This window comes from Stomoxys calcitrans, chromosome 1, assembly GCF_963082655.1.
Source record: "Stomoxys calcitrans chromosome 1, idStoCalc2.1, whole genome shotgun sequence".
NCBI classification, from domain to species: Eukaryota; Metazoa; Arthropoda; class Insecta; order Diptera; family Muscidae; genus Stomoxys; species Stomoxys calcitrans.
The window spans coordinates 83767403-83911581 of NC_081552.1; positions in this window are offsets into that span (position 1 = coordinate 83767403).

Here is a 144179-nt window from a genome sequence, read left to right on the forward strand (position 1 = left end):
CCAAAGGGGACAAATATACGACCATAGTAATATGGGGGTCAAATGAAAGGTCTTTGGGAGTAAAGCACGAAATCGATATCAATATTCGGGAAAAGTGTCTATGGGGCCACCCCACCCCCACAACACCACCCAAATAGGAAGTATTTGCTGACTATTGCAATATGAGGCTCAAATAAGAGGGTTTTTAGAGTAGAACACGAATCCGATATATATTTTCAAGCCCAACTCACTGAGTGGCCACCCATCCCCCAAAATACACACCAAGCCGGTCACGTTTGCCGACTATGGAAATATAAGACTCAAATTAAAGGTATTTGGGAGTAGACCACGTATCTGATATCAACATTAGGGACCAAGTGTCTAGGGGATGTCCCACCACCATAACAACCCCAAAATAAAACATATTTGCTCACTAAGACAATTTGGATCTTAAAGAAAGAGGAACTAAACATATATAGTTTTTAGGGCCAATACCCCAAACCGGACATAATTGCCGACTTTTGCAATAAGGAGTTTAAATGAGATTAGAAAACGAATTTGATATCCAATTTTGAGGCCAATGGCAATATGGGATTCAAATAAATGATATATAATTATATGACGTTGCTGATATATTTTCCGGGCTTAGTGTTTGGGGGACCAGCCCAATCCCCAAAACACCCCTAAATCGGGCATATTTACCGACCATGTCAATGTGGAGCTTAAATGGAAGGTACCAATTTTCTGGGGGTCTACCCCTTTCCCAAAATATCCCACAAACAGCAATTTTTTACTAACCATCGCAGTATGGGGCTCAAATAAAGGTATTTGGGAGTAGAATTTGAATTTGATATCTAAATGTAGGATCATGTATTTAGGGCATCACCCCTTCCTCAAAACACCTCCCAAAGGGTAAACATTTTTCGACCATGCTAATATGTGGCTCAAATGAAAAGTATTTGAGATTAGAAAACGAATTTAATAACCTATATTGGGGCCATGTGTTTGGGGGACGCCTCATCGTGTAAACTCCCTTAAACCAATGGCAATATGGGATTTATACAAATAGTATTTGAGAGAAGAGCACGATGCTGATATTTTTTCAGGGCCAAGTATCTGGGAGACCACATCACCCCCGAAAACACCCCTAAATCAGATAGGATGAGAATATCGGGCTGAAATAAAGTATTTTAAGAATGGAGTACACCTTACATCCAAACTTAAATTCGTAGACCAATAGAGATCATATGGGAATCAGATAAAGGCACTTTTATTGTTAAACTGTTAGACAACCGATATACTATTTTCGTAGCATGGTATTTCACTAAAAGCTCTTTAATTGCCAAAAAAAAAAATATTTCAAGGAAACTTTTGTTCCATATAAAGTAAAAGAAGGCACAGCGGAGCGGGCCCGGATCAGCTAGTATTGAATAAGAATATGCTATTGTGTAATGTTTCAGTTCATTCCGATTACAATTGCGGCTTGTAGGGGCTAAAAAGGAAAATTGGGATACCGGTTTATTTGGGAGCTGTATCAAGCTATTGATTGATTCAGACCATATTCTACACGTATGTTGAAGGTCATGAGGGAAACCGTTATACAAAACTTCTTCCAAATGGTATGAGAATTGCGCCCTCTAGAGGCTAAAGATGTCAAGATCCTCGATCGGTTTATATGGCAGCTATATCAGGTTATGTACCGATTTGCGCCATACTTAGCACAGTTATTGGAAGTCATAAGAAAACACCTCATGCAAAATTTCAAACAAATCGGATGAGAATTGCGTGCTCTATTGACTCAAGAATTCAAGATCCAAGATCGGTTTATATGACAGCTATACAAGATTATGAACCGATTTAAATCATACTTAAAACATTTATTAGAAGAGATATTAAAACACCACATGCATAACATCAGTCAAATCGGACAAAAATTGCGCCCTCTAGAGGCTTAAGAAGTCAAGACCCAAGATCGGTTTATATGGCAGCTATATCAAAACATGGACAGATTTGACCCATTTACAATCCCAACCGACCTACACTTAAAAGAAGTATTTGTGCAGTATTTCATGCGGCTAGCTTTAATCCTTCAAAAGTTTGCGTGCTTTCGACAGACGGCCGGACATAGCTAGTTCGACTTAAAATGTCACGACGATCAAAAATGTATTTACTTTATGGGCTCTTAGACGCATATTACAAACAGAATTGCGAAATTAGTATACACCCATCCTATGGTGGAGGGTATAAAAAGAATCTGTGCAAAGTATTTCAACAGACAGGCGGTCAGACGGACAAGGCTAGATCGTCTTAGATTTTTGCGACGATCAAGAAAATATATACTTTAAAGGGTCAGAAATGGATATTTCGATTTGTTGCAAGCGGAATAACAAAATGAATATACCCCTATCTTTCAGATTAGGGGTATTAAATTAAATGTGTTTTTTTCCATCTCTCCATAATATATAATTTATTTAATTATAATTTCAGAGTAAAACACGTAAAATCGTGCTAAGTTGGGCCGTGTCGAATCTTGGGAACCCACTACCATGGATTCTGCTAAAAATTTATACAAATTAAATTTAGTTAAAGGGCATAAATACAATCTACATACCAAATTTCTGCCAAACCAGCAAAAACTAAAGCTTCAAGAAACCAATCAAGGATGGTTTCTTGGCAGAGTTGTTGGAAGTCATAACGGAACACTACTTGCAATATTTCGGCCAAATCGGACAAAAATTGCGGCTTGTAAAGGCTCAAGAAGTCAAATCGTGAGATCGGTTCATATGGGAGCTATATCTAAATCTGAACCGATATAGCCCATTTGCAATCCCCAACTACCTAAATCAATTTTAAGTACCTGTGCAAAAATTTCAAGCGGCTAGCTTTACGCTTTCGACCGCTATCGTGATTTCAACAGACGGACGGCCATGTCCAGAATGATTTAGACGATCAAGAATATATGTACTTTACGGAGTCTTGGACGAATATTTCGTGGTGTTACAAACAGAAAGACTAGATTACTATATCCCATCCTATGGTGGTGGGTTCAAAAAAAGTTATCTTATTGTAATAGTTTGTTACCCATACAGAGATTATATTGACGGCGCTGATGACGGAAGTTAACATACGTGGATCGAGATTACGTGGTACTGTTAGCAAAATGTTAAGATTGGTATTTATTGGGATTCATTTTAAAAATGTACATAAATTAATTTATTTATAATACTCTTACAGACAAGGTCAATATAATACTTTTTACAGACAAGGAAACGACAATTTTAGATTCGGCCGGGCCGAATCTTATATACCCTCCACCATGGATCGCATTTGTCGACTTCTTTTCCCGGCATCTCTTCTTAGGCAAAAAAGGATATAAGAAAAGAGTTGTTCTGCTATTAAAACGATATCAAGCTTTGGTCCGGTTCGGACCACAATTAAATTATATGTTGGAGACCTGTGTAAAATTTCAGCCAATTCGTATAAGAATTGCGCCCATTGGGGCTAACGAAGTAAAATAGAGAGAACGATTTATATGGGATCTGTATTGGGCTATAGACCGATTCAGACCATAATAAACACGTTTGTTGATGGTCACGAGAGAATCCATCGTACAAAATTTCAGGCATATCGGATAATAATTGCGACCTCTAGGGTTCAAGAAGTCAAGATCCCAGATCTGTTTATATGGCAGCTATATCAGGTTATCCACCGATTTGAACCTTATTTGACACAGTTGTTGAAAGTAAAAATAAAATACGTCATGCAACATTTCAGCCAAATCGGATAGGAATTGCGCCCTCTAGAAGCTCAAGAAGTCAAATCCCCAGATCTGTTTATATGACAGCTATATCAGGTTATAAACCGATTTAAACCATACTTGCCACAGTTGTTGGATATTATAACGAAATACTTCGTGCAAAAATTCATTTCAATCGGATAAGAATTGCGCCCTCTAGAAGCTCAAGAGGTCAAGACCCAAGATCGGTTTATATAGCAGCTATATCAGGTTATGGACCGATTTGAACCATACTTGGCACAGTTGTTGGATATCATAACAAAACACGTCGTGCGAAATTCCATTCCAATCGGATAAGAATTGCGCCCTCTAGAGGCTCAAGAAGTCAAGACCCAAGATCGGTTTATATGGCAGCTATATCAGGTTATGAACCGATTTGAACAATACTTGGCACAGTTGTTGGATATAATAGCAAAACACGTCGTGCAAAATTTCATATCAATCGGATAAGAATTGCGCACTCTAGAGGCTCAAGAAGTCAAGACCCAAGATCGGCTTATATGACAGCTATATCAGGTTATGAACCGATTTGAACCAAACTTGGCACAGTTGTTGGATATCATAACAAAACACGTCGTGCAAAATTTCATTCTGATCGGATAAGAATTACGCACTCTAGAGGCTCAAGACGGACGGACGGACGGACGGACGGACGGACGGACGGACGGACGGACAGACGGACGGACATGGCTGAATCGACATAAAATGTCACGACGATCAAGAATATGGGGGGTCTCAGACGAATATTTCGAGTAGTTACAAACAGAATGACGAAATTAGTATACCCCCCATCTTATGGTGGAGGGTATAAAAATAGATCCATATTTTTAAGCTATATATATTTTTTTATACGCAATTTCCAATGAAATAAAAAGTTTTTTATTCACGTGAAAAATATCAATTATTTGTTTTTATTAAAACAGTAAAATAGTTTCTAAAAAGAGTGCACAAATATTTAAAGTAACTTTGGGTAAAATTGCCAAAGGTCTTCGTGGAGAGGCGTTGAGTTTCCAGAAATTAAAAATCGTTTTACTGCTAGTATGTAAGTGTCTTTTATTCTTTCCTTTTCAAATAGTATTCCCAATTCATTTGGGTAAAGAAATTATTCAGCTAATTAAGAACATAATGAACATAGCTTGGGTTAAGAATCATATGATTGAATTCGATAACTTAAAGATAAATCTGAGGCATTGAAAGCCGTTTAATTCAATTCGGATTTAATATTGATATAGATAAAGATACAAATTTAAACATGCTGGGGGGGCCTTGCATCTATGCAAGAAGTAATAACCCGTATACGCATTCAAAAAAGAAGGTTTACTAATGATCTTATCGCTATTGCAATATTTTGCTGCTGGTCTGTTATTAACTGTTGTTGTGACTGGTTGATGGTTTTGTTTGCTAATTCTTGGCGAGTTGATGATTGGTGGACAGTGTTCGATGAGTTGCTTCGATTATTTTCGGTGCCTCTTTGAGTAGAGTGATGAGATTCATTAATGCGAGGGTGAAGTGAATGATGCAGTAGTGTATGATGGTGTTCACCACAATTCTTACAGGTGATCTTTGAAGTGCAGTTTCTTGACGAATGACTTCGAGCAAGACAGTTTACACAATATTGCTTCTTCGTAACAGTATGGAGTCTATCTGTTGCGTTCATATTGAGGAATCGTTTACAATAGCGAAGGGAATGATAGCGCCAGCATATTTTGCACTGATGTACTCGTGGATTACGTGGAGCTCTTGAGAAGAAAGGAAAGTTTAAATTGTTAATAATTTAGATATACATTTAAAGTGAGATACAAAGTAATTATCTTGAGAAATGAGCAATGTCTGCTGCAATTAAGAAGTTGAATGGGGTTCATACGGAAGAAGGCACAATTTTACGATGGGCCTTGTAAGTGTTCCACTTGCGGTACGAATGTCGGCTACTCTAACTTTTTGATCTCTTCCGGCGTACGTCTCCATTACCCTTCCCATTTTCCATTCATTGGGAGGAAGAAGGTCGTCGATAATAGCAACTAAACTATCTTTGGGAATGTTAGGGGCAGGATTCTTCCATTTATAGCGTTTCTGTAAATTTCTCAAATAGTCATCTTTCCAGCGAATGGCAAATTGATGGTGCAACGACTTTAGTTTCTCCCATCGGTTTAAAATTGAGATATGAGATGAGTTTAATTCAGGCAATGCCATAAGAGGCCCACCTCTAAGGAAATGTCCTGGTGTGAGAACGGACATATCATTGGGATCTTCTGAGAGGGCCGAGATTGGTCGAGAGTTGAGAACTCCTTCAATTCGAGCTAATATAGTTGTGAATTCTTCAAATGTACACCGCTGGGAACCCATTACACGTTTAAAATGAAATTTGAAGGATTTAACTGCCGATTCCCATAGCCCTCCCATATGTGGGGCATGAGGGGGAATAAATGACCATTCGAGACCGTGTATAATATACTTTTGAGATACATCAGAAGATGCATTTGAGACAAAATGCTTGAAGTCCTTGAGTAAAGTTCGACTAGCCCCAAGGAAATTTTTCCCATTGTCTGAGACAACCTTCTTTGGCAAACCTCGCCTTCCAACGAATCTAGCAAACGCTGCTAGGAATGCGGATGAGGAGAGTTCAGAGCAAGGTTCAAGGTGGATTGCCTTGGTTGCGAAGCATATAAAAAGACTCACATATCCCTTAATTATTGGTGAAGTTCTAAGGGTTGAGCTTTTGAGCTCAAAAGGGCCAGCAAAGTCAATCCCAGTTGTCTCAAACGGCAATGAGAGGGTACACCGATCTTCTGGCAAGGGAGCCATTATTTGCGATAATGCTTTTTTCTTAAAGAGGTTACAAGTCTTACAGAGATGTATTATTCGTTTAATAGTATACTTTAGCCTCGAAATGTGAAACTCAGTCTGTACTATGCGGCACATGAGAGAACACTCGCCGTGTATTAAAAACTGGTGGATGAAATTTAGATACAATTTTGTAAATTGGGAATGGTTTGGTAGTATCACCGGGAATTTCTCATTATAAGGAAGGTGTGATGACGCCAATCGCCCGTTGACCCTAAGAAGCCCATTTTCGTCTATAAACGGGTTCAGAGGGGACAATGAACTCTTCCTGTCTACGATTTTGGAACGAGATAAATCTGTATACTCTTGTGTATAGAACCGTTTTTGGGTTAAAAGGATAAATCGTCTCCGTACAAAATCCATTTCACTATGGGAAAGATCAATTCGTGGCTGGCGTAGGTTCGAATTTCTGGAAATTAACGAGTGATGGTAAAAGCGGAAAACGTAGCAAAAGACTCTTAGTGCCCTTGGGTAGGAGGAGAATTGTTCCAACGGATCGCCCTCAGAAATGACAGCCGAATAGCTTTCTATTTTCCGCCTTTCAGATTCAGGTGGATTGGGAACTGCTTGTCGGGGCCAACATGACGAATCCTTAGCAAGCCAGGATGGTCCGTACCACCACAGGTCTTTTTTCACCAATTCACTTATACGACACCCTCTTGTACCCAAATCAGCGGGATTGTCATCTGTTGGGATATATCTCCAGGTGCCGTTCGGCAGGTTATAACGGATTAGTGAAACCCGATTCGCTACATATGTTTTCCATACGTAAGGCGGCTTACTAAGCCAGCCGAGCGTAATAAGGGAGTCGCACCACAAGTAAATATCAGGACTATTAAATGACATGAACGACAATACCTTGTGCACTAATTTCGACAGAAGGACAGCACCACAAAGTTCCAGCCTAGGTAGGCTAATAATTTCTAGAGGTGCCACCTTGGTTTTCGCCACTAGCAGATTCGAAAATACACCAGACGAAGTTTCTACTCGAACATACACAACTGCACAATATGCCTTCTGAGAGGCATCACAAAATCCGTGTATCTGAAGGCCATCAGATGGAGAGTAACGTATCCAACGGGGGATTTCGATATCCTCAATGAGGGGCAATTGAGAGGCTATGCATTTCCATCGCACCATTGAGTTGGTACTGATGGGTTGATCCCAATCCAAACCCTCCAACCACAAGCTTTGCAGTAAAATTTTAGCCCGTACCACAATGGGAGAAAGCCAGCCCGCTGGGTCATAGAGTTTAGCCACGGCAGAAAGAATCTGACGCTTGGTGGTAGCGTCCGTGGCATTCTCATTGGTATACGAGTATGTGAAACTATCTTTGAGGGCATTCCACTGAATGCCTAGAGCCTTCGTGGAACTTGTCTCATAGAATCTGAGAAAATTAGAGTCATAAAGATCAGCGGGAGACAAATGGTCCAGTAATGGAGACGTGTTAGCAGCTATCTTCCTGAGTGGAAATCCTGCCGACTTTAGTGATGTTATTAACTGGGATTGACACTGAAGCGCTTCTTCTAAAGAGTATCCTCCAGCCAAAATATCATCAACGTATGTGTGATTTCTGAGAATTGATGCTGCCAAGGGATACTGACCTTCAGAGTCATCTGCCAATTGGATCAGTGTCCTAATTGCCAGGAAGGGTGCGCAGCTGATACCGAATGTGACAGTGTTCAATTGAAAGTCTTTCATTGGAGAGTCAGGAGTGGTTTGGAAAAGAATGCGCTGGAATTTTCTATCCCTTGGGTCGACCAGTATCTGTCGATACATTTTCTGGATGTCGCCACAAAAAACAAAACGAAAACAACGCCATTTCAAGATTATAGACATAAGGTCAGACTGGAGAGTAGGGCCTGTCAATAAAACATCGTTGAGAGACATACCAGTTTTGGTCTTCTGAGAGCCATTGAACACCACACGTAGCTTCGTGGTCCTGCTTTGGGGCCGGTAAACCCCATGATGCGGCAAGTAAAAAGATTGGCATTTCCCATCCTTAATCTCCTCCTCACAGGTTGTCTCCTCCATATGTCCTAACTCTAGATACTCATTCAGTACTGAACGGTATTCTCCGGATAACCCCGGATCTCTCGCCAATGATTGCTCTAGCCTCAAATATTGTCGAAGCGCAATGAACCGCGAAGTACCCAATGAAGGAGAGTCATCAAATTCCTGATTAAATGGTAATCGGACCATATATCTACCCTCAGGAGTTCTTTGGGTAGTTTTCCTGTAGTAGTCCTCGCAGTAAACGTCTTCCTTGCTTTGTTTGGGAACAATTGGAATCTCTTCAGATTCCCAGAATCTGCGAAGAATTTCATTCAGATAGTTGTGCTCCGAAGGAACAGCAGTTGTTGTAAAAGCCCGAACAGTCTTTGGGGGCATAGGGCCGCTTATCACCCAACCAAAAATTGTATTGTGGGCAGAGAGATTGCCACATATGCTTCTACGTATCCCACTGAGTTCAATCTGATGGGTATTATCTTCACCAATTATCAAATCGATCTGGGCGGATTTAAAAAAGAAAGGATCTGCCAATGAAAGGTCTTTGAATTCCTCAAGATGAGGGGGTGTAATTGTGAAAGGCGGAAGATAATTCGTGACTTTGGGCAAAACTATAGCCGATACCTGAATCCTCTCATCATTAAATTTGGAGCAGAGAGTCAAGCTACACTCTCTCTCAGATTGCTGGGTTTGACCACCAATTCCACCAATCATGTAGGGTGAGTGATGGCTTGGTAATTGAAGACGATTCCTAATCCGATCAGACACAAAAGTCCTTTGAGAACCAGGATCGATCAAGGCTCTCACAGTGAATATCTCTCCTAAGTACTCAAGAGGAACTAAAGCGGTTCTCAATAAAACCTCGCTACAATTTGAAGACACATGGACGTTAACATTCAGTTCCTTGGTATCAAATGTAAGAGCCGTGGGGTTCACCTCCGATATGGTGGAACACAAAGCAGCCTGGTTAGATGTAGTAGGGTTCTCATGCGTAGTGAACTGGGTTTGTGAGGATTCAGAGGAATTCCGTCCAATATTCTTACTGGTGTTCAAGTGAAGCAGAGTGTGATGGTACTTCCCACATTCTGCACAAGTGTTCTTACTCTTACACTCCTTCTTTAAATGGGAAGCTGACAGACAATTGTTACAATACCGATTCCTATGAACGAAATCAATGCGTTCCGACACCGAAAGCTGCTTAAAAACCTGGCAAGCCCTTATCGAATGCCCCTGACTACAAAGCTTGCAAGTCGTCTCAGATCTTCCTTGTACCACATAAGATTGTATACCTGGCGTCTCTTGAAACCTCGTTGAAAATAGTGTCCTCGTATCTTTAATACTTGAGATTCTTTCGACCACCTCGAATCGATTAATAAGAAAGTTGTTCATTTGAGACCATTTCGGGAGGATCTTGTGGGATTCTAACGATTGCTCCCAAAGAGCTAACGTATTGTCTGGGAGTTTAGTTGAGACAAGGTAAATTAATAAAGGATCCCAGCCACTAGTAGAAACCCCTAATGTCTCAAGTTGGGAAAGGCAATCGTTAACAGTGGATTGGAGACTTTGGATAGAACGACTATCTTCTACTGAGACAACCGGGATATTGAAAAGAACTCTCAACTGGGTATCAACTAAAACCCTTTTGTTTTCATAGCGTGATGCCAACGCCTCCCAGGCCAAAGGAAAAGCCTCATCACATAACGTGTACCTCTTGACAATGGACCCGGCATCTCCCTTAGTCTTATTTCTGAGGTGAAATAACTTTTGTGCTGGAGTCAGCTTGGGATGGTTTATATAAATAGCGGAAAACATATCGCGGAACGAGGGCCACTGCTCGTATCCGCCTTCGAAAACTTCCGTATCACAGGGGGGAAGTTTGATACAATAGCCTGATGATTCGGAATGGAATACCGGAGAGCGAGATGTTGAAGGATGTAGGGATTCTATCTGCTGGGTGACACCTCTCTTTATTCTCAATAGATCTAGCAACTGAGATTTGCATCTATAGTAACTTTCCGAACACGCATCAAATTTAGCCCTGGCCGATTCCATGAAACCCTTATCCTGACCATCCTGAGACATATTCAAGGCGGCGTATGCCTTTTGTAATTGTTTCCACCTATCCTCCAAATCAGTCATTTTAACCTCTAACATCGATTCAGTTTGGTCATCTTCACGTAAATCACTGAATTTCGAAGAAAATAAAACTAAGAAGTCCGAGGAGTATATGAAAACATCTTTCGTTGTAGCGTCTTTGACATTTACCTCCATAATGACCCTCGAAGAATGTGATACTTCAAAATTTTACGCTTTAAATTGACAGACAAACTTCTCAAGCCTAGATTCAATAGATTTAGTGAATAACGTATGTATGGCGGCAAGGAAAATAAAAGAGTTTGTAACGTGAGTACAAAATTACAAATTCCTGCCAAAAAAAAAAAAATTTTTGTGTATCTGTTTCCAAGCTGAAGGTAAAAACTTGTAGCTTGTAATGTAAGTAATATGCTACCAATTTTCATCAACGCAAATGTTCGTGTAAGTCGAGTGAATTTGATTTTCTTGTAAAAAAGTTAACACCGCATTCAGAAGGGGTGAAATTTTATATGTAGTTCTTAAGTGAGATTATTTGTAGAATCATCTACAATGCTTTCAGAAAGGTTTGAAATTATTCATAAATTATTATCCAAACCAAACGTAAATAAAATTGTAATTTTTTTTTTTGGTTCTCGAGTGTAGTAACGTAAGTACTGAGCATTCGATTGTATCCTATGGATATCTTCGTTTCAATTTTGTGTATGTTTTTTCTTTTGTTTTTTTTTTTCTTTTTGACGTTATTGCTGTTGGTTAATCGTCGAACTATTCAAACATCCATCGTGGCAAAAACAACCCATCTCTTGAGACTGAAGACGTTTTACTGTTTTCTTTTCTTTTTCTTCTATTTGTCTCCTTCTTGAAGAGCGATCAAAAGAGATTTGTACTTTGTGCTTTTTAAAGCAATTTTGTGTTACAGAATAAGAAATTAAGAGAATTGCGAAATTATGTGAAAACAGAACAAAATTAAAAGAGCACGTTGTAACCAGCTCTTTAAACAATACGTTCCAATTGTCGAAGAGAATCAGAATGTTATTTCATTCGTGTTTATCCACATTCGAAAGACTGAGAAACATTGATGTTAATTGCTGTGTTCTTGAAACGCGCTGTCGCTAATAAGCCGGTCGGCTATGTTAGTACTCAACGGTAGACTGGTAAATGTTGCGAAGCATCTGGTCTGCAACATTTACTTGTTCTTGAGATTTCGTATTATTTGATGTACAAATTGAACCAATATTAACGGTAGTCTATTCCGTTTTTCTTTTCACTTCTTATGTATTCTATCAAATTTTGCTTTGTTTTCTACTCACGATTTTTCTCCTAATGATTTACAGGTTTTGTTAAGGTAACATTTGCTTCCATGTCAGCCTTTATAAATATGGGGTTTTTTCAAGGGATTTACTCCGTTTTTTTTTGATGAATGTTGATTACACGTACCTCATTGCTAAATTTTTTTTTTCCAATTTTGTCCAATAAATTATTCTCCAAATGCCGGATCAGTTAAGGCGTCGAAGGACCATGCACAAATATTTAAAGTAACTTTGGGTAAAATTGCCAAAGGTCTTCGTGGAGAGGCGTTGAGTTTCCAGAAATTAAAAATCGTTTTACTGCTAGTATGTAAGTGTCTTTTATTCTTTCCTTTTCAAATAGTATTCCCAATTCATTTGGGTAAAGAAATTATTCAGCTAATTAAGAACATAATGAACATAGCTTGGGTTAAGAATCATATGATTGAATTCGATAACTTAAAGATAAATCTGAGGCATTGAAAGCCGTTTAATTCAATTCGGATTTAATATTGATATAGATAAAGATACAAATTTAAACAAAGAGGGTAACTTTCAAATAATAAGTTTGTGGAGTTCATAACCATTTTTATTTTATTTTTAAGCTTTTCATAAATCCAAAATGCTAAATTGTTAACCAATAACATAAAAAAGGCGTGCTAAGTCAGGAAGGGCCGAATCTTGGGAACCCACACCATGGATTCTGCTAAAATATGGGAGCTATATCTGGTTAAAGACCGATTTGTAACACCTTGAAATATTCATCTAAGACCCCAAAAAGTATATATATTCTTGGTCGTCTTGACGTTCCGATCCAAATAGCCTAGTCCGTCCGTCCATCTTTCGAAATCACGATAGCGGTCGAGGGCGTAAAGCTAACTGCTTGACATTTTTCACAGATACTTAATGTTTATGTAGGTCGGTGGGGATTACAAATGGGCCATATCGGTTTAGATTTAGATACAGCTCCCAAATAAACCGAAACCGAACCGAAATCGGTGTATAACCTGATATAGCTCCCATATAAACCGATATCCCGATTTGAATTCTTGAGCCCCTGGAAGCCCCAATTTTTGTCGGATTTGGCTGAAATTTTGCATGTATTGGGTTGCCCAAAAAGTAATTGTCGGTAAAATAGTAGAAATATAGTCGGCGTTGACAAATTTTTTCAACGGCTTGTGACTCTGTAATTGCATTCTTTCTTCTGTCAGTTATCAGCTGTTACTTTTAGCTTGCTTTAGAAAAAAAGTGCGCGAAATTTTGTTTACATTTGTTTGTTTGGCGTCAATTTTAATATGGGTACCACATGTATTGAAAGAAATTCATTTAACAAACCGAATCAACGCTTGTGATATGCACCTTAAACGCAATGAATTCGATCCGTTTTTAAAACGAATCATAACTGGAGATGAAAAATGGATTGTTTACAACAACGTTAGTCGAAAACGATCATGGTCCAAGCATGGCGAACCAGATCAAACCACTTCAAAAGCTGATATCCACCAAAAGAAGGTTATGCTGTCTGTTTGGTGGGGTTGGAAGGGTGTGGTATATTTTGAGCTGCTTCCAAGGAACCAAACGATTAATTCGGATGTTTACTGTCAACAATTGGACAAATTGAATACAGCCATCAAGGAGAAGCGACCAGAATTGGTCAATCGTAAAGGTATCATATTCTACCAGGACAACGCTAGACCGCACACATCTTTGGTCACTCGCCAAAAACTGAGTGAGCTTGGCTGGGAACTTTTGATGCATCCACCATATAGCCCTGACCAGACACCATCAGACTACCATTTATTTCGATCGTTGCAGAACTCCTTAAATGGTAAAACTTCCGGCAATGATGGGGCTATAAAATCGCACTTGGTTCAGTTTTTTGCAGATAAAGGCCAGAAGTTCTATGAGCGTGGAATACTAAATTTGCCAGGAAGATGGCAAAAGGTTATCGAACAAAATGACAATTATATATTTGATTAAAGTTCATTCTAAGTTTTATTAAAAATGCATTTACTTTCTTTTAAAAAATCCGCAATTACTTTTTGGGCATCCCAATAGTGTTCTGTCATGACTTTCAACAATTGTGCCAAGTACCATAAAAGTATTCGTTTCAACTAAACTTATTTCGTATAAAGTTTTAGCAGAATCGAATGACCGGTTTACATGGGAGCTATATCTGGTTATTGACCGATTCGGACTGTACTTGGCACAGTTGTTGGAAGTAAAAACGTAATACTATATGTTAAATTGCTAGATTGACTCAGACGATCAAGAATATATATACTTTATGGGGTCTTAGACGAATATTTCGAGGTGTTAAAAACGGATTGACTAGATTAGATACCCCATCCAATATAAACCGATATCGTGATGTGACTCCTTGAACCCATGGAAGCTGCAATTTTTGTCCGATTCGGCTGAAATTGAGCGTGCGGTGTTTTGTTTGATATAGCTCTCATATAATCCGATCTCCCGATTTGAATTCTTGAGCCTCTGGGAGCCGCAATTTTTGTCCGATTTGGCTGAAACTTTGCTCATTATGTTATGGCCAACAAATGCGCCAAATACGGTTCAAATCGGTCTTTAACCTGATATAGCTGCCATATATACTGATCCCCGATTTGAATTTTTGAGCCCCTGGAAGCCACGATTTGGCTGAAATTTTGTAAGCAGTGTTCTTTTATGACTCCCAATAACTGTACCTAGTACGCTCTAAATCGGGGTTTAACCTGACATAGCTCCTATATATCCCGATTTGACTTCTTGAACCCTTACAAGCCGCAATTTTTAACCGATTTGGCTGAAATTTAACATGTTGTGTTTTGTTACAACTTCCAACAACTGTGCCAGGTATGGTCTATACCTTGATATATCTCCCTTATAAACCGATCTCCCGATTTGACTTCTTGAGTCCTTACAAGCCGCAATTTTTGTCCGATTTAGCTGGAAATTTCCATGCGGTATTCTATTACATTTTTCAACAAATGTGCCAAATACGGCCCAAATCAGTCTATAACCTGTTAAAGCTGCCATATAAACCAATCTCCCGATTTGACATCTTTAGCCCCTAAAATCCGCAATTTTTGTCCGATTTCGCTAAAATGTTTTACATTCGTGCTCTTATGACTTTCAACAACTGTGCCAAGTACGGTCCAAAAAACCATAAAAGTATGCCTTTCAACTAAACATAATTTGTATAAAATTTTTGCAGAATCCGTGGTGGTGGGTTCCCAAGATTTGTCCCGGCTGAACTAAGCACGCTTTTACTTGTTAATTTTTTCTGTGTGTGCTAGGATATTTTCGTGTTATTTCCAAGTAAGGAACAATTTTTTGATGGATAATAGTCTTTAAACATTTTAGAAAAAAATATGGTTTTAACATACTTTTGTGCAGTAATCTTTTACATAGGGTATGCATGAAACATGGCTTCAAAATATGGGAAAGACGAATTTGATTTGCATCCATATTGCTTCTGGTTAGCGGCTGTGTATGCTAATAATGTTGTGAGCTCGTTGAACGAAATTCAAGTAAAACAATTCCGTTTACACTGCTCATTAAATCCGGATTTGAGGCTCTTGTCAGCTGATTTTATAAAGGGAAAACTGATTATCGAGTCATTAAATACGGATTTAAAAAGCAGTGTAAACGGGGTTTAAGGCCAAAATGGAATGGGCTTAGTTTTTGAACTTTGCGTTGAAAAATGCAACTCTGCAAACAAATCCCACAAAAGCAACGCTCAAAAGTTAAACAATTTTTAACTTTGACGCCTAAAACCACTTCTTCATGTATGGCAACACAAAATGCGTGTTGGTTTATTGGGATTTGTCTGCAGAGTTGCATTTTTCAACGTTATTTTAAACCTTGACTCCTAAAAACACAATGACAATCAATTTCAGTCGTCATTGTTGAAAGTTCTTTAACTTTTGCGTGTTGAATTTGTAGGATTACTTTGCAGAGTTGCATTTTTCAACGCAACGCTAAAAAACAAAGCTCAGCGCGCACATTCTGCTTTGGTCTTCGGCACCATATTTATTTTCGCGCTTTAAAGAGAGTTGAATATTTTCAGTTGAACAGGACAGAAATGTTATCGTGCGTGTTGTGTTTTTATACCCTCCACCATAGGATGGGGGATATACTAATTTCGTCATTCTGTTTGTAACTACTCGAAATATTCGTCTGAGACCCCATAAAGTATATATTCTTGATCGTCGCGACATTTTATGCCGATCTAGCCATGTCCGTCCGTCTGTCCGTCCGTCCGTCTGTCGAAAGCACGCTAACTTCAAAAGGAGTAGAGCTTGAAATTTTGTATAAATACTTCTTATTAGTGTAGGTCAGTTGACATTGTAAATGGACCATATAAGTCCATGTTTTGATATAGCTGCCATTTAACGTGATCTTGGGTCTTGACTTCTTGAGCCTCTAGAGGGCGCAATTCTTATCCAATTGAAATGAAATTTTGCACGACGTTTTTTTTTATCATATCCAACAGTTGTACCAAGTATGGTTCAAATCGGTTTATAACCTGATATAGCTGTCATATAAACCGATCTTGGGTCTTGACTTCTTGAGCCTCTAGAGTGCGCAATTCTTATCCGATTTGAATGAATTTTCTCACGTAGTATTTTGTTATGATGTCCAACAACTGTGCTAAGTATGGTTTAAATCGGTCTATAACCTGATATAGCTGCCATAAAAACCGATCTTGGGTCTTGACTTCTTGAGCCTCTAAAGTGCGCAATTCTTATCCGATTGGGATGAAATTTTGCACGACATGTTTTGTTATCATATATATCAACTGTGCCAAGTATGATTTAAATCAGGCTATAACCTGATATAGCTGTCATATAAACCGATATTGGGTCTTAACTTCTTGTGCCTCTAGATCGACATAAAATATCACGACGATCAAGAATATATATACTTTATGGGGTTTCAGACGAATATTTCGAGTGGTTACAAACAGAATGACGAAATTAGTATACCCCCCATCCTATGGTGGAGGCTATAAAAATCAATTTGTGTTTGTTTGTAAGTTTGTTTGTTTGTTTGTTTTGTTTGTTTGTTTGTTTGTTTGTATGTTTGTTTGCACTTATGTTGATGTTCATGAGAGAATCCGTCGTACAAAATTTCAGGCAAATCGGATAATAATTGCGATCTCTAGAGGCTCAAGAAGTAAAGATCCCAGATCGGTTTATATGGCAGCTATATCAGGTTATGAACCGATTTGAACCTCATTTTACATAGTTGTTGAAAGTAAGAATAAAATACGTATTGCAAAATTTCAGCCAAATCGGATAGGAATTGCGCCCCCTAGAAGCTTAAGAAATCAAGTCCCCAGATCTGTTTATATGACAGCTATATAAGGTTATGAACCGATTTTAACCATACTTGGCACAGTTGTTGGATATCATAACAAAACACTACGTGCAAAATTTCATTTCAATCGGATAAGAATTGCGCACTCTAGGGGCTCAAGAAGTCAAGACCCAAGATCGGTCTATATGACAGCTATATTAGGTTATGGAGCGATTTGAGCCATACTTGGCACAGTTATTGGATATCATAACAAAACACGTCGTACAAAATTTCATTCCAACCGGATAAGAATTGCGCACTTTAGAGGCTCAAGAAATCAAGACCAAAGATCGGTTTATATGGCAGCTATATCAAAACATGGACCGATATGGCCTATTTACAATCCCAATAGACCTACACTAATAAGAAGTATTTGTGCAAAATTTCAGGCGGCTAGCTTTACCCCTTCGGAAGTTAGCGTGCTTTCGACAGACAGACGGACGGACGGACGGACGGACAGACGGACGGACATGGCTAGATCGACATAAAATGTCGCGACGATCAAGAATATATATACTTTATGGGGTCTCAGACGAATATTTCGTGTAGTTACAAACAGAATGACGAAATTAGTATACCTTGTACCTATCTAGTGTATCTTATGGTGGAGGGTATAAAAAAGGTATTTATTGGGTATTTACCCAGTAGAAACCCATCTCCAGTTATAACCAATAATGGAAGTCATAACAAAAAAAGTTTTTAAATTTAAAATTTAAGATTTTGACCAGCACGGCATCTGGTAGATAATTTTTTGCCCACACTTCTCACTTTCAGAAGAAGTTCGTATTTATCAAAAAATTTTATCTGTTTGTGGAAATCTCCCACATAGTACCTAGTTCATAAATAGACGTTTGTCAAATCTAGAATTTCAGCTCATAAATTATATCAGCTGCCAGGAAATACTTGTATGAAATTCTAGAGTAAATACTTTAAATGCTACCTATACGTTTATACGGACATACTGTTAATGATTGTGTTAATTAACTTATGGCCGAAAAAACTGGCAACAGTTCTGCTGCATTCACTCCATATAGAACTTCCACAAAAACTCCCTTCTATATTTCAATTACAATCCCACATCCAACCATGAAATATATCAATGTCTCAAGTATATATGGTGTGTGCGAGTAAGGCACCTAAATTAAGCTACTCGTAAAAGAACCTGAGAAAATTTCATAAAATGTCTTGAAGAATTTGTTTTCGAACACATCATAGTGTTTCTGTCTCAATTAGGACCCATCTTTCATCACCTTCCTTGTTGTTGAACGTCTCTGTTTGGCTTCTTGCACTAAGAACGTCATGGCACAGTCATTTATTCCTCCCTTCCCCATATGCGAAAGCGATTTAGTAGGGATTTTGGGCTGTGATTTAATGGTTATAGTTTGGTTGGTGGTAATGATGGTGTCATGATCGTGGAGCACCAAGATATACCCTTTTGACATCATTTGATTACGGATTTTCATTACAAATCGTTGCGACAATTTGTGACTTAAGTTGACGTTCATCAATATTGTTTTCTGCTCTGAATTGCTTGCTTGAGTTTATACACTTACAAGCGGTAAAATGTATTAAAACATAACTTCAAAAAGAAATTATTTCTTATCTTTTTCAACGAAGAGCAAAGACAGATTTTAGTTTCCCATTAAGGTTTCTGTGAGATATTGGCCACTAATTGATGGTAACATTGTAGATATAGTCATTTATTTAAACGCCAGATCTCGGAGGTGGGTTGTGCGATTTAAGCTAAATTTTGTGTGCTCTCAAATTGTACCCTAAAAGTAAAAAATTTGGTATCCAAATTTCGGATGGGGTAGCTAGGAGGGCCGCCCCACACTGAAACCCACCAAACATATATTTAGGATTGGCCAATATGGGACTCAAATAAAAGGTATTTAGGATAAGAAAACGTATCTGATATCCAATTGTCGGGCCAAGTGTTAGGGGGACCGATTCCAACCCCCAAAACACCCATAAATCGGACATATTTACCGACCATGGGACTCAAATGAAAGGTATTTGCGAGTAGAATAAGAATCTAATATCCAAATATGGGACCACGTTTTAGGGGGTCAACCCCTTCCCCAAAACACCAAATTGGCAGTATTGCAATATGAGGCTGCTGTTGTTTGTTAGTTAGTTAGTTAGTGTGTTAGTTAGTTAGTTTGTTTGTTTGTTTGTTTTTTTGTTTGTTCGTTTGTTTGTTTTTTTGTTTGTTTGTTTGTTTGTTTGTTTGTTTGTTTGTTTGTTTGTTTGTTTGTTTGTTTGTTTGTTTGTTTGTTTGTTTGTTTGTTTGTTTGTTTGTTTGTTTGTTTGTTTGTTTGTTTGTTTGTTTGTTTGTTTGTTTGTTTGTTTGTTTGTTTGTTTGTTTGTTTGTTTGTTTGTTTGTTTGTTTGTTTGTTTGTTTGTTTGTTTGTTTGTTTGTTTGTTTGTTTGTTTGTTTGTTTGTTTGTTTGTTTGTTTGTTTGTTTGTTTGTTTGTTTGTTTGTTTGTTTGTTTGTTTGTTTGTTTGTTTGTTTGTTTGTTTGTTTGTTTGTTTGTTTGTTTGTTTGTTTGTTTGTTTGTTTGTTTGTTTGTTTGTTTGTTTGTTTGTTTGTTTGTTTGTTTGTTTGTTTGTTTGTTTGTTTGTTTGTTTGTTTGTTTGTTTGTTTGTTTGTTTGTTTGTTTGTTTTGGCGGACCCACCCCCTTACTCTTATTTTCAGAAACGCGAGATCTCGGAGATGGGTGGTGCGATTTAAGCGAAATTTTATGTGCTCTCATATAGTACCCTAAATATAACAAGTAAAAGCGTGCTAAGATTCATTTCCCGGTATCTCTTCTTAGGCAAAAAAGGACATAAGAAAAGATTCGCTCTTCTATTAGAGCGATATCACGATATGGTCCGGTTTGGACCACAATTAAATTATTTGTTGGAGACCTGTGAAAAATGTCAACCAATTCGAATAACAATTGCGCCCTTTGGGGGTTCAAGAAGTAAAATAGAGAGATCGATTTATATGGGATCTGTATCGGGCTAAAGACTGATTTAGACCATAATAAATACGTATGTTAGTGGTCATGAGAGAATCCGTCGTACAAAATCTCAGGCAAATCGGATAATAATTGCGACCTCTAGAGGCTCAAGAATCAAGATCCTAGATCGGTTTATATGGCAGCTATATCAGGTTATAAACCGATTTGAACCTTATTAGACACAGTTGTTGAAAGTAAGAATAAAATACGTCATGCAAAATTTCAGCCAAATCGGATAGGAATTGGGCCCTCTAGAAGTTCAAGAAGTCAAGTCCCCAGATCGGTTTATATGACAGCTATATCATACCATACTTGGCACAGTTATTGGATATCATAACAAAACACGTCGTGCAAGAATTCATTAATATCGGATAAGAATTGTTCCCTCTAGAGGCTCAAGAAGTCAAGACCCAAGATCTGTTTATACGGCAGCTATATCAAAACATGGACCGATGTGGTCCATTTACAATTCCAACCGACCTACACTAATAAGAATTATTTGTGCAAAATTTCAAGCGGCTAGCTTTACTCCTTCGGAAGTTAGCGTGCTTTCGACAGACAGACGGACGGACAGACGGACGGACATGGCTAGATCGGCATAAAATGTCGCGACGATCAAGAATATATATACTTTATATGTCTCAGACGAATATTTTGAGAAGTTACAAACAGAATGACGAAATTAGTATACCCCCCATCTTATGGTGGAGGGTATAAAAATTTGGTATCCAAATTTCGGTTGGGGTACCTAGGGGGGCTGCCCCACCCTAAAGCCTACCAAACATATATTTAAACCAATCACGACAATATGGGACTTAATGAAAGGTATTTGCGATGAGAAAACGTATCTGATATCCAATTGTCCGACCAAGTGCTAGGGGTACCACCACAAACACCAAAACACCCCTAAATCGGACACATTTACCGACCATGGCAATATGGGACTCAAATGAAGGGATTTGCGAGTAGAATACGAATATGATATCCAAATGAGGGACCACGTTTCTGGGGGTCCATCCCTTCCCCAAAACACCCCCCCAAACTGGACTTATTTACTGACCATGGGAATATGGGGCTTAAATAAAAGTTATTTGAATGTGGAATACGAATCTGATACCCAAACATGGGACCAAGTGTTTGGGAAGCCGCCTCTCATCAAAAATATCCAAAAATATCCAGCAATATAGGGCTCAAATGAAAGGTCTTTGGGAATAAAGCACAAATTTGATATCAATATTCGGGAAAAGTTTCTACGGGGCCACGCCACCCCCACATTACCACCAAAATAGTAAGTATTTTCTGACTTTTGCAATATGAGGCTCAAATAAAAGGTATGTGGAAGTAGACAACGTATCTTATATCAACATTAGGGGCCAACTGTCTAGCGGACGTCCCACCACCATTACAAACCCCAAATAGGTCGTATATTCTCACCAAGACAATTTGGATCTTAAAGAGAGTGGAATAGTTTTCTAAATATTCATAGTTTTTAGGGCCTTTTGCAATAAGGTGTTTAAATGAGATTAGAATACGAATTTGATATTCAATTTTGAGGCCAATGGCAATATGGGGTTCAAATAAATGATATGTAGATATATGAGAATAGAGCACGTTGCTGATATATTTTCAGGGCTTAATGTTTGGAGGACCACCCCAATCACCAAAACACCCCTAAATAGGGCATATTTACCGACCATGTCAATTTGGAGCTTAAATGAAAGGTATTGGGGTGTAGAGCAAGAATTGATACCCAAAATACCCCACAAATAGCAATTTTTTAGTGACCATGCCCTAAATACATGTAGGACCATGTATTTAGGGCATCACCCCTTTCCCAAAACACCCCCAAAGGGAAAAATTTTTCGACCATGCCAATATGTGACTCAAATGAAAGGTATTTGAGATTAGAAAACGAATTTGATAACCTACAATATTTTGGGACCATGTGTTTGGGGGACGCTTCATCTGTAAACTCCTCTTAAGGTAATGGCAATATTTAAATACATAGTATTTGAGAGAAGAGCACGATGCTGACATTTTATCAGAGCCAAGTATATGGGGGACCACATCTTTCCCGAAAACACCACTAAATCAGACATCATGAGAATATCGGGCTGAAATGAAGTATTTTAAGAATGGAGTACACCTTACATCCAAACTCAAATTCATAGTTTAATAAAGATTATATGGGATTCATATAAAGGCACTCATATTGTTAAACTGTTAGTCAAGTAAGCATGGTATTTCACTAAAAGATATTTAGTTGTCGAAAATAAATATTCCAAGGAAACTTTTGTTCCATATAAAGTAAAAGAAGGCGCAGCGGAGCGGGCCCGGGTCAGCTAGTTAAATATATTTTCATTCACTTCTTATTTTTTTCAAAATAAAAATCACGTCGTTCACTCCATTATCAATGTTTCTTCAAGCTTCAAGTGTTAGGGGGACCAACCCAACCCCCAAATCATCTCTAAATCGGACATATTTACCGACCATGGCAATATGGGACTCAATTGATAGGTATTTGCGAGTAGAATACGAATCTAATATCCAAATGTGGGGCCACGTTTCTGGGGTCCACCCCTTTCCCAAAACACCCCCTAAACAGGACTTATTTACTGATCATGGCAATATGGGGCTCAAATAAAAGCTATTTAAATGTAGAATACGAATCTGATATCCAAATGTGGTACCAAGTGAATGGGGGCCGTCCCCTTCAAAAACAACCCCCAAAGAAGACAAATTTACTGCAATAGATATAAGGGGCTCAAGTGAAAGGTCTTTGGGAGTAAAGCACGAATCTCATATCAATATTCCGAAAAAAGTGTGTATTGGGCCAACCCGACACCATAACACCTTCCATATAGGACGTATTTTGCTGCCCATTCCAATATGGGGGTGTAACAAGAAGTATTTTAGAGAAGAACACGAATCTGATATATATTTTCAGGGCCAAGTCACGGAACGGCTCCATCCCCATCCCCCAAAACACCCCCGAAACCGGTAATGATTGCCGACTATGGAAATATGGGGCTCAAATGAAAGGTATTTGGGAGTAGACCACGAATGTGATATCAACATTCGGGACAAACTCCCTAGGGTACGTCCCACCCCCATAACAACGCCCAAATAGGACGTATTTGCTCACCATGGCAATTCTGGGTCTTAAAGGGAGAGGATCTCGATATTGATAGTTTTTAGGGCCCATACTCTAAACCGGACATATATGCTGACTTTGACAATAAGGGGTTTAAATGAAAGGTATTTAAGATTAGAATCCGAATTTGATATCCAAGTTTGAGGCCAATGGCAATATGGGGTTCAATTAAATAATATTTGAGAGTAGAGCACGATGCTGATATATTTTCAAGGCTTAGTGTTGCAAATTATTGAATTTTATTATCAAAATGAGTGTTCTGTTAAGAAAGTTCATCGCGCAAAAATTGTATTCAGCGATGAAGTTCATTTTTGGATCAATGGATATGTAATTACCACAGTACTCGCAGCTTCGCGTATGTCTGACCAACGATACTATTGAAATGGTCTGACCAGCTTAGCGAACTATTGAAAACTACATCAAAACAACAAATTTTGCCCATAAACATTCCACTAAGGAACAGGGGCAAACTTCTCACATATAAATGAGTGCAGTCCGACTCAAATTTTAAGCTCAATGAAAAGGGGCCTCCTTTTTACAGCCGAGTCTGAAGGGTGTGCCGCAGTGCGACACCTCTTTGGAGAGAAGTTTTACATGGCATAGTACCTCACAAATGTTGCCAGCATTAGGAGGGGAAAACCGCCACTGAAAATTTTTTCTGATGGTCTCGCCTGGATTCGAACCCAGGCGTTCAGCGTCATTGGCGGTGGCCTCCAATTACATTGAAAGCTACACCAAGCCAAAACCACTTTCTCGCGAATTACCACCATCTCAATATCCTGCAGGGAAAATCTCTTATTCCTATGTATTACTAAGCGTTTAGACTTGAGGGGATTGAGGCACAAACCGTTCGCCTTGGCCCATACACATACACTGGAGAGGTCTTCATTAAGTTCAAGTATGCGCGTATATGTCATTCAGATGACTGCTCGAAAAGATTTGTACGTCATCTGCACACATATGCATCCGACTATGACCTAATTGAAGAGGAAGATCATTCGCATACATAGTGAAAAGTAGTGGACCTATAATTGCGGCACACTTTCATCAAAGATCTGGATATCGTGTCACCCGCGTACACCGATTGTGTTCTACCAGACAAATATGACGTTATCAGGTTTGTGGTGGTAGCAGATAAATTGTAGAACCTTTTAAGTTCAATGGCCATGTTGCGGCAATCCACGGTGTCAAAGGCATTTGAATGGTCAAGTAGGACTAGAAAGCAGACCTGGTTGTCGTTTATCACTCAATAACGATTCGCGTCGTAAATACCCTGCCATTTGTCCGTGTATGACCTTTTCGAATACCTTAGATAGATAGCACAATATGGATAAGGGACGAAACTCCTTGTTTAACTTAGGGAAGGAATGACCTTAGCATGTTTCCAAAAAGTGGCATAGGTACTGGATGTGATTATAAAATTAAAGAAGAACATAAGAAATAAGACAGATCCGCCCCGACTGTTGGTATATTAATGAACATTTCATTCAGTTCATCTACATCGTCAGTCGTACCCTTACACTTTCCAATACCCACATCACTAATCGTTTTTCAATTACTTTTAGAGTCATGTGAGTGGTTCCCGATTTTATAACGGGCCTCTTCTATAGCCGAGTCCGAACGACGTGCCGCAGAGCAATATCTCTTTAAGGAGCATTTTTTACATGGCATTGTACTTCCCAAATGTCACCACTATAAGGAGGAAACAAGCAAAATTGACAAATTTTCTAATGTTCTTGCCAGGATTCGAGCCCAGGCTTCCCGTAATTCCCATAATTATCACCATTGATCTTCCATTTTTATAACATTTAATCGCCGGATGTATATCAATCAGAAGAAAACTGACTAGAATAGCTTAAGAGAATACACCAATCGCCATTTCAGTGAATAACCACATTTCTCCGTTGTACGTATTGCTGAGAGGAAATCTTATTTATTAAAATCAATTTGTGTTTGTTTGTAGTTTTGTTTGTTTGTTTGTATGTTTGTGTGTTCCTTATAGACTCAGAAATGGCTGAACCGATTTTCTTGAAATTTTCACATATGGTGCATAATGACCCCGTGGTGAAAATAGGGTACTACATTTTTTAATTTCGGACCCTCCCCTTACCCTAATTTTCAGAAACGCATTTTTTACATCTCGGGGATAGGTGGTGCGATTAAAGCGAAATTTTGTGTGTTCTCATATAGTACCCTAAAACTAAAAATTTGGTAACCAAATTTGGGCGACGTGGGCGACGTGGGCGACGCCCACTCTAAAACCTACCAAACATATATTTACACAAATCACGACAATATGAGACTCAAATGAAAGGTATTGGCGAGTAGAATACGAATCTGATATCAAAATGTGGGACAACGTTTCAGGGGGTCCACCCCTTCCACAAAACACCCCCCAAACAGGACTTATTTACTGACCATGGGAATATGGGGCTTAAATAAAAGGTATTTGAGTGTAAAATTCGAATCTGATATCCAAATATGAGACCAAGTGTTTGGGGGACAGCCTCTCCCCAAAAACCTCCCCCAAAGGGGACACATTTACGACCATAGCCACATGGGGCTTAAATGAAAGGTCTATGGGAGTAAAGCACAAATCTGATATCAATATTCGGGAAAAGTGTCTATGGGGCCACCCCACCCCCACAACACCAACCAACCCCCAAAACATCCCTAAATCGGACATATTTACCGATCATGGACTCAAATGAAAGGTATTTGCGAGTATAATACGAATCTGATATCCAAATGTGGAACCATGTTTCTGGGGGGTGGACCCCTTCTCCAAAACGCCCCCCAAACAGGACTTATTTGCCGACCATGGGAATGTGGGGCTTAAATAAAAGGTATTTGAGTGTAGAATTAGAATTTGATATCCAAATATGGTTGTTTGGGGGGCCGCCTCTCCCCAAAAACATCCCCCAAAGGGGACAAATTTACGACCATAGCCATATGGGGCTCAAAGAAAGGTCTTTGGGAGTAAAGAACGAATCTGATATCAATATTTGGGAAAGTGTCTATGGGTCCACCCCACCCCCATAACACCACCCAAATAGTAAGTATTTGATGACTTTTGTAATATGAGGCTCAAATAAGAGGGTTTTTAGAGTGGAACACGAATCCGATGTATGTTTCAACGCCAACTCACTGAGTGGCCCCCCATCCCCCAAAACACCCTCCAAGCCGGTCACGTTTGCCGACGTATTTGCTCACCAAGACAATTTAGGTCGTAAAAAGAGTGGAACTAAATATTTATAGTTTTTAGGGCCAATACCCCAAACTTGACTTGAAAACACCCCGCATAGGGTTAAAAATTTTCGACCCTGCCAATATGTGGTATTTAAGATTACAAAGCGAATTTGATAACCTATTTTGGGCCATATGTTTGGGGGACGCCTCATCGTGTAAACTCCACTAAACCAATGGCAATATGGGGTTTAAATAAATGGTTTTTGAAAGAAGAGCACTATGCTGATATTTTGTCAGGGCCAAGTGCCTGGGGGACCACCTCATCCCCGGAAACACCCCTAAATCAGATAACATGAGAGTAGCTGAAAGTAAAGTATTTTAAGAATGGAGTACACCTTACATCCAAACTTAAATTCGTAGACCAATAAAGATCATATGGAATTCGGACAAAGGCACTTATATTGTTAAATTGTTAGTCAAGCGATATACTATTTTCGTAGCATGGTATTTCACTAAAAGCTCTTTAATTGTCGAAAATAAATATTCCAAGGAAACTTTTGTTCCATATAAAGTAAAAGAAGGCGCAGCGGAGCAGGCCCGGGTCAGCTAGGATGATATATAAATACATGGGAAATGAACTTTTACATGAGAAAAGTTTTAGAATAAGATTTAACTTAAATTGAAGGGTTGCATTTAATCAGTTGCAATCGATTAATTTTAATCGACAGTTCATATTTACATTTGTTGGTAACAATTCTCCCCCCAGTAAGGGACGAACTATTCCGTTACTACAACTCATTATCGACATCAATTATTGCTAGTTTAACAGTTTATTTCGGCTGGAATCCCACGTCTGGCCATAAAGTTGCATACACACATTAGAAATGAGTCCGTAGACAACGTATAGGCGATTTCCAGATGAACGGCTATGATGGTGGGACACATAAACAATACTCCCCAACCTTTGAGTATCTTTTATCTTTCTGCCACAACTTACGGAGATGGAACCGAAATAATCAACGCCAACAAACGTAAATGGGCGTTGAAAGGCGCCAAGTCGGGCAGCTGGAAGAGGTGCCATTTGACGAACGATAGGTTTAGCTAAACTAATTTTACAATGGTGGCAATTTTTTCTGATCACTTTATAAATTACTCTCAGTTTAATAATGAATTAAATTTGGCGGATTTCCTTTTAAACGGTATAGTTATTCAAATGATAGTATGCAAGTTGATAGTGCATGACAATCAGTTTTGTTAAGTAATGTTTTGCAGGAAGTAATATGAGATCTCTTTGAAATCCACAAAAGCCTTTCGAAAGGCTTCAATATATCTTGTTTATTTAGCAGTTACAAATATTCGTCCATGAAACATGCCATTTGTGCCATTTTGATTGCAATGTTTTCAGCCTCTAATAGATGACTTACGTTTACTATCACTCTGTCTTTAAAGCCTCTTATTTTCCTTTGTAGACGGTCAATTTTCAAAATCCAATTCTCAGTGGCACGCTTTAATTTAACCAACTTGAAAAATATTCGAAATTAATATTGAGGGCCATAGACATACGAGTATGTATGAATAAGTGTCGAGGTCGAATCTCACTTGTATTTATTAATGATATTCTGTTGTTGTAAGGCCAAGTGCTCTTGGGGCTTGTTAACCGTTTTGGCCCATCGAACCAATCAGTATAGGCTTCAGTCGGTGGCATAAATATGGTAGCGAAATCAGCAACGTTCATGGTACTTGGCACCCGTCTCCATTCATTAATTTCTGTGGTTTCCGTTCAAAACATTAAAAATTGCTTATATTTTCGTGGGTCCCTCGATAGCCATTGGAGTACTGTTCTAGAATCAGTCCACATAACTTTACATTCTATTTTTAAATCATGAGCGTAGATGTTTTTGCAAGTCTTGTTCCAATTACCGCTAATTGCAGCTCAAGTCGTGGTAGAGAAAGAGGTCGTAGTTTGGTTACTTTCGATTTTGCAGAAATCAGTCGTATTTCTTTATCACCATCACATTCAATTCGAAAGTATGATACTGCAGCATAAGCCTCCTCACTGACATCCACAAATGTGTGTAACTCAATTTTACACTTATTACTAGGTAGTTTAAATGAGTAATAGCGTGGAATTGAAACATCTTTAATTAGTGGCAAAAAAATTAGCCAATTCCTCCATTTAATGTACAACTCCTCCTTTAGTTGTTTGTCCCATTCAATGCCACTTCTCCAGACATGTCGTATTAATGATTTAAGATATGCTATAAAACGCGTTACGAATCCTAATGAATCGAAAGCCGACATTAAAACTTGAAGAACCTCCCTTTTTATACCCACCACCAAAGGATAGGGGTATATTCATTTTGTCATTCCGTTTGCAACACATCGAAATATCCATCTCCGACCCTATAGAGTATATATATTCTTGATCAGCGTAAAAATCTAAGACGATCTAGACATGTCCGTCCGTCTGTCCGTCTGTCTATTGAAATCACGCTACAGTCTTTAACAAGTAAAAAGGCGTTAAGTTCGGCCGGGCCGAACTTTGGATACCCACCACCTTGGGTATATATGTAAACCTCCTTTTATCAAATTTCGGTGAAAATTTCATACCTTATGTCCCATATCAGTTATATCAAATTATGTTCCGATTTGGACCAAATACTAATAAGTACACTAGCAATATCTAAAAATAAACCGATCTGAACCATATACGACACGGATGTCGAAAAGCCTAACATAAGTAACTGTGTCAAATTACAGTGAAATCGGATTATAAATGCGCCGTTTATGGGGCCAAGACTTTAAATCGAGATATCGGTCTACATGGTAGCTATATCCAAATCTGGACCGATTTGGGTCAAGTTGCATAAAAGTGTCGAAGAGCGTAACACAAAGCACTGTCCCAAATTTCGGACAATAAATGACTCTTTTATGGGCCCAAAACCTTAGATCAAGAGATCGGTCTATATACAGCTATATTGAAATCTAGACCAATCTGGGCCAAATTGAAGAAGTACGTCGAAGAGCCTAACCAAACTCACTGTCTCAAATTTCAGCGACATCAGACAATAAATGCGTCTTTTATGGTCCCAAAACCTAAAATCTAGATATCGGTCTATATGGCAGCTATATCCAACTCTGGACCGATCTGTGCGATATTGCAGAAGTATGTCAAGGGGCTTAACTTAACTCACTGTCCTAAATTTCGGCGACATCGGACAATAAATGAGCATTTTATGGTCCCAAAACCATAAGTCAAGAAATCGGTCTATATGGCAGCTATGTTCAAATCTGAACCGATCTGGATCAAATTGAAGAAAGATGTCGAAGGGCCTAACACAACTCACTGTCCAAAATTTCAGCAAAATCGGACAATAAATGTGGCTTTTATGGACCTAACACCATAAATCGGAGGATCGGTCTATATGGCAGCTATATCCAAATCTGAACCGATCTGGGCCAAATTAACGTAGGATGTCGATGGGCCTTACACAATTCATTGTCCCGAATTTCATCAAAATCGGATAATAAATGTGGCTTTTGTGGGCCTAAGACCCTAAACCGGAGGATCGGTCTATATGGCAGCTATATCCAAATCTGAACCGATCTGAGCCAAATTAACAGAGGAAGTCGAAAGGCCTAACACAACTCACTGTCCAAAATTTCAGCAAAATCGGATAATAAATGTGGCTTTTATGGGCCTAAGACCCTAAATCGGCGGATCGGTCTATATGGGGGCTATATCAAGATATAGTCCGATATAGCCCATCTTCGAACTTAACCTGCTTATGGACAAAAAAAGAATCTGTGCAAAATTTCAGCTCAATATCTCTATTTTTAAAGGCTGTAGCGTGATTTCAACAGACAGACGGACAGACGGACGGACATGTCTAGATCGTCTTAGATTTTCACGCTGATCAAGAATATATATACTTTATAGGGTCGGAAATGGATATTTCGATGTGTTGCAAACGGAATGACAAAATGAATATACCCCCATCCTTCGGTGGTGGGTATAAAAATAGAGTTATTGAACTGAAACTTTGCACAGATTCTTTCTTTGTCCATAAGCAGGTTTAGTTCGAAGATGTGCTATATCGGACTATATCTTGATATTGCTGCCATATAAACCGATCCTCCGATTTAGGGTCTTAGGCCCAAAAAAGCCACATTTATTAGCCGATTTTGCTGAAATTTGGGACAGGGAGATGCATCAGGCCCTTCGACATCATTTATCAATTTGGCTCAGATCGGTTCAGATTTGGATATAGCTGCCATATAGACCGATCCTCCGATTTAGGGTCTTAGGCCCATGAAGGCCACATTTATTATCCGATTTAGCTGAAATTTGGGACAGTGAGTTGTGTTAGGCCCTTCAATATCCTTCGTCAATTTGGCCAAGATCGGCTCAGATATGGATATAGCTGCTATATAGACCGATCCTCCGATTGAGGGCCTTAGGCCCATAAAAGCCACATTTATTGTCCAATTTCGCCGAAATTTGGTACAGTGCGTTGTGTAAGACTCTTCGACATTTTTCTGCAACTTGACCAAAATCGGTCCAAATTTCGATAAAGCTGCTATGAGCGATATCTCGATTTAAAGTCTTGTTTGACTAATTCGTGAAGTTGTTCGTCTTTAATACAAACACGAGAGTGCAAATTTATTTTATACCACCGCATAATGTCCATCCAAGTCTAATTTTCGAAGCAACTGGGTGGTGCCATTTCCTTTCTATGGTTTTAATGGACGAAACAAGGTTTGGGTTATCTACCCCAATAATCATAGAAGGGACACCATTTTGCATATTCTTCTAAAGGAATGCCAACTAAATATGGGCATTTCCGTTTAATATCGCTCAACAACATTGTTTCAGATGAAAGATTCAAATTTTTAGTGGATATAAACTAGAACTATTCTTGGCTGATATTTTCAGGTCGAATTTCTTCGAGTTTTCCTCAAAGCGCACTACACCTGTCCAACGCATACACAGTGGATCAGGGATTCCTTTAACTCCTAAACTTTCTGCTACCTCTTTTTCCACAAGTGTTAGAGTAGACCCATCATCCATAAAGGCAAATATTGTGACTGACTTTTTGTTGTTATAAAGAGTTGCAGGCACTGTACGAAAAAATGAATCGCAAGTTCACGATGTTTTATGGTTGTTTATAATGCTCAGTGTACTTACGCTTTGATGCTCGTCGTTGTGCAGCAAGGGGTTGTGACGTACTATGCATCCATTAATTCCACATTCTCGTTGAAACCAACACTTACGTCGATGTCTTCCAAGACAATTGTTGCATAAATTCTTTGACTTAACGATATCCCACCTTTCGGTGGTTGACATATCGATGAATTTTGAAAATTGAGTCATCTTATGGGGCTCTGCACGCAAAACTCATTCTTGCAATGGAGGCTTGTCTTCGTATTTTAAATGCGTGCTTAGACGCCCATCCTTTCTCGGTGTTCTTTTGTCGTAGTTATATTTAAAAACGGGTACAGTGACTCGACATGTAGCCTCCGGAATAATGTAAAGCCAATCGGAAAAGTCCATTAAATTTGGACGGTGTATATTTTTCGAGTGCAATGCCCATTGAATCATTATATACGGTGAGAGCTTTTCAACTAATTACTGCAATAAAGTAGGGTTCATTAGATAATCATTTAGTTTGGTAGCACGTATAGTAGCACAAATATTGTTGATGACAAAAGCAAACTCAATCAAAGCTTCTAGATTATCCTTTGGCAAAGTCATTTTCCTTACATCTTCAATTAGACTTTTAAGAACACACTCCGGCGTCCCGAAGTACATTTTTATTGTGCGAATGATGTCGGGAACCATGCCAGGCAACATCAAACAGTTTCTTACTGCATCGCGAGCCTTACCGTGTAGACACTTCTGCAAACGGATGAGATTTTCTTCGTTGCCATACCCAACAGCATTTGTGCTTTGGTCAAATGCACTGATAAAAATGGGCCACTCTCGAGGATCGCTGAAATATTAATATCACTTGTATTATTGATTACATTTGAATCTGTCAAAAAGTTGTTGTTGGTATGAGCACTGAGAGGTATGATCAGTGATCACCAATTTGTTGACGACGTACGTCACTTGCATTTGCGTATTGCGGTAGACTGAATCTGTGGGTGCTGTGATATAGCGGTTGATTTAATGATGAAATGTCATTGACTTGACTTCGGTTGATATTTACGTTTGTTGGAAGGGTTTGCGTTTCTGTTACGTTCATTGTATCGACATTGCGACTTTCCTCAGCACTACCGGCTTGCAATAATTCGTACTTTCGCTTAAGAAACTCTTTCCTCAATGCCACCTCTTCTTCAAGCTGGCGAAGCTTCAATTGTGTATTCAATGTAATTCTGGATAGAAAATTTGTAGGGAGCGTTGTTTGATGAGAACCACTTGTTGACGGCTGTTGAAAATATCATGTCTCATCGAAATGTTCAGTGCCAGTTCCATCAGCTGCTGCTTGCAAAATTTTTTGTTGTTCGTGGCATTTCTGGCAAATCCAATTAATTAGCCCGCGATCATCTTCAATGTTACAGCAAGTGAGATGGTAGTTAATTTTGCATGTAGAAAATTTCACCATGTTACCGTCAGTCGGATTGGAACACAGCCCAAAGGAATAGTAGGATTGTGTTGCGCCATATTCTTGTTGCAATAAGAATTTTAAAGAGTTGTAGAAATAAAAACCAAGTTTTAATAGCAGATTCTGTTGCGACGTTTCTGTCGTTATGCTGCTTTAAAATTCTAAAGCAAAATAATGTCTTTTTTCTATAAATTCATATAAATTAGATAATTCACCTTTTAATCGATAGTTTATATTTACATTTGTCGGTAACAATCACGGTGTAACATTATTTTGTAATTATTAACATAAATAATCTAAATAGAATTAGATTAAAATTATATTCAGCGAATTTTTTTGGTTTATTAGGGGATGGAATAATCAATAACGGTTTGGTACTGAAACCAATAACAGTCTGGTGCTAAAACCAATAACAGATTGGTTTTAAAACAAATACCAGTTCGGTAATAAGGCTAATACCAAACGGTACTAAATATTTTTTGGTTCATCCATACCATCCTGTTCATCCATACCATCCTGTGTTTTTGTACCATACGGTGTTGTTTTACCATTAATACCGTATGGTATTTAAATGAGCAAGTTTGGTATCAGCTTTTGTCTGAGTGTACACTGATGCTGAAGAACTTGTATATATCGGAAATCGAGTGCTTGACACAGATCCCCAACCTGTATCTGAGCACATTCATAGCTCTCAATGTATTGAAAATGGGCAGAGTGATCCCGATACCGAAGTCTGGAAAGGACACATGTTGAAGAGAGTAGTACAGACCGATATCCCTTCTCTCGCCAGTAGCCAAGACGCTTGAGGCCGTAGATTGCATAGCACGGCGACTGCTTTGCACAACATCACCACAAATATTAACCATGGTCTAGCTTAGCCCACGTCATGCGATACGATGGCCCCCCTGTATCTGCACATTTCGAGAGCCTTCGATTAGTCAGTCATGCCACGTTTTTTGTGTACTTTGTGGACTAAAACATCCCTTCTGTCGGACCTAAAACATTAAATTACGAACTATCTGAGATAAGAAGTCGCAGCCCATTAGAGTGAAGCAGGGAGTGATCTCTCCGGCACTGCTCTAACTCCCCTTTATTCCACACCCTCCAAACAGCATATGCAAGACATCTTTGGAAACATTTGTGTGATGTTTAACTACTACCTTGCCGTTTATTTAGCTGTCAGAAATTTAAAGATAAATAGATAGATAGATCCATATACATCACCAAATCTTCAGCCACAATATTCACTCCATCGTCAGCGGAGATAAACAAGGCTTTGAATTTGATAGTCGAAGGCGTAAGAATTCCAACCACCAACTATCCTAAAATAGTTGGTGCCAAATTTGACACCCTTTTATAATTCTTCTGCACATACCACTGCAACTTGTGCCGGAAACACTTGGGATGCTGACAAAGAAACCTTATTGACTACATACAAAGCAATTGACCAGTGGTGCTAAACTATGCATCGCCGGTATGGATTCGCCAGATGAGCAACACTCAGTGGAATAACATTCAGATCTGTCAGAATGCTGCCCTACGTACTGCGATGAGTTCAGTTCTCATGGGGATCACCTCCATCAGGAAACAAAGATCCTACTAGTTCGAATTCACAACTACATGTTGTCTGACGACAGTTAAAGATGTTGGTCTCCCTGGCATACCAGAGACGTTTCGGCTGATTTGTGTTCAATAGATGCTGCCGCCTTAACTCCTAAAGAGCTAAGATTGATGTTGGATGTGTGTCCGGATTGTAACTTGGGACCACACTACACAAACCGCCTGTTTAATGCCCAACCAATCCTACTCGCCTTAGGACCAGATCCCTCTGGATATAACCAAACATAGTCGCGGAACTCCTAGATCGGAATTAATATATTCCCAGCAGAAGAATGAATGAAAACCAAAATACAGCTTTAGCAACCACAACAAAAACGTAAATGCTTATGTTAGTGGTGGAACAGAAGCTTCGAAGAATAGTTTATAAAGGGTGATTTTTTTGAGGTTAGGATTTTCATGCATTAGTATTTGACAGATCACGTGGGATTTCAGACATGGTGTCAAAGAGAAAGATGCTCACTATGCTTTGACATTTCATCATGAATAGACTTACTAACGAGCAACGCTTGCAAATCATTGAATTTTATTACCAAAATCAGTGTTCGGTTCGAAATGTGTTCAAATTTTGACAAATTTTGTTCAGCGATGAGGCTCATTTCTGGTTGAATGGCTACGTAAATAAGCAAAATTGCCGCATTTGGAGTGAAGAGCAACCAGAAGCCGTTCAAGAACTGCCCATGCATCCCGAAAAATGCACTGTTTGGTGTGGTTTGTACGCTGGTGGAATCATTGGACCGTATTTTTTCAAAGATGCTGTTGGACGCAACGTTACGGTGAATGAACACATTTCGAACCGAACACTGATTTTGGTAATAAAATTCAATGATTTGCAAGCGTTGCTCGTTAGTAAGTCTATTCATGATGAAATGTCAAAGCATACTGAGCATCTTTCTCTTTGACACCATGTCTGAAATCCCACGTGATCTGTCAAATACTAATGCATGAAAATCCTAACCTCAAAAAAATCACCCTTTAGCTTGCATCCAATTGTGGATGTAATGCATCTTTGCAAAAGGTATGATTGCCATTAACACTCCTCACCAACCAATAGTTATAAACATTTGCATCACTAATACATAAAATCATAAATATTTTCATTAACAACAAAATTTATTGGATTTCTCTCCTGACGTAAACCTCACAAAGCTAACAATCCTTATCAGGCCTAAAATGCCAATTTCTCTCCAACTGTGTTGTTAGGCAACGAAATTCCTCTTTGGACAAATCATTCTGTCGTTAACGAATTTATGAATCCATTACCAAAGAAGAATTTTGGCAAAAAACGCAACAGGATATCAGGGCCCACAAATAACGAAGCCCATAACCGCATGATGGGAGTTAGACCAACAACAAGGGAACGAAATCCACTTCCGCCATGGTCATCTATTTAACATTCCAATGTAAAGCTTACTCGTACATGCCTTCGCAAATGCTGCCTTGTTGGCTCCCATGTCCCATTATGGGTTGACCGACCATAGCTAATGCATTGAAAGGAGAATACGACGAATGACATCAGTGTTTCTGTCAGATATCACAATGTGTGACAAAAGACGTTTAACGTAAATTTTAACAAATAATCAGATATTGTGGACTGCACATGGATAAAACGTAATTATTCGTTTTCCTAATGCTCTAAATGTCCTGTTCTAATTTTAGTGTGTGTTGGGGTGCTTTTGTTGTTTATATTTTCGATGGTGTGTGCTCAGTGAAATAACAATTGTTTGGACGCATGCAATTAACTGCACGCGGCAACTGAAAGTACTATATAGGGTGTTGTGGACAAATTGAAAATCATTTTGAAATTTCCCCGTAGAACTTCTCTAAAATGTGTTAAGACTATGAAGATGATTTCTATGGGATCATTTATATTAGGTTGAAAAGAGGGTGCGCCCCATGCTACTATAGACACACACCTAAGCCAGTATTCGGGTTGTTGTGCGCTCTTAATACTAACAAGTAAAAGCGTGCTAAGTTCGGCCGGGCCGAATCTTATATACCCTCCACCATGGATCGCATTTGTCGAGTTCTTTTCCCGGCATCTCTTCTTAGGCAAAAAAGGATATAAGAAAAGATTTGCTCTGCTATTAGAGCGGTATCAAGATCCGGTCCGGTTTGGACCACAATTAAATTATATGTTGGAGACCTGTGTAAAATGTCAGCTAATTCGAATAAGAATTGCGCTCTTTGTGGGCTCAAGAAGTAAAATAGAGAGATCGATTTATATGGGAGCTGTATCGGGCTATATACCGATTCAGACCATAATAAACACGTATGTTAATGGTCATGAGAGAATCCGTCGTACAAAATTTCAGGCAAATCGGATAATAACTGCGACCTCTAGAGGCTCAAGAAGTCAAGATCCCAGATCGGTTTATATGGCAGCTATATCAGGTTATGAACCGATTAAAACTATATTTGGCACAGTTGTTGGATATCATAACAATATACTACGTGCCAAAATTCATTCAAATTGGATAAGAATTGCGCCCTCTAGAGGCTCAAGAAGTCAAGACCCAAGATCGGTTTATTGACAGCTATATAAGGTTATGGACCGATTTGAACCATACTTGGCACAGTTGTTGGATATCGTAACAAAACACGTCGTGCAAAATTTCATTCCAATCGGATAAGAATTGCGTACTCTAGAGGCTCAAGAAGTCAAAACCCATGATCGGTGTATATGGCTGCTATATCAGGTTATGGACCGATTTGAACCATACTTGGCACAGTTGTTGGATATCATATCGAAACACGTCGTGCAAAATTTCATTCCAATCGGATAAGAATTGCGCACTCTAGAGGCTCAAGAAGTCAAAACCCCAGATCGGTGTATATGGCAGCTATATCAGGTTATGAACCGATTTGAACCATACTTGGCACAGTTGTTGGATATAATAACAAAACACGTCGTGCAAAATTTCATTCCAATCGAATAAGAATTGCGCACTCTAGAGGCTCAAGAAGTCAAGACCCAAGATCGGTTTATATGGCAGCTATATCAAAACATGGACCGATATGGCCCATTTACAATACCAGCCGACATACACTAATAAGAAGTATTTGTGCAAAATTTCAAGCGGCTCGCTTTACTCCTTCGGAAGTTAGCGTGCTTTCGACAGACAGACGGACGGACGGACGGACGGACGGACATGGCTAGATCGACATAAAATTTCACGACGATCAAGAATATATATACTTTATGGGGTCTCAGACGAATATTTCGAGTAGTTACAAACAGAATGACGAAATTAGTGTACCCCCCATCTTATGGTGGAGGGTATAAAAAGTAACATCGAAAAAGAAAATCTATGTCTGGAAGTCCAAGCTACTTACAAAATCCTTAATTGTTTTCCCTACCACGCCCCTAAATTGATTCATGTCTGGTATTATGAACTCAACTAAGTGCCGGTGTCTGATAGCCGCGAAGAGCAATGACATAGGAAATGCTCCAACTTCTCACCATTTTCCCCACATGCTATCCCTTGCAGCACCCATTTTGTATAAGTGACCTCGTAGCCTTAGTGTCTCGTTATGGTACCAAAAGCTATATTGACCTCCTTCTTATTTCCTTTCAGTTACAGCCTCGTCTTTATTTTCGCCGTCCTACGCTCCGTCCTCCGCAAAAACCTGACACCCAAACGATGCGATTGCCCTGATGGCCAGTTTACTGCCCGTAAAGATGTTCACACCCGACGTCCTCGCGTTAACACCACACCACACAACCTCACGCATTCCATGATCGTCCGGATCTCCGTCTGAAAGACCATATTTTGGTCAGGCAGTCGAAAACAAATCTCAGTCGCTGGGTTTTCAATGTAGACCCACCGGCCAACTCTGTCTTCTAGATTTGATACATCTGTATAGCATTATCAACTAGATTGGCAATACCAGAGTTGCATCAATCCAAAACTGTGCCGCGGGCAGCAATGTCTCGCACTCGACCTAAAGTGTAGACTCAGGTATTCGATCGGAAACCTCTTCCATTCCTTCCAGGTTTCCTATCGTCGCCTCGATTATATCGCGATGGTACGCCCTGCTCCTATCCTCTATCCATTCTCCCATCGCGTTAAGTGTCATATCCACAATGGCTGCCTCTCACATAATATGTATATCTATGGGTCAGATATCAAGTATAGTCTGCAGTGCCCTAGCGGACGTGGTTCTCATCGCTCCGCCTGTGTCAACATGTTCGCTGAACCTGTTGTATTATCCTTGCTTTGCACTTTTTCTTCATCGCAATCCGACGAACTACTGAGGCGACTGTAAGTATTGGTCTTATAAAGCTCCTTTAGAGCCAGTGGACTATCCTCGGTATCTAGCCCCATTTCGAGCCTGCATAGTTCCAAACATCTGAAATCCTTCTCAGTACACTCCCGTATGTGACATTTCCAATTGTCTTCTCTGAGTTAACATTAAGAGACCCTTTTGGGCCTTCTGCATAGCTGGTTCGGTTCCTTACCCCTAAGGAGTATTATAACATCGTCCGTATAGCAGACGGTATCATATCCCTCTTCAGTCGGCAACCATTATAGGTTATTTATGGTGGCCATCCAAAGGAGTGGCCATAAAATGCCCCCTGTGGCGTGCACTTAGCCACTTCCTCCCATATATTTATGCCATGTCACCCGCAATTTATCCACCTGTTACTTAGCATATGGTTTATCCAGTCTCTAAGGTCCCAGTTCACCCGGTACTGGTTTAGGATTGGATTAGTGTGTTGGTCCGCACATTGTTAAAAGTCGCCTCGATGTCAATGTCGAAGAATTCTTCTGTTTATGCACAACCTCGTGCAGGGCAATCTCCACCGACCTTCCTTTGACATATGCATGCTGCTTGTATAGGGAAGGTCGGTGGAGACTGCCGACTACGGGATCAAATAAATGCAATTAAAAATGGGATTAGGTTTGACCGGGCCGAACTTCAGTAGCGTCTTTACAAGTTATTTGACCAAACTTATATTTACACATTTAGATAGTTGGGCATGGTAGATATAAGGGATTTAAAGTGAATTTAAAAATTAGATTTTTCGGCTATTTCTGATAATCAAAAGTCTACTTTCCGACTTTTTACCATTATCAAAAGTCGACTTTTTTATAGATTTTTTACGGAAACAAAAATGCTTTGCGATTATTTTATCATTAATAATCGATTTCTGACGCGTAAAGTCGATTAAAGGAACGGAATTTATTGTAAACTAGCTGACCCGGGCCCGCTCTGCTGTGCCTTCTTTTACTTTATATGGAACGAAAGTTTCCTTGGAATATTTATTTGCGGTAATTAAAGAGCTTTTAGTGAAATACCATGCTACGAAAATAGTATATCGCTTGACTAACAGTCCCATATGACCTTTAATGGTCTACGAATTTAATTTAGGGAGTACTCCATTCTTAAAATACTTTATTTCAGGCCGATATTCTCATGATGTCCGATTTAGGGGTGCTTTCGGGGAAGAGGTGGCCCCGCAGATACTTGGCCCTGAAAAAATATCAGCATCGTGATCTTCTCTTAAATACCATTTATTTAAACCCCATATTGCCATTGGTTTAAGAGGAGTTTTGCGGGGCCATGTGTTTGGCGTCCCCCAAACACATGGCCCCAAAATGGGTTATCAATTTCGTTTTCTAATCTCAAATACCTTTCATTTCAGCCACATATTGGCATGGTCGAAAAATTTTTACCCTTTGAGGTGTGTTATGGGGAAGGGGTGATGTCCTAAATACATGATGCTACATTTGAATATCAAATTCGTATTCTACTTCCAAATACCTTTATTTGAACCCCATATTGCGATGGTCAGTAAAAAATTGCTGTTTGTGGGGTATTTTGGGAAAGGAGTATACCCCCAGAAAATTGGTCCCGAAAATGGGTATCAATTCTTGCTCTACCCCCCAATACCTTTCATTTAGGCTCCACGTTGACGTGGTCGGTAAATATGCCCGATTTAGGGGTATTTGGGGATTGGGGTGGTCTCCCAACCACTAAACCCAGAAAATATATCAGCAACGTGTTCTATTCTCATATATTTGAATCCCATATTGCAATTGGCCTCAAAATTGGATATCAAATTCGTTTTCTAATCTCAAATACCATTCACTTAAACCCCTTATTGAAGAAGCCAGCAAATATGTCCAGTTTTGGGTATGGGCCCTAAAAACTATGAATATCGAGCTCCACTGTCTTGAAGACCCAAATTGTTTTGGTGATCAAATATGTCCTATTTGGTTGTTGTTATGGTGGTGGGACGTCCGCTAGACAGTTAGCCCGTAATGTTGATATCAGATACATGGCCTACTCCCACATACCATTAATTTTATCCCCATATTTCCATAGTCGCCAAACATGACCGGCTTGTGGGGTGTTTTGGGGGTTGGGCGGCCACTCAGTGAATTTGGCTTGAAAATATATATCGGATTCGTGTTCCACTTTAAAAACCCTCTTATTTAAGCCTTATATTGCAATAGTCAGAAAATACTTACTATTTGGGTGGTGGTGTGGGGGTGTCGTGGCCCCGTAGACACTTTTCCCGAATATTGATATTAAATTTATGCTTTACTCCCAAAGACCTTTCATTTGAGCCCTATATTGCTATGGTCGTAAATTTGTGCCCTTTGGGGGATATTTTTGATGAGAGGCGGGTATCAGATTCGTATTCTACATTCAAATACCTTTTATTTAAGCCCCATATTCCCATGGTCAGTAAATAAGTCCTAATTGGGGTGTGTTTTGGGAAAGGGTGGACTCCCAGAGACATGGTCCAACATTTGGATATCAGATTCGTATTCCATATTGCCATGGTCCGTAAATATGTCCGATTTATGGGTGTTTTGGGGCTTAGGGTGGTACCCCTAACATTTGGTCCGACAATTAGATATCAGATACGTTTTCTTATCGTAAATACTTTTGATTTGAGTCCCATATTGTCGTGATTGGTCTAAATATATGTTTGGTAGGTTTAAGGGTAGGGTAGCCCCCCTAGGTACCCCATCCGAAATTTGGATACCACATTTTTATTTTTAGGGTACTATATGAGAGCACACAAAATTTCGCTTAAATCGCATCACCCATCTCCGAGATCTAGCGTTTCTGAAAATTAGGGTAGGGGGGAGGGTCCGCCCCCTTCAGATATTAAAAAATTTAGTACCCTATTTTCACCATGGGGTCATTATGCACCATCTGCGAAAATGTCAAGAAAATCGGTTCAACCGTTTCTGAGTCTATAAGGAACATATCAACATACAAACAAACAAACAAAAATTGATTCATACCCTCCACCATAAGATGGGGGGTATACTAATTTCGTCATTCTGTTTGTAACTACTCGAAATATTCGTCTGAGACCCCATAAAGTATATATATTCTTGATCGTCGTGACATTTTATGTCGATCTAGCCATGTCCGTCCGTCCGTCCGTCCATCCGTCCGTCTGTCCGTCCGTCCGTCCGTCTGTCTGTCGAAAGCACGATAACTTCCGAAGGAGTAAAGCTAGCCGCTTGAAATTTTGCAAAAATACTTCCTATTAGTGTAGGTCGGTTATTATTGTAAATGGGTCATATCGGTCCATGTTTTGATATAGCTGCCATATAAACCGATCTTGGGTCTTGACTTCTTGAGCCTCTAGAGCGCGCAATTCCTATCCGATAGGAATGAAATTTTGCACGACGTGTTTTGCTATGATATCCAACAACTGTGCCAAGTATAGTTCAAATCGGTCCATAACCTGATATAGCTGCCATATAAACCGATCTTGGGTCTTGACTTCTTGAGCCTCTAGAAGGCGCAATTCTTATCCGACCAGAATGAAATTTTGCACTACGTGTCTTGTTATAATATCCAACAACTGTGCCAAGTATGGTTTAAATCGGTCCATAACCTGATATAGCTGCCATATAAACCGATCTTGGGTCTTGACTTCTTGAGCCTCTAGAGTGCGCAATCCTTATCCGATTGAAATGAAATTTTGCACTACGTGTTTTGTTATGATATCCAACAACTGTGCCAAGTATGGTTCAAATCGGTCCATAACCTGATATAGCTGCCACATAAATTTATCTTGGGTCTTGACTTCTTGAGCCTCTAGAGGGCGCAATTCTTATCCGATTGAAATGAAATTTTGCACGACGTGTTTTGTTGTTATATCCAACAACTGTGCCAGGTATGGTTCAAATCGGTCCATAACCTGATATAGCTGCCACATAAATTTATCTTGGGTCTTGACTTCTTGAGCCTCTAGAGGGCGCAATTCTTATCCGAATGGAATGGAATTTCGCACGACGTGTTTTGTTATGATACCCAACAACTATGCCAAGTATGGTTTAAATCGGTCCATAACCTGATGTAGCTGCCATATAAACCGATCTTGTGTCTTGACTTCTTGAGCCTCTAGAGGGCACAATTCTTATCCGATTTGAATGAATTTTTGCACGAGGTATTTCGTTATGATATTCAACAACTGTGCCAAGTATGGTTGAAATCGGTGCATAACCTGATATAGCTGTCATATAAACAGATCTGGGGATTTGACTTCTTGAGCTTCTAGAGGGCGCAATTCCTATCCGATTTGGCTGAAATTTTGCATGACGTATTTTATTTTTACTTTCAACAACTGTGTCAAATAAGGTTTAAATCGGTTCAGAACCTGATATAGCTGCCATATAAACCGATCTGGGATCTGGACTTCTTGACTCCTAGAGGTCGCAATTATTATCCGATATGCCTGAAATTTTGTACGACGGATCCTCTCATGACCATCAACAAACGTGTTTATTATGTTCTGAATCGGTCTATAGCCCGATACAGATCCCATATAAATCGTTCTCTCTATTTTACCTCGTGAGCCCCAATGGGCGCAATTCTTATACGAATTGGCTGAAATTTTATACAGGTCTCCAACATATAATTTAATTGTGGTCCGAACCGGACCATATCTTGATATCGTTTTAATAGCAGAGCAACTCTTTTCTTATATCCTTTTTTACCTAAGAAGAGATGCCGGGAAAAGAACTCGACAAATGCGATCCATGGTGGAGGGTATATAAGATTCGGCCCGGCCGAACTTAGCACGGTTTTACTTGTTATAGATAAGACAAGCTGGACAGGGCCCGCTGCGTCTTATTTTACTTTAAATGGAATAACATTTTCTTTATAATATTTATTTACGACAATTACAGAGTGAAATACCATACTTACTTGACTAACAGTTTAACAATATGAGTGCCTTTATCTGTATCCCATATGATCTTTATTGGTCCACGAATTTGAGTTTGGATGTAAGGTGTACTTCATTCTTAAAATACTTTATTTCAGCCCGATATTCTTATGATGTCTGATTTAGGTTTGTTTTTGGGGGTAAGGTGGTCCCCCAGACACTTAGCACTGAAAAAATATCAGCATCGTGCTTTTCTCTCAAATAACATTTATTTAAACCCCATATTGCCATTGTTTTCAGAGGAGCGCACACGATAAGGCGGCCCCCAAACACATGGCCCCAAAATAGGCTATCAAGTGCGTTTTCTAATCTCATATACCTTTCATTCGAGCCACATATTGGCATGGTCGAAAAATTTTTATCCTTTGGGGGGTGTTTTTGGGGAAGGGGTGATGCCCTAAATACATGATCCTACATTTGGATATCAAATTCGTATTCTACTCGCAAATACCTTTATTTGACCCCCCTATTGCGATGGCCATTAAAAATTGCTGTTTGTGGGGTATTTTGGGAAAAGGGGTTGACCCCCAGAAAAATGGTCCCGAAAGTGGGTATCAATTGTTGCTCTACCCCCCAATACCTTTCATTTAAGCTCCACATTGACGTGGTTGGTAAATATGACCGATTTAGGGGTGTTAAGGGGATTGGGGTGGTCCCCCAATCACTAAGCCCGGAAAATATATCAGCAACGTGCTCTATTCTCATTTATTTGAAGCCCATATCGCAATTGGCCTCAAAGTTGGATATCAAATTCGTTTTCTAATCTCATTTAAACTCCTTATTGCAAAAGTCCGCTAATATGTCCTGTTTGGGATATTGGCCCCAAAAACCATATTATATTTAGTTCCACTCTCTTTAAGACCCAAATGTCCTATTTGGGGGTTGTTATGGTGGTGGGTCGTCCCCAAGACAGTTGGTTCCGAATGTTGATATCAGATAAGTGGGCCGGCTTTGGGGGAGTCTTGGAGGATGGTTAGCCACTCAGTGAGTTGGACTTGATAATATATTGGGATATATTTGGGCAACCCAATAACTGCTATGGAACAAAAGGTATACGTATATTCCCGAGGTGGTGGGTATCCAAAGTTCGGCCCGGCCGAACTTAACGCCTTTTTATACCCTCCACCATAAGATGGGGGGTATACTAATTTCGTCATTCTGTTTGTAACTACTCGAAATATTCGTCTGAGACCCCACAAAGTATATTTATTCTTGATCGTCGCGACATTTTATGTCGATCTAGCCATGTCCGTCCGTCTGTCCGTCCGTCCGTCCGTCCGTCTGTCTGTCGAAAGCACGCTAACTTCCGAAGGAGTAAAGCTAGCCGCTTGAAATTTTGCACAAATACTTCTTATTAGTGTAGGTCGGTTGGTATTGTAAATGGGCCATATCGGTCCATGTTTTGATATAGCTGCCATATAAACCGATCTTGGGTCTTGACTTCTTGAGCCTCTAGAGTGCGCAATTCTTATCCGATTGGAATGAAATTTTGCACGACGTGTTTTGCTATGATATCCAACAACTGTGCCGAGTATAGTTTAAATCGGTCCATAACCTGATATAGCTGCCATATAAACCGATCTTGGGTCTTGACTTCTTGAGCCTCTGGCGTGCGCAATTCTTATCCGATTGGGATGAAATTTTGCACGACGTATTTTGTTCTGATATCCAACATCGGTGCCAAGTATGGTTCAAATAGGTTTATAACCTGATATAGCTGCCATATAAACCGATCTTGGGTCTTGACTTCTTGAGCCTCTAGAGTGCGCAATTCGTATCCGATTGGGATGAAATTTTGCACGACGTGTTTTGTTATGATATCCAACAACTGTGCCAAGTATGGTTCAAATCGGTTCATAACCTGATATAGCTGCCATATAAACCGATTTTGGGTTTTGACTTCTTGAGCCTCTAGAAGGCGCAATTCTTATCCGATTGGAATGAAATTTTGCATGACGTGTTTTGTTACGATATCCAACAACTATGCCAAGTATGGTTCAAATCGATATATAACCTTATATAGCTGTCATATAAACCGATCTTGGGTCTTGACTTCTTGAGCCTCTAGAGGGCGCAATTCTTATCCAATTTGAATGAATTTTGGCACGTAGTATTTTGTTACGATATCCAACAACTGTGCCAAATATGGTTCAAATCGGTTCATAACCTGATATAGCTGTCATATAAACAGATCTGGGGACTTGACTTCTTGAGCTTCTAGAGGGCGCAATTCCTATCCGATTCGGCTGAAATTTCGCAAGACGTTTTTTATTGTTACTTTCAACAACTATGGCAAATAAAGTACAAGTCGGTTCATAACCTGATATAGCTGCCATATAAACCGATCTGGGATCTTGACTTCTTGAGCCTCTAGAGGTCGCAATTATTATCCGATTTGCCTGAAATTTTGTACGACGGATTCTCTCATGACCATCAACATACGTGTTTATTATGATCTGAATCGGACCATAGCCCGATACAGCTCCCATATAAATCGATCTCTCTATTTTACTTTTTGAGCTCACAAAGAGCGCAATTCTTATTCGAATTGGCTGACATTTTACACAGGTCTCCAACATATAATTTAATTGTGGTCCAAACAGGACCATATCTTGATATCGCTCTAATAGCAGAGCAAATCTTTTCTTATATTCTGTTTTGCCTAAGAAGAGATGCCGGGAAGAGAACTCGACAAATGCGATCCATGGTGGAGGGTATATAAGATTCGGCCCGGCCGAACTTAGCACGCTTTTACTTGTTACTTGTTTATTTTTATTTTAACAACTAACTCAATATAAGGATTTGTTGCAAATTCACAAAATTCCAACCATTTTGTTTGCCTCTACAAATCTACTTTAACATTAAATGTCTTATATTCAATCCTGAATGTTGAGAATAAATTGTTAAACTGTTGGTTTATTCGGATAGTAAATGTGGCTTTTATGGGCCTAAGACCCTAAATCGGAGGATCGGTCTATATGGCAGTTATATCCAAATCTGGACCGATCTGATCCAAATTGATGAAGGATGTCGAAGGGCCTAACACAACTCACTGTCCCAAATTTCATCAAAATCGGATAATAAATGTGGCTTTTATGGGCCTAAGACCCTAAATCGGCGGATCGGTCTATATGGGGGCTATATGAAGATATAGTCCGACATTGCCCATCTTCGAACTTAACCTGCTTATGGACAAAAAAAGAATCTGTGGAAAATTTCATTTCAATAACTCTATTTTTAAAGACTGTAGCGTGATTTCAACAGACAGACGGACAGACGGACGGACATGTCTAGATCGTCTTAGATTTTTACGCTGATCAAGAATATGGATATTTCGATGTTTTGCAAACGGAATGACAAAATGAATATACCCCCATCCTTCGGTGGTGGGTATAAAAATACTACCTTGTAGCACACCAGAAAAATTCGAGTTCAGGCAGTTAACGAATGAGAACAAGCAGTGCGAGGCGAACAAAGAAAATAAAATGTACCACCACCAAAACATCAAAGCACATGTGCTTAGTGGTGTTTGATTCTCTATTACAAGGCATTTAGTTGGCTTAGGAAATATCACTTTTTGTATTCACATGTTATGTAAAATGTTTGTCAAAATTGTCAATTGTCAATGAAAAAATGATAACTCGTACGTTACGAGTTATCATTTTTTCTATCATACCTGTATGTTATTTTCGTATGACATATGTTATATTCGTATGACATAAATGCGTACAAATTGTTAAAGTTGTGAGAAAGGTGGTTAAATAGAATAGTGAAATTGTAAATTGTGAAAAGAATTTAATTTGGGTTAATTTTCATTCATCTGATAATAAAAACAGCTGATTCCTTTATGTTTTTGTCAGAAGGAATAGAGTACGCTCTTATCGAAACGATAGCATACACTATTTTAAAAAGTGATTTGTTATATTAGTTTAATTTGTATCATACGACATGTACAACACTACATACTGTGTAATAGCGCCATTAATGGTTTTGGTTTGCTGCTTATGAATAATGTTGTTGTTGTTATATATTGACTTGCACAGAGTACCATTTATCAACAAATTTTTACTTTGCGTCGTTGAGATTCAATATAAATTGTTGCAGGAAAATTACCGAATTCTGTCGTTCTTTTTATACCCTCCACCATAAGATGGGGGGTATACTAATATCGTCATTCTGTTTGTAACTACTCGAAATATTCGTCTGAGACCCCATAAAGTATATATATTCTTGATCGTCGCGACATTTTATGTCGAACTAGCCATGTCCGTCCGTCTGTCCGTCCGTCCGTCCGTCCGTCTGTCTGTCGAAAGCACGCTAACTTCCGAAGGAGTAAAGCTAGCCGCTTGAAATTTTGCACAAATACTTCTTATTATTGTAGGTCGGTTGGTATTGTAAATGGGCCATCTCGGTCCATGTTTGATATAGCTGCCATATAAACCGATCTTGGGTCTTGATTTCTTGAGCCTCTAGCGTCCGCAATTCTTATCCGATTGGAATGAAATTTTGCGCAACGTGTTTTTTTATGATATCCAACAACCTTGTTAAGTATAGTTCAAATCGCTTCATAACCTGATATAGCTGCCATATAAACCGATTTTGGGTCTTGACTTCTTGAGCCTCTAGAGGGCGCAATTCTTATCCGATTTAAATGAATTTTTGCTCGGAGTATTTTGTTATGATATCCAACAACTGTGCCAAATATGGTTCGAATCGGTTCATTACCTGATATAGCTGCCATATAAACCGATATTGGGTCTTGACTTCTTGAGCCTCTATAGGGCGCAATTCTTATACGATATGAATAAATTTTTGCGCAAAGTATTTTGTTATGAAATACAACATCTGTGCTAAAAATGGTTCGAATCGGTTCATAACCTGATATAGGTGCCGTATAAACCGATCTGGGATCTTGACTTCTTGAGCGTCTAGAGGTCGCAATTATTATCCGATTTGCCTGAAATTTTGTACGACTGATCCTCTCATGACCATCAACATACGTGTTTATTATGATCTGAATCAGTCTATAGCCTGATACAGCTCCCATATAAATCGATCTCTCTATTTTACTTCTTAAGCCCCCAAAGGGCGCAATTCTTATTCGAATTGGCTGACATTTTACACTGGTCTCTAACATATATTTTAATTGTGGTCCAAACCGGACCATATCTTGATATCGCTCTAACACCAGAGCAAATCTTTTCTTATATCCTATTTTGCCTAAGAAGAGATGCCGGGAAAAAACTCGACAAATGCGATCCATGGTGGAGGGTATATAAGATTCGGGCCGGCCGAACATAGCACGCTTTTACTTGTTTAAAGTAATGTCTACACTTTTTTAAATTTTTATTTGTTTGTTTTTCTACCCTCCACCATAGGAAGTTGGGTATACTAATTTCGTCATTCTGTTTGTAACTATTCGAAATATTCGCCTGAGACCCCATCTTCATATATATAAAAATCAATTTGTGTTTTTTTTTTTGTTTGTTTGTATGTTTGTGTGTTCCTTATTGACTCAGAAACGGCTGAACAGATTTTCACAGATGGTGCATAATGAACCCGCGGTGAAAATAGGGTACTAAATTTTTTGATATCTGAAGGGGGGCGGACCCTCCCAATTACCCTTATTTTCAGAAACGACAGATCTCGGAGATGATGATGCGATTTAAGCGAAATTTTGTGTGCTCTCATATAGTACCCTAACAATAACAAGTAAAAGCGTGCTAAGTTCGGCGGACCGAATCTTACATACCCTCCACCATGAATCACATTTGTCGACTTCATCCCGGCATCTCTTCTTAGGCACAAAAGGATATATATGGTCCGGTTTGGAGCATAATTAAAATATATTTTGGAGACCTGTGTAAAATGTCAGCCAATTCGTATAAGAATTGCGCCCTTTGGGGGCTAAAGAAGTAAAATAGAGATTTAGACCATAATAAATACGGATGTTAATGGTCATGAGAGAATCCGTCGTACAAATTTTAGGCAAATCGGATAATAATTGCGATCTCTAGAGGCTCAAGAAGTCAATACCCAAGATCGGTTTATATGGCAGCTATATCAAAACATGGACCGATATGGCCCCATTTACAATACCAACCGACATACACAAATAAGAAGTATTTGTGCAAAATTTCAAGCGGCTAGCATTACTCCTTCGGAAGTTAGCGTGCTTTCGACAGACAGACGGATGGACGGACGGGACAGACGGACGGACATGGCTAGATCGACATAAAATGACGCGACGATCAAGAATATATATACCTTATGGGGTCTCTTTCGAGTAGTTACAAACAGAATGACGAAATAAGTATACCTCCCATCTAATGGTGGAGGGTATAAAAACTTGGTATCCAAATTTCGGATGGGGTAACTAGGGGGGCTGCCCCACCCTTAAACCTACCAAACATATATTTAGACCACAAACGACAATATGGGACTCAAATGAAAGGTATTTAGGATGAGAAAACGTATCTGATATCCAATTGTCGGACCAAGTGCTAGAGAGGCCACCCCAAGCCCCAAAACACTCCCTAAATCGGACATATTTACCGACCATGGCAATATGGGACTTAAATGAAAGGTATTTGCGAGTAAAATACGAATCTGGTATACAATTGTATGACCACGTTTCTGAGGGTCCACGCCTTTTCCAAAACACCCCCGAAACAAGACTTATTTACCGACCATGACAATATGGGACTTAAATGAAAGGTATTTGCGAGTAGAATACGAATCAAATATCCAAATGTGGGACCACGATTCTGGGGGGCCACCTTTCCCCAAAAATATCCCCAAGGGCAAATTTACGACCAGAGCAATATGGGGCCCAAATGAGAGGTCTTTGGGAGTAAAGCACGAATCTGATATCAATATTCGGGGAAAGTGACTATGGGCCACCCCACCTCCACATTACCATCCAAATAGTAAGTATTTGCTGACTATTGAATATGAGGCTCCAATAAGAGGGTTTTTAGAGTGGAACACGAATCCGATATATATTCTCAAGGCCAACTCACTGAGTAGCCGCCCATCCCCAAAACACGCCCCTAGCCGGTCATGTTTGCCAAAACACGCCCCTAGCCTTTGCCCCAAACCGGACATATTTGCTGACTTTTGCAATAAGGAGTTTAAATGAGAGAACAAAACGAATTTGATAACCAATTTTTGAGCCCAATGGCAATATGGGGTTCAAATAAATGATATATAGATATATGAGAATAGAGCACGTAGCAGATATCTTTTCAGGACTTAGCATTTGGTGGACTACCCCAATCCCCAAAACACCCCTAAATCGGGCATTTTTACAGACCTTTCAATGTGGAGCTTAAATGAAAGGTATTGGGGGGTAGAGCAAGAATTAATTCCCACTTTCGGAGCCAATTTCTGGGGTGTTCTCCTCTCCCAAAATACCTCACAAACAGCAATTGATATCCAAATTTAGGACCATGTATTTAGGGCATCAACCCTTCCCCAAAATAACCCCTAAATTGTTAACATTTTCGACCATGACAATATGTGGCTCAAATGAAAGGTATTTGAGATTAGCAAACGATTTTGATAACAAATTTTGGGGCCAGGTGTCTGGGGGACCACCTCACCCACGAAAAAACCCCTAACGCAGATATCATGTTCCATATAAAGTAAAACAAGTAAAAGCGTGCTAAGTTCGGCCGGGCCGAATCTTATATACCCTCCACCATGGATCGCATTTGTCGAGTTCTTTTCCCGGCATCTCTTCTTAGGCAAAAAAGGATATAAGAAAAGAAGTCAAGAAGTCAAGATCCCAGATCGGTTTATATGGCAGCTATATCAGGTTATAAACCGATTTGAACCTTATTTGACACAGTTGTTGAAAGTAAAAATAAAATACGTCATGCAAAATTTTAGCCAAATCGGATAGGAATTGCGCCCTCTAGAAGCTCAAGAAATCAAATCACCAGATCTGTTTATATGACAGCTATATCAGGTTATGAACCGATTTCAACCATACTTGGCACAGTTGTTGGATATCATAACGAAATACGTCGTGCAAAATTTCATTCCAATCGGATAAGAATTGTGCCCTCTAGAGGCTCAAGAAGTCAAGACCCAAGATCGGGTTATATGGCAGCTATATCAGGTTATGAACAGATTTAAACCATACTTGGCACAGTTGTTGGGTATCATAACAAAACACGTCATGTGAAATTCCATTCCATTCGGATAAGAATTGCGCCCTCTAGAGGCTCAAGAAGTCAAGACCCAAGATCGGTTTATATGGCAGCTATATAAGGTTATGAACCGATTTGAACCATACTTGGCACAGTTGTTGGATATAATAACAAAACAAGTCGTGCAAAATTTCATTTCAATCGGATAAGAATTGCGCACTATAAAGGCTCAAGAAGTCAAGACCCACGATCGGTTTATATGGCAGCTATATCAGGTTATGGACCGATTTGAACCATACTTGGCACAGTTGTTGGATATCATAACAAAACACGTCATGCTAAATTTCATTCTGATAGGATAAGAATTGCGCACGCTAGAGACTCAAGAAGTCAAGACCCAAGATCGGTTTATATGGCAGCTATATCAGGTTATGGACCGATTTGAACCATACATGGCACAGTTGTTGGATATCATAGCAAAACACGTCGTGCAAAATTTCATTCCAATCGGATAAGAATTGCGCGTGCTAGAGGCTCAAGAATTCAAGGCCCAAGATCGGTTTATATGGCAGCTATATCAAAACATGGACCGATATGGCCCATTTACAATACCAACCGACCTACACTAATAGGAAGTATTTGTGTATTTCAAGCGGCTAGCTTTACTACTTCGGAAGTTAGCGTGCTTTCGACAGACAGACGGACGGACGGACGGACGGACGGACAGACGGACGGACAGACGGACGGACATGGATAGATCGACATAAAATGTCACGACGATCAAGAATATATATACTTTATGGGGTCTCAGACGAATATTTCGAGTAGTTACAAACAGAATGACGAAATTAGTATACCCCCCATCTTATGGTGGAGGGTATAAAAAGGCTCAGCGGAGCGGGCCCGGGTCAGCTAGTAAAGTATATATAATTTTGATCGTCGCGACATTTTATGTCGATCTAGCCATGTCCGTCCGTCTGTCTGTCGAAAGCACGCTAATTTCCGAAGGAGTAAAGCTAGCCGCTAGAAATTGTGCACAAATACTTCTTATTAGTGTAGGTCAGTTGGTGTTGTAAATGGGCCATATCGGTCGATGTTGTGATATAGCTGCCATATAAACCGATCTTCGGTCTTGACCTCTTAAGACTCTAGAGTGCGCAATTCTTATCCGATTGGGATGAAATTTTGCACGACGTGTTTTGTTATGATATCCAAAAATTCGGCCAAGTGTGGTTCAAATCGGTCCATAACCTGATATAGCTGCCATAAAAACCGATCTTGGGTCTTGACTTCTTGAGCCTCTAGAGTGCGCAATTCTTATCCGATTGGAATGAAATTTAGCACAACGTGTTTTGTTATGATATCCAATAACTGTGGCAAGTATAATTCAAATCGGTCCATAACCTGATATAACTGTCATATAAACAGATCTGGGAACTTGCCTTCTTGAGCTTCTAGAGGGCACAATTTCTATCCGATTTGGCTGAAATTTTGCAAGGCGCTTGTTATTCTTACTTTCATCAACTGTGTCAAATAAGGTTCAAATCGGTTCATAGCCTGATATAGCTGCCATATAAACCGATCTGGGATCTTGACTTCTTGAGCCTCTAGAGGTCGTAATTATTTTCCGATTTGCCTGAAATTTTGTACGACGGATCCTCTCATGACCATCAACATACGTGTTTATTATGGTCTGAATCGGTCTATAGCCCGTTACAGCTCCCGTATAAATCGATCTCTCTATTTTACTTCTTGAACCCCCAAAGGGCGCAATTCTTATTCGATTTGGCTGACATTTTACACAGGTCTCCAACATATAATTTAATTGTGGTCCGAACCGGACCATATCTTGATATCGCTCTTACAGCAGAGCAAATCGTTTTGTAGATCCTGTTTTGCCTAAGAAGAGATGCCGGGAAAATAACTCGACAAATGCGATCCATGGTGTAGGGTATGTAAGATTCCGCCCGGCCGAACTTAGCACGCTTTTACTTGTTTAATTTTTTTAATCAATTTTATTTACTACTAGCTTAACCGGGCCCGCTCCGCTGCGCCTTCATTTACTTTATATGGAACAAAATTATCCTTCGAATCCTTCTTTGGGGGGTTTTTAGGGAAAGAGGCGGTGCCCCAAATACATGGTCCCACATTTGGATATCAGATTTGTATTCTATTCCCAAATACTTTTATTTGAGGCCCATATTGCGATGGTCAATAAATACAATAATTGTTGTTTGTGGGGTGTTTTAGGGAAGTAGTAGACCCCCAATACCTGTCATTTGCGCCCCACAGTGACGTGGTTGGTATATATGCCCGATTTAGGGGTGTTTTGGGGAGGTGGGTGGTCCCCCAAACACTAAGCCCTGAAAATATATCAGCATCATGCACTACTCTCAAATATCATTTATTTGAACCCCATATTGCCATTGGCCTCAAAATTGGATATCAAATTCGTTTTAACACCTTATTGCAAAATCAGGAAAATCAGGAGAATGGACCCCAAAAAACTATCAATATCGAGATCCACTCCACTTAAGACCCTGAATTGCCATGGTGAGTAAATACGTCCTATTATGGGGGTGGGATGTACCCTAGGAAGTTAGTCCCGAATGTTGATATCACATTCGTGGTCGACTCTCAAATACCTTTCATTTGAGCCCCATATTTCCATAATCGGCAAATACGACCGGTTTCGGGGATGTTTTGGGGGATGGGGCGGCCGTTCAGTGACTTGGCCCTGAAAATATATATGAGATTCGTGTTCTACTCTAAAATACTACAGCCCAACATTGGAATGGTTACCAAATACGTCCTGTATGGGAGGTGTTATGGGATCGGGTTGGCCCCATACACACTTTTCCCGAATATTAATATCAGATTCTTGCTTTACTTTTCCAAAGACCTTTCATTTGAGCCCCATATTTCTATTGTAGTAAATTTGTCCTCTTTGGGGGTTGTTTTTGGAAGGGGGCGGCCCCCCATACACTTGGTCCCACATTTAGATATCAGATTCGTATTCTACACTTAAACACCTTTTATTTGAACCCCATATTGCCATGATCAGAAAATAAGTCCTGTTTAGGGGGTGTTTTGCGGAAGGAGTGCGCCCCCAGATACTTGCTCCCACATTTGGATACCAAATTCGTATTCTACTCGCAAATACCTCTCATTTGAGTCCCATATTGCCAAGGTCGGTAAATATGTCCGATTTAGGGGTGTTTTGGGGGTTGGGGTTGTCCCCTAAACACTAAGTCTGACAATTGGATAGCAGTAACTTTTTGTACTCTTAAATACCTTTCATTTAATGTGGGAATTGTCGGACTAAGTATTTGCGGGACCATCCTAACCCCCAAAACACCCCTAAATCAGGGGTGATTGGTCTATATACATATTTGGTAGGTTTTCGGGGTGGGGCGGCCTTCCTAGGTACCCCAACCGAAATTTGGATACCAAATTTTTATTTGTAGGGTACTAAAGGGTGATTTTTTTGAGGTTAGGATTTTCATGCATTAGTATTTGACAGATCACGTGGGATTTCAGACATGGTGTCAAAGAGAAAGATGCTCAGTATGCTTTGACATTTCATCATGAATAGACTTACTAACGAGCAACGCTTGCAAATCATTGAATTTTATTACCAAAATCAGTGTTCGGTTCGAAATGTGTTCATTCACCGTAACGTTGCGTCCAACAGCATCTTTGAAAAAATACGGTCCAATGATTCCACCAGCGTACAAACCACACCAAACAGTGCATTTTTCGGGATGCATGGGCAGTTCTTGAACGGCTTCTGGTTGCTCTTCACTACAAATGCGGCAATTTTGCTTATTTACGTAGCCATTCAACCAGAAATGAGCCTCATCGCTGAACGGTGAATGAACACATTTCGAACCGAACACTGATTTTGGTAATAAAATTCAATGATTTGCAAGCGTTGCTCGTTAGTAAGTCTATTCATGATGAAATGTCAAAGCATAGTGAGCATCTTTCTCTTTGACACCATGTCTGAAATCCCACGTGATCTGTCAAATACTAATGCATGAAAATCCTAACCTCAAAAAAATCACCCATTATATGAGAGCACACAAAGTTTCGCTTAAATCGCACCACCCATCACCGAGATCTGGTGTTTCTGAAAATTAGAGTAAGGGGGACGGTCACCCCCCCTTCAGATATCAAAAAATTAAGAACCGTATTTTTACCACGGGATCATTATGCACCATCTATGAATATTACAAGAAAATCGGTTCTGCCATTTTTGAGTCTGTAAGGAAGACACAAACAAACAAACACAAATTGATGTTTATTTATAAAAAGCGTGCTAAGTTCGGCCGGGCCGAATCTTATATACCCTCCACCATGGATCGCATTTGTCGAGTTCTTTTCCCGGCATCTCTTCTTAGGCAAAACAAAAAAGGATATAAGAAAAGAGTTGCTCTGCTATTAAAACGATATCAAAATATGGTCCGGTTCGGATAACAATTTCAGCCAATTCGTATAAGAATTGCGCCCATTGGGGCTCACGAAGTAAAATAGAGAGATCGATTTATATGGGAGCTGTATCGGGCTATAGACCGATTCAGACCATAATAAACACGTATGTTGATGGTCGTGAGAGGATCCGTAGTACAAAATTTCAGGCAAATCGGATAATAATTGCGACCTCTAGAGGCTCAAGAAGTCAAGATGCCAGATCGGTTTATATGGCAGCTATATCAGGTTATAAACCGATTTGAACCTTATTTGACACAGTTGTTGAAAGTAAAAATAAAATACGTCGTGCAAAATTTCAGGCAAATCGGATAGGAATTGCACCCTCTAGAAGCTCAAGAAGTCAAATCCCCAGATCTGTTTATATGACAGCTATTAGGTTATGGACCGATTTCAACCATACTTGGCACAGTTGTTGGATATCATAACGAAATACTTCGTGCAAAAATTCATTCAAATCCGATAAGAATTGTGCCCTCTAGAGGCTCAAGAAGTCAAGACCCAAGATCAGTTTATATGGCAGCTATATCAGGTTATGAACCGATTTGAACCATACTTGGCACAGTTATTGGGTATCATAACAAAACACGTCGTGCGAAATTCCATTCCAATCGGATAAGAATTGCGCCCTCTAGAGGCTCAAGAAGTCAAGACCCAAGATCGGTTTATATGGCAGCTATATCAGGTTATTTACCGATTTAAACCATACTTGGCACAGTTGTTGGATATAATAACAAAACACGTCGTGCAAAATTTCATTTTAATCGGATAAGAATTGCGCACTCTAGAGGCTCAAGAAGTCAAGACCCAAGATCGGTTTATATGGCAGCTATATCAGGCTATGAACCGATTTGAACCATACTTGGCACAGTTATTGGACGTCATAACAAAACACGTCGTGCAAAATTTCATTCTGATCGGATAAGAATTGCGCACGCTAGAGGCTCAAGAAGTCAAGACCCAAGATCGGTTTATATGGCAGCTGTATCAGGTTATGGACCGATTTGAACCATACTTGACACAGTTGTTGGATATTATAACAAAACACGTCGTGCAAAATTTCATTCCAATCGGATAAGAATTGCGCACTCTAGGGGCTCTAGAAGTCAAGACCCAAGATCGGTTTATATGGCAGCTATATCAAAACATGGACCGATATGGTCCATTTACAATACCAACCGACCTACACTAATAAGAAGTATTTGTGCAAAATTTCAAGCGGCTAGCTTCACTCCTTCGGAAGTTAGCGTGCTTTCGACAGACGGACGGACGGACGGACGGACGGACAGACGGACGGACATGGCTAGATCGACATAAAATGTGACGACGATCAAGAATATATATACTTTATGGGGTCTCAGACGAATATTTCGAGTAGTTACAAACAGAATGACGAAATTAGTATACCCCCCATCTTATGGTGGAGGGTATAAAAAGATGTCATTGTCAAAATATGTAAAAGAGTAGCGTGACAATCATGAAATCTTGCATAGATATTGGAATTGGATCATAGGCACGGAATAAGACGGGATTTGGTGAAACTCATACATTTAGGTATGAAAAGGAACCAAAAAGTACTAATTTTTACCGAAAAAGTAAGATTTGGTGACAAATATTTTCTAAAGTAGTACCACAAGTGGGAGAAATGGTACGTTTAGTACCGCTATTTGGTACTCTATTTACAAATTGAGCTAGAACTCTGTATTTTGGAACTTAGGTACACCATGGCCAAGTTAATTGATGACTAGAAGAGTTTTTGAACATGTGTAGATTTAGGTAAACAAAATTGTACGAAATTGGTGACCTTTGTACAGGGCGGATGGATAGAGCTAGAATTTAGAAATTTGTCTTAAAAAATATCTGCTGAAGAAGAAAAATTGGAAAAATAGTACTGGTAAAGGGAGAAAACGTACGTTGAATACCGCAATTTGTACCATTTGGCACTTTCTATACAGATGGAGCTAGAGGTATGAAATTATGCATGTAGGTAGAACTAGGAAATATATGATGGTTGACTAAATGATCTGTTTAAAATTCGTACATTTTGGTAACAAAATTGGTACTTACTTTACCAACATTCGTGCAAAATTTCACAATTCTAGCTTTAGCCTTTTAGACTGGGCAGTGATCAGTCAGTCAGTAAATCACGTGTGGCTTTTACAATATATATAGAGTAGAAAAGAATATTTAAATTAATGTGCATTGGATCATTTTGAGCTGAAATTGAGACATGTTTACTGCCCTATTTTAAGATATGAAGCAGCAGTGAGTATCGCATCTTTTGGAGCCGATAAGCAGGCATATTAAAACAACAATTTTGAGAAGTTGTGTGTGTAGTACACCTACATTTTCGCTCAAGGGAAAAAAAGTCGAAAATATGTGTTATAGTATGCATATTTTGAGAAGTTGTGACGGATGGTGAATTGACTCCTAAAAGAGGTATTTTTTTATGCCTCTGGGTCCGCCACTGGGTATGAAAATCAGAAGAGGTGAAATGCTTTTAGCACCGCTTAAGAACGCCCAAACATTTGAATGCTTCTTTTGACACTTCGAATACGTGTTTTGATCAACAGAAATCACACTGTATCTTCATGCCCAGAACATCAAAAGCATCTGACTGTACTGCCGATAGACATTGACGATTGTAGTGAATCAGAGAATGGATTGTGGGACAAGAAACAGCACTGCGCCTTCTGTGCGTTAAAGTCTACTTTGTTCATTCTACCCCCTCTCGGAAACGACCAAAAAATCCTGGGAGAGCGTCTTATCTATAATGCGCCACCTGCATCTAATTTCTTGTGGACTGAGCAAGAATGGGAATGAATATGAGTGACACTGACTACACACAGAAAAAAATAAATCGTAGAAAAAACCAACTACCAAATTTGTATGTGAAACCTTAAATTCTCAACGAATTTTAACATTGAATCAAAGTCATTCTTTGTTGCAGTACGTAAGTAAGTCTCTGCAAGAGACTTAACGGACAAAATTAATAAAATTTTGTTGAATTTCAACAAATTCTTGTGGTAGTTGTAAAAATAGTCGTTATACCATGTAGAGTACAAAACTCCTATGTCATGTCTTGCAAACCCAAGTTCGAGTCTCCCGGTCAGCCAAAAAAAAATTTTTTTTTTCATTAAACTCATTTTAATAAATTCGGCATAAACAAATAAGAATTTCGTATTCAGGAAAAAAATTTAGTGGATGGGGGTTTATTAATTTTGTCATTTCGTTTGCAACACATCGAAATATCCATTTCCGACCCTATAAAGTATATATATTCTTGATCAGCGTAAAAATCTAAGATGATCTAGACATGTCCGTCCGTCTGACCGTCTCTCTGTTAAAATCACGCTACAGTCTTTAACAAGTAAGAGCGTGCTAAGTTCGGCCGGGCCGAATCTTATATACTCTCCACCATTGATCGCATTTGTCGAGTTCTATGCGGTATCTCTTTTTAGACAAATAATAATAATTGAATAAGAACTGTTATCCTATTAGAGCTATATCAAGTTATAGTCCGATTTGGACCATAATTGAATGCTGATTGACATTGTAGAAGTCATTGTGTAATATTTCAGTTCATTCGGATAAAAATTGCGCCTTGTACGGGCTCAAGAAGCAAAATCGGGAGATAGGTTTATATGGGAGCTGTATCAAGCTATTGATCGATTCAGACCATACTAGACACGTATATTGAAGGTCATTAGAGAAGGCCTTGTACAAAATTTCAGCCAAATCGGATGAGAATTGCGCCCTCTAGAGGTTCGAGAAGTCAAGATCCCAGATCGGTTTATATGGCAGCTATATCAGGTTCTATATCGATTTAGGCCATACTTAGTTATTGCAGTTATTGCAAGTCATAACAAAACACCTCATGCAAAATTTAAGCCAAATCGGATGAGAATTGCGCCATCACTTGGCTCAAGAAGTCAAGATCCAAGATCGGTTTATATGACAGCTATACCAGATTATGAACCGATTTAAATCATACTTAGCATAGTTGTTGAAAGTAATACGTAAACACCACGTGCAAAATTTTAGTTAAATCGGACGATAATTGCGCCCTCTAGAGGCTCAAGAAGTCAAGACCCAAGATCGGTTTATATGACAGCTATACCAGATTATGAACCGATTCGAACCATACTTGGCAAAATTGTTGGATATCATAACAAAATACGTCGTGCAAAATTTCATTCCAATCGGATAAGATTTGCGCCTTCTAGAGGTTCAAGAAGTCAAGACCCAAGATCGGTTTATATGGCAGCTATATCAGGTTATGGACCGATTTATACCATACTTTGCACAGTTGTTGGATATAATAACAGAACACGTCGTGCAAAATTTCATTCCAATCGGATAAGAATTGCGCACTCTAGAGGCTCAAGAAGTCAAGACCCAAGATCGGTTTATATGGCAGCTATATCAGGTTATAAACCGATTTGAACCATACTTGGCACAGTTGTTGGATATCATAACGAAACACGTCGTACAAAATTTCATCCCAATCGGAAAAGAATTGCGCACTCTAGAGGTTCAAGAAGTCAAGACCCAAGATCGGTTTATATGGCAGCTATATCAAAACATGGACCGATATGGCCCATTTACAATACCAACCGACCTACACTAATAAGAAGTATTTGTGCAAAATTTCAAGCGGCTAGCTTTACTCCTTCGGAAGTTAGCGTGCTTTCGACAGACAGACGGACGGACGGACAGACGGACGGACATGGCTAGATCGACATAAAATTTCACGACGATCAAGAATATATATACTTTATGGGGTCTCAGACGAATATTTCGAGTAGTTACAATCAGAATGACGAAATTAGTATACCCCCATCTTATGGTGGAGGGTATAAAAAAAGAAAGCGCAAACAGACAAAACAAACGAGAGGCACGTCGCATTAGGTGTAGGTCACTGCCTATACACAAAAACATCACTGTCGGAATCAACCGTTGGGCGATCGCCGTGCAAAGAACAAAAGAGGTTTGTTGCTATAAGCATCGTTAGTTAAGTGGGATTTGAGAAAAGGGAAGAAATATTTGATTTGTTTTCTATTGCGTTTATGACTCAAGTCGTTTTAAAGAGCCCTGTTCAAATTCAGATCAGTGCTTTACAATTTACTCTAGTTGGAATGATTGTAAAGCTCCATAATCTATTCGACGTCTCCTGATGATGATTTTTCTTGATCGAAAATGAAATCGCAATACGGGAAACCAGTCAAAAGCTTATTTTGCTGACATATAAATGTTTTTTGCTATACTATTCTTTGAATTAAAAGCATTAAACAATGGTCTAAAGTCGTTTGAAAAGTTGTTACTGAAATTTATCGAAATTTTTCTTTTAGGAAAAATAGTTTCCAGGATGCCGGGGCGTGAGCAACATTTTGCCTTTAGACATATTTCATAGAAATTTTGCCTTTAGAAAAAAATTTCTTTTGAGTTTCATCTTTACATATTACAAATTTCATTTTGGTTTTTGTGTTTTGCATTTTGTTTCTATTTGGAACAGCAAAATAAAAAAAAAAATTATCGCAAAATGTATTGAGCATGCGCAATAAGTTTTATTGAAATTTCGGCTTTATAAAACAAATTTCGAGGTTGGCGGGGCAAAAGTTTGTCTTTTGAAAATTTATCATGTGAATATAGTATTTAGGAAAAAAAATCATTAAAATGTAAATTTTAGAAAAGATTTTATTGAAATTTGTCTTTAGGAAAAATTAACAAGTAAAAGCGTGCTAAGTTCGGCCGGGCCGAATCTTATATACCCTCCACCATGGATAGCATTTGTCGAGTTCTTTTCCCGGGATCTCTTCTTAGGCAAAAAAAAGGATATAAGAAAAGATTTGCTCTGCTATTAGAACGATATCCAGATATGGTCCGGTTTGGATCACAATTATATTATATGTTGGAGACTTGTGTAAAATGTCAGCCAATTCGAATAAGAATTGCGCCCTTTGTGGGCTCAAGAAGTAAAATAGAGAGATCGATTTATATGGGAGCTGTATCGGCCTATAGACCGATTCAGACCATAATAAACACGTATGTTGATGGTCATGAGAGAATCCGTCGTACAAAATTTCATGCAAATCGGATAATAATTGCGACATCTATAGGCTCAAGAAGTCAAGATCCCAGATCGGTTTATATGGCAGCTATATCAGGTTATGAACCGACTTGTACTTTATTTGATATAGTTGTTGAAAGTAACAATAAAAAACGTCTTGCGCAATTTCAGCCAAATCGGATAGAAATTGAGCCCTTTAGAAGTTCAAGAAGTTAAGTCCCCAGATCTGTTTATATGACAGCTATATCAGGTTATGAACCGATTTGATCCATATTTAGCACAGTTGTTGGATATCATAACAAAATACTACGTGCCAAAATCCATTCAAATTGGATAAGAATTGCGCACTCTAGAGGCTCAAGAAGTCAAGACCCCAGATCGGTTTATATGGCAGCTATATCAGGTTATGGACCGATTTCAACCATACTTGGCATAGTTGTGGGATAACGTAACAAAACACGTCGTGCAAAATTTCATTCCAATCGGATAAGAATTGCGCACTCTAGAGGCTCAAGAAGTCAAGACCCCAGATCGGTTTATATGGCAGCTATATCAGGTTATGGACCGATTTGAACCATATTTGGCACAGTTGTTGGATATAATAACAAAACACGTCGTGCAAAATTTCATTCCAATCGGATAAGAATTGCGCACTCTAGAGGCTGAAGAAATCAAGACCCAAGATCGGTTTATATGGCAGCTATATCAGGTTATGAACCGATTTGAACCATACTTGGCACAGTTGTTGGATATCATAACAAAACACGTCGTGCAAAATTATATCCCAATCGAATAAGAATTGCGCACTCTAGAGGCTCAAGAAGTCAAGACCCAAGATCGGTTTATACGGCAGCTATATCAAAACATGGACCGAAATGGCCCATTTACAATACCAATCGACCTATACTAATAAGAAGTATTTGTGCAAAATTTCAAGCAGCTAGCTTTACTCCTTCGGAAGTTAGCGTGCTTTCGACAGACAGACGGACGGACGGACATGGCTAGAACGACATAAAATTTCACGACGATCAAGCATATATATACATTATGGGGTCTCAGACGAATATTTCGAGTAGTTACAATCAGAATGACGAAATTAGTATACCCCCCATCTTATGGTGGAGGGTATAAAAAGAAATTTTGGGGCCCGGGCTGATGAGAATTTCACGCTGAATTATTTTTTTTGTCTCTAGAAAAACTGTGATGAAGTTTTGTCTTTAAAAATATTACGCTGAAATTTTGTATTTATTTACCCGGGCCCGAGTATGTATGTTAACCACCTTTTGTCATAATCCGGTGAAAAATGCATCATTTATGAACCCATAGCAGCTATAACTATGTATAAATATAAACCAAAGGGGGCCACATTTAACGCGGATGTCGGAAGGCCTAACACAGCTCACTGTTCCAAATTTCAATAAAATGGCTAATAAACGCTGGTTTTATCAGCCCAAGAACTAAATTTGGGAGATCGGTTTATTTGGCACCTATATCCAAATATAAGCCGATTACAAACGTATAGGACAGGGCTGTCAGCCAAATCGAGTGGTAATTACGTCTTCTAGAGTTTCAAGAAGTCAAATCTGACGATCGGTTTATATGGAAGCTATATCAGGTTATGAACCGATTTAAATACAGTTGTTGGAAGTGAAGACAAAATATTTCAGGCAAAATTTCAACCAAATAGGGTAAGAATTGCGCCCTTTAGAGACTCAAAACGTCAAATTCCGGAATCGGTTTATATGGCAGCTATATCAAAACATGGACGGATATGGCCCATTTACAATCCTAACTGACCTAACCTAGTAGGAAGTATTTGTGCAAAGCGGATAGCTTATTCTTCGAAAGTAGGTGTGCTTTGACAGTTGGACAGACGGATGGACATGGTAAAATTGACTTTGAATGTCAAGACAACCTGTAATAAATATATATACTTTGTTTTGTCTCAAATCAATGATTTGATGAGGTTCAAACGGAATGACAAAAATAAAATGCAGCAATCCAATCCAATGGTGGCGGGTATAAAAAGAATGGGTTACCTTTAATGAGTTAAATAATTACTTATTGGGTATAAAAAGTTAAAGAATGCCCTAAAATTAAGCAATAATCCAAAAGAAAATTTGAAAACGGAAAAAACCTTATCATTTTTTATGCTCTCCACCATAGGATGGGTGTTTAATAATTTCGTCATTCCGTTTGTAACACATCGAAAAATTCGCCCATGACCACATAAACTATATACATATGTATATTTTTATACCCTCCACCATAAGATGGGGGGTATACTAATTTCGTCATTCTGTTTGTAACTACTCGAAATATTCGTCTGAGACCCCATAAAGTATATATATTCTTGATCGTCGTGAAATTTTATGTCGATCTAGCCATGTCCGTCCGTCTGTCCGTCCGTCCGTCCGTACGTCCGTCCGTCCGTCCGTCCGTCCGTCCGTCCGTCCGTCCGTCCGTCCGTCTGTCTGTCGAAAGCACGCTAACTTACGAAGGAGTAAAGCTAGCCTTTTGAAATTTTGCACAAATACTTCTTATTAGTGTAGGTCGGTTGGTATTGTAAATGGGCCATATCGGTCCATGTCTTGATATAGCTGCCATATAAACCGATCTTGGGTCTTGACTTCTTGAGCCTCTAGAGTGCGCAATTCTTATCCGATTGGGATGAAATTTTGCACGAAGTGTTTTGTTATGATATCCAACAACTGTGCCAAGTATGGTTCAAATCGGTTCATAACCTGATATAGCTGTCATATAAACCGATCTTGGGTCTTGACTTCTTGAGCCTCTAGAGTGCGCAATTATTATCCGATTGGAATGAAATTTTGCACGACGTGTTTTGTTATTATATCCAACAACTGTACCAAGTATGGATCAAATCGGTTCATAACCTGATATAGCTGCCATATAAACCGATCTTGCGTCTTGACTTCTTGAGCCTCTAGAGTGCGCAATTATTATCCGATTGGAATGAAATTTTGCACGACGTGTTTTGTTATGATATGCAACAACTGTGCCAAGTATGGTTCAAATCGGTTCATAACCTGATATAGCTGCCATATAAACCGATCTGGGGTCTTGACTTCTTGAGCCTCTAGAGTGCGCAATTCGTATCCGATTGGAATGAAATTTTGCACGACATGTTTTGTTATGATATCCAACAACTGTGCCAAGTATGGTTCAAATCGGTTCATAACCTGATATAGCTGCCATATAAACCGATCTTGGGTCTTGACTTCTTGAGCCTCTAGAGTGCGCAATTCTTATTCGATTGGAATGAAATTTTGCACGACGTGTTTTGCTATGATATCCAACAACTGTTCCAAGTATGGTTCAAATCGGTTCATAACCTGACATAGCTGCCATATAAACCGATCTGGGGTCTTGACTTCTTGAGCCTCTAGAGTGCGCAATTCTTATCCGATTGGAATGAAATTTTGCACGACGTGTTTTGTTATGATATCCAACAACTGTGCCAAGTATAGTTCAAATCGGTTCAAAACCTGATATAGCTGCCATATAAACCGATCTGGGATCTTGACTTCTTGAGCCTCTAGAGGTCGCAATTATTATCCGATTTGTCTGAAATTTTGTACGACGGATTCTCTCATGACCATCAACATATGTGTTTATTATGGTCTGAATCGGTCTGTAGCCCGATACAGCTCCCATATAAATCGATCTCTCTATTTTAATTCATGAGCCCCCAAAGGGCGCAATTCTTATTCGAATTGGCTGACATTTTACACAACATATAATTTAATTGTGGTCCGAACCGAACCATATCTTGATATCGCTCTAATAGAAGAGCAAATCTTTTCTTATATCCTTTTTTTTTGCCCAAGAAGAGATGCCGGGAAAAGGATATAAGATTCGGCCCGGCCGAACTTACCACGCTTTTACTTGTTTATCCTCATGACATTTTAAGTCGTCCGTCCGTCTGTCAAAAGCAGGCTAACATTCGAAGGAGTAAAGCATGGCGTTTAAATTTTACACATATACATCTTGTTAGTGTAGTACGGTTGGGATTTTAAATGGGCCGAATCGGTTCAAGTTTTGATGTAGCTGCCTTATACACCAATCTCCCGAATTCATTTCTTGAGCCTCTAGAGGTCTAGAGAGCAATTACCGGATGATTTGGTTTAATTTTTTCACGTTGTGTGTTGTATGACTTTTAACACCTGCACCAAGTAGGGTTTAAATCGGTTCATAACCTAATATAGCTGCAATATATACCGATCCCCCGATTAGGCTACTTAAGCTTCTAGAGGGCTCAAATATTACGAGGGCGCGCTATTTGTACTCGATTTGCCTGCAATTTTAGAGGTGGGGGTTTTCAATGACTTCTAACAGCCATGACAAGTACGGTCCTTATCGGTCTTTAACTTGGTATAGCTTTTATATATTGCAAACAGTAATTCAAAGAACTTATCACATGCGATCTATGGTAGAGGTTATATAAGATTTGTTAAGATTGTTAAACATCATATACAGACAGTAGAATCTTCACTTTTGGAGCATTCAAATTAATATTCCGTACTTTTCTATATAACTCATAGATTAAGGCGGAGAGGGCCCTTAACATGCTTTTTCCCAGCTTACCGGTCTACCACGGTAATTCTCTACATTTTTCTGTTCTCGAAAAAAATTTTATGCATATTTTTTATGGTTAAAAGTTATGGGCACGAATTGTTTAATTTTTCTTTATTTTGAAATTTGTGTCAATGTGGTACTCAAATGAAATGCTATGAAAATTGTGTTCGGAATTCGAAGAAAAAAATTCAAAATTAATCTCATTAAATAATGTAATCCATAAGAAAGGTTTATTGCAAAAATTGAAAATTCGGTTTTGGAATAAGAAACGAGGTTCTTGATTTTTCGCGTTTTGTTGCAGAGTTACCAGAACTTGCTGAGAAAAGAATGCTAGCAGCATCTTAAGACATGTTGAATGAAGTTAAAATGCAAATTTTTTATACCTATTTTTTTTTTTTTTTTTCAAAATAGCTACAAATGTACTTTTAAAAGTGCAACAGAAAATGTCCTTCAAATCCTTCAAAACTGTCAGTTTTGTAGATATATCAAATTGAAAACAAGTTTAGTGTTATGCGCCATTCACATTGACAGATTTTTTCTCGGATTTTTTGTGGAATTTGGGACAAAGCATGGCAACTCCTAAAGTATTTTCTATTTATTTGTATTAAGCACTGCCATTTTTTTATTATTATTAAATCGAAGCTATTATTTTCCACACTTCGAAATATTTAGAGGTATGTTATTATTTTAGGCACTTAGTATTTGTACGAGGAATATTTATTTTCTTCATTCTTGTTCAGAAGCAAATTCATAAATGCGTGCTTTGTGATCTGACAGCATCTCTGTATGCCCAGTAAAACCAAATTTTATAGATAAGTTTTTAGTCGGAACGAACGATCTCATTCCTATTAAAATTACTCCCTCCACCATTTCTGCAGCAGCATTTACGCCATCTTCTAGAAAACAAAAATGTTATTTATTTAAAAATTCGAAGTAAAATATGCGTGCTCTAATCCTATATTTAACCCTTGTGAGGTATGTCTCTAAGATTGGCGGAGAACTTTCCCCTAGCCTTATCTGCGTAATGCATCTTTTTTTAAAGACTTTTTATGGTAGTTTTAAATCTTAAGTCTCCATCTCCTTCTTGATTGACGTCGGTTTAATATAATTGAAGGCACCCCCAATCTTAAGAAATGCTGTCATTGTGGGTTACTAGGTCATGAAGATCTGTTTTTTGTGAACATACCCTTGCTAAATGCAAGCCGTTGTCGAGACAGGTAATCTTTTGAAATCTTCGGCCCTAAGATATGTATCTAACCTCTCTGAAGGTCTAATAGGACTAAAATCTTTGTTATCACGTGATATGGTTTATCTGCTTTTGGAACAACTTTGAATTTGTGTCCTCTCCTCCCATAGGTAAATATGACTGCTGATACATGCAGAATATTGACTTCATCCAAGGCGAAAATGCATATGAAATTATTGCGAAATCCGGCGGACTCTTTTCTTCGCCAGAACGCAAACAAAAGTCAAACAACAACACACAACAGCTTTAAAGCAGAGATGATTGATGCTCATTTCGTGAGCATTTAACTACATTGCCAATTTTACTCATAGAACTCAGTACCACTTCTACGGAATGTGTTCGCATTTTCTTCGTCACCATTTTTTTGAGAAAATCGAGGTCAGTATTTGGCTCAAGCCAAGGAGCTAGTTTATCGGCTTACGGTTGTAGTGCGACCGTTTACATATTACCAGATCCTGACGATTTAACGGAATGGAAACTTTTGATTTTCCAGTGACAGCCTCTTCCACCACGTTGCTCTTGGTTTTCAAGGAAAGGTGTATCTGCGAGCATTGTTGCCGTTTTTGGTAGGTTTCTACTTGGTAAATTAGTAGGCTGACCTCAATTTTTGGTAGGTTTTTCCAATAAAATAAATTTTAAGAGGAGCGTACACGGTGAGGCGGCCCCCAAACACATGGTCAAAAAATAGGTTATTAAGTGCGTTTTCTAACCTCATATACCTTTCATTCGAGCCACATATTGGCATGGTCGAAAATTTTTACCCTTTGGGGGGTGTTATGGGGAAAGGGTGATGCCCTAAATACATGGTCCTACATTTTGATTTCAAATTCGTGTTCTACTCCCAAATACCTTTACCCCATTCTGCGATGGTCAGTAAAAAATTGCTGTTTGTGGGGTACTTCGGGACCCAGAAAATTGGTCCCGAAAGTGGGTATCAATTCTTGCTCTACCTCCAATACCTTTCATTTAAGCTCCACATTGGCATGGTGGGTAAATATGCCCGATTTAGGGGTGTTTTGGGGATTGGACGTATTTTATTCTTACTTTCAACAACTGTGTCAAATAAGGTTCAAATTGGTTCATAACCCGATATAGCTGCCATACAAACCGATCTGGGATCTTGACTTCTTGAGCCTCAAGATGTCGCAATTATTATCCGATTTGCCTGAAATTTAGTACGACGGATCCTTTCATGATCATCAACATATGTGTTAATTATGGTCTGAATTAATCTATAGCCCGATACAGCTCCCATATAAATCGATCTCTCTATTTTACTTCTTGAGCCTCCAAAGGACACAATTCTTATTCGAATTGGCTGACATTTTACACAGGTCTGCAACATATAATTTAATTGTGGTCCAAACCGGACCATATCTTGATATCACTCTAATAGCAGATCTTTTCTTATATCTTTTTTTGTCTAAGAAGAGATACCGGGAAAAGAACTCGACAAATGCGATCCATGGTGGAGGGTATATAAGATTCGGCCCGGCCGAACTTAGCACGCTTTTACTTGTTATATATAAGATGTGTCAACTCTATTGAAACATATACCGCATTTTTGGTTTGTAGAACATTTGGAAGGTTTTGATCGGATTTGGTAGGTTTTTTCCTAAACTTTGTTAGGAAATAAATTTCTTGAGTGGCAACACTGTCTACGAGTACTTCAAGTGTTTTCTCACAAGTTCAAGCTGCAAGCACCATAATAACAAAAACACACGCCTTTGTATTTTCTGTGGTCAGCCTCATAGACGTGCCAGTCCTTTGTTGTCCCTGTGGCTATTGAGTTATGGAAGAGTATTCTGCAACACTTTCTTAGACAATCTAGGTCAGTAAACTACCATGACGGTCATTATTTGACCCTTGGTTAGGTCCTCAGATATGTAGACTTGACCGAGTCGTTTAAGGCATTCGAGACCCGCTTGACCATCATATCCAAAATTAAAATTTTCTTTACGCTAGCGTTGATCCTTAATTCACACGTATTCTTTATTCTCTTGACTTCAGTCATTGTTGAAATAGCAACGAATGAACACATGCATGGGTGTACGCATCGGTTTTATGTTTTTATACCCTACACCACTATGTGGTACAGGGTATTATAACTTAGTGAATTAGTTTGTAACACCCAAAAGGAAGAGAGAATCACTTTCTGATTCGATTTAGCTATGTCCATCTGTCCGTCCGTCTGTCAGTCCGTCCGTCTATCTGTCCATGTTAATTTGTGTACAAACTACAGGTCGCAATTTTCATCCGATTATCTTCAAATTTGGTATGGGCATGTTTTACGGCCAAGAGACGAAGCCTATTGAAATTGGAATAAATCGGTTCAGATTTGGATATAGCTTCTATATATATGTTCGTCCGATTTGCAGTAATACTGCAATAAAATTGTCATTTGTTAACCGTTTCTCTTGAAATTTGGCAGGAAAGATTTTCTTATGTCTCTCGATATTAAAAGTGAATATTATAGAAATCGATTCAGATTTGGATATAGCCCCCATATATATGTTCGTCCGATTTGAAGTAATGCAGCAATAAAAAGATCATTTGTTGACCGATTCTTTTGAAATTTAGTATGAAAGATTTGCTTATGACCCTCAATTTTGCTGGTGTATTTTATAGAAATCGGTTCAGATTTGGATATAGCTCCCATATATATGTTCATCCGATTTGCAGTAATACAGCAATAAAATGGTCATTAGTTAACCGATTCTCTCGAAATTGTGTAGGAAGGAGGTTCTTTCGATATTACTCGTGAATTTCATAGAAATCTGTTCAGATTTACGTATAGCTCAAATAAATATATATCACCCGTTTTTTACTCCTAGACCCACTGCAAGCGCATTTATTGACCAATCTTCCCAAAATTTTGTTCAACACTTTTCTCGACGAATTCCACAATATCAATAAAGTTTGATCGAAATCGGCTTAGATTTATATACCGTCATTTGTCAACCGTAGTTATTACATTGCGAACATATTTGCTTTGCTCGAAATTTGATCAGTAATTTTAATAACCTATCTGAATACATCCGCCGAAGTCCATCAAAATTGGTTCAGAATTAGATATTGTCCTACTTTTGTATTTAAAGGGTAGGTGCAGGGTATTATGAAGTCGGCACCGCCCGACTTTTGCCTTTCCTTACTGGTTTTGTTTTGAAACAATATTTTTTCTGATTTAGCGCTAGATGAAGAAGGAACGATTAATTATTTTGCTTAATAATATCAATATTTTCGCTTAATAATATCAATCTTTTTTTAAAAATATCAATCTTTTCGATGGATAAATGATTCATTCAAAGGGATAAATAAAAACAATATATATATATATATGAAGAGTAATACCGTCTTATATTCATTGTGTACATCACTGATCAAATCAATATCCTGTGCAGTCTCCACTATAAGAGAAGCAGCAATTTTATCTATCTCAGCAACCCCATTCACAGAAAAAAGAAACAAATTTTAGATGATAATTTGGATAGAGCAGACAGTTCAGAGCAAAGTCAACTCTCGACAGACAAAAGTTATACTATTGTATAAAACTATTCCGAAGCATGGGTACTTGCAAAATCTGACGAGGTAGTACTTGGGTTGTTGGTAGTATTTGGGTTGTTTTTTGAGAGAATTTCAAACAAAAGATTGAAAATAGGTTGAATTTGTACTACATCTGATTATTGAAAATGTTTCCCTATTTATGAAAAAATATCAAAATTATTAGACTTAAAAATATACAGAAAGTTAAAATATTGTAACGTAGAAAAACATACCACTTAAAAAATATACAAATAGAAAAGAATAGTAAAATGAAATTGCAGCGTAAGAAAGTTTGCCGAAGTTGCTCAAGCAAAATTTCTCACCAACAGTCAACATAAGCATCGAGTTTCTTGCTGTGCTATTAATTTGAGTAGCACAAAGTGTTGAGTTTCATACTGAAAAACAATACTTAATCTCTTGCATGTGCCATCCAAAGAAAAGCTCACATAGTGATTCTTATGCTTGGCTAAATTTGAGGAAAAACAAAATATTCAATTCTATTAACGATTTGCTTTATTTTGTTGTCAAAAAAAAAAAAAAAAAATCCTAAAGAATTAACATATTGCGTCCCCCAGGGGGAACTGCGAGGATTAGTGAGACATCACATAAGCAACTACGGCAACTCAATCTAAATGTGGGTCGAGCTGGAGATTCTGCTAAATTGTCCCATATTGATATTGTAGCAGGCTGCGGGACTAACCAGGGAGCGTTGACTCTTTTCCTAAATATGTAGTTTCTGAGTATTATCTTATACAATATATAAAAATCAATTTGTGTTTGTTTGTAGGTTTGTTTGTTTGTATGCTTGTGTGTTCCTTATAGACTCAGAAACGGCTGAACCGATTTTCTTGAAACTTTCACAGATGGTGCATAATAACACCGTAGTGAAAATAGGGTACTGCATTTTTTTATACCTGAAGGGGGGGCGGACCCTCCCCTTTACACTAATTTTCAGAAACGCCAGATCTCGGAGATGGGTGGTGCGATTTAAGCGAAATTTTGTTTGTTCTCATATAGTACCCTACAAATAAAAATTTGGTATCCAAATTTCGGTTGGGGTACCTAGGGGGGCTGCCCCACCCTAAAGCCTACCAAACATATATTTATATCAATCACGACAATATGGGACTCAAATTAAAGGTATTTACGATAAGAAAACGTATCTGATATCCAATTGTCCGACCAAGTGCTAGGGGTACCACCCCAAACCCCAAAACACCCCCTAAATCGGACATATTTACCGGCCATGGCAATATGGGACTCAAATGAAGGAATTTGCGAGTAGAATACGAATCTGAGGGACCACGTTTCTGGGGCTCCACCCCTTCCCCAAAATACCCCCCAAACTGGACTTATTTTCTGACCATGGGAATATGGGGCTTAAATAAAAGGTATTTAAATGTAGAATACGAATCTGATACCCAAATATGGGACCAAGTATTTGGGGGGCCGCCTCTCCATAAAAACATCCCCCAAAGGGAACAAATTTACGACCATAGCAATATAGGGCTCAAATGAAAATTCATTGGGAGTAAAGCACAAATTTGATATCAATATTCGGGAAAAGTGTCTAAGGGGCCACGCTACCCCCCACCTCCACCCAAATAGTAAGTATTTTCTGACTTTTGCAATATGAGGCTCAAATAAAAGGGTTTTTAAGCACAAATTTGATATCAATATTCGGGAAAAGTGTCTAAGGGGCCACGCTACCCCCCACCTCCACCCAAATAGTAAGTATTTTCTGACTTTTGCAATATGAGGCTCAAATAAAAGGGTTTTTAAAGTGGAACACGAATCCGATATATATTTTCAAGGCCAACTAACTGAGTGGCCGCCCATCCCCCAAAACACCTCCCAAGCCGGTCATGTTTGCCGACTATGGAAATATGGGGCTCAAATTAAAGGTATGTGGAGTAAACAACGTATCTTATATCAACATTAGAGGCCAACTGGCTAGCGGACGTCCCACCACCATAACAAACCCCAAATAGGACGTATTTTCTCACCAAGACAATTTAGGTATTAAAGAGAGTGGAACTAAATATTCATAGTTTTTAGGGCCTTTTGCAATAAGGTGTTTAAATGAGATTTGAAAACGAATTTGATATCCAATTTGAGTCCAATGGCAATATGGGATTCAAATAAATGATATATAGACATATGAGAATAGAGCACGTTGCTGATATATTTTAAGGGCTTAGTGTTTGGGGGACCACACCAATCACCTAAACACCCCTAAATCGGGCATATTTACCGACCATGTCAATTTGGAGCTTAAATGAAAGGCATTGGGGGGTAGAGCAAGAATTGATACCCATTTTCTGGGGGTCTATCCCTTTCCCAAAATTTCCCACAAACAGCAATTTTTTAGTGACCATCGCAATATGGGGCTCAAATAAAAGTATTCGGGAGTAGAATACGAGTTTGATATCCAAATGTAGGTCTATGTATTTAGGGCATCACCCCTTTCCCAAAACATACCCAAAGGGAAAAAATTTTTCGACCATGCCAACATATGACTCATATGAAAGGTATTTGAGATTAGAAAACGAATTTGATAACCTATTTTGGGGCCATGTGTTTGGGGGACGCTTCATCCAGTAAACTCCTCTTAAGTTAATGACAATATTTAAATACGTGGTATTTGAGAGAAGAGCACGATGCTTACATTATTCAGAGCCAAGTATCTGGGGGACCATATTATCCCCGAAAATACCACTAAATCAGACATCATGAGATTATCGGGCTGAAATGGTGTATTTTAAGAATGGAGTACACCTTACATCCAAACTCAAATTCGTAGACTAATAAAGATCATATGGGATTAAGATAAAGGCACTCATATTGTTAAACTGTTAGTCAAGTAAGCATGGCATTTCACTAAAAGATCTTTAATTGTCGAAAATAAATATTCCAAGGAATCTTTTGTTCCATATAAAGTAAAAGAACGCTCAGCGGAGCGGGCCCGGGTCAGATAGTCTTATATATAAAAATCAATTTGTGTTTGTTTGTTTGTTTGTTTGTATGTTTGTGTGTTCCTTATAGACTCAGAAACGGCTGAACCGATTTTCTTAAAATTTTTACAGATGGTGCATAATGACCCCGTGGTGAAAATAGGCTTCTAAATTTTTATATATCTGAAGGCAGGGCGGACCTTCCCCCTCACCCTAATTTTCAGAAACGCCAGTTCTGGGAGATGGGTGGTGCGATTTAAGCGAAATTTTGTGTGATTTCATATAGTACCCTAAAAATAAAAATTTGGTATCCAAATTTCGGATGGGGTACCTAGGGGGGCTGCCCCACCCTAAAACCTACCAAACATATATTCAGACCAATCACGATAATATGGAACTCAAATGAAAGGTATTTAGGATTAGTAAACGTATCTGATATCCAATTGTCGGACCAAATTCTAGGCGGACCACCCTAAGCCCCAAACCACCCCTAAAACGGACATATTTACCTACCATGGCAATATGGGACTCAAATGAAAGGTATATGCGAGTAAAATACGAATCTGTTATTCAAATGCGGGACCACGTTTCTGGGGGTCCACCCCTTCTTCAAAACACCCCCCAAACAGGACTTATTTACTGACCATGGGAATATGGAGCATAAATAAAAGCTATTTGAATGCAGAATACGAATCTGATATCCAAATATGGGACCAAATGTTTTGGGGGCCGCCTTCCCCACCCCCACAACACCACCCAATAGTAAGTGTTTTCTGACTATTGCAATATGACGCTCAAATAAGAGGGGTTTTAGAGTGGAACACGAATCCGATATATATTTTCAAGGCCAACTCACTAAGTTGTGCTCATTCCCAAAACACCCCCCAAGCCGGTCATGTTTGGCGACTATGGAAATAGGGGGCTCAAATTAAAGGTAAGTGGGAGTAGACCACGTATCTGATATCAACATTAGGGGTCAACTGTCTAGCGGATGTCCCACCACCATAACAACCCCCAAACAGGACGTATTTGCTCACCAAGACAATATGGGTCTTAAAGAGAGTGGAACTAAATATTTATAGTTTTAAGGGCCAATACCCCAAACCGGACATATTTGCTGACTTTTGCATTAAGGAGTTTAAATGAGATTAGAAAACGAATTTGATAACCTATTTTGGGCCATGTGTTCGGGGGACGCCTCATCATGTAAACTTCCCCAAACCAATTGTAATATGGGGTTAAAATAAATGGTATTTGAAAGAAGAGCACGATGCTGATATTTGTTCAGGGCCAAGTATCTGGGGACCACCTCACCCCCGAAAACACCCTTAAATCAGACATCATGAGAATATCGAGCTGAAATGCAGTATTTTAAGAATGGAGTACACCTTACATCCAAACTTAAATTTGTAGACCAACGAAGATCATATGGGATTCAGATAAAGGCACTTATATTGTTAAACTGTTAGTCAAGTGATATACTATTTTCGTAGCATGGTATTTCACTTAAAGATCTTTAATTGTCGAAAATAAATATTCCAAGGAAACTTTTGTTCCATATAAAGAAAATGAAGGCGCAGCGGAGCGGCACGGGTCAGCTAGTAATGAACAAAATAAGAATGAGAGCCAATGGAAAACAAGTAAAAGCGTGCTAAGTTCGGCCGGGCCGAATCTTATATACCCTCCACCATGGATCGCATTTGTCGAGTTCTTTTCCCGGCATCTCTTCTTAGGCAAAAAAGGATATAAGAAAAGAGTTGCTCTGCTATTAAAATGATATCAAGATATGGTCCGGTTCGGACCACAATTAAATTATATGTTAGAGACCTGTGTAAAATTTCAGCCAATTCGTATAAGAATTGCGCCCATTGGGGCTCACGAAGTAAAATAGAGAGAACGATTTATATGGGATCTGTATCGGGCTATAGACCGATTCAGAACATAATAAACACGTTTGTTGATGGTCATGAGAGGATCCGTCGTACAAAATTTCTGGCATATCGGATAATAATTGCGACCTCTAGGGGTCAAGAAGTTAAGATCCCAGATCGGTTTATATGGCAGCTATATCAGGTTATGAACCGATTTGAACCTTATTTGACACAGTTGTTGAAAGTAAAAATAAAATACGTCATGCAAAATTTCAGCCAAATCGGATAGGAATTGCGCCCTCTAAAAGCTCAAGAAGTCAAGACCCAAGATCGGTTTATATGGCAGCTATATCAGGTTATGAACCGATTTGAACCTTATTTGACACAGTTGTTGAAATTAAAAATAAAATACGTCATGCAAAATTTCAGCCAAATCGGATAGGAATTGCGCCCTCTAGAAGCTCAAGAAGTCAAATCCCCAGATCTGTTTATATGACAGCTATATCAGGTTATGGACCGATTTCAACCATACTCGGCACAGTTGTTGGATATCATGACGAAATACTTCGTGCAAAAACTCATTCAAATCGGATAAGAATTGTGCCCTCTAGAGGCTCAAGAAGTCAAGACCCAAGATCGGTTTATATGGCAGCTATATCAGGTTATGGACCGATTTGAACCATACTTAGCACAGTTGTTAGATATAATAACAAAACACGTCGTGCAAAATTTAATTTTAATCGGATAAGAATTGCGCACTCTAGAGGCTCAAGAAGTCAAGACCCAAGATCGGTTTATATGGCAGCTATATCAAAACATGGACCGATATGGCCCATTTACAATACCAACTGACCTACTCTAATAAGAAGTATTTGTGCAAAATTTCAAGCGGCTAGCTTTACTCCTTCGGAAGTTAGCGTGCTTTCGACAGACAGACGGACGGACGGACAGACAGACGGACAGACAGACGGACATGGCTAGATCGACATAAAATGTCGCGACAATCAAGAATATATATACTTTATGGGGTCTCAGACGAATATTTCGAGTAGTTACAAACAGAATGACGAAATTAGTATACCCCCCATCTTATGGTGGAGGGTATAATAACTGGATGCTAAACTATGTACTTCATGACGGGTTGTTGGATTATCGCGTAGCTATGTCCTCACTTATATCTGCAGGCGGTCAATTGCATCAATACTCGACCTGTATATCGATGTTTCAGTCAGGTTTGCCACATAGTGCAGTGAATTGAAGAATGACATCCCATTGGTTGAGCTGGATTTAAGGAGGGTTGATGTCATAGTTTGGTGGCTGCTTATCGTGATCATCTCGTTTTTCATAGTACACCCTGCAGGCAGTGTGAGTAACCCAGTACCTTGTAGAAGCTGATAACTGCTCTTTCCGTTGCGAAAAGTACTTAATTTGAATTGTTCATAGATTGCAACCAGCCACTGATCCTTTTTAATTAGTTGACCAAACGTTGTTGTTGGCAACCACCTCTATATTGCAGTTTGAATCAATTTCATTATTAAACAAATGTATCTCGGAGATGCATATTGGTGCACCCTTGTGGTAAGTGGCCTGAACATTTGAGAAAAAAAGGCATATGTATCACGATGAGCATTACGAGCTATCATTTTTGTTGTTGGTGTGATAGCTACTAATGGGTTATTCAATATTTGTGGAACTGGAGTAAAGTAAAAGAGGTCGTATTCATTTTGATTTGACAACGAAATGAACAATGTGCAGATGATGTGCTCATTTAAGATAGCTTGAGCTGTCGCGATGCCATAGACATGAATGATGTCTACCATCGGAAGAATCAAATCTGCTGGAAGATTAGCCCTTATGTTGTCCACTTCAATAGAAAATTGTTGTGGAGTTAGTAGATTAGGGCTGATCCAACCTTGATAAGTGTCAGCCAACAAGTTAATCATTGATGTGTGCATTTTTGTAAGTTGCCTGCATTTATAATTAACTGGATGCTAATAGATAAAATTAGATGGGATCGGTGGTTATCTTCATTGTTTGTGAGGTTTATGAGTCTGTTGAGTTAAAAGTCGATTTCTTCGAAACCGTTTTGAGTCCCAGCTTGAGTTTGCTGCATAAAGTTAAGGGTGGAGACATTTACTCAGCATATTTTGAATCCAGAACGCCGAATAAGGAAGTTGCCAACTATATCTATTGCACCTCGTTTTTTTCCGTTTAGCGAGGTTTTCTAGACCAGCTTGCATTTCTTCCTGGATATTGTGCAAATGGGACATCAGTCTGGTACATTGAGTGTTGAAGAGGGAGTGATTACAGGTTTTTCCAAAGCATTAGTTCCGTTCCATAGAAGCTGCAATTCAATATGGAATGGTGCTAGCCAAAGTATATCAGAAGTTTCCACTCTTATAGAATTAGTTTGATTTTACTGATATGCTTCCCCACAAGGGGAAGAAATAATGCTAAGATCGCGAGTATGCTAGTTATGCTCTAGTTGACGCGCTTTGGTGGTAAGGAACCTTTGTTCTTGTCGCTGCACGCGCCGCTTCATTTGATGTATAGTGAATTATCTTATTTTTCATTGTCGGGGGTTCCTAAGGGAGAGGAGTGAGTAAGTGAAAGGCTCACTTGATGACACCATTTGACGTTTTTACCTCAGCTGCCCTGACAAAACCATCGGGCCCAGGAAACGTTTCGATTAGCCTTCCAAGCCGCCAGCTAATCACAGGTAATTGTCCTTAATTACGACCATAGTGCCGGGTTGGAGATTTTGGGACTTAGTTTTACCACTTGTTGCGTTGCGGAAGTTCATTAAGATATTCCTGCAACCATCTTCTCCAAAATTGATGTTTTATTCGCTATACTAATTCCCAAAGTTTTGCCAAGAAAGATATGTCGATTGTGCAGTCGCGTCAACCTGGGCCGTAAGAAACTCCTAATCAAGAAATGACCAGGAGTCAATGCAGCGTCATCGCTCGGGTTGTTAGGAATTGGCGCAATTGGCCTTGAGTTCAGGATAGTTTCCATTTCTTCATAGGTCAGGGATGCACTTGATATTTCGCTGACCAAAAGGCCTGCAGCTTCCCATAATCCACCGAAATGCGGAGAGCGGAGGTATGAAATGGAAATTAATGTTTTTAATTGCGCATTCTCGTTGAATAGTTACTTGAGCTGTTGTAGAAAAAATGACAATGAATAATTCTGTTGATTCCGAGCTCAAACGAAGTGGTAGCGTTATCATAATAACGTTTTTGGCAATGTACTCTTTGACTTATTAACCTCTTAAGTGCTCCAATAAATACATCGATTGTGAGGTCCGTTACTAGGTCTAAATGAACTGCCTATGTAGCGAAACAACAACAGCTATATACGCCTTCTGAGGTCGATTACTTTTGGTTTTAAAGTGTTTCCATATTGGGCCACAATAGTCAACTCCTCCGATGATAAAGGGCCACCCTTGTTTGTGGCAAATTTCCCACAATTTTTAGAAGTAGTCTTGGCTTGGCTCTTGCGCTATGTGTACACTTTTGAACAGTGTTTCGGGCCAAGTGCCTTCCCTTCTCGGTGCAACAGATTTTCACTCTCAACTGGTACTAGTAAGTTGTAAGAGTTTTGTTTCGTTTCAATAATGGCTGAGTCGGGAGTTGACCGAAAAGCAGAAGGCTAATGTTTCTTGTCCCCGTGCAGGAAAAACGGGTCGTATTTCCAGTGAGGTGTGTTTTGTAAGTGTTGTGGGTTCCATCCTCTAGATACGATGTCTGCTGGGTTGGAACATACGCGTCTCCATGTTTCAGTTTTTGTGGTCTCTTGAATTGAAGCTATTCGATTAGCATCGAGTGGGTGAAAGGAGGATGACCTTGAGTTTATCCAGTTTAACATTATTGTTGAGTCAGTCCAGTAGAGGGTTGGTATTGTGGTGATATCCAATTCGTGTGTTACCTTTACCGACAGATTAGCTTCTAACTGGGCAGCACATAATTCTAATCTTCGAAGTGTTTGTTGTTCAAGAGGCTTTTTATGCGATTTTGCGCATAATAGGTATACAATTATCGTTTTATTTGGTTTATAACGTTTTTACGTAGATTGAGCCCCATATGCCTTTTCTGATGCTTTCGTAAAGAAGTGAAGTTGTGTGTTGTGGAAATGTGACCCTTGTAGACATGTTGATGTCCTTGAAAGGTTTCGAGTTCTTTGAGGTTGTCTCGAAAGTTTCGCCGCCGTGAGTCAAATTTCGAAGACACAGCGTCATCCCATGAAAGATTCAGACTCTATAACTATTGGACGAACATTTTTGCCCTGACGAGTACAGGAGATAAAAGACCTAGTGGGTCATAAATGCGTGCTAATGTTTTAGTGTAATCGTTTTCCACTGTGGAGAAGTCGAGGCTGACTTCCTGATCACATTCTGGAATATTACGAAGCAGCTGAGCGTGATTGGTGCTTCACATTCGTGAATTGAATCCATATTGTGCCATAACTTGTTGCAGGTGGCGTTAGGTTTCCAAGGCTTCATTTAAAGTATCAGCTCCGCCCAGTCCATTATCAACGTTCCTGTCCAAAAACTAGCTGCTACAGGAAAACGGATCTTATTATTCCGGCTTATCTCTTTCAAGCATCTGATCGATAGGTACGGTGCTGGTCTGGTTCCATATGTGACGGTATTCAAGCTGAAATAGCTGATAGGTTCGGTGACATTCTTTCGCTACAGTAGTATCTGGTATGACCTGTCCTTTGGATGAATTGATATAAGTCTGAACATTTTATCAATGTTAGTAGCGAATCGGAAACGTAGTAGGATAGTAAAAAATCCCTTCTATAGCGGTGGTCCTGTATGGACAATATCGTTCAATGATATCCCTGATAATGCTTTTAAGGAGGATTCGACGCTTACGAAGATTCGACAACTCTCAGCTTGGTGGTGATACTTTCGGATCGTAGCACACAGTGGTAAGGAATAATTTTTTTTTTCCTTTATCTTGTCCATATCTACCTTAGTCATGTCGTCTAACGCTTCATATTCCTCCATGAAGTGTGTGTACTGCTGCATCAAAGCGGTGTTTTTTGCTAATCTTCGTTCCAAAGACAGAAATCGATTGAAGGCGATACTATGAGATTCTCCCAGTGAGCTCGGTTCGGCACAGAATGGAAGTCTGACTACGAATCTTCCTTCCTTATTAAGTGAACAGTGCTGATTAAAATGTGTTTCACACTGTGCATCTTCCGTCGATAATTGTTGTTCAGGCCTTCGACTACTTCCAGTTGCCACCATCGCTCTGTTGCCTTTGTCATGCGGTCTTCTTCAGTCACGACTCCACATATTGCCGTTCAGATATCCTGCCGAATGCTACCCAGCCAAGCATTGTATTCTGCAAGACTGGGAGGCTACCAGAGAGTTAAATTTGTCCATTAGCGAGTAACGGATGATTAAAACTGCTCCTAACAGAACATCGATTTTATCTGGACGGTTGAAGGTTGGATCTGCTGGTGTTATATTGTTGGGAATCGCCCACTTATCAATGTGAATAAGCTGAGATGGTTGGGGAGCAATTATTTGGGGCAACACAAAAGCCTGCAAACGCTCTGAGAAATTGTTGAGTCTGGATTGAAGTGTAATGTTGACTCGGTGTTGAACCCAGGTCTGGTTTTTTCCAATACCATTAATTGAGATAGTTGCAGACCTAGCGGGGAGTCCAAGCCGGTAAACTAATCTTTCTGTTTTTAGGTTGACTTGTGATCCTTAGTCGAGAATCGCCTTGCATTCGGTTTCCAAACCATTAGCCTTAACCTTTATCATTGCTTTTCCTAGTAATATGTAAGGCCTGTGAATAGTGGAATTTGCAGCCATGCTTTCTACTACAGTTGTTGGTCTAGTAACGAGGAAAGTTGCTTATTAAGGTGACTGATGCTTGGGACTGCACTGGTTGGTGTTGAACCTGTGGAAGGTTCTTCTTGTTTTGTGTATGTGGCACTGCTTTGTGGAGAATGTTCGCGGTGAACCAGTGCATGGTGCTTTTTCCCACATTTTTGGCAGCGGCCTAAAATCGTGCACTGCTTGATAGAATGACTACTTTTGAAGCAGTTTACACACAACCTTTGTTTTTGTACAAGGTTCTGTCGGTTTTTTTTGTTGAGCAATATGAATTCCTTGCATCGATATTATGGGCGAGGGTTTCTCTTGCAACTAATGCATTGTCGGCCTTCGAGTTTGGGTTAAGTAGTAAGTAGTGCAGGTTTTGGAGTTATTGAAAGAAGGTTTCTCTTTATATCCCATTGCTTCGAGAGTATGGAAGTAAGTTTCGAGAAAGTTTAGGAAATCGCTAAGGTTTTATAGCTCCTTAGGATTTGGAATTGATTGTTCATATCGGCTATAAACTAGTTTGTCCACATTTTTAACCAAAAGGGGAATTAAAAGAGGGCCCCATGACGTAGTCTGGATACCCAAATTTGATAGAGCTGATAAGCATTGCCTTGTTGTATCATGCAATCTCTTGAGCGCGCTCAACGAGCTGATGCCAGATGGCTGCTCGAGCAGTTTTTTAATTACCGTGGCCACCATAATTCTTCTGTTATTATAGCGATTTTCCAGTTATTGCCATGCCGCTTGGTAATTTTCTCCAGAAACCGCAAAATGGAAAATAACATTTGCTGCTTCATCAACCATGTTATTCTATAGATACCACATCTTGTGAGCGTCTGATATTTTTTGCTCATGGACGAGTCTATTAAATAAATCTGCAAAGAAAGTCCACTTCACGTCTTCGCCATTGAATTTCATAATGGCGACTGCAGGTAAGGGAAATGAGGTTGGCCTCGTTATTGCTTTGTCAGTGGTGGTGTGGCCTGGTTTATTAACAGTGGCGAGTTTGATGATTGCTGCTTGAACATTTTCTTAGAGGTGGACATACTTTGATAAGTCGTAGCCGGATAGATCTGGACGGGGATACTTGTCTAGTAAGGGTTTCCAACTGTTGCCACAAGTGGTTAATGGTGGCCCTTTTCACCTCGTGGTAGGATTCCTCCTGCCCCTTCAGCTTCAGGCCTTCTCGCTGACGAGCCAAAGCCTCCATTTTACCTAGTGATCGGCTGATGAGTCCATCATGGCTACCAGTGCCGCCATCTTGAAATGGTTTTATATTCGGGATTGCGGGATCCTGATGGGTTTTGGTGACTGACGCTCGCCTTAGCCTCTCAAGTTCAGTTGTTGTTCAGTTGTTGTAATAGTCTGACAAAAAGTACTCGTCCGTTGTGTCCACCTCATCCGAACTTCTGTTTTGTGTCCGCCATCTCGAACTCGGTCCATGCTGCCTGGAGTCTATTGAGTCGCTCCTCGAAGTAGGGAATAGTCTTTTGGATGCTGGAGTCCTTACTTAAATTTCTGGCTATGGTGGCGATACCATCGTCGATTTCCTTCGGCTTCTGGAGCAATTGAGCTGGGGTTTCCATGATGATTGCGTTCTGGAAACCAAGGATATGGTGAGCTGTTAGCCAATTTTGGTGTGCTGGGAGCCAACGGGTATGGTGAGCTGCGATGCAAAGGATATGGTGAACTAAAGGGTGATTTTTTTGAGGTTAGGATTTTCATGCATTAATATTTGACAGATCACGTGGGATTTCAGACATGGTATCAAAGAGAAAGATGCTCAGTATGCTTTGACATTTCATCATGAATAGACTTACTAACGAGCAACGCTTGCAAATCATTGAATTTTATTACCAAAATCAGTGTTCGGTTCGAAATGTGTTCATTCACCGTAACGTTGCGTCCAACAGCATCTTTGAAAAAATACGGTCCAATGATTCCACCAGCGTACAAACCACACCAAACAGTGCATTTTTCGGGATGCATGGGCAGTTCTTGAACGGCTTCTGGTTGCTCTTCACTCCAAATGCGGCAATTTTGCTTATTTACGTAGCCATTCAACCAGAAATGAGCCTCATCGCTGAACGGTGAATGAACACATTTCGAACCGAACACTGATTTTGGTAATAAAATTCAATGATTTGCAAGCGTTGCTCGTTAGTAAGTCTATTCATGATGAAATGTCAAAGCATACTGAGCATCTTTCTCTTTGACACCATGTCTGAAATCCCACGTGATCTGTCAAATACTAATGCATGAAAATCCTAATCTCAAAAAAATCACCCTTTATAAGCCAAAGGGATGTGGTGTGCTGGGGGCCAAGGGGTATGGTGAGCTGCGAGCCAAAGGATATGGCGATCTCTAAGCCAAAGGGATGTGGTGTGCTGTAAGCCAACGCGTATGGTTAGAGTTGAAGGTCCTATGAGGGTCCTATCACAGTCGCCAAATGTTGGAGCATAAGTTCGTTTGTTTGCCCTTTTTTAGAGAGAAATTCAAACTAAAGATTGAAAATAGGTTGAGTTTGTACTACATCTGTTTATTGTGTAAAATGTTTCCCTATTTATGCCAAAATATACAAAATTATAAGATTTAAAAATATACAGAAACTTAAGAAATTGCAACGTAGGAAAACATACCACTTAAAAAATATACAAATAGAAAAGAATAGTAAAATGAAATTGCAGCGTAAGAAAGTTTGCCGAAGTTGCTCAAGCAAAATTTCTCAACGGCAGCCAACGTAAGCATCGAGTTTCTTGCTGTGCTATTAATTTGAGTAGCACAAAGTGTTGAGTTTCATACTGAAAAACAAAACTTAATCTCTTGCATGTGCCATCCAAAGAAAAGCCAACATATTGATTCTCTTGCTCGGCTGAATTTGAGGAAAAACAAAATATTCAATTCTATTTACGATTTAACCATTGTTTGGGCAAAATAAAAAAAATCAAAGAATTAACATGGGTAGTTAAAATTTTTTTTCTTAAAATTTTGCGGATACCTTATACTGATATAGGTCGTTGAGAATTGCAAATGAGCCATATCAGTTCAGATTTGGATATAGCTCCCATATAAACGGATCGCCAGATTTGACTTCTGAGCCCATGGAAGCCGCAATTTTTGTCCGATTTGGGTGAAATTTTGCACATAGTGTTTTGTTATGACTTTCAACAACTGTGACCAGTACGCTCCAAATCAGTCTATAACCTGAAATAGCTCCCATATAAACCGATCTCCCGATTTGACTTCCTGAGTCCCTGGAAGCACCAATTTTTGTCCGATTAAACTGAAATGTTGCACATAGTTTTCTACTTTGACTTCCAACAACTGTGCCAAATACGGTTTAAATCTGTGTATAATCTGATATTAATACCATAAAACCAGGACTCTCGGTTTGACTTCGCGATTTTTATGCGATTTGGCTGAAATTTTGTATTAGTGTGCTGTTATGACACTCAACAACTGCGGCAAGTACAGTCTAATTTGGTATTTAAATAGATATAGCTCCCATATGTTAGCAGAATCCATGGTGGTGGGTTCCCAAGATTCGGCCCGGCCGAACTTAGTACGCTTTCACTTGTTATTTTACAGGTTTGTCTTCTTGCTTTGGCAAGCTTTGACCTCGAGTCATCAAATAATTTACAAAAACAGGTGTTGGTGTTTTTCTTTTTTTGTTTTTATTTTGACCAATATTTTGACCACCGCCGGTGATCTTTATCAGGGTTTGAACTATTAATTTAACAAACAAGTAATTGTACAAAATATTAAAACCCATTTATAGATTTGAAAATAATTTCATTTTGAAACAAAAAAATCGACTTTTCCTTACACAAGTTCGACTAAAGCTTTCCCATTCTTGTCTGTATTTTTGTACCAAATTCCTGTAATTGTGCACAATTACCTGTGACTTTCTTAAAGTTATTGCATTTGTTTGTAGGGGTGTCAATAATGTGTAACATTTTTATACCCTCCACCATAAGATGGGGGGTATACTAATTTCGTCATTCTGTTTGTAACTACTCGAAATATTCGTCTGAGACCCCACAAAGTATATATATTCTTGATCGTCGCGACATTTTATGTCGATCTAGCCATGTCCGTCCGTCTGTCCGTCCGTCCGTCCGTCCGTCCGTCCGTCTGTCTGTCGAAAGCACGCTAACTTCCGAAGGAGTAAAGCTAGCCGCTTGAAATTTTGCACAAATACTTCTTATTAGTGTAGGTCGGTTGGTATTGTAAATGTGCCATATCGGTCCATGTTTTGATATAGCTGCCATATAAACCGATCTTGGGTCTTGACTTCTTGAGCCTCTAGAGTGCGCAATTCTTATCCGATTGGAATGAAATTTTGCACGACGTGTTTTGCTATGATATCCAACAACTGTGCCGAGTATAGTTTAAATCGGTCCATAACCTGATATAGCTGCCATATAAACCGATCTTGGGTCTTGACTTCTTGAGCCTCTGGCGTGCGCAATTCTTATCCGATTGGGATGAAATTTTGCACGACGTATTTTGTTCTGATATCCAACATCGGTGCCAAGTATGGTTCAAATAGGTTTATAACCTGATATAGCTGCCATATAAACCGATCTTGGGTCTTGACTTCTTGAGCCTCTAGAGTGCGCAATTCGTATCCGATTGGGATGAAATTTTGCACGACGTGTTTTGTTATGATATCCAACAACTGTGCCAAGTATGGTTCAAATCGGTTCATAACCTGATATAGCTGCCATATAAACCGATTTTGGGTTTTGACTTCTTGAGCCTCTAGAAGGCGCAATTCTTATCCGATTGGAATGAAATTTTGCATGACGTGTTTTGTTACGATATCCAACAACTATGCCAAGTATGGTTCAAATCGATCTATAACCTTATATAGCTGTCATATAAACCGATCTTGGGTCTTGACTTCTTGAGCCTCTAGAGGGCGCAATTCTTATCCAATTTGAATGAAATTTTGGCACGTAGTATTTTGTTATGATATCCAACAACTGTGCCAAATATGGTTCAAATCGGTTCATAACCTGATATAGCTGTCATATAAACAGATCTGGGGACTTGACTTCTTGAGCTTCTAGAGGGCGCAATTCCTATCCGATTCGGCTGAAATTTCGCAAGACGTTTTTTATTGTTACTTTCAACAACTATGGCAAATAAAGTACAAGTCGGTTCATAACCTGATATAGCTGCCATATAAACCAATCTGGGATCTTGACTTCTTGAGCCTCTAGAGGTCGCAATTATTATCCGATTTGCCTGAAATTTTGTACGACGGATTCTCTCATGACCATCAACATACGTGTTTATTATGATCTGAATCGGACCATAGCCCGATACAGCTCCCATATAAATCGATCTCTCTATTTTACTTTTTGAGCTCACAAAGAGCGCAATTCTTATTCGAATTGGCTGACATTTTACACAGGTCTCCAACATATAATTTAATTGTGGTCCAAACAGGACCATATCTTGATATCGCTCTAATAGCAGAGCAAATCTTTTCTTATATTCTGTTTTGCCTAAGAAGAGATGCCGGGAAGAGAACTCGACAAATGCGATCCATGGTGGAGGGTATATAAGATTCGGCCCGGCCGAACTTAGCACGCTTTTACTTGTTCATTCTTATTTTATTTCATTTACTTTTTAAATTAGTTAATATAAAATTAAATTAGTTACTATAATCTGAGACTGAGTTTTGTATGTTATTGACAATTTATTTTTAAGTATATACTGCAAATAAAAACAGAGAACAATATAATGAACAAGTAAAAGCTCTGCTATCAGAGCGATATCAAGATATGGTCCGGTTTGGACCACAATAAAATTATATGCTGGAGACCTGTGTAAAATGTCAGCCAATTCGAATAAGAATTGTGCCCTTTGGAGGCTCAAGAAGTAAAATAGAGAGATCGATTTATATGGGAGCTGTATCGGGCAATAGACTTATTCAGACCATAATAAACACGTATGTTGATGGTCATGAGAGGATCCGTCGTACAAAATTTCAGGCAAATCGGATAATAATTGCGACCTCTTGCGGTTCAAGAAATCAAGATCCCAGATCGGTTTGTATGGCAGCTATATCGCGTTATGAACCGATTTGATCCTTATTTGACACAGTTGTTGAAAGTAAGAATAAAATACGTCATGCAAAATTTCAGCCAAATCGGATGGGATTTGCGCCCTCTAGAAGCTTAAGAAATCAAGTCCCCAGATCTGTTTATATGACAGCTGTATCAGGTTATAAACCGATTTGAACCAGTTGTTGGATATCATAACAAAATACTTCGTACGAAAATTCATTCAAATCGGATAAAAATTGCGCCCTCTAGAGGCTCAAGAAGTCAAGACCCAAGATCGGTTTATATGACAGCTATATCAGGTTATGAACCGATTTGAACCATACTTGGCACAGTTGTTGGATATCGTATCAAAACGCGTCGTGCAAAATTTCATTACAATCGGATAAGAATTGCGCGCTCTAGACGCTCAAGAAGTCCAGACCCAAGATCGGCTTATATGGCAGCTATATCAGGTTATGAACCGATTTGGACCATACTTGGCACAGTTGTTGGATAGTATAACAAAACACGTATTGGCCCTAAAAACTATGAATATTTAGTTCCACTCTCTTTAAGACCCAAATTGTCTTGGTGAGCAAATACGTCCTATTTGGGGGCTGTTATGGTGGTGGGACGTCCTCTAGACAGTTGGCTCCTAATGTTGATATCAGATACGTGGTATACTCCCAAATACCTTTAATTTGAGCCCCATATTTCCATAGTCGCCAAACATGATCGGCTTGGGGGGTTTTTTGGGGGTTGGGCGGCCACTCAGTGAGTTGGCCTTGAAAATATATATCGGATTCGTGTTCCACTTTAAAAACTCTCTTATTTGAGCCTCATATTGCAATAGTCAGAAAATACTTACTATTTTGGTGGTGTTGTGGGGGTGGCGTGGCCCCATGGACACTTTTCCCGAATATTGATATCAAATGCGTGCTTTACTCCCAAAGACCTTTCATTTGAGCCCTATATTGCTATGGTCATAAATTTGTTCCCTTTGGGGAATGTTTTCATGGAGAGGCGGCCCCCAAATACTTGGTCCCATATTAGGATATCATATTCGTATTCTACATTCAAATACCTTTTATTTAAGTAAATAAGTCCAGTTGGGGGGGTGTTTTGGAGAAGGGGTGGACCCCCAGAAACGTGGTCCCACATTTGGATATCAGATTCGTGCTTTACTCGCAAATACCTTTCATTTGAGTCCCGTATTGACATGGTCGGTAAATATGTCCGATTTAGGGGTGTTGTGGTGCTTGGGGTGGTCCCCCTAGCACTTGGTCCGACAATTGGATATCAGATACGTTTTCTTATCGTAAATACCTTTCATTTGGGTCCCATATTGTCGTGATTGGTCCAAATATATGTTTGGTAGGTTTTAGGGTGGGGCAGCCCCCCTAAGTACTCCATCCGAAATTTGGATACCAAATTTTTATTTTTAGGGTACTATATGAGAGCACACAAAATTTCGCTTAAATCACTCCACCCATCACCGAGATCTGGCGTTTCTGGAAATTATGGTAAGGGAGAGGGTGCGCCCCCCCTTCAGATATCAAAAAATGTAGTACCCTATTTTCACCACCATCTGCGAAAATTTCAAGAAAATTGGTTCAGCCGTTTCTGAGTCTATAAGGAACACACAAACATACAAACTAACAAACAAACAAACAAAAAAGCAAACAAACCTACAAACAAACACAAATTGATCTTTATATATAAGATGGGGTCTCACACGAATATTTCGAGTAGTTACAAAGAGAATGACGAAATTAGTATACCCCCATCCTATGGTGGGGGTATAACAAGTAAAAGCGTGCTAAATTTATCCGGGCCAAATCTTATATACCCTTCACCATGGATCGCATTTGTCAAGTTGTTTGGCACATATCTCTTGATAGACAAACAAAGCATAATAGATAACAATTGCTATGCTATGGCAGCTATGCCAAATTATAAACCCATTGGGCCATACTTGGTTTAGCTGTTGGAGACCAAAAAAGAAAGAGAAAAATGCGCCCTCTATTGGCTCAAGGAATAAAATTGGGAGATCTGTTTATATGGGAGCTACATCAAGTTATTGACCGATTCATTTCATATTTAACACATATGTTAAAGGTCAAACAAGAAGTCGTTTTGCCAAATTTCAGCCAAATCGGATAAGAATTGCTCTCTTCAAGGTTGCGTATGTTGCTTGGAAAAGAGAAGTTTTTTTTAAACGTGTGTCAACATAAAAACACATAAAAAGGCGTTAAGTTTGGTAGGGCCGAACTTTGGATATCGTCAAAATTCGGCGAAAAATGCATGCCTTATGCCCCATAGCAGCTATATCGAAATATGTTCCTATTTGGACCAAATACTAATAAGTGCAAGTCGTTGTTAAATTGTGAATAACAAAATATTGGTCTTTTTAGTAGCGATATCTAAAAATAAATCGTTCTGAACATATACGCAGAAGTAGAAAAGCCTAACATAAGTCAATGTATCAAATTTCAGTGAATTCGGATTATAAATGGACCTCATATAGGGCCAAGATTTCAAATCGAGATATCGGTCTATATCCAAATCTAGACCAAATTGAGCCAAGTTGCAAAAAAATGTCTAAAAGCCTAACATAATTCACTGTCCCAAATTTCGGCGAAATCGGAGAATAAATGCGCCTTTTTTTGGGCTTAACTTTAAATCGGGAGATCTGTCTATATGGCAGATATATTTAAATCTGGACCGATCCAGGCCAAATTGAAGAAGGATGTCGAAGAGCCTAACACAACTCAATGTCCCGAATTTCGGCGACATCGGAAAATAAATGCGCCTTTATGGACCGCAAGACCTTAAATCGAGAGATCGGGCTATATGGCAGCTATATCCAAATCTGCACCGATCAGGGCCAAATTGCAGAAACATATCGAAGAGCCCACCAGATCGTTTAGTTTTGGAGCCATCCGTTTAGAAGTCTAGATAACTTCTGTTACCAGGGATATTGTAGTTCTTATCGTTTCTATCAGGAATAGTGGTACAGTATTTTTTTTTATCAAAAAGTGGCTCAGGTATATTCTATCAAGGATAACACAGTGTCCGTAGCCGCCACATGACCATTGAGAAAGCTCCCTTAACATCACGGCAGTGGTCGCTACAATTTTGGTAGCGACAATGTCCAGAGACATAAGATGTAGCATTAAATTCTGTGCATCAGATGGTGCCGTCCGCAGTGCGGCTGTGATGCACAAACAAGCCATCCTTTAGATCCGGTATAAATATTGAGCAGTAGGTAGATTTTTGAAGCGCCGTCGACCAGACCACAACACCATATAGCATAATAGGTCTGGCAACTGCAGTATATACCCAATGCTAACGCGTGGTCTAAATCCACAACTTCTGCCAATGGCTCTCTTGCAGGAGTATAGGGCAAAAGTTGCCTTTCCTGCATTTTCCAAAATGTTGGATTTGAAGTTCCATTTCCTGTCCGCTTTCTGTAAATGGAACGTTCTCCCCACCCAAGGAGACAGGTTCCACTGTAGGCAACTTGTATCTCCTGCTGAAAAAAACTACTTCTGTCTTGCACGGGTTTATACCCAAACCACTTTCGGTAGCCCTCTTTGCTGTTGCACGTAAAGCTTCCTGAAGTATATATCTTAGAATGCTGGGAAACTTTCCTCTAACCGCAATTGCCACGTCATTGGTATACGCGACCACTTTTACGCCTTTTTCTTCCAGAGACAGTAATATAATGTTAATGGGTATATTCCAAAGTAAAGGAGACAGTACACCTCCTTGAGGAGTTCCTCTGCTGACCCATCTTTTCAGATCCACAAATTCCAGTCTGCTGCAATGCATCTTTAGTAAGTAAGTTATTAATAAGTTTACTTATGGTAGAGTTGATGCCTAAAAACTCCAACTCCTTCATAATCGACGTCGGTTTCACATTATTTAAAGCACTTTCAATGTCAAGAAATGCTACCTTTGTATATTCCTTGACGGCGAGAGAACACTTTATGTAGCCGGCTAGGTCTTGAAGGGATGTTGCAGTGGATTTGCCTTTACTATATGCATGCTGCTGCCGCAACAGGCGATCTCCAGGGATCTTTGCCCTAAGATATGTGTCTATCAGCCTCTCAAAATTCTTCAGCATAAAGGATGACAGACTAATAGGACGAAAATCAATCGCCTTCGTGTGGTAGGGTCTCTCCATCCCACAGGCATATATGACATTCTGATACAAGCAGAGTATATCTCCTTAAGCCAGGGAACCAGTCTACCAGGCATAGCTTGCAATTCAATCGGTGATACATCATCAGCGCCTGGCGACTTAAAGGAGTCGAAACTTCTTATCGCCCAAAGGATTTTCGGCTCAGACACAATTTCCCTAATGACCTCCGACGAATGCATATCAGTGACAACCTCTTCTGGCGCCACGTTATCCGTTGGAGAATTTCCCAGGAAATGTGTATCAACGAGTTATTCTAGTGTTTCCTCAATAGACATTGTCCATACATTCTCTGACTTCTGGATATACCCTACCGTAATAGGTCTCGAGGACAGAATCTTCCTTAGCCAAGAGGCCTCAGATGTATCCTCCACGGAGATGCAGAATTCTACCCAGGATTTGTTCTGAGCCTTTCTAAGCTCGCCCTTATATTTTCTTTGCTCAGCCTTATAGGTGTCCCAATCGTGTGGTGCTCTTGTGGCTTTTGCTCTGTTGAAGAGTTTTCTGCAGTCCTTCCTTAGACCAGCCAGCTATGGGGTCCACCATGGCGGTCGCTGTTCGCCCCTTGGCTTGGCACTAGGACATGCAGGCACAAGCGAGTCATTCACAGCCTTCGTGATCCAGTTTGTAGTTTCCACAGTTGATAGTTTCCACTTCCATTTCTGGTGTACAAGGGATAGACGTGCAGAATTTGTGCCGAAATTTATCCCAATCCGCCTTTCTTCTGTTTAGCCGAGGGACCACTACTGCAGTATTTTCTCCAAGGTTGAAACTAATATAACGTTGATCAGAGAAACTGTGGTCACCCAACACTTCCTAGTCGCATATTCTTCCACTTATATCTTCCGATACAAAGGTAATATCTAATACCTTCTGCCTGTTCCTGGTAATAAAGGTCGGTTTATCCCCTTTATTACAATAGAAATACCCTGATTGCAACTTATAATATACTAGCTGGACAGGGCCCGCTCCACTGCGCCTTCTTTTACTTTATTTGGAACAAACATTTTTTTTGTAATATTTGCTTTCGACAATTAAAGAGCTTTAAGTGAAATACCATGTTACGAAAATAGTATATCGCTTGAAAAACAGTTTAGCAATATAAGTGCCTTTATTTGAATCCCATATGATTTTTTTTTTGGACTGCGTATTTAATTTTGGATGTAAGATGTACTCCATTCTTAAAATACTTTATTTCAGCCCGATATTCTCATGATGTCTGATTTAGAGGTGTTTTCGGGGGTGAGGTGGTCCCCCAGACACTTAGCTCTGAAAAATATCAGCATCGTGCTCTTCTCTCAAATACCATTTATTTAAACCCCAAATTGCCATTGGTTTAGGGGAGCATACACGATGAGACATCCCCCATACACATGGCCCCGAAATTGGTTATCAAATTTGTTTTCCAATCTCAAATACCTTCATTTGAGCCACATATTGGCAAAGTCGAAACATTTTTATCCTTTGCGGGGTGTTTTGGGAAAGGGGTGATGCCCTAAATACATGGTCCTACATACTTTTATTTGAGCCCCATATTGCGATGGTCAGTAAAAATTTGCTGTTTGTGGGGTATTTTGGGAAAGGGGTAAGCCCGCAGAAAATTGGTCCCGAAAGTGGGTATCAATTCTTGCTCTACCTCCATTACCTTGTATTTAAGCTCCACATTGACGTGGTCGGTAAATATGACCGATTTAGGGTAGTCCCCCAGTTACTAAGCCCGGCGGCCACTCAGTGAGTTGGCCTTGAAAATATATATCGGATTCGTGTTCTACTCTAAAAACCCTCTTATTTGATCCTCATATTGCAATTGTCAGCAAATAATTCCTATTTGTGTGGTGTTGTGGGGGTGGGGTGGCCCCATAGACACTTTTCCCGAATATTGATATCAGAATCGTGCTTTACTCCCAAAGACCTTTCATTTGAGCTCCATATTGCTATGGTCGTAAATTTGTCCCTATTGGGGGATGTTTTTGGGGAGAGGCGGCCCTCAAACATTTGGTCCAATATTAGGATATCAGATTAGTATTTTACACTCAAATACCTTTTACTTAAGCCCCATATTTCCATGGTCAGTAAATAAGTCCAGATTGGGGAGTGTTTTGGGGAAGGGGTGGACCCCCAGATATCAGATTCGTATTCCGATATCAGATTCGTATTCCACTCGCAAGTACTTTTCATTTGAGTCCCTAATTACCATGGTCGGTAAATATTTCCGATTTAGGGGTGTCCCCCTAACACTTGGTCCGACAATTGGATATCAGGTATGTTTTCTTATCCTAAATACCCTTCATTTGAGTCCCATATTGTCGTGATTGGTCTAAATATATGTTTGGTAGGTTTAAGGGTGTGGCGGCCCCCTTGGTATCCCATCCGAAAATTGGACACCAAATCTTTATTTTTAGGGTACTATATGAGAGCACACAAAATTTCGCTTAAACAGCACCAACCGTCTCCGAGTTCTGGTGTTTCTGAAAATTAGGGTTTATCAAAAAATTTAGTACCCTATTTTCATCACAGGATCATTATGCACCACCTTTGAAAAGTTCAAGAAAATCGGTTCAGCCGTTTCTGAGTCTATAAGGAAAACACAAACATGCAAACAAACAAACAAACACAAATTGATTTTTATACCCCATAGGATGGGGCGTATACTAATTTCATCATTCTGTTTGTAACTACTCGAAATATTCGTCTGAGACCCCATAAAGTATATATATTCTTGATCGTCGCGACATTTTATGTCAATCTAGCCATGTCCGTCCGTCCGTCCGTCTGTCTGTCGAAAGCACGCTAACTTCCGGAGGAGTAAAGCTAGCCGCTTGAAATTTTGCACAAATACTTCTTATTAGTGTAGGTCGGTTGGTATTGTAAATGGGCCATATCGGTCCATGGTTTGATATAGCTGCCATATAAACCGATCTTGGGTCTTGACTTCTTGAGCCTCTAGAATGCGCAATTCTTATCCGAATGGAATGAAACTTCGCACGACGTGTTTTGTTATGATATCCAACAAATGTGCCAAGTATGGTTCAAGTCGGTTCATAACCTGATATAGCTGTCATATAAACCGATCTTGGGTCTTGATATCTTGAGCCTCTAGAGGGCGCAATTTTTATCCGATTTGAATGAATTTTTGCACGACGTGTTTAGTTATGATATCCAACAACTGTGCCGAGTGTGGTTCAAATCGGTTCATAACCTGATATAGCTGTCATATAAACGGATCTGGGGACTTCTTGAGCTTCTAGAGGGCGCAATTCTTATCCGATTTGGCTGAAATTTTGGAAGACGTATTTTATTCTTACTTTCAACAACTACGTCAAATAAGGTTCAAATCGATACATAACCTGATATAGCTGCCATATAAACCGATATATGATCTTGACTTCTTAAGCCTCTAGAGGTCGCAATTATTATCCGATTTGCCTGAAATTTTGTACGACAGATTCTCTCATGACCATTAACATACGTTTTCATTACGGTCTGAATCGGCCTATAGTCCGATAGAGCTCCCATATAAATCTATCTCTCTATTTTACTTCTTGAGCCCCCAAAGGCCGCAATTCTTGTTCCAATTGGCTGACATTTTACACAGGTCTCCAACATATAATTTAATTGTGGTCTATATCCTTGATATCGCTCTAATAGCAGAGCAAATCTTTTCTTATATCCTGTTTTGTCTAAGAGGAGATGCCGGGAATAGAACTCGACAAATGCGATCCATGGTGGAGGGTATATGAGATTCGGCCCGGCTGAACTTAGCACGCTTTTACTTGTTATATATAAGGTTCAATAAGCATCCTCATCTACAATGATTTTTTTTTCCCTACAGAAGCGGCTTCTACCAGGACTTAAGGCTTGAATCTCTGAATCGTGTGTCATATATAGGGAACCAGCTAGTAATGAGACTTGTTTATTTCAAGGCTGGATACTACTACGAAACTTCAGTGCTTAGCGACGGAAAAAGAGAAACATTTAGAATACCCTTTGCAAGAATACAAGCTCTGTGTCTCCCATTCCCCGTACACTTGAGAAGTTTAAATCCCGGAATTCTTAGTTCACGTGGATAAGAACCAAGTCAAACCCCCCGCCTTCAGGAGGACCTTTAGTGCCGCCGAAGCGGCCTTACAATGGTGAAGATTTATCTGTAGAAACCGAGCTATAGTCAGGATTCAGAACTTCCACCACTGTTGTGTTAGCCTCGTCTTCTGACTCCACCAGGAGTTCATCCTCACAAGATTCGTTAGAACTTGTCAGGATGAGCTACCGTACGCATCCAGGGGCAGATGAGAAAGCTGTGGAACCACTATTCCTCAGGACACCGAGCACTTGCGGTGTGGGCGATTTCTCCTTAGATTCTTCACTAACTGCTGCTGTCAAGTAGTTTATAAGTTCCGTGCTTCCCCGCTGGCGCACATTTTGAGCCCAGGCCAACTTTGTGACCCACCCACACAGGGCTTGTCAAGTCCCATTTCGATGCCATCCCTTTATGTCTCGATTGTGGCAGAAGGATGTTTAGTCTCCTGCAATCCGCCAGACTTTTGCGATGTGGTCGATAGTTCCTCAGGCAAGTGTTCAGCAACAACTGCTGAGTCGTCTCCTAATTCCCCAACCCGACCGCTTCTATAGATCTTCAGTTTCAACTTGTTAAATCCGTAGGATAAAACCCTTTCAGACATATAATATGATATATTCCACTGTTCCAAATTGAAACCATGTGTGAAATGGACCTTATGGAGTCTACTAAGACAATTTAATTCTGCTCAAATTAAATTAAATCTTGACTCATTCTTCTTTCGGTACCTGCAACGCCACACATCAACTCACCGGCCGCACACCCTTTGTTCTTCATTGAACATACAAATTATTGGCAGACGAAACAAACATTATATATGACTGTCGGCGACATATTGAAAACATAGTCGTCTACTACAACGGAAATAATTATGATTAATGAAATTGACATTCATCATGTGAAAAATCTCAATAATAGGATATGCTCACAGCCCATATTCCCATCGTCAGTAAATAAGTCCTGTTTGGGGGTGTTTTGGGGAGGGGGTGGACCCCCAAAAACGTGGTCACACTTATGGATATCAGATTGGTATTCCACTCGCAAGTACCTTTAAATTGAGTCCCTAATTGCCATGGTCGGTAAATATGTATCGGACATATTATTAGGGGTTGGGGTGGTCCCCCTAGCACTTGGTCCGACAATTGAATAGCAGATACGTTTTCTTATCCGAAATACCTTTCATTTGAGTCCCATATTGTCACCGAAATTTGGGACACATGTCACCGAAATTTGGGGCAGTGAGTTGTGTTGGGGCCTTCAACATCCTCCTTCAATTTGGGCCTGATCCGTCCAGATTTGGATATAGCTGCCATAAGACCGATCTCTCGATTTAAGGTCTTGGGCTCGTAAAGGGGTATTTAATGTCCGATGTCACTGAAATTTGGGACAGTGGGTTGCGTTAGGCTCTTCGACATCCTTCTTCAATTTGGCCTAGATCGGTCGAGATTTTAATATAGCTGGCATATAGTACGATCTCTCGATTGAAGGTCTTGGGCCCATAAAAGACGCATTTTTTGTCCGATTTCGCTGAAATTTGACACAGCGATTTAAGTTAGGATTTTCGGCTTCTGTGTCGTTCATGGTTTACATCGGACTATATATGGATATAGATACCAAAAAGACCAGTATTTTATTCTACAAAATTGAACAATGACTTGAACTTGTTACCACTCAATGTCCTTGCCGACTTTGGTCAAAATCGGACCATTTATCGATATAGCTGCTACGGGGGAATAAATTATGCATTTTGCACCGGATTATGACGAGAGATGTTTTACATATGTACCCGAGGTGGAGGGTATCCAAAGTTCGACCCGGCATTATATATATTGACCTTATATATTTGTGTAGGCAATGGCTACAGAAAGCTTGACACCAAGGTTATTGATTTTTTATACCCACCACCGAAGGATGGGGTATATTCATTTTGTCATTCAGTTTGCAACACATCGTTCTACTTATGTGTACATGGCTAGAAATATCTTTCGTTTCTTAATTTAAAGAAAAAAGATTAAGGGAAGTATACATTCAGTGGTGATTATAAACATCTACTGAGACACACATTCATAATTTTATTTGATTTTTATACCCACCACCAAAGGTTGCGGCGGGTAGGTAGCTAGCACTCGTAGAAAAAATCCTTGGTCTGCTCATCTTTGTCTTCCGTCGGGGCATGGGCACAAGTAAGGCTGATGTTGAAGAATTTGGCTTTTATGCGGATTGTGGCTAGCCTCTCATCCACCGGAGTAAAGCTGGAAAAAAGGTGTTTCAGTCTCCGACTAACCACAAATCCATAGCCAAATTTATGCCTCGTGGTATGGCAACTATAGTATTGTTCGTCACGGTTTGGTTTTGTAGTGACGCCATTCTCAGTCCATCGCACTTCCTGTAAGGTGGTAAAATCTGCCTTGTACTTCTTTAATAAAGGGTGATTTTTTTGAGTTTAGGATTTTCATGCATTAGTATTTGACAGATCACGTGGGATTTCAGACATGGTGTCAAAGAGAAAGATGCTCAGTATGCTTCGACATTTCATCATGAATAGACTTACTAACGAGCAACGCTTGCAAATCATTGAATTTTATTACCAAAATCAGTGTTCGGTTCGAAATGTGTTCATTCACCGTAACGTTGCGTCCAACAGCATCTTTGAAAAAATACGGTCCAATGATTCCACCAGCGTACAAACCACACCAAACAGTGCATTTTTCGGGATGCATGGGCAGTTCTTGAACGGCTTCTGGTTGCTCTTCACTCCAAATGCGGCAATTTTGCTTATTTACGTAGCCATTCAACCAGAAATGAGCCTCATCGCTGAACAAAATTTGAACACATTTCGAACCGAACACTGATTTTGGTAATAAAATTCAATGATTTGCAAGCGTTGCTCGTTAGTAAGTCTATTCATGATGAAATGTCAAAGCATACTGAGCATCTTTCTCTTTGACACCATGTCTGAAATCCCACGTGATCTGTCAAATACTAATGCATGAAAATCCTAACCTCAAAAAAATCACCCTTTACATCCGCCAGCGCGTATACTTCACCTTCTCTATAGAGAGTTCGGACATTCCAGGTGCAGATCCGCAAATCATGGTCCTTTTTATACCCACCACCAAAGGATGGGGGTATATTCATTTTGCCATTCCGTTTGCAACACATCGAAATATCCATTTCCGACCCTATAAAGTATATATATTCTTGATCAGCGTAAAAATCTAAAACGATCTAGACATGTCCGTCCGTCTGTCTGTTGAAATCACGCTACAGTTTTCAAAAATAGAGATATTGAGCTGAAATCTTGCACAGATTCTTTTTTTGTCCATAAGCATGTTAAGTTCGAAGATGGGCTATATCGGACTATATCCTGATATAGCCCCCATATAGACCGATCCGAAGATTTAGGGTTTAGGCCAAAAAGCCACATTTACTATCTGATTTTGCTGAAATTTCGAACAGTGAGTTGTGTTGGGCCCTTCGACATCCTTCGTCAAATTGGCTCAGATCGGTTTAGATTTGGATATAGCTGCCATATAGATCCCCCGATTTAGGGTCTTAGGCCCATAAAAGCCACATTTATTATCCGATTTTGTTGAAATTTGGGACAGTGAGTTATGTTTGTCTCTTCGACATCCTCCATTAGTTTGGGATAGATCGGTCATATAGACCGATCCTCCGATTTAAGGTTAAAGGCCCACAAAAGCCACATTTTTAATCCGATTTTGCTGAAATTTGAGACAGTGAGATGTGTTGGACCCTCCGACATCCTTCTTCAGTTTCACTCAGATCGGTCTAGATTTGGATATAGCTGCCATATAGACCGATCTCTCGGTTTTTGGTTTTGGGGCCAGAAAAAGCGCATCTATTGTCCGATATCGCCGAAATTTTGGACAGTAAGTTGTGTTGCGCCCTTCGAAATCCCTCTTCAAGTTGTCACAGATCGGTCCAGATTTGGATATAGCTGCCATATAGACCGATCTCTCGATTTAATGTTTTGGGCCCATAAAAGGTGCATTTTTTATCCGATGATGACGAAATTTGGGACATAGTTATATGTTAAGCCCCTCCACATATTTCTGCAATTTGGTCTAGATCGATCAAGATTTACATATGGTTGCCATATAGACCGATATCTCGATTTAAAGTCTTGGCCCCAAAAAAGGCGCATTTATAATCCGATTTAACTGAAATTTGACACATTGGCTTATGTTAGGCTTTTCGACATCCGTGTTGTATATTGTTCAGATCGGTTTATTTTTAGATATAGCTACTAAAAAGACCAATATTTTGTTATACATAATTGAACAATGACTTGTACTTATTAGTATTTGGTCCAAATTGGATCATATTTCGATATAACTGCTATGGGACATAAGGTATGCAACTTCACCGGATTTTGATGAAAGGTGATTTACATATATACCCGAGGTGGTGGGTATCCAAAGTTCGGCCCGGCCGAACTTAACGCCCTTTTACTTGTTTCCTTTGCGTGGGTCGTCAACGTTGGGGGGGGGGGGGTCGGTTTTTACTATTCCTTTGTTTCTCATAGTTTTCCGGGGGCGGGTTACTAGCCCAGCGCGAGCCGTTTGGTCCAAGATCCGAGGCTCGCCTCCAGCCTGGGAACAGACGCTGATGTTGGCCATTTGTTATTTGAAGGCGCCAATAACTCGCCTTGTCATCCCGAGTATCATTGCCACTTAGTATTTAATTAAGAGCCAGTGCCACCTGACTCCTCACTGAGACTCTCCTCTCGAAAATAGCTGACTGCCCACGGCCGCATTTGCAGCTACTCCCCATAAAAACGGAGCTTTTCACCATCCGCAACCTGTGGTCGCGCCCGGTGGCTTTCAGCTAAGCTTCCCGTGATAACGATGGACACCACACAAGTCGGAGCTCAAAGTTACAGCCTGTGTGGTGCTGTGAGGAGGTTTTAGATGTGACAATAAGTTCGGAAAATCTAATCGATGAGGTTCGGGATGTTTGTGGGGTGTTTAAGGGAAGGGGTAGACCCCCAATACCTGTCATTTGAGGCCCACATTGAAGTGGTTGGTATATATGCCCGATTTTTTCAGCGTTGTTTTCAAGGGGTGTTTTGGGGTTTGGGGTAGTCCGCCAAACACTAAGCCCTGAAAATATATCAGCATCGTGCTCTACTCTCAAATATCATTTAATTGCACCCCATATTGCCATTGGCCTCAAAATTGAGTATTAAATTAGTTTTCTAATCTTAAATACCTTTTATTTAAACCCCTTATTGCAAAAGTCAGCAAGTAAGTCTGGTTTAGAGTACAGGACCTAAAACCTATCAATATCGAGATCCACTCCATTTAAGGCCTAAAATTGCCATGTTGAGCAAATACGTCCTATTCGGACGTTGTTATGGGGGTGGGACGTACCCTAGGTAGTTGGTCCCGAATGATGATATCAGATTCGTGGTCTACTCCCAAATGCCTTCCCTTTGAGACCTATATTTCCATAGTCGGCAAACATGACCAATTTCGGGGGTGTTTTGGGGGATGGGGCGGCCCTTCAGTGAATTGGCTCTGAAAATATATATGAGATTCGTGTTCTACTCTAAAATACTTCTTATTACAGCCCCATATTGGAATGGTCACCAAACACGTTCTATATGGGTGGTGTTATTGGGTCGGGGTGGCCCCATTCACACTTTTCCCGAATATTGATATCAGATTCTTGCTTTACTGCCAAAGACCTTTCATTTGAGCCCCATATTTCTATTGTAGTAAATTTGTCCTCTTTGGGGGTTGTTTTTGAAGGAGGTGGTCCCCCATTCACTTGGCCCAACATTTGGATATCAGATTCGTTTTCTACACTTAAATAACTTTTATTTGAGCCCCATATTGCCATGATCAGTAAATAAGTCATGTTTGGGGGATGTTTGGCGGAAGGGGTGCACCCCCAGAAGCTTTCTCCCACATTTGGATATAAAATTCGTATTCTACTCGCAAATACCTCTCATTTGAGTCCCAGATTGGCAAGGTCGGTAAATATGTCCGATTTAGTGGTGTTTGGGGGTTGGGATGGTCCCCCAAATAGTTAGTCCGACAATTGGATAGCAGATACGTTTTCTACTCTAAGAGAGGCGGCCTACTTGGAGGGGGCGTCCCCCAATACACTTGGTCCCACATTTGGATATCAGATTCGTATTCTACACTTATATATCTTTCATTTGAGTCCCATATTGTCATGATTGGTCTATATATATATTTGATAAGTTTTGGGGGTGGGCTGCCCCCTAGGTATCCCATCCGAAACTTGAATACCAAATTTTTATTTTTAGGAGAGCACAGAAAATTTGGCTTAAATCGCACCACCCATCAACGAGATCTGGCGATTCTAAAAATTAGGGTAAGGGGGAGGGTCCGCCACCCTACAGATATCAAAAAATGTAGTACCCTATTTTCACTATGGGATCATTATGCACCATCTGTGAAAATTTCAAGAAAATCGGTTCAGCCGTTTTTGAGTGTATAAGGAACACAAATGCGGATATTATATTGGTGCTCGTCTCCCAAATACCTTTCATTGTAGCCTTATATTGCAATGGTCGTTAAATATGTACGGTGTGGGAGTGTTTTTGAGAGTGAGGCCGATCCCCATATATCAGATTCATGCTCTGGTTTCAAATACCTTTCATTTGAGTTCCATATTGTCGTTATTGGTTTATATTCCATTTGGCTGTTGGCTTTGGCGGTGGGGCGGCCCCCTAGATATCCCACCCATCTCCCAGATCTGGCGTTTTTGGAAATAGGGTAAGGAGAAGGTCCGCCCATTAAAGTTTGGATGTTAGATCTACTTCATTCTCTTGGCTTTGGTTGTGGATTGGAGTAGCCAAACTCTTGGCCCTAAAAATGGATATCAGATTCATACTACACTCCCGAAAATCACATTGGAGCTACATATTGCTGTAGTCGGTATATATGTGTGGTTTAGGGAGAGTTTATGAGGTGAGGCGTCCATGAAACACTTGGCCACGGAACAAATTCAGATTTGAGCCATAATCCACAAATATGACCAATTTGAGGGGTATGCATGGTGGGGCGGCCACCCACGTACTTACAAACAAACAACAAATTTTGCCCATGACCATTCCACTATGGAAAAGTGAGTGAAGTTTTCCATGGCATATTATCTCACAAATGTTGCCAGCATTAGCTCGTACGTAGCCCTGAAAAAATGTCAGTATCGTGCTGTACTCTCAAATTTTTTTAATTTGAGTCCCAATTGCCATGGGTTTAGGAGGAGTTTATGGGTTGGCATGACCCCCAAACATTTGGCCTCAAACGCGGATATAATTTATAGCCATAGTAGGCAATCATCACCGGTTTGAAGGAAGTTTAGTGGCGGACTCTGAAGTAATATCAGCATCGTGCTAGAAAACGATTTTGTTTGAGCCCCATAATGTGAAGCATTTTAAAGGAGGTTATCAAGATATTGGAGGCCACCGTAGCGCAGATGTTAGCATGTCCGCCTATGACGCTGAATGCCTGAGTTTGAATCCTGGCGAGACCATCAGAAATAATTTTCAACGGTGATTTTCCCCTCCTAATGCTGACAACATTTGTGATGTACTATGCCATGTAAAACTTCTTTCCAAAGAGGTGTCGCACTGCGGCAGGCGGTTCGTGCTCGGCTATAAAGGAGGCCCCTTATCATTGAGCTTAAACTTGAATCGGACTGCATTCATTGATATGTGAGAAGTTTGTCCCTTTTTCATAGTGGAATGTTCATGGGCAAAATTTATTGTTTTTCTGATAGTCTCGCCAGGATTCGAACCCAGACGTTCAGCGTCATAGGCGGACATGTTAACCTCTGCGCAACGGTGGCCTCCGGTGTGTTTTTGGTGGTGGGGGCCCCCGACACGAAGGGTAACATTTTAATGCGAAGTTCATACTCTACTCTTAAATATCTTTAATTTGATACCCATATTGTTCCAATCAGTGCACATATCCGTTCGGGTGGGTTTTGGGATGAGGCGTCCCCCCGATTATTTAGCTCCCAAATTGTTTACCAATTTCGCGTTTTTGGGGTACCATAAGGTGGCATACAAAATTTCGTTTAAATCGGTGTATCTCCGAAACCTAGCGTTTTTGAAAATTGGGGTATGTGGTAGGGAACGCCCCCTTCGGATATCAAAATATGTAGTACCCTATTTTCACCGGGGGCCCAATCTGTACCATCTGTGAAAGTTTCATGAAAATCGGTTCAGCCGTTTTTGAATCTTTGCGGAACAGACAAACAAACTAACGAATAAGCAAACAAACAAACAAAGCTCAACAATTTCATTTATATATAATAATCTACCTAGCTGAACAGGAAAAATTTTTGGGGAAGGGGTGATGCCCTAAATACATGGTCCTACATTTAGATATCAAATTCGTATTCTATTCTCAAATACCTTTATTTGAACCCCATATTGCGATGGTCAGTAGAAAATTACTATTTCTGGGGTATTTTGGGAAAGGGGTAAACCCGCAGAAAATTGATCCCGAAAGTGGGTACCAATTCTTGCTCTACCCCCAATACCTTTCATTTAAGCTCCACACTGATATGGTCAGTAAATATGCCCGATTTAAGGGTATTTAGGGGATTGGGGTGGTCCCCCAATCACTAAGCCCTGAAAATATATCAGCAAAGTGCTCTATTCTTTTTCTAATCTCATTTAAACTTCTTATTGCAAAAGTCAGCAAATATGTCCGGTTTGGGATATCGGCCCCAAAAACTATATTATATCTGATTCCACTCTCTTTAAGACCCAAACGTCCTACTTGGGGGTTGTTTTGGTGGTGGGTCGTCCCCAAAAACAGTTGGTTCCGAATGTTAATATCATATACGTGGTCTACTCCCAAATACCTTTTATTTTAGGCCCATATTTCCATAATCGGCAAACAAGACCGGCTTTGGAGGTGTTTTGGATAGGCGGCCACTCAGTGAGTTGGTCTTGATAATATATGTCAGATTCGTGTTCTACTCTAAAAACCCTCTTTTTTCACCCTCCACCATAAGATGGGGGTATACTAATTTCGTCATTCTGTTTGTAACTACTCGAAATATTCGTTTGAGACCCCATAAAGTATATATATTCTTGATCGTCGTGACATTTTATGTCGATCTAGCCATGTCCGTCCGTCTGTCCGTCCGTCCGTCCGTCCGTCTGTCCGTCCGTCTGTCTGTCGAAAGCACGCTAACTTCTGAAGGAGTAAAGCTAGCCGCTTGAAATTTTGCACTAATACTTCTTATTAGTGTAGGTCGGTTGGTATTGTAAATGGGCCATATCGGTCCATGTTTTGATATAGCTGCCATATAAACCGATCTTGGGTCTTGACTTCTTGAGCCTCTAGAGTGCGCAATTCTTACTCGATTGGAATGAAATTTTGCACGACGTGTTTTGCTTTGATATCCAACAACTGTGCTAAGTATGGTTCAAATCGGTTCATAACCTGATATAGCTGCCATATAAACCGATCTTGGGTCTTGACTTCTTGAGCCTCTAGAGTGCGCAAATCTTATCCGATTGGAATGAAATTTTGCACGACGTGTTTCGTTATGATATCCAACAACTGTGCCTAGTATGGTTCAAATCGGTGCATAATCTTATATAGCTGTCATATAAACCGATCTTGGGTCTTGACTTCTTGAGCCTCTAGAGGGCGCAATTCTTATCCAATTTTAATGAATTTTGGCACGTAGTATTTTGTTATGATATCCAACAACTGTGCCAAATATGGATCAAATCGGTTCATAACCTGATATAGCTGTCATATAAACCGAACTGGGGTCTTGACTTCTTGAGCCTCTAGAGTGCGCAATTGGTATCCGATTGGAATGAAATTTTGCACAACGTGTTTCGTTATTATATCCAACAACTGTGCCAAGTATGTTTCAAATCGGTCCATAACCTGATATAACTGCCATATAAACCGATCTGGGGTCTTGACTTCTTGAGCCTCCTCGGTCTATAGCCCGATACAGCTCCCATATAAATCGATCTCTCTATTTTACTTCTTGAGCCCACAAAGAGCTCAATTCTTATTCGAATTGGCTGACATTTTACACAGGCCTCCAACATAAATATAATTTAATTGTGGTCCAAACCGGACCATATCTTAATATCGCTCTAATAGCAGAGCAAATCTTTTCTTATATCCTTTTTTTTGCCTAAGAAGAGATGCCGGGAAAAGAACTCGACAAATGCGATCCATGGTGGAGGGTATATAAGATTCGGCCCGGCCGAACTTAGCACGCTTTTACTTGTTTGAGCCTGATATTGCAATAGTCAGCAAATACTTGCTATAAACACTTCCCGAATATTGATATCAGATTCGTGCTTTACTCCCAAAGACCTTTCATTTGAGCCCCATATTGCTATCGTCGTATATTTGTCCCAATTGGGGGATGTTTTTGGGAAGAGGCGGCCGCCAAACACTTGGCCCAATACTTGGATATCAGATTCGTATTCTGCATTCAAATACATTTTATTTAAGCCCCATATTCCCATGGTCAGTATATAAGTCCTGTTTAGGGGTTTTTTGGGGGATCCACGCCCTGAAAAGTGGCCCCACCTTTGGATATCAGATTCGTATTCCACTCGCAAATACCTCTCATTTGAATCCCATATTGCCATGGTCGGTAAATATGTCCGATTTAGGGGTGTTTTGGAGGTTGGGGTGGTCCCCCTAACAGTTAGTCCGACAATTGAATATCAGATACGTTTTCTTATCCTAAATACCTTTCATTTGAGTTCCATATTGCGATTGGTCTAAATATATGTTTGGTACGTTTTAGGGTGGGGCGGTACCCCATCCGTAATTTGGATACACAATTTTTATTTTTAGGAGAGCAGAGAAAATTTGGCTTAAATCGCACCACCCATCAACGAGATCTGGCGATTCTAAAAATGAGGGTAAGGGGGAGGGTCCACCCCCCTTCAGATATCAAAAAACTTAGTACCCTATTTTCACCACGGGGTCATTATGCACCATCTGTGAAAATTTGAAGAAAATCGGTTCAGCCGTTTCTGAGTCTATAAGGAACACACAAAAAAACAAACACAAATTGATTTGTATACCCACCACCGAGGGATGGGGGTATATTCATTTTGTCATTCCGTTTGCAACACATCGAAATATCCATTTCCGACCCTATAAAGTATATATATTCTTGATCAGCGTAAAAATCTACGACGATCTAGACATGTCCGTCCGTCTGTCTGTTGAAATCACGCTACAGTCTTCAAAAATAGAGATATTGAGCTGAAATTTTGCACAGATTCTTTTTTTGTCCATAAGCAGGTTAAGTTCGAAGATGAATATAGCCTCCATATAGATTTGGATATAGTTGCCATACAGAACGATCCCCCGGTTTAGGGTCTTAGGCCCACAAAAGCCACATTTATTATCCGATTTTGATGAAATTTGGGACAGTGAGTTCTCTTAGGCCCTTCGATATTTTTTTTCAATTTGGTCCAGATCGGTTCAGATTTGGATATAGCTGCCATATAGACCGATTACTTGGCCCCATTAAAGGCGCATTTACAATCCGATTTCACTGAAGTTTGACACAGTGACTTATGTTAGGCTTTTCGACATTCGTGTCGTATATAGTTCAGATCGGTTTATTTTTAGATATAGCTAGTGTACTTATTAGTATATGGTCCAAATCGGAACTTATTTTGATATAACTGATATGGGACATAAGGTATGAAATTTTCACCGAATTTTGATGAAAGATGGTTTACATATATACCCGAGGTGGTGGGTATCCAAAGTTCGGCCCGGCCGAACTTAACGCCTTTTTACTTGTTATATATAAGATTATTTTTTTTCTTCAACCGTAGATTTGGGTGTTTGCACAAAATTCTATATTCTATGTGATTATGTTTTTTAAACTTTTACTTGTTGATCTGTTGTTTTTGAAAAAAATTACACCCCTCCGTGTTGTACATCTTGTAATGAGCACAGTCAAACTACGACTGTTTATAATTTAACCGTGAATCATCTTACAAACGAACAACACTTGCAAAATTTGAAAGTTTTCGCGCGCTTCTTCAATTTATTGGTCAGTTTAATGTTCAGTTCAGTTCATTGAAATCCGGTAACATAGCGGTGACATAGCGAGTTGGTTGAATACAACTCGCTACGTCAGCGAAATGGAGTAATTATTAAATCTTTAATGGGCTCAAGACGAAAATATGATAATACATGCACCCTTCAGCCTAAATATAGGATGGAGATAAAAACCTGTGGGTTATCTTAAACAGAAACTGAATCCACAACATACAGGAGCGTGGGGAGGCTCATACATATTATATTGATTACTACGCAGAAGCAATCTTAGTGGGATGTGGATTGAAGGTAGGAGCACGAGTAGGGATACGTTTGCAATCCCACAAAACCCATGCGGTTGGAGCACTAGGCCTGTTATCCGCCTCCGGAAAAAGTATGAGAAACAAAGGAATAGTAAAAACGCCACCTCTCGACAGACAAAGATTACACTATACAAGACACTGATACTACCATTATTGTTATATGGTTCTGAGGCAAGGGTACTTGTAAAAGCAGATGAGGCAGTGCTTGGAGTATTTGAGAGAAAGATTCTTCGTAAACTATATGGACCAGTTTGCGTTAATGGAGAATAAAGGCGACGTATGAACAACGAGCTGTATGACGATGATAGCACGTTACACGCTTTAAAATACAACGGCTGCGTTGACTAGGTCATGTTGTCAGAATGGATGCAGAAGCTCCAGCAAAGAAGACTTTTGGAGGCAAACATGGTGGTACACGCAAACCAGGAAGCCCAAAAGCCCGATGGAAAGATCAAGTGGTGGGAGACACCTCGAAACTTGGTGTCAGAGATTTTAGAATGAGCACAGCCGTGCCAAATATTTCTTATTGATCTATAACCTGATATAGCTCCAATTCAAACTGATTGGCTGATTTGACTTCTTGAGCTTCTAAGGGACGCAAACATTTGGTTGAAATTTAAAACGTGGTATTTTTTTATTACTTCTTATACTCATGGCAAGTACGGTCTAATCGCATCTCTAAATTTATATCTGCCCATATTTTTGAAATAGTCATTGAGAGAACGTGTCAAAAACGATCCATGGTTGAGGGTATATAAGATTCATCCTGTCGAATTTAACTCGCTTTACATGGTCATTTTGTCGGCGTCATTAACGCTAACAACTTGTTCGCAGTAAATCTTCCGGGAGGCACGTATTGCCGCTCTGATAATCCTATTGTATTCTTCAGCCATGTGTAATACACATCCCAATGAACTGCCGCTTTTATACGGTGTGTTCTGGTATAAAATCAGCGAAGTTTTTCCCAATGTTGCGAGTCTCCCCGTTCAACTAGACCCCGCTTATTAGTGATAGTACCACTTCACGAAATCTGGAGAGAGTTTGCATCTCACACAATAAGTACCCCATTTCCTGCCTGTTTTGCTTTCCCCTAGAGCCGTTTGCAGTGGGTCGCGGTGTGTAGAGTCGAAAGGCAGATAAAGTGATGTGAGGCATGCTCCACAATCTCTCTGTCTTAGGATTGTTGCATCCGACGTTGACAACTCTGGGGAAAATATATAATTTAAATTTTTATAAAAAATTACGCAGGTCCTCGGGCGAGTACCAGCGTTAGCATAGAATAATTGGTAGTTAATATGGTTCAGTTCAGAAAATTTGTTCGGGTTCGATCATAGCTCCTGAATAAAGGCAATATGAATCTTGAACTTGCTGTTTTCTCCATCAGAGCGTGAGTAGTTATCTCGCTCCGGTGGGGGTTTATCTGAATGACCTAAATCATTGGACCTCCAGTAAATGGGCTTCTTGGGAGTTGGTGGTCCAGTAAATGGCTTCTCGGGTAAATATGTAAACCACCTCTCTTCATAATCCGGTGAAAATTCATAATTTATGCCCTCATAGCAGCTATGGCGAAATATGGTCCGATTTGGACCGAATTTGGTCCAATGACTTCTACTAATAAGTGCAAGTCATTGTTCAATTTTGTAGAAGAAAATATTGGAGGTCATATCAAGAGATACCCAGATATTGGCCATCTTCGAACTTAACCAGCCTGTGGACAAAAAAGAATCTGTACAAAGTTTCAGCTCAATATCTCTCTTTGAAAAGACCAAAGCGTGATTTCAGCAGACAGACTGAGAGAAGGACGGACATGGCTAGATCGTCTTAGATTTTTACGACGATCAAGAATATATATACTTTATAGGGTGGTAAATGGATATTTCGATGTGTTGCAGACGAAATGACAAAATGAATATACCCCCTTCGGTGGTGGGTATAAAAATCAAATAATAATTTAAACTAGCTGACCCGGGCCCGCTCTGATGAGCCTTTTTTTACTTTATATGGAACAAAAGTTTCCTTGGAATATTTATTTTCGACAATTGAAAAGCTTTTAGTGAAATACCACGCTACGAAAATAGTATATCGCTTAACTGACAGTTTAACAATATGAGTGCCTTCATCTGAATCCCATATGATCTTTATTGATCTACGAATATAAGTTTGGATGAAAGGTGTACTCCATTCTTAAAATACTTTATTTCAGCCCGATATTCTCATCCTATCTGATTTAGGGGTGTTTTCGGGGGTGATGTGGTCCCCCAGACACTTGACCCTAAAAAAATATCAGCATCGTGCTCTTCTCTCAAATACTATTTATATAAACCCCATATTGCCATTTGTTTAAGGGAGTTTACACGATGAGGAGTCCCCCAAACAAATGGCCTCAAAATAGGCTATCAAATTCATTTTCTAATCTCAAATACCTTTCATTTGGGGAGAGCCACATATTAGCATGGTCGAATAATTTTTACCCTTTGGGGGGTGTTTTGAGGAAGAGGTGATGCCCTCAATACATGGTCCTACATTTGGATATCAATTTCGTATTCTACTCCCAAATACCTTCATTTGAGATCCATACCGCGATGGTCAGTAAAAAATTATTGCTGCTTGTGGGGTATTTTGGGAAAAGGGTAGACCCCAGAAAATTGCTCCCGAAAGTGGGTATCAATTCTCGCTCTACCTCCAATACCTTTCATTCAAGCTCCACATTGACATGGTGGGTAAATATGCCCGATTTAGGGGTGTTTTGGGGACTGGGTTGGTCCCCCAAACACTAAGCCCTGAAAATATATCAGCAACGTCATATCTCTAAATATTATTTATTTGAACCTCATATTGCCATTGACCTCAACGTTGGATGTCAAATTTGTTTTCTAAACTCATTTAAACTCCTTATTGCTAAAGTCAGCAAATATGTCCAGTTTGGGGTATTGGCCCTAAAAACTATATATGTTTAGTTCCACTCTCTTTAAGACCCAAATTGTCTTGGTGAGCAAATATGTTCTATTTGGGGGTTGTTATGGTGGTGGGACGTCCCCTAGACAGTTGGTCCCTAATATTGATATCAGATACGTTTTCCCCAAATGCCTATAATTTGAGGCCCATATTTCCACAGTCGGTAAACATGACCGGCTTTGGGGGTGTTTTGGATGGGCGGCCACTCAGTGAGTTGGTCTTGATAATATATATCGGATTCATGTTCTATTCTAAAAACCCTTTTATTTGCGCCTCATATTGCAAATCAGATACGTTTTCTTATCCTAAATGGTCTAAATCTATGTTTGGTACGTTTTAGGGTGGGGTGGCCCCCTGGGTACCATATCCGAAATTTGGATACTAAATTTTTACTTTTAGGATACTATATGAGAGCACACAAAATTTCGCTTAAATCGCACCACCCATCTCCAGATCTTTCGTTTCTGAAAACTAGTTAAGAAGGCGGGTCCAACAGCTATATCTAAAAATAAACCGATTTGAACCATATACAACATTGCTGTCGAAAAGCCTAATATAAGTCACGGTGTCAAATTTCAGTTGAATCGGATTATATATGCGCCTTTTATGGGGCCAAAACTTTAAATCGAGATATCGGTCTATATGCCAGCTATATCCAAATCTGGACCGACCTGAGTCAAATTAAAGAATGATGTCGAAGGGCCTAACACAACTCACTGTCCCAAATTTCGGCGACATCGGATAATAAATGCGCCTTTTATAGGCCCTAAACCGTAAATCGAGAGATCGGTCTATATGGCAGCTATTTCCAATTCTGATCCGATCAGGGCTAAATTGGAGAAAGATGTCGAAGTGCCTAAGAAAACTCACTGTCTCAAATTTTAAAATCGAATAATAAATGAAGCTTTTATGGGACTAAGACCCTAAATCGGAGGATCGGTCTATATGGCAGCTATATCCAAATCTGAACCGATCTGGGCCAAATTGATGAATTATGTCGAAGGGCCTAATGCAACTTACTGTCCCAAATTTCAGCAAAATCGGATAATAAATGTGGCTTTTATTGGCCTTAGGTCCTAAATCGGCGTATCGGTCTATATGGGGGCTATATCAAGCTATAGTCCGATATAGCCCATCTTCGAACTTAACCTGCTTATGGACAAAAAAAGAACCTGTGCAAAGTTTCAACTCAATATCTCTATTTTTAAGACTGCAGCGTGATTTCAACAGACAGACGGACGGACATGTCTAGATGGTCTTAGATTTTTACGCTGATCAAGAATATATATACTCTATACGGTCGGAAATGGATATTTTGATGTGTTGCAAACGGAATGACAAAATGAATATACGCTCATCCTTCGGTGGTGGGTATAACAAACAAACAAACACAAACTGATTTTTATACCCTCCACCATAAGATGGGGGGTATACTAATTTCGTCATTCTGTTTGTAACTACTCGAAATATTCGTCTGAGACCCCATAAAGTATATATATTCTTGATCGTCGCGACATTTTATGTGGATCTAGCCATGTCCGTCCGTCTGTCTGTCGAAAGCACGCTAACTTCCGAAGGAGTAAAGCTAGCCGCTTGAAATTTTGCACAAATACTTCTTATTAGTGTAGGTCGATCGGTATTGTAAATGGGCCATATCGGTCCATGTTTTGATATAGCTGCCATATAAACCGATCTTGGGTCTTGACTTCTTGAGGCTCTAGAGTGCGCAATTCTTATCCGATTGGAATGAAATTTTGCACGACGTGTTTTGTTATGATATCCAAAAACTGAGCGAAGTATGGTTCAAATCGCTTCATAACCTGATATAGCTGCCAAATAAACCAATCTTGGGTCTTGACTTCTTGAGCGTTTAGAGGGCGCGATTCTTATCCGATTTGAATGCATTTTTGCACGAAGGGTTTTGTTATGATATCCAACAACTGTGCCAAGTATGGTTCAAATCGGTATATAACGTGATATAGCTGTCATATAAACAGTTCTGGGGACTTGAATTCTTGAACTTCTAGAGGGCACAATTCCTTTCCGATTTGGTTTAAAATTTTCATGAAGTATTTTATTCTTACTTTCAACAACTGTGTCAAATAAGGTTCAAATCGGGTTATAAACTGATGTAGCTCTCATATAAACCGATCTGGGATTTTGACTTCTTGAGCCTGTAGAGGTGGCAATTATTATCCAATTTGCCTGAAATTTTATACGAAGGATTCTCTCATGACCATCAACATACGTGTTTATTATGATCTGAATCGGTCTATAGCCCGATACAGCTCCCATATAAATGGATCTCTCTATTTTACTTCTTGAGCCCCCAAAGGGCGCAATTCTTATTCGAATTGGCTGACATTTTACACAGGTCTCCAATATATAATTTAATTGTGTTCCAAACCGGACCATATCTTGATATCGCTCTAATAGCAGAGCAAATCTTTTCTTATATCCTTTTTTGCCTAAAAAGATATGCCGGGAGAAGAACTCGGCAAATGCGATCCATGGTGGAGGGTATGTAAGATTCGGCCCGGCCGAACTTAGCACGCTTTTACTTGTTATATATTAGATGTGTGTCTCAGTAGATGTTTATAATCACCACTGAATATGTACTTTCCTTAATCTTTTTTCTTTATATTTAGAAACAAAAGGCATTGCTAGACATGTACACATAAGTAGAGCGATGTATTGCAAACTGAATGGGTATAAAAAATCAAGCATTCTGTAGCCATTGCCTACAAAAATATATAAGGTTAATATATAAGGTCTTTATATAAGGCAGGGCCGAACTTTGGATACCCTCCACCTCGGGTATATATGTAAACCATCTCTCGTCATAATCCGGTGAAAAATGCATAATTTATTCCCCCGTAGCAGCTATATCGATAAATAGTAATAGAATAGTAACTAGTATATGTCATTGTTTAATTTTGTAGAACAAAATATTGGTCTTTTTGGTAGATATATCCGAATATAGTCCGATGTAAACCATGTACGACACGGACGTCGAAAATCCTAACTTAAATCACTGTGTCAAATTTCAGCTAAATCGGACAATAAATGCGTTTTTAATGGGCCCAAGACCTTAAATCGAGAGTTCGTTCTATATGACAGTTATATTAAAATCTCAACCGATTTGGGTCAAATTGAAGAAGGATGTTCGGACATTAAATGTGCCTTTTATGAGCCCAAGACCTTAAATCGAGAGATCGGTCTTATGGCAGCTATATCCAAATCTTGACGGATCAGGGCCAAATTGAAGGATGATGTCGAGGGCGCTACGAATGTCACTATCCTAAACTTCGGTTACATCGGACAAAAAATGTGCCTTTTATGGGCCCAAGAAGAGGCAATTTCATTGTTTCGCCTCTCTACAGAAAACTTGGCTCAGTAATATCAATTTTGCTTATTGTACTGTAAAGAAGACCTAATGCAGATGGGTTTTAAACGTAATTTTCAAAAATTGTGTTAACTCTAATATTTAAAAAAAAAAAATGTGGGAAAACCCTTCGAGTGCACAGTACGCAGACTTGAGGCCCCAACTTTATAACATACTAGCTGAAAAGGGCCCGTTCCGCTTCTCGTTCATTTACTTTATATGGTACCAATTATCCTTTGAATAATTATTTTCGACAATTAAAGAGCTTTTAGTTATATACCATGCTACGAAAATAATATATGTATATCGCAAAAGCATAACAATATAAATGCCTTTATCTGAATCCCATATGATCTTTACTGGTCTATGAATTCGCTCGCAGGGTTTAGGGTCATTTAGGTATACTACATTATTAAAAGTCTTTCTTTCATTTCGATATTGTCATGAGGTCCGATTTAGGGGTGTTTTCGGGGGTGAGGTGGTCGTTAGACTCTTGGCCCAGAAAAATATATCAGCATGGTGCTCTTTTTATACCCTCCACCATATGATGGGGGGTATACTAATTTCGTCATTCTGTTTGTAACTACTCGAAATATTCGTCTGAGACCCCATAAAGTATATATATTCTTGATCGTCGCGACATTTTATGTCGATCTAGCCATGTCCGTCCGTCTGTCCGTCCGTCCGTCCGTCCGTCTGTCTGTCGAAAGCACGCTAACTTCCGAAGGAGTAAAGCTAGCCGCTTGAAATTTTGCAAAAATACTTCTTATTAGTGTAGGTCGGTTGGTATTGTAAATGGGCCATATCGGTCCATGTTTTGATATAGCTGCCATATAAACCGATCTTGGGTCTTGACTTCTTGAGCCTCTAGAGTGCGCAATTCTTATCCGATTGGAATGAAATTTTGCACGACGTGTTTTGTTATGATATTCAACAACTGTGCCAAGTATGGTTCAAATCGACCGATAACCTAATATAGCTGCCATATAAACCGATCTTGGGTCTTGACTTCTTGAGCCTCTAGAGTGCGCAATGCTTATCCGATTGGAATGAAATTTTGCACGACGTGTTTTGTTATGATATCCAACAACTGTGCCAAGTATAGTTCAAATCGGACCATAACCTGATATAGCTGCCACATAAACCGATCTTGGGTCTTGACTTCTTGAGCCTCTTGAGTGCGCAATTCTTATCCGATTGGAATGAAATTTCGCACGACGTGTTTCGTTATTGTATTCAACAACTGTGCCAAGTATGGTTCAAATCGGTCCATAACCTGATATACCTGCCATATAAACCGATCTGGGGTCTTGACTTCTTGAGCCTCTAGAGGGCGCAATTCTTATCCGATTGGAATGAAATTTTGCACGACGTGTTCTGCTATGATATCCAACAACTGTGCCAAGTATGGTTCAAATCGGTTCATAACCTGATATAGCTGTCATATAAACCAATTTTGCGTCTTGACTTCTTTAGCCCCTAGAGGGCGCAATTCTTATCCGATTTGAATGAATTTTTGCAAACAGTATTTTTTTATGATATCCAACAACTGTGCAAAGTATGGTTCAAATCGGTTCATAACCCGATATAGCTGCCATATAAACCGATCTGGGATCTTGACTTCTTGAGCCTCTAGAGGTCGCAATTATTATCCGATTTGCCTGAAATTTTGTACGACGGATTCTTTCATGACCATCAACATACGTGTTTATTATGGTCTGAATCGGTCCATAGCCCGATACAGCTACCATATAAATCGATCTCTCTATTTTACTTTTTGAGCCCCCAAAGGGCGCAATTCTTATTCGAATTGGCTGACATTTTACACAGGTCTCCAACATATAATTTAATTGTGGTCCAAACCGGACCATATAGCAGAGTAAATCCTTTCTTATATCCTTTTTTGTCTAAGAAGAGATGCCGGGAAAAGAACTCGACAAATGCGATCCATGGTGGAGGGTATATAAGATTCGGCCCGGCCGAACTTAGCACGCTTTTACTTGTTTCAAATACCATTTATTTAAACCCCATATTGCCTTTGGTTTAAGGGGAGTTTATGGGATGAGCCGTCCTCAAACATTTGGCCCCAAAATATGTACCCTTTGGGTACCCCAAATACATGGTTCCACATTTGGATCAGATCAGATTCGTATTCTACTCCCAAATACCTTTATTTGAAGTCCATATTGCGATGGTCAGTAAATAATTGTTGTTTGTGAGGTGCCCCACATTGACGTGGTTGGTATATATGCCCGATTTTTTCAGCGGTGATTTCACGGGGTGTTTTGGGGGTTGGGTGGTCCCCCAAACACTAAGCCCTGAAAATATAACAGCATCGTGCTCTACTCTCAAATATCATTTATTTGAACCCCATATTGTCATTGGCCTCAAAAATGGATATCAAATTTGTTTTCTAATCTTAAATACCTTTCATTTACACCCCTTTTTGCAAAAGTCAGCCAATTTATCCGGTTTAGAGTATGGGCCCTAAAAACTATCAATATCGAGATCCACTCCATTTAAGACCCAAAATTGCCATGTTGAGCAAATACGTTCTATTTGGGCGTTGTGATGGGGGTGGGAAGTCCCCTAGGGTGTTGGTCCCGAATGTTGCTAACACATTCGTGGTCTGCTCCCAAATGCCTTTCATTTGAGCCCCATATTTCCGTAGTCGGCATACATGATCGGTTTCGAGAGTGTTTTGGGGATGGGGCGGCCCTTCAATGTCTTGGCCATAAAAACATATATGAGATTCGTGTTCTACTCTAAAATTCTTCTTATTACAGCCCCATATGGAATTGTCACCACATACGTCCTACATGGGAGGTGTTATTCGGTCGGGGTGGCCCAATACACACTTTTCCCGAATATCGATATCAGATTCGTGCTTTACTCCCAAAGACGGTCTATATCGCAGCTCTACTCAAATCTGGACCGAAGTCTATTCAGTCAAAGCTATATATTCCGCTTCAGCACAAGAATGTGCAACCGTTTTTTGTTTTTTGGATACCCAGGAAACCACACCACCTGCTAGGAGAAAACATCCTATCATTGACATCATGAGCCCAATTGGAGTCGCAAAATCCCATTAGCATTTCCGAACTCTTCTTATATAATATTTCTGCATTCGTTGTTGTACTCAAGTACCTTAAATCATGAAGAGCGGCATCATAAGTTATTTTCGGGGGTCTTTTGAAAATTGCGATAACATGTTAACCGCACACGCAATATCTAGTCTACTATGCAATGCTACATACAAAATATAGCCAACTAATTCTTGACGGACTCTTTCTTCTACCTTTTTCCTCTCCTCTGCATTATTTGGTTCCTTTTCTAGTTTCACATTTGCAGGCATGAGAATTTAAAGGGTTTGCAGTTTTCTAACCCATATTTCTTTATTAACTGCTTTATGTATCCTGACTGCGAAATTGAAACTTCATTTAGTTTTACATTCACTTCGAGGTCAACACAATGTTGTGGTACGCTTAAGTCTCAAATATCAAATTTCGTTTGCAGTGCCTTAACAAATTTTTCAGTCTTCATTTGGTTATTATATGCGATTACTATATCGTCAACATATAGTGCAACAATCATAAGTTTATGAACATAATGAATGCTCTGATCATAGTTTGATCGATGTAATCCAAATTCTACAATTACAGCATCAATGCATTTTAACCATTGCCGTCCTGATTGTATGAATCCATGGATAGCTTTCTGCAATATACACACTTTATATTTTGTTGCCTCCTGAACAAACATCTCTGGTAGTTCCATGTATATTTCTTCGTCCAGTTTGCCATTTAGAAAAGCAGTTGATACATTTAATTGTCGTAATTGAAGATTATGCTCCACTGACAAGGCATAAGTCAGTCGCAATGATGTTCGCCTTACAACTGGGGCAAATGTATTAATGTAGTCTAAGCCCATGATTTGAGTAAAGCCTTTCGCTACTAGTCTAGCTTTTCGTATTTTATGGGACACCATCACGTTTTATTATCGACTTGAGAATCCATTTGCAACAGACAGCTTTTCTTCCTTCAGGCTAGTTTGTAAAAGTTCTGGTATTATTTTTCATTAATGAATCGTGTTCTGTTTCAACAGCTTTACGCCATTCATCGGCATTATATTATGATAAAGCTTCATTAATTGATCTCGGGTCCATACATTTATCGTCAACTATATTAGATGACTCATTAATTTTTCCAAGCGCCCACGACCTAAGCCTTTGCTTAATGGATTCAAACTGGTCTTAGTCACTACATCCGGCATGTTCGACATTCTCGTTGCCAGTTTTAATGTTGATTGGAATTTCAATTGAACTTTCATCACCTTGACAGTCCTCATTTGAAAATTCCGAGTTTTCACAATCAAAAAATTGTCATCCATCTTTTGGTCAACATCATCGGCTATTCCATCATTGACAATTTTAGGAGATTTTATTTCAGATTCATAAAACAATTTTTTGTTTGTTTTATCCTAATTCTTGTACAATTCATTATCAATGAATCTTACGTCACGACTTTTTACAATATTTTTTGTGCCGATATGCCTTTGATTCAACAGAGTATCCCACTAATATACGCTCATCACTCCTGGCTTCTCATTTAAATTTGGACTTCTTGCTTAAAACGAAAGCCACACATCCTATTTGTCGTAAATGTTTCACGCAAGGTTTGTTACCAGTCCATAATTCTTCCGGGGTTTTTCTACGCGTTAATCAGCTCTGCCCACAAAGAAGTAGGTAAATCACCCTCTTACATACAGGAACGACCCATCTCTACCAAAGTCCGATTCATACGATCAGCAACGCCATTTTCTTGAGGGGTGTACTCCACTGTAAGCTGACGTTTAATACCAGTTTTCTTCAAAAAATTCGAAAAATCTGCCCCAACCAACTCCTTGGCATTGTCACTTCGAAGTATTTTTATCTTCTTTCCAGTTTCATTTTCAACAGCCTGTTTAATTTCTTTAAATTTTTCTAAATATTCGTTCTTTTGTTTCAGAAAGAATTTAAACACCTTACGAAAGAAATCGTCAATGAATGTCGAAAAATAAATGCTTCGTCCCATAGACTCGCGCTTCATAGGACCATATGGGTCTGTGTGAATAAGTTGCAATATTTTCGTGGATGACTTTTCATTTTTATGTGGGATTGATAATCTGGTATGCTTTCCAAGAATACAAGCTTCGCAATCATTTTGAATCGCATTCAAATTTAGCAATCCATTTATCATTGCAAAAGGCGAAAGTTAGCTTAAGTCCTTACAATTTAAGTGGCTATATCGCCGATGCCATAATTGACAATCCTGTTGCTTTGCTGTTTGACACAAGATTACACTTCAAATGTGGTACATATAAAGCATATCAAAGTGTATGGTCTTCTTTATTCCTTGTATATTAACAAAAATCGAAACTTTGCCAATACCTTTGATACATACCTATTTGTCGTCTGCTAGTTTTACTTTACCATTATTGCCTTTGTTGAGTTGGATACATACATAGTTATTCCTCATTAAACATATGGGATATCCATAGACTATTTTTTTGTCAAAAACCGAAGGAGTTTTCCTCAACTAACAATTTTGCTCAACATTCGCTGGCTTTATGTTCTTTCTTCTTGCATCGAAGACATTTGAAAGTCTTTTTGAACATACCTTCGGTTTGAGTCTTGTTGAAGTTTGTACAAATTGTTGTTGCCTTCCCGCTTAATGTTTCTTTCACCATTTTCGAGTAATCGCACCTTCAACAATTCAACTTTCGGAACTTCATTTGCAGTATGCACGGCAGCCTTTATAGCAGAAAATTTTTCTTGGAAAGCATCTACAATTATAACCGCAAGAAGGTCTTCTTTCAATTCAACACCCAGTTCACGAATCGAAGTAGAACAAACGTCGAATTCAATTAAAAAATTCGACGCGCTTTGGGATTCAGACATTTTGAACTTTAACAGCTTCCTGTAGCATTATATCTTCTTTCTGATTGTCTTTCGGTCGAAAGTATTTTCTAAACGTTTCTACATTTCACTTGACGACTTTATATGTCTCACCATACTCACTATGTTTGCTTCCAAAGATATTAAAATCTCGGCTCTTGCGTCCATATCATTTTCTTTGAATTTTTTCAGGGATTCCATCTTGGTTTTGAACTGCTTTCTCTGGTCATTCGATGGATTTTGAGGTAGAATGGGAACTTCCGGAGATTTTTCCTCACCCAGCAACCTATTTTTGTGCAAAATAGCCTCAATTGCGTTTTCATTTCAAAAAATGTTGCCGTTGAACAACGGAATGGGTCAATTAAACGGATGACATTTTTCAACAGCTAAGGCTTCACAACTTATCAATTAAAAAAAAATGTTTCTGCCTACAAAACATTTCGGACTTTAAGTCGCTTTTCTAGGTATACACAGCTTCACATTTCATTAAATTTTTCGACCACCAAATATATCAGCCTTTGAATTTCTGTTCCTGGTACTCAAAGCTTACCAATTCAATGTTTTTGTTTACCAACTTTGAATGTCCGTTAAGATAAATTTTAATATATCTTAGTCAAGACACAAACCTAACATTTTAACAAAGCTATGTTAAGTGATTAACAGAGCACTTTTAACTAATTTTCTTTTATATTTGAAATTAAAAAAATAATTTTTAGCATTTCCTCACCTAATATTTTCTAAAATCACTTGCAAAAAAATGTATCTAAATATAACAAAAAATGCTTAATAATAACCAAACACTCAACTCTCTATGCCAAAAATATAGTTTGAAGACCTATATGACCCATTTTCAAAACGGTATTGCAGTGAACTCGTCATAGATAGGTGACACAAACTATAAAAACTATAGGTGATACAAACAATACCATTTCGAACCGAACACTGATTTTGGTAATAAAATTCAATGATTTGCAAGCGTTGCTCGTTAGTAAGTCTATTCATGATGAAATGTCAAAGCATACTGAGCATCTTTCTCTTTGACACCATGTCTGAAATCCCACGTGATCTGTCAAATACTAATGCATGAAAATCCTAACCTCAAAAAAATCACCCGTTATTTGAATTTAACATAATGGCCCACTGTGCTGGACTGGTCATTGATAGGTGATACAAATTCATATATCCAGCGACGGATGAAACAAATTAGATTTGTTTAAATTAGGAAAAATATAAAATTTAAATTTACAAGTATAACATTAATATAAGGAAATAATTTAATTAATAGTAAAAAAAATATAACAAGTAAAAGCGTGCTAAGTTCGGCCGGGCCGAATCTTATATACCCTCCACCATGGAGCGCATTTGTCGAGTTCTTTTCACGACACCTCTTCTTAGGCAAAAAATGATATAAGAAAAGATTTGCTCTGCTATTAGAGCGATATCAAGATATGATCCGGTTTAGACCACAATTAAACTATATGTTGGAGACCTGTGTAAAATGTCAGCCAATTCGAATAAGAATTGCGCCTTTTGTGGGCTCAAGAAGTAAAATAGAGAGATCGATTTATATGGGAGCTGTATCGGCCTATAGACCGATTCAGACCATAATCAACACGTATGTTGATGGTCATGAGAGAATCCGTTGTACAAAATTTCAGGCAAATCGGATAATAATTGCGACCTCTACAGGGTCAAGAAGTCAAGATCCCAGATCGGTTTATATGGCAGCTATATCAAGTTATGAACCGATTTGAATCATACTTAGCACAATTGTTGGATATCATAACAAAATACTTCTTGCAAATTTTCATTCCAATCGGGTAAGAATTGCGCTCTCTTGAGGCTCAAGAAGTCAAGACCCAAGATCGGTTTATATGGCAGCTATACCAGGTTATGGACCGATTTGAACCATACTTCACACAGTAGTTAGAAGTGATACTAAAACACTATGTGCAAAACTTCAGTCAAATCGGATGAGAATTGCGCCCTCTAGAGGCTCAAGAATTCAAGACCCAAGATCGGTTTACATGACAGCTATACCAGGTTATGGACCGATTTGAACCATACATCACACAGTTGTTAGAAGTGATACTAAAACACTATGTGCAAAATTTCAGTCAAATCGGATGAGAATTGCGCCCTCTAGAGGCTCAAGAAGTCAAGACCCAAGATCGGTTTATATGGCAGCTATATAAAAACATGGACCGATATGGCCCATTTACAATACAAACCGACCTACACTAATAAAAAGTATTTGCGCAAAATTTTAAGCTGCTAGCTTTACTCCTTCGGAAGTTAGCGTGCTTTCGACAGACAGACGAAAATCTCTTTAGAGCTCAGTAGCGATCTTTGTGAATAATACGAATTCTTATCCGATAGGAATGAATTTTGTTATGATATTCAACAACTGTGCCAAGTATGGTTCAAATCGGTTCATAACCTGATATAGCTGCCATATAAACCGATCTTGGGTCTTGATTTATTGAGCCTCTAAAGTGCTCAATTCTTATCCGATTGGAATGAATTTTGGTACGACGTATTTTGTTATGATATCCAACAACTGTGCCAAGTATTTGTTCAAATCGGTTCATAACCTGATATAGCTGTCATATAAACCGATCTTGGGTCTTAATTTCTTGAGCCTCTAGAGGGCGCAATTCTTATCCGATTTGAATGAATTCTTGCACGAAGTATTTTGTTATGATATCCAGCAACTGTGCCTAATATGGTTGAAATCGGTTCATAACCTGATATAGCTGCCATATAAACCGATCTGGGATCTTGACTTCTTGAGCCTCTAGCGGTCGCAATTATTATCCCATTTGCCTAAAATTTTTTTCTCGAATCCTATCATGACCATCAACACACATGTTTATTATGGTCTGAATCGGTCTATAGCCGGATACTGCTCCCATATAAATCGATCTCTCTATTTTACTTCTTGAGCCCCCAAAGGGCGCAATTCTTATTCGAGTTGGCTGACATTTTACACAGGTCTCCAACATATAATTTAATTGTGGTCCAAACCGAATCATATCTTGATATCGCTCTAATAGCAGAGCAAATCTTTTCTTATCTCCTGTTTTGCCTAAGAAGAGATGCCGGAAAAAGAACTCGACAAATGCGATCCATGGTGGAGAGTATATAAGATTCGGCCAGGCCGAACTTTGCACGCTTTTACTTGTTATACCCACCACCGAGGGATGGGGGTATATTCATTTTGTCATTCCGTTTGCAACACATCGAAATATCCATTTCCGACCCTATATATATATTCTTGATCAGCGTAAAAATCTAAGACGATCCAGACATGTCCGTCCGTCTGTCCGTCTGTCTGTTGAAATCACGCTACAGTCTTCAAAAATAGAGATATTGAGCTGAAACTTTGCACAGATTCTGTTTTTTGTCCATAAGCAGGTTAAGTTCGAAGATGGGCTATATCAAACTATATCTTGATATAGCCCCCATATAGACCGATCCGCCGATTTAGGGTCTTAGGCCAATAAAAGCCACATTTATTAGCCGATTTTGCTGAAATTTGGGACAGTGAGTTGTGTTAGGCCCTTCGACATCCTTCGTCAGTTTTGCCCAGATCGGTTCAGATTTGGATATAGCTGCCATATGGACCGATCCTCCGATTTAGGGTCTTAGGTCCATAAAAGCCACATTTATTATCCAATTTTGCTGAAATTTGGGACAGTGAGTTGTGTTAGGCCCTTCAACATCTTTCATCAATTTGGCTCAGATCGGTCCAGATTTGGATATAGCTGCCATATAGACCGATCCTCCGATTTAGGGTTTAAGACCCATAAAAGCCACATTTACTATCTGATTTCACTGAAATTTTGGACAGTGAGTTGTGTTAGGCCCTTCAAAATCCTCCGTCAGTTTGGCTCAGATCGGTCTAGATTTAGATATAGCTGCCATATAGACCGATCCTCCGATTTAGGGTCTTAGGTCCATAAAAGCCACATTTATTATCCAATTTTGCTGAAATTTGGGACAGTGAGTTGTGTTAGGCCCTTCAACATCTTTCGTCAATTTGGCTCAGATCGGTCTAGATTTAGATATAGCTGCCATATAGACCGATCCTCCGATTTAGGGTCTTAGGCCCATAAAAGCCACATTTGTTATCCGATTTTGCTGAAATTTGGGGCAGTGAGTTGTGTTAGGCCCTTCGACATCCTTCGTCAATTTGGCTCAGATCGCTTCAGATTTGGATTTAGCTGCCATCTAGACCGATCCTCCGTTTTAGGGTCTAAGGCCAATAAAAGCCACATTTGCTATCCGATTTTGCTGAAATTTGGGACAGTGACTTGTGTAAGGCCTTTCGACTTCCTTCGTTAATTTGACCCAGATCGGTCCAGATTTGGATATAGTTGCCATACAGACCGATCCCCCGGTTTAGGGTCTTAGGCCCACAAAAGCCACATTTATTATCCGATTTTGATGAAATTTGGGACAGTGAGTTCTGTTAGGCCCTTCGACATCTTTCTTCAATTTGGTCCAGATCGGTTCAGATTTGGATATAGCTGCCATAAAGACCGATTTCATGATTTATGGTCTTGGTCCCATAAAATGCTCATTTATTGTCCGATGTCGCCAAAATTTGGGACAGCGAGTTAAGTTAAGCTCCTTGACATACTTCTGCAATGTCCCACAGATCGGTCCAGATTTGAATATAGCTGCCATATAGACCGATCTCTCGATTTAAGGTTTTGGGACCATAAAAGAGGCATTTATTGTCCGATTTCGCCGAAATTTGGGACATTGCTTTGTGTTAGGCTCTTCGACAATTTGGCCCAAATCGGTCCAGATTTGGATATATCTGCCATGTAGACCGATATCTCGATTTAAAGTCTTGGCTCCAGCAACTGTGCCTAATATGGTTGAAATCGGTTCATAACCTGATATAGCTGCCATATAAACCGATCTGGGATCTTGACTTCTTGAGCCTCTAGCGGTCGCAATTATTATCCCATTTGCCTAAAATTTTTTTCTCGAATCCTATCATGACCATCAACACACATGTTTATTATGGTCTGAATCGGTCTATAGCCGGATACTGCTCCCATATAAATCGTTCTCTCTATTTTACTTCTTGAGCCCCCAAAGGGCGCAATTCTTATTCGAGTTGGCTGACATTTTACACAGGTCTCCAACATATAATTTAATTGTGGTCCAAACCGAATCATATCTTGATATCGCTCTAATAGCAGAGCAAATCTTTTCTTATCTCCTGTTTTGCCTAAGAAGAGATGCCGGAAAAAGAACTCGACAAATGCGATCCATGGTGGAGAGTATATAAGATTCGGCCAGGCCGAACTTTGCACGCTTTTACTTGTTATACCCACCACCGAGGGATGGGGGTATATTCATTTTGTCATTCCGTTTGCAACACATCGAAATATCCATTTCCGACCCTATATATATATTCTTGATCAGCGTAAAAATCTAAGACGATCCAGACATGTCCGTCCGTCTGTCCGTCTGTCTGTTGAAATCACGCTACAGTCTTCAAAAATAGAGATATTGAGCTGAAACTTTGCACAGATTCTGTTTTTTGTCCATAAGCAGGTTAAGTTCGAAGATGGGCTATATCAAACTATATCTTGATATAGCCCCCATATAGACCGATCCGCCGATTTAGGGTCTTAGGCCAATAAAAGCCACATTTATTAGCCGATTTTGCTGAAATTTGGGACAGTGAGTTGTGTTAGGCCCTTCGACATCCTTCGTCAGTTTTGCCCAGATCGGTTCAGATTTGGATATAGCTGCCATATGGACCGATCCTCCGATTTAGGGTCTTAGGTCCATAAAAGCCACATTTATTATCCAATTTTGCTGAAATTTGGGACAGTGAGTTGTGTTAGGCCCTTCAACATCTTTCATCAATTTGGCTCAGATCGGTCCAGATTTGGATATAGCTGCCATATAGACCGATCCTCCGATTTAGGGTTTAAGACCCATAAAAGCCACATTTACTATCTGATTTCACTGAAATTTTGGACAGTGAGTTGTGTTAGGCCCTTCAAAATCCTCCGTCAGTTTGGCTCAGATCGGTCTAGATTTAGATATAGCTGCCATATAGACCGATCCTCCGATTTAGGGTCTTAGGTCCATAAAAGCCACATTTATTATCCAATTTTGCTGAAATTTGGGACAGTGAGTTGTGTTAGGCCCTTCAACATCTTTCGTCAATTTGGCTCAGATCGGTCTAGATTTAGATATAGCTGCCATATAGACCGATCCTCCGATTTAGGGTCTTAGGCCCATAAAAGCCACATTTGTTATCCGATTTTGCTGAAATTTGGGGCAGTGAGTTGTGTTAGGCCCTTCGACATCCTTCGTCAATTTGGCTCAGATCGCTTCAGATTTGGATTTAGCTGCCATCTAGACCGATCCTCCGTTTTAGGGTCTAAGGCCAATAAAAGCCACATTTGCTATCCGATTTTGCTGAAATTTGGGACAGTGACTTGTGTAAGGCCTTTCGACTTCCTTCGTTAATTTGACCCAGATCGGTCCAGATTTGGATATAGTTGCCATACAGACCGATCCCCCGGTTTAGGGTCTTAGGCCCACAAAAGCCACATTTATTATCCGATTTTGATGAAATTTGGGACAGTGAGTTCTGTTAGGCCCTTCGACATCTTTCTTCAATTTGGTCCAGATCGGTTCAGATTTGGATATAGCTGCCATAAAGACCGATTTCATGATTTATGGTCTTGGTCCCATAAAATGCTCATTTATTGTCCGATGTCGCCAAAATTTGGGACAGCGAGTTAAGTTAAGCTCCTTGACATACTTCTGCAATGTCCCACAGATCGGTCCAGATTTGAATATAGCTGCCATATAGACCGATCTCTCGATTTAAGGTTTTGGGACCATAAAAGAGGCATTTATTGTCCGATTTCGCCGAAATTTGGGACATTGCTTTGTGTTAGGCTCTTCGACAATTTGGCCCAAATCGGTCCAGATTTGGATATATCTGCCATGTAGACCGATATCTCGATTTAAAGTCTTGGCCCCATTTAAGGCGCATTTATAATCCGATTTCACTGAAGTTTGACACAGTAACTTATGTTAGGCTTTTCGACATTCGTGTCGTATATAGTTCAGATCGGTTTATTTTTAGATATAGCTAGTGTACTTATTAGTATATTGTCCAAATCGGTATGAAGATATGAAATTTTCACCGAATTTTGATGAAAGATGGTTTACATATATACCCAAGGTGGGTATCCAAAGTTCGGCCCAGCCGAACTTAACGCCTGTTTACATGTTTTTAAATATGTTTATTAGTGTAACATGCCGTTTAAGCACATAAATGACAACATAGTTATAAAACACGTTTTAGCGGCCAGTGTAAACATTCTGTGAAGATGCAATTTTGGCGTCGCAGAGTGATATTGTAAGCATTGGATATTTGTGTACTTGAATGAAATGTAATAATTTTAAAATCTAATTTTTGGCGAAAAATATTTCACGTTAAGGGATTTTTTGAGTATAAAACATTTAATTATGATGATTTTCGGCATCTAAGAATGTGATACAGATTGTCTTAATACGTATAAAGGCTGATACTATATTCGTTTTTCACAGGTGAAAACACATATTTTTTACGGTTATTTATTTGAAACACTACAAAAATCTCAATGTAGAGTCAAGAGAAATGTTTCATAAGTAATGAGGGAATGTCCTACTGAATGCAATCAGCAAGTTTTTTTTCGCTTCAAAATCTTTTATCTAAATAAAAAAGTAGTCACGAAAAAATTGTGCAAAAAACGAACGTAGAACCAGCCATAATGTTGTTTGCCACCACGTGTTTGCCATCGAAAATCTCTTTAGAGCTCAGTAGCGATCTTTGTGAATAATACGAAACTCTGTTTTGTTCTATTTTTAGCACGTGGATTTCTTAAACATATTTTTCTCTGTGAGTGCTTTTGATGCATATATAATACAGAAAGCAAAGTGTGAGTGTATGCTTGTGAACATATGTGAAAACATGTTTCTATTTTTTGCATTTGGCTTCTTTGTGTTCTCAGGATCCTTGATTTATCAAATAAGAATTATAGTTTGTGGTCATCTGCCTTTGGCCAACCGAACTTTTAGTCGGATATAGCTTAGTGGTTAGCGCGTACGTTTTGTAATAATAATATCCCGAGTTCGAAACTCGTTAGCAGCGCACATTTTATACCCTCCACCATAGGATGGGGGGTATACTAATTTTTATACCCTCCACCATATGATGGAGGGCTATACTAATTTCGTCATTCTGTTTGTAACTACTCGAAATATTCGTCTGAGACCCCAAAAAGTATATATATTCATGATCGTCGCGACATTTAATGTCGATCCAGCCATGTCCGTCCGTCTGTCCGTCCGTCCATCTGTCTGTCGAAAGCACGCTAACTTCCGAAGGAGGAAAGCTAGCCGCTTGAAATTTTGCACAAATACTTTTTATTAGTGTAGGTCGGTTGGTATTGCAAATGGGTCCATGGTCCATGTTTTGATATAGCTGCCATATGTTTCAGTATCACTTCTAACATCTGTGTGAAGTATGGTTCAAATCGGTCCATAACCTGGTATAGCTGTCATATAAACTGATCTTGGGTCTTGACTTCTTGAGCCTCTAGAGGGCGCAATTCTCATCCAATTTGACTGAAATTTCGCACATAGTGTTTTAGTATCACTTCTAACTACTGTGTTAAGTATGGTTCAAATCGGTTCATAACCTGGTATAGCTGCCATATAAACCGATCTTGGTCTTGACTTCTTGAGCCTGTAGAGAGCGCAATTCTTACCCGATTGGAATGAAATTTTGCACGACGTGTTTTGTTATGATATCCAACAACTGTGCCAAGTATGATTCAATTCGGTTCATAACCTGATACAGCTGCCATATAAATCGATCTGGGATCTTAACCTCTTGAGCCTCTGGAGGTCGCAATTATTATCCGATTTGCCTGAAATTTTGTACAGCGGATCCTCTCATGACCATCAACATACGTGTTTATTATGGTCTGAATCGGTCTATAGCCCGATACAGCTCCCATATAAATCGATCTCTCTATTTTACTTCTTGAACCCCCAAAGGGCGCAATTCTTATTCGAATTGGCTGACATTTTACACAGGTCTCCAACATATAATTTAATAGCGGTCTAAGCCGGATCATATCTTGATATCGCTCTAATAGCAGAGCAAATCTTTTCTTATATAATTTTTTGCCTAAGGAGAGATGTTGGGGAAAGAATTCGACAAATGCGCTCCATGGTGGAGGGTATATAAAATTCGGCCCGGCCGAACTTAGCACGCATTTAAGCATTTTACTTGTTTTTCTTAAAAGATTTCGGATACATGTGCACAATCAATGAATAAGCGCGGATATCACTTTTTATACTAATTTCGTCATTTTATTTGTAACACCTCGAAATATGGGTCTAAGACCCCATAAAGTATATATATTCTTGATCGTCGTGACATTTTTAGTCGAACTAGCCATGTCCGTCCGCCCGTTCGTCTGTCTATCGAAAGCACGCTGACTTTTGAAGGATTAGAGCTAGCCGCTTGAAATTTTGCACAAATACTTCTTATTGGTGTAGGTCGGTTGGGATTGTAATTGGGCCAAATCGGTCCATGTTTTGATATAGTTGTCATATAAACCGATCTTGGGTCTTGACTTCTTGAACCTCTAGAGGGCGCAATTCTCATCCAATTGGACTGAATTTTGCACATAGTGTTTTGATATCACTTTCAACAACTGTGCGAAGTATGGTTCAAATCGGTCCATAATCTGATATAGCTGCTTTATAAACTGATCTTGGGTCTTGATTTCTTTAGCTTTTAGAATGCGCAATTTCTATCCGATTTGGCTGTAATTTTGCACGTGGTGTTTTTCCAACATTTTTGCAAAGTATGGTCCAAATCGGTTCATACACTGATATAGCTGCCGTGTAAACCGATCCGGGATCTTGAGTTCTTGAGCCTCTAGAGAGCGCAATTCTCATCCGATTTGACACAGATTTTGTACAACGGCTTCTCCCATGACCTTCAACGTGTCCTACGTGTGCAATATGGTCTGAATCGATCTTTACCTTGACACAGCTTCCATATAAACCGTTTTCCCGATTTTGCTTGTTGAGCCCCGAATCAGACTATAACTTGATATAGCTCCTCCTCCTCCTACGTCCATATTCATTATTCTTTGTGTGCCTAAAAAGAGATATTGCGCAAAGAACTCGACGGATGCGATCCATGGTGGAGGGTATATAAGATTCGGCCCGGCCGAACTTAGCACTCTCTTACTTGTTCTATATAATTGAGTACATTTTACTTATATTTGTGATGTTTTTAAGTTTAAATAAGAAGACTTACAGGCTATGAGAAAAATTATTTATTATTTGTCATCTTCGTCCTTTTCTTTTTTAGCTGGAGTTGCCAAAGTAAAAAATTACGTAGCGATTTTAGTTAACAAGAATTAGAGAATAGCGTAATCGTTAACGTAAACGATTTTTTTGTTGACAAATTTAACTCAACTATTTTCGTTATAAGTTACAGAATCCTAGTACAGAGTTGCATATTATTCATAAAGGCCTCTACGTAGCTCAAGCGAGATTTTCGATGATACACACGGCGGCAAATGGTGATATACGTATTTAGCCAATGTGTCACCGTTTTTTAGCTGAAATACGTTTCGTCAAAAAGGTTAAAAATATAAATATTTGTTTTCATTTAATTACAAAAATATGTCCAATAGTCTCAATATAACCTGCTGCGCCAAAATTGCATCCTCATAGTATGTTAACACTTATTGCTAAACGGTCACCTATCTATAACCAGCCCAGCACAGTGGGCCATTATGTTAAATTTAAATATAACTTTTCGGGCGAAATATCTCCGATCTGAAATATAATTTGAATATGGGGACTTCCGATTCTAAAAGCTCTTGGTAGGGGCTAATTCTGGTATAAGTTTGTATCACCTATCTAAGACCATTCCAGCACAGTGGGACATTATGTTAAATTCAAATATAACTTTTGGGGCGAAATTTCTCCAAACTGAAATACAATTTAAATATGGGGACTTCTGAGGGAATGCATGAACATTCTGGGGAATGTAAGAAAATTTGACCTCAAAAATTAATTCGCGTTGGACCCCACACAATTTGGCAATAGCTCAAAGAACGCCCATTAAGGTTCCGATGTTATATCTCCTTCATTCTGTTGGTTTTGGTGGTGGATTGGAGTAGCCAAACTCTTTTCCCCGAAGTTAATGTCAGATTCATATTCTACTCCCAAAAACCACATTTGAACTACATATTGCTGGAGTCGGTGTATATGTGTGGTTCAGGGGTGGTTTATGAGACCCATCTTCCAAATCCCTCTCATCCCTGAAATACTTTGCCATTAAATATATATCAGATTTGAGCCCTTTTTAGCCATAATTCACAAATATTGGAGTAGCCAAACTCTTTTCCCCGAAGTTAATGTCAGATTCATATTCTACTCCCAAAAACCACATTTGAACTACATATTGCTGGAGTCGGTGTATATGTGTGGTTCAGGGGTGGTTTATGAGACCCATCTTCCAAATCCCTCTCATCCCTGAAATACTTTGCCATTAAATATATATCAGATTTGAGCCCTTTTTAGCCATAATTCACAAATATGTGCAGTTTGAGGGGTATATAGGGTGGGACGGCCACCCACGTCTCAGACACAAAAAAAAAAAACTTTTTTTTGTCAGATTTGCATTCTACTTTTAAATACCTTTCATTTGATACCCATATTGCCCAAAGCGGTGAAAGAGTCCTGTTGGGGATTTTTTTTGTGGTGGGACTTTATACCAATTTCGTGTTTTTGGGGCACCATTAGGTGGCATACAAAATTTCGCTTAAATCGGTTCACCCATCTCCGAGATGTGCCATTTTGAAAATTTGGGCAAGGGGGAGGGTCCGCCCTCCGGATATCAAAAATGTAGTACCCTATTTTCGCCGGGGACTCAAACTCTACCATCTGTGAAAATTTCATGAAAATCGGTTCAACCGTTTTTAAGTCTATACGGAACAGACAAACAAACTAACAAACAAATAAACCAACAAGCAAACAAAACGCAACAATTTAATTTTTATATAATAGATATATATTGCCCGAATTTATAATTATAGGGTAGGTGTAGGGTATTATATAGTCGGCTCCGCCCGACTTTTGCCTTGCCTTACTGGTTTTGCATGCGTTCGGACCAATTGTCGAAACACTTTTGCCACTGTGATTGAGGTATCTCAAAAACATGCATTCTGAACGCATCAACCGCTTCTCTATGTTTCGAAAAACATTGACCTCTCATTTTATTTTTTACGTACGGGAATAAAAAGAAGTCATTCGGTGCCAAGTCAGGACTATACGGCGGATGGCTCCTCAAATCGATGTTTTGAGTGCTATTTTTGGAGCATTTCTTTGAGCGAGTGACAAATTGTGTGGGATCCAACGCGAATACATTTTTTGGCGGTCAAATGTTCATGCAATATTGAATGTATGCTGGTACCACTAATGCCTTAGGTTGCCTCAATCTAACAATAAGTCACATGACGATCTTGCAATATCAGTTGGCGCACAGCATCAATGGTTTTTGGACGACCTTCACGGAATTGGTCTTGGAGTGAACTACGACCTCGGTTGAACTCGACATACCATCGATAAACACTTTCCCTGAGCTTTATCGCCAAAAATTTAATTAAGTACATTGATGCACTATTATTAGGTTAATCCACGTCGAAAGTTCTAAAAAAATAATCGCACGAAAATGTCCACGATTTAATTCCATTTTTTGGGCGAGATGAATCTTTAAGTTAATGTAAACAACACAAATAGCGCTTGTATGTCAAGACGTTCTAAGTACGTATAACCTCAAAAATGTCAATCCTTACGATAGACCTGTCAGTTGACAGATTGAACAAGGGTTGTCCAATCCCGAAATATAAAAGGAAACCCTCGTATATAAAAATGATTGTTGCACTTTGTTTGCATGTGTGTCTGTATGCTAAACCGATTTGCTTGAAATTTTCACAGATTGTTAACTTGACATAGGAAGCGGGCGGACCCACTAACTTAACCCAACAGCACCTTCCACAATCAAAAGAAGACCAATCGGGATAATATGGGATGCAAATAAGCTTTCGAGTGTCGAGCACGAATATGATTTTAAAAATTGGGTCAAGATACCTAGGGAGAGGCCCAAGACCTAAACCGCCTCAAATAGGCATATTGGACCATCATGTCAATATGGGTCTCAAATGAAAATTATTCGGGAGTAGTTTACCAGTATGACATTGAAAGTAAGGCCCTTAAGAAGTTCAAGAGCTGCTCCTCCCCCCTAAACCGCTTTCATATCAGCCTATTATGGCAATATGGGGTTCACATGAAAGGTTCTTGGGAGTAGATTACGAACATGAAATTAGAACTTGTGTGTGCCACCTTTGCGCAGAGGTTAGCATGTCTGCCTATGACGCTGAACAGCTTGGCTCGAGTCCTGGCTGGACATCCTAAAAAATTTTCAGCGGTGATTATCCCCTCTTAATGGTGGGGACATTTGTGAAGAAATATGCCATTTAAAACCAGTAAGGAAATGTAAAAGTCAGGTAGAGCCGACTATATAAAATCCTTCACCACCGAGTATACGTACATACTACTTTTAATACATGAAACCAATACTGATATATATTCAGACTTTAATTGTGCATACCTTTTGAAATATTGAATAAAACCTTGTGAGATTTTCTTACGATCGGACCTAACTTGTGGCTACTACAGCCTTAAAGGGCCATATCGGATGAAGTATATATATAGGAGCTACATCTAAATCTGGACGACTTTAATGAAATTTAGCTCACGTACTAAGACGCCAAAAAATACATCTGATGCAAAATTTTGTAAAGATCGGACCAAAATTATGGCTACTAGGGCCTAAAAGTCCATATGGGATGGAAGATATTTATAGGAGCTATATCCAAATCTGATCCGATTTTGACTAAATTTTGTTCACATACTAAGACGTCAAATAAAATATCTCGCTCAATATTTTGTAGAGATTTGACTAAAACTGTGGCTTTTAAAGCTTTCAAAATCCATATCGGATGAAAGATATACATGGGAGCTATATCCACAATAATTCAACCGATTTTTATGAACTTTTGAAAAAATTTTGGGACGTTAAATAAAACAAAACAAACGCAAAAGATTGTAAATATCGGACCAGTATTGGCCTGAAACAACAGCCTGAAAAGGATAATATATATATATATATATATATATATATATATATATATATATATATATATATATATATATATATATATATATATATATATATATATATATATATATATGGGAGCCAGGGACGTGGCCGTTATTGTAAAATTGGTAAACATTTGTATACCCTCCACCATAGGATGGAGGTATACTAATTTCGTTATTTTGTTTGTAAATCCTCGAAATATTCGTCTAAGACCCCATAAAGTTTATATATTATTGATCGTCATGACATTTTAAGTCGAACTAGCAATGTCCGTCCGTCTGTCTGTCCGTCCGTCCGTCTGTCTGTCGAAAGCACGCTAACTTTCGAAGGAGTTAAGCTAGCCGCTTGAAATTTTGCACAAATACTTGTTATTAGTGTTGGTCGGTTGGAATTGTAAATGGGCTATATCGGTGCATGTTTTGGTATTGCTGCCATATAAACCGATCTCGGGTCTTGACTTCTTGAGCCGCAAGAGGGCACAATTCTTTTCCGATTTGGCTGAAATTTTGAACGAGGTGATTTATTATGATTTCCAACAACTGTGCTGAGTATGGTTGAAATCGGTCTATAAGCTGATATAGCTGCCATATAAACCGATCTGTGATCTTGACTTCTTGGGCCACTAGAGGACGCAATTATTATACGATTTGGCTAAAATTTTGCATGAGGTGTTTTGGTACGACTTTCAACAACTGTGCTAAGAATAGTACAAATCGGTCCATAACCTGATATATCCGCCATATAAACCGATCAGGGGTCTTGACTTCTTGAGTCTCTACAGGGAGCAACTCCTATCCTATTTGTTTTTCTATGACTTCCAACAACTGTATTAAGAATGGTTCAAATCGGTCAATAACCTGATCGAGCTGCCATATAAACCGATTTGGGGTCTTGACTTCTTTAGCCACTAGAGGGCGCCATTATTATCCGATTTAGCTGAAATTTTGTACAACGGCTTCTCTTATGACCTTCAACATACGTGTCGAAAATGGCATGAATCGGCTTATAGCCTAAAGTAGCTCCTCTATAAACCGATCTACCTATTTTACTTCTTTTGCCTCTAAAGTGCGAAATTCTTACTAGATTTGGCTGAAATTTTATACAATGACTTCTACTATGGTCTCCAATATTCAGTTCAATTATGGTCCGAAATGAACCATGACCTGATATTGTTCCAATAACATAGCAATTCTTTTCTTTTATCCTTTGCTTGCCTAAAAAGAGATACCGTGGCAAGAGCTCGACAAATGCGATCCATATTGGAGGGTATATAAGATTCGGCCCGGCCGAACTTAGAACGCTTTTATTTGTTATACCCGCCACCGAAGGATGGGGGTATATTCATTTTGTCATTCCGTTTGCAACACATCGAAATATTCATTTCCGACCCTATAAAGTATATATATACTTGATCAGCGTAAAAATCTAAGACGATCTAGCCATGTCCGTCCGTCTGTCCGTCTGTCTGTTGAAATCACGCTACAGCCTTTAAAAATATAGATATTGAGCTATAATTTTGCACAGATTCTTTTTTTTGTCCATAAGCAGGTTAAGTTGGAGGAGCCCCCATATAGACCGATCGGCCGATTTAGGGTCTTAGGCCAATAAAAGCCACATTTATTATCCAATTTTGTTGAAATTTGTGACATTGAGTTGTGTTAGGCCCTTCGACATGTTTCTTTAATTTGGTCCAGATCGGTTCAGATTTGGATATAGCTGCCATATAGACCAATATCTAGGTTTTAGGTTTTGGGGCCATAAAAGACGCATTTATTATCCGCTTTCGCTGAAATTTGGGACAGTGAGTTGTCTTAGGCCCTTTGACATGTTTCTTTAATTTGGTCCAGATCGGTTCAGATTTGGATATAGCTGCCATATAGACCGATCCACTAGGCCCACAAAAGCCACATTTATTATCCGATTTTGATGAAATTCTGGACAGTGAATTGTGTAGGCCCATCGACATCCTTCGTTAAATTGGCCCGGATCGGTTCAGATTTGGTTATAGCTGCCGTATAGACCAATATCTAGGTTTTAGGTTTTGGGGCCATAAAAGACGCATTTATTGTCCGATGTCGCTGAAATTTGAGACAGTGAGTTTGGTTAGGCTCTTCGACGTCCTTCTTCAATTTTGCCCAGATCGGTCTAGATTTGAATATAGCTGCCATATAGACCGATCTCTGGATTGAAGGTTTAGGGCCCATAAAAGAGGCATTTATTATCCGATTTCGCCGAAATTTGGGACAGTGCTTAGTGTTAGGCTCTTCGATATGTTTATGCAACTTGGCCCAAATCGGTCCAGTCTACATAGCTGCCATGTAGACTGATATCTCGATTTAAAGTCTTTTCCCCATAAAAGGCGCATTTATAATCCGATTTCACTGAAATTTGACACAGTGACTTATGTTCGGCTTTTCGACATCCGTGTCGTATATAGTTCAGATCGGTATGAGGTATATGAGTATAATTTTCACCGAATTTTGATGAAAGGTGGTTTACATATATACCCGAGGTGATGGGTATCCAAAGTTCGGCCCGGCCGAACTTAACGCCTTTTTACTTGTTTTTTTTTTTTATTGTGGTCACTGTTGGGCCCAGGAACTAACACATCGGCGGTGACATTTGGTCATAAAATCAGAGCTGATTTAAGTACAGATTGCCAACACCCTATTTATAGGCCGGTCCTAATCTTTCAAAGCATTCAAAGTGTGGGTGTCTTCGCGAATATCTTAGTTTAATAGTGAAAGTTCGGCTTATCTTCTTCAGTATTTTGATGAAAATTTTTTCATTTGCGCTCATTTTGTTCTCATACCATTTTTATGCTTTCAACAGGTTATTGTTTGTGTCGGTCTTTTAACATTAAGCAACTACAATTGTTAAATATTTCAAAAAATAATTTTGAGCAATTTTACCATTCTGCACACAATTTGTCAATCGCTCAAAGAAATGCTCCAAAAATAGCACTCAAAACATCGATTTTCGAAGTCATCCGCCTGAAGAAGCGGTTTATGCGTTCAGAATGTATGTTTTGGAGATACCTCAATCACAGAGGCAAACGTGTTTCGACAATTGGTTCTAAACCAGTAAGAAAGGCAAAATTGCAAATCCGGGGATAAATATGTATGGGTGCTACATCCAAATTTGAACCGATTTTGATGAAATCTCGCAGATATGTTAAGATCAGAACAATCCGTGCCAAGTTTTGTGCAGATCGGTTGCAAATTGTGTTTATTACAGCCTTATAAGTGTAAATCGGGCGATACATATATATTAGAGCTGTATCCAAATCTGAACCGATTTTGATGAAATCTTGGTGATATGATATGATATCTTTATGCAAATCGGTTGAAAATTGTAGCTTCTACGGCAATTTAAGTGCAAATCGGGCGCTACATATAAGTGGGAGCTATATCTAAATCTGAACCGATTTTTAGCAAAATCAATAGCGTTCGTACTTGAGCAAAAAATGTGATATATGCAAAATCTCATGATGATTGGACAACAAATACGACCTGCACTTTGATTACAAAAATACATGGACTCACAGGCGGACAGACGGACGGACGGACATGGCTAAATCGAATCAGAAAGTGATTCTGAGTCGATCGGCATACTTATCGGTGGGTCTAGCTCTTCTCCTTCTTAGCGTTGCAAACAAATGCACAAACTTATAATACCCTGTACCTCAGTGGTGGTGTAGGGTATAAAAATGGGGAATATTTTGAAAACCAATAAAGCGATTTTCGATGATTATTTGTATTTGTTTTGTGTTCTCTAATCCCGAAATATAAAAGGCTTCCCTCGTATTAGAAAGATATTTTTTTGTGCAATACGAGATTAAAAGTTAATATCATAACATTTCTATATTTGGAAGGATGTGTGATATGGCTGTTTGAGCAGAAATAAAATTCACAAATTTAATCGAAAACAATGTCATTTTTGAAATTCTGGGGGGCGGGGCTAAAACTTGTCTGGGATTTGTTTAGGCCACCACAAAAGGCTTTTTTGCGCCGTATAGACCGATGTGCCAGTTAAGGGTCTGAAGCCCATAAAATCTGCATTTATTATCCAATATCACAAAATTTTTAAATAGTGAGTTTTTCAAGCCTCCCGACATCCGGCCCAAATAGGATTCAGAACTTATTATATTTATATATAGTTGCCATATAAATCGATCCGCCGATTAATGGTATAAAACCCATAAAAGCTTTATATATTACCCGATTTGGCTAAAATTTGAATCAGTGAGTTGTTTGAAGCCTCCCGACATCAGACTTAAATATAATTAAGATCGCTTTTCTACGCTTATGGCTGCCGTATAGACCCATCTGCCAGTTAAGGGTCTGAAGCCTATAAAAGCTGCATTTTTTATCCAATTTCACAACAATTTTAAGTAGTGAGTTTTTAAGCCTCCCGACATCCGACCCGAATAGGATTCAGAACGGACTTTATTTAGATATAGCTGCCATTTAGACCGATCTGCCGGTTAAGGGTCTAAAGCCCATAAAAACTGCATTTAGTATCCAATACCAAAGCGAAGTTATTTGGCCCAACTACTATTCATTTGAAGAAGCTGTCGGGATGCCTATTGCTCTGAAATAAATAAGAGTTTTCCGATTGTATCCTTGTATCAATACTCCAAACACAACGGGATCATCACACCTTAGCTGCTCAGATCCCCAAACTGTACCTATACGATTAACGGATAAAGAAAAACACAATGTTATAACACACATTCTTGGTTTGAGAATTCTATAAAGAAGAACGAACTGCAAGTATATTATGAGACAGTAGCACTTAAACTGCGTTGTAACCTTTAGCGTGCAGCGCAAAAGAATTTCCCACCCATACATATATTCCCACCTCACTCTTATTCATCTTGTTGGATCATAAATTACATTCAATTAATTAAAAACTTTAAAATAAGTGACTCGACCCAACCACATTTGCAAGAAAATTGTCTTAAGAGTTAAATTTATCATATTTCACATAATCCCATCATAATTTTAATTGAGTGTAGCTTGCCAAGCTGCAGCCAGCAACAGTTCAAGTGTTGAACTTAATTAAGACCCTTAATTAGTTGTTTCCTTTTCATGGTTTATGCCCATGAGTATAAATGTAAGTGAGTGAATATGTTTGAGTGTAATTTCATGCTAGTGCGAATGTGTGTGAGTGTGAGTGTCGACATATTTTATAGTCTTCTAAATTTTTAAAAGTTTTCCATTTGATAAAATATATGAACTGCTAACGTGTAGGGAAAGGTTTTAATTCAGAAATGGTCAATTCTTGGAAATTGCATATGCCAACATCACAATCAAAGCGAAGATGACATAAGGCACCAGGATTCTCTCTCCCGTTCTAAGAATGCCTTAAGGTTTTCAAAATTTCTGATTGTATAGGTTGTTTGATGATGCCACCGTGGCTCAGAGGTTTGTATGTCCGCCTATGACGTTATATGCCTGGGTTCGAATCCTGTCGAGAATATCAGAACAAATTTTCAGCGTTGGATGATCAATTTTGGCAACATTTGTGAGGTAAAATGTCATGTAAAAGTTCTTCCCCAAAGAGGTGTCGCACTACGGCACGCTGTTCAGACTCGGCTATAAAAAGGAGTTCTCTTATCATTGTGGTTAAAACTTGAATCAAACAGCACTCACTCATTAATATGTGAGAAGTTTGCCCCAGTTCCTTGATGGAATGTTCATGGCCAAATTTGCATTTGCCAATTTTAATATACCATCATTATTTCGAAGATTTGTTTCTTTGGCTTGATTACCAAAATCCTTAAATCAAGGACAAAATCTTCAAGTTTGAGTCAACAACAAGCCATCAAAGCAATTTAATCGAGTCACTCCAAAGGATGGATTAATCTCACTATTGCTATGGCTACTTGTTCTTAACGAAATACTTGTCAGACTTGACCGCATGGGGATCAAAGCAGATGCATGTGCGGACGATGTAGTAATAATCGTCTTCGGTCTGACATCATAAATGTCCCTGAGGTCATTAGCAGTGGTCTAGAGTGAACCCAAAAAAAATTGAGATGATATTGTTCACAACAAAATCCAAATATGCAATACCACAGTTACAGGGTCAAGAGATATACTTGTATCATGCATGGGTGTCAAAGGCAATGCTGAGTATATATATACTTTATAGGGTCGGAAATGGATATTTCGATGTGTTGCAAACGGAATGAAAAAATGAATATACCCCCATCCTTCCGTTGTAGGTATAAAAAGACAGAGAAATGAATATTAAAATCAATTTTTTTTTTTTGGGATTAAAGTTTGATACAACTTTATAAAAGGACATTGCATTTTTAAGGAAAAAAAATCCATATCCTTAAAAGAAAATCACTCCGTTTGAAAAAAAGGCTACTGCGATTTCAATTTAACATTACTTTACCTCAACATTGAAAGTGCCTTTTTCTACTTTGTTGAGTAAATTTTAAGAAATAACAAGTAAGAGAGTGCTAAGTTCTGCCGGGCCGGATCTTATATTCCCTCCACCAAGGATCGCATTTGTCGAGTTCTATGCGAGGTATCTCTATTTAGGCAAACAAAAAATATTTAATAAGAACTGTTATGGTATTGAAGCTATATCACGTTATAGTCCGTTTCGGACCATAAATGAATGCTGAACATTGTAGAAGCCATTTTGTAATATTTCAGTTCATTCAGATAAGAATTGCGCCTTGTAGGGGCTCAAGAAGCAAAATCGGAAAATAGGTTTATATGGGAGCTGCATCAAGCTATTGATCGATTCAGACTCTATGTAGAAGGTTATAAGAGAAGCCGTTATACAAAATTTCTTTCAAATCGGATGAGAATTGCGCCCTCTAGAGGCTCAAGAAGTCAAGGTCCCAGATCGGTTTATATGGCAGCTATATCAGGTAATGTACCGATTTATTGGAAGTCATAACAAAACACCTGATGCAAAATTACAGCCGAATCGGAGAAATGAATATTAAAATCAATTTTTTTTTTTGGGATTAAAGTTTGATACAACTTTATAAAAGGACATTGCATTTTTAAGGAAAAAAAATCCATATCCTTAAAAGAAAATCACTCCGTTTGAAAAAAAGGCTACTGCGATTTCAATTTAACATTACTTTACCTCAACATTGAAAGTGCCTTTTTCTACTTTGTTGAGTAAATTTTAAGAAATAACAAGTAAGAGAGTGCTAAGTTCTGCCGGGCCGGATCTTATATTCCCTCCACCAAGGATCGCATTGGTCGAGTTCTATCCGAGGTATCTATATTTAGGCAAACAAAAAATATTTAATAAGAACTGTTATGGTATTGAAGCTATATCACGTTATAGTCCGTTTCAGACCATAAATGAATGCTGAACATTGTAGAAGCCATTTTGTAATATTTCAGTTCATTCAGATAAGAATTGCGCCTTGTAGGGGCTCAAGAAGCAAAATCGGAAAATAGGTTTATATGGGAGCTGCATCAAGCTATTGATCGATTCAGACTCTATGTAGAAGGTCATAAGAGAAGCCGTTATACAAAATTTCTTTCAAATCGGATGAGAATTGCGCCCTCTAGAGGCTCAAGAAGTCAAGATCCCAGATCCCAAATACTTCTTATTAGTGTAGGTCGGTTGGGATTGTAAATGGGCGAAATCGGTCCATGTTTTGATTTATCCGCCATATAAACACATCTTGGCTTTGACTTCACGTGGTGTTCTGATATATTTTCTAATAACTGTGTTAAGTATGATTTTAATAGGTTCATAATCTGGTATAGCTGTCATATAAACCGATCTTGGATATTGACTTCTTGAGCCTAGGAGCGCGCAGTTCTCATCCGATTCGGCTGTAATTTTGCATCAGGTGTTTTGTTATGACTTCCAATAAATCGGTACATTACCTGATATAGCTGCCATATAAACCGATCTGGGACCTTGACTTCTTAAGCCTCTAGAAGGCGCCATTCTCATACGATTTGAA